Source organism: Pelophylax lessonae (assembly GCF_965119305.1).
Source record: "Pelophylax lessonae genome assembly, chromosome: 10".
NCBI lineage: Eukaryota > Metazoa > Chordata > Amphibia > Anura > Ranidae > Pelophylax > Pelophylax lessonae.
The window spans coordinates 169563289-169707467 of record NC_138777.1 but is presented as its reverse complement, the minus strand read 5'-3'; the positions used below and the strand labels follow the sequence as shown (position 1 = coordinate 169707467).

General features: G+C 43.9%; 3 protein-coding genes across 3 annotated transcripts in view; 1 reads left to right on the top strand and 2 right to left on the bottom strand.

Moving 5' to 3' along the window:
- Positions 1-29940: 29940 nt before the first annotated feature.
- LRRN4CL (LRRN4 C-terminal like) lies at positions 29941-37165 on the bottom strand (the record flags this gene model as incomplete). The annotated part of the gene is made up of 2 exons (XM_082271027.1): positions 36887-37165; positions 29941-30753 (listed from the first exon to the last, which is right to left on the bottom strand). The coding sequence occupies exon 2, from the start codon at positions 30751-30753 to the stop codon at positions 29941-29943; it is 813 nt and encodes a 270-aa protein (XP_082127153.1). The 5' UTR covers positions 36887-37165.
- A 10648-nt stretch (positions 37166-47813) lies between these two features.
- BSCL2 (BSCL2 lipid droplet biogenesis associated, seipin) lies at positions 47814-111409 on the bottom strand. The gene is made up of 9 exons (XM_082271080.1): positions 111050-111409; positions 98323-98404; positions 85345-85488; positions 81325-81459; positions 75694-75791; positions 64746-64869; positions 61769-61838; positions 49653-49715; positions 47814-48076 (listed from the first exon to the last, which is right to left on the bottom strand). Exons 1-9 carry the CDS (start codon positions 111259-111261, stop codon positions 47922-47924), a joined length of 1083 nt encoding a protein of 360 aa, XP_082127206.1. The 5' UTR covers positions 111262-111409; the 3' UTR covers positions 47814-47921.
- An 18745-nt stretch (positions 111410-130154) lies between these two features.
- GNG3 (G protein subunit gamma 3) overlaps positions 130155-144179 on the top strand; it is a 15544-nt gene continuing 1519 nt past the window's right edge. The window contains exons 1-2 of the mRNA XM_082270699.1: positions 130155-130326; positions 137360-137466. Coding sequence (XP_082126825.1) covers positions 137368-137466 — 99 coding nt within the window. The 5' untranslated portion in view covers positions 130155-130326; positions 137360-137367. The remainder of the gene's footprint in view (positions 130327-137359; positions 137467-144179) is intronic.

The window sequence follows — 144179 nt, the reverse complement described above, 5'->3', positions numbered from 1 at the left end:
GTGTCCTCTCTCATCTGGGTTGTTCTTTTATATGGTAAGAACAAAGGGCTATAAAAATTACCATAAGTTAAACCCAGAGGGATGAAACATTATTCCCATTGGTTGGGATATTCTATACCTAAACTGGTGAGATCAGAGCCACACCTCTTCTGATAATTAACCCTATACCTTGGATAATAAAGTTAAATGATGATTTCTCTATATGTAAGAGTAATCACAAAACACAACATAAAACTTTGTCCATAGTACATACATAAATGTCCATCTGCATCTCCATCATTCACCTTGGCAAGTAATGCCATTTCAATATTTATATTTTTAATACAATATAATATTTCTATATGGGAATATCTGAATAATCCCAAGACTGCATTTGGTATTTCGTCTATAGAGGGCAGTGTCGTACCGTTCATTAAATTTTGTATTTAACATAATTACCACTATATCCTTATCTGATGACCTCTTTGACCTCTGGCTAGTGAAAAGCCATTACTTATTTGACCATGCCATAGGCTGTCAGACATAGCGTCTGGTTTGTAATATGTATGACACCTTGAACACTTAGACACAAACTTCTCTGAAATTAGGTAATTAGTGACAAGATACATATGTTCTTACACTTAATAATATTGTACCCTAAGTAAGATTACTACTGCAAGAATATAAACCCAAAATGTGATATAACATTCCTAAATATATATGTATATGCCTTACATAATATAATGACATAATTATGGCTAATATCTTCTCACACATAATAATGTATCTTTAAAAACTTATATATTAAATGCACCTATTGTTCATCTTTAGAATACAGACAATTAAGGAGATATCACCCCCTTAACATAGCGTCAGCTTGACTGAGTCTTATCTAAAAGAACGTCAGTTTTCCACTTATTTATGCCCAAAGAAAACAGAGACGTCTGCTGAAATTATAAGACCCTATTGTAAGCTTGTAAGAGACATTTTGTTTAACAAGTACATATATGAACTTTCTTTCCCCTTCAAAACAAAATGGAAGCCATGCTGTACTGTTCAGCATCATAAGATATGAATATACATGGCTTTTAAAATCATTTTTATTCTATTAGTTAATTACCTATTATTTAATTAATTACCCCCAATAATCCCGACAAGACGCATCAGGATTTGCTTGCATACATCTCTGTGGATTACAAATATTGAATACTTCGGGGGATCACAGTTCATCATTATTACATTTATTGGATTACAATTACTTTCCTTGGATTATTGGGAATTCCTTGCCGGTGAAGACTAGTGAGGCCTCACTCTCCAGGAGACTCTTGCAATTCAGCATAAAGAGGGCCCCCGTTAGTACATAGAATGCACTCTGATAGTTGTTATAGTGTTTATGCTGCATTAGTCATTAAGTGTAGTTATTCTTATCTGTGGTCACTCTCCAAGCACATTATAAGATTCAATGTGTCTTTACTGTTGCTGAAAGCAATCCTCTGGCATACATATGCATTTATTTGCATATGTATGTGTGGCCTGTGTTCCCGATCCTGAGTGCTGAACTAAACCTAAATCCTTGGTTGGGAATTCAGGATCTACCTCCTTGGCAACATTTGCATTATCTTTGATTCTGTTTGTATACTCTTGTTTTATTTCAAAACTCAAAAGCAGTAAACTGATTCTTCACTGCAATACTTGTGGTCTCAATTATTCAGAATGATCCGAACAAATAGTGTCAGTTGGGTTGGAGCAAGCTCAGGGTGAAAGAAGTGAAGAGTATACCCACACAATAAGCCACTCCCTTGGGAGCAGGGCTACATTTGGGGGCTCGTCCGGGATGTCCAGTGTCCAGTGAATGAGGACAGTGAAGGGAAATCCCCCTGCCCTCCAGGGAGCCCTCGCCCAGGGCCCAGTTCCGTGAGCAAAGATGGAGACAAAGCTGCCATACTCCCTGCTTCTTTCTATGCCGACATGAGTCGGTTAGTGGACAGCCTGGTTCTGAATGGGGTAAGTGGAGCTGCGCAAAACTATCGCAAGTTGCGTTTCTTTTCCGGGCAGTCACCCACCCCCACTGGCGAAGAGAACTTCGAGAGTTGGATGACTCAGGCTACCCAGGCTGTGGATGAATGGAGTGTTGCAGAGTCTGTGAAGAGGCAGAGGTTAAGTGAAAGTTTGAGGGGCCCTGCAGCAGAAGTGATCCGAAATCTACGAATGGGGAATAATAACTGTACAGCATAATGATTATCTGAAAGCCCTTTTGGATGTGTTTGGGTGGGTGGAGAAGACCACTTATCTACTCTATAAGTTCAACCATACACACCAGCAGAAGGGAGAGAAGTTATCGGAGTACATCTCAAGGGTAGATAAGATGTTACACCAAATCCTCCTGCGGAAAGGTGTTGACCCTAAAGATGCTGACCGAGTACGCCTGGATCGAGTATTGCAGGGCGCTCGGCCCAACCACCCGATTGTCTTAAAATTACTACTCAAAGGGGTCAAGGATACTCCTACTTACCCGGAACCTATGTGGGAAGTTCGGGAGGAAGAAGCCTTGCTTGAACAGAAAAACCATGGAGAGAAAGAGCCAATAAATAATGAATCCAAAAAAGAGAGAGCCTCAGCTCGGTTGCTACGAGTAGAAACTAGCCTCTCAGAAGACGAGAGCGAAGCTGAAGTGGAGTCATACCATCCTGAGGAGGTTCCAGAGAGGAGGAAGGCTGAGGAGGGTTCACTGTCTGCTGACTTGATGCTTCAAGTAGCTCAAGCTCAGACGCAAATGTGCCAGACCTTGATGCAGGTCTTGGAGGCGCAAGGGAAAGTTCCTGAGGTGCGGAAGTCATTTAAAGGATCTAATCTTTTCTCCCCTCGAGATAGAGAGTGTTTTGACTGCGGAGAGAAGGGGCATTTCAGGGCCCAATGCCCGAAGTAGGGATTTAGTCCGGAGACCATGGAAGAGTTGCTGAAAGCCATACAGAGGTTTTCCTTAACAAGAAGGCGGAAAACTTCAGGGGACCTCAGTGAAGGAGCCAATTGAGAGTTCCACTAAAAGCCTGAGCTCCAGCAGTTATCAGGGTAGTTACGGTCACAACGAGATGGGATGTGCCTTCCCATCTGTCCACAATACCTCTATACTTTTATGGGGATCCCCTAAGTTGAGTAGAGAGACATAGGGGGTCGGTACCTCCACTCCTCTCCAGCAGAGAATGCCTGAAACCCCGAAGACCAAATCTGTTAAGGTGCAAACCATTGAGCTTCCTGAAAGAACCAAACCCCAGAAGATGAAAAGCTTCAGTAACAAGGTCTGTCGAAAACTGTTCCAGCCCGGCAGAGAAGTGGTACCCAAGAAACTAGTGGGGCCGTCCCCAGTGGTACCACTGCAAGTGGAGGGCATTTATACTAAGGCCTTGTTGGACATGGGTGCTCAAGTGACCTTGCTATACGATGACTTCTACCGGAAGCATTTGAGACACATCCCTCTGTGCAAGCTAGAAGAATTGCAGATCTGGGGTTTAGGGACCTAAAAGTTCCATGTTCAAAAGACTCATCATGCCTCGTGGAATATACAATAGGGTGTTTTCTTTCCAGAATGGGGTCATTTTGTGGATAATTCTATTGCCCTGGTGCTCCAGGGCATTCAAAAATGTTATAGGTACTCAGGAAATTAAATGTGTAATTTATGCCTTTAGAACGCCTGACGGTGCTACTTGGATGTTAGGCCTCTGTATGTGGCCAGGCTGTGGAAAAGTTTCAGACATGTGGTATCGCCATACTCAGGAGGAGTAGCAGAATGTATTTTGGGGTGTAATTGCAAGTTTATCTATGCCATGTGTAAGGAATAACTTGTTAATATGACAATTTTTTATTACCCAAACTATTGTAGGCAAAAAATTGCAACTTCAAAAAACTTACTATGCTTTTTACTAAATACCTTGGACTGTCATATTTACAAAAAGGGATAATTTGGGGGGTATCTGTACTGTCCTGACATTTTAGGGCCTCAAGAAATGAAATATGGAAGTCAGTACATCAGGATATATATTTTTTCAAAATGTTTCGCTCTTTTTTTGCTTATATCACAAAAAATAAAAAACCCAGTGGTGAATAAATACCACCAAAAGAAAGCTCTATTTGTGTGAACAAAATTATAAAAAAAAAAAAACATTTTTGAGTACAGTGTAGCATGACTGAGTTATTGTCATTCAAAGTGTGAGAGCACTGAAAGCTGAAAATTGGTAGAAACGTGCTGCAAACACACTCAAAAGCATGGTAAAAACACACCACACTCCACTCTAATAAAAAAGAGTTCTGGAGCTTCTTTGGGGTGATAATTGCATGTAGGGCGTTTATTAAATGGGCTGCCCTATGCATGACAAGAAAAGATGCTTCAAAATGCCCAAAAAAAACGCATGCGGGAACGTGAGTTCCCGCTGCGCAGAGATGTGAACAAGGCTTGACAGATGGGTGTATCCATCCACTCCCTCCTATGTACTTTTAAAAAGCTGGCCATACCACAGATAGCAAACAATTGAGCTGCAAGTTTGAAAATTACTTGCTAAGCTTCTGTGTTTGGTGCAAAATGTGTGCTTACTCCTATAAGAGAAGGACATATATTATATATCCAATAACTCTGCATCCAATCAGGCAAGCCCTTTCTTAGCCTAGAAGCCTAGACCTGAAAGATTGTATAGTGTATGGTGAGCTTTACAGAACCAGGACATACTTCTCCTGTGCTCAATATTACAGCTCTATCCACATAGGTTGTTATCTGATCACTCAGCTCCTGCACACACTGCCAAATGAAAGATCTATGGCTGTGTATTTAATGAGAATGGTATTCACTGATTGCATTGAGAAAACATGCCCCTGATAGGGTGGGTAGTAGTAAACTGCTGGACGGCGAAGGGCAAATGCAGGGTGTGTGCTAATGAGGACAGCTGGTAAGTTCCTTCCTTTGTCACATTCCAAGGTCTGTCCAGGAAGCAATGGTGAAGTTTTTTTATGCAGCCAACTGGACACTGAGGTAATGGGTGTGAAAAATAATAAGAAAGCTTTTTTATTTCTGCAAAAGTACGCTAATGGTATACACGCTAAAGTTACATAGGGGAACTGGAATTTAGAAAAGAAAAAAAAAGTGAAATTATCCTTTAAACCTATCAATGCCTTTTGGCAGCTAGTTCTTGTTCCAGGTTCCTAGGTACATAGCTAATAACCATTATTGTAATACCTGCTTGTAACCTGGAATATCCATTAGTTTCTTGATGGTTATTAATTGAGAATTTACTGATGTATTGTATAACGTACACTAACATAGGTTATGCTTTGTATTTTGTAAAAACCCTAATAAAAATGTATTGAAAGTGAAAATACATGTTGTATACATGATAATATGTATTTGGGAAGTATTTATTGTATGAGAAAATTTAATAAAGATACATTTAACCCCTTTGCGCTGGCACCTCCCGGCCCTTTAAGAGGTTTTAGATGCTGGGAGTAGGGGTTTATGATTATGTGACTGCCATAATTGGCTGTTGCTTTCCGTTAGCCATCAGTAACTGTGGCAGGAGCACGCAAGGTGCACACTCTCAGCACAGCTGTGTCTGCTAATACCTACGCAAATATTCGGCGCCAAGGACCAGCCGCCGAAAGGCCGCATATTGGCGTACTGTCCGCGCCTAGGGGTTAGGAAAAAAAAACAAAGTGAAAATATATGACAGTTTTACCCACCAAAGGATTTATAACTGGATTCAAACAGTCTTGAAATCCAAGCTCCTTTACCAGACAGCATTGACAGGTTTTCACTCTGCTCTCTCCTCCTATTGGCATGCTTAACCACTTTACCACCGGAGGATTTTCCTGCTTTACGTCCAGGCCACTTTTTGCAACTTGGCACTGTGCGATTTTAACTGACAATTGCGCGGTCATGCAACGCCGTACCCAAACGAAATTTACATCCTTTTTTTCCCACAAACAGAGCTTTCTTTTGGTGGTATTTGATCACCTCTGCGTTTTCATTTTTTGCAGTAACAATAAAAAAGAGCGAAAATTTTGCAAAAAAATTGACATTTTCTAATTTGGCAGTTAAAAAATATCCAATATATTCAATTTTTGTCATATATTTAGGCCAAAATGTATTTAGCTACATGCCTTTGACAAAAAAAATTCTCAATAAGTGTATTTTTAACCGCTTTAAGACCGGAAGATTTTATCCCATTCCTGACCAGGCCATATTTCGCGATTCGGCACTGCGTTATTTTAACGGACAATTGCCTGGTCGTACGACGCTGTACCCAAATTTTTTTCCCCACAAACAGAGCTTTCTTTTGGTGGTATTTGATCACCTGTGCGATTTTACTTTTTGCGCTATAAGCAAAAAAAGAGCGACAATTTTGAAAAAATAACAATATTTTTCAAATTTTTTTATATGAAATTCCCCCCAAAAAAATGTAAACATCAAAATTTTTTAATATTTTAGGCCAACTTGTTTTCTGCTACATATTTTTGGTAAAAAAAATCACAATAAGCGTATTTTGATTGGTTTGCGCAAAAGTTATCGCAGCTACTAACTACGGGAAAGATTTGTCATTTTTATTGTTTTTTTTTTTAACGCATAATGGCGGCGATCTGCAATTATTTTTGCGGGACTGCGACATTGCGGTGGACAGATTGGACCCCTAACTGACATTTTTGACACTTTTGGGGGTACCAGTGACATTACTACAGTAATCAGTGCTATAAATATGCACTGTTACTGTAATAATGACACTGGCAGGGAAGGGGTTAGCTTGGTGATCAAGGTGTTAAATGTATGCCTGGTGCTTACTGACGTGTGTGGGGAGAGGGGATTGTGTGACACAGGCACAGATCGCAGGTTCAGCTATGCTGAATCCTGCAATCTGTCCCTGCCTGTCACATAGATCCCCGACTCGATCCCCGACGATCAGGGAAGAGCGGCGGTGATCACCGCCTCTCCTCCCCTGGCCCGACTCCCGCTGTGTCTGAATACAGCAGGAGCGAGCCTCCGGCGGCGCGCGTGCCGCCGAGAAGGGGAGGAGTCCACCGACGTAGGTCTACGTCGCTGGATGATAACGAGACACTTTGCCGCAGTACCCTCCATGTGAGCGGTCGGCAAGTGGTTAAACTGTTGGCTAACAAAACTATTGAAAGCAGTAAAACCATGATTGGCTTACAGATCTGTCCTTTCTCTACCAGCACGAGTGTGTCAGCCCACAGCATTACAGGCAACTGATATCAAATAATCAAATTCAGCTATTTATGCAAAAACGCATTTAATTATTTTTTTTTTTATAGCTGAACTCGGGCTATACAGAAAAGTTCACCTAGCAGTGGTGAGTCTTCTCTGAACTTTGTCACTCCTAGGAAGTAGATGGTTGGTCCTGCATTCTATGTGATGACGTTGGAGAGCTGTGTCCTTTGGAACCGGTCCTATGGCGAGGAGGAAGCCTGTGACAGCAATGGAATATCGAAATAATATACTACCTGTTATCATCTTCCTGTTTCAAATATTGTCAATTTCTTATCCTTTTAAGAGCAGATGATTACAACATTTGGGCAAACTGGTGACGTTTTCAAATTTCCAACTACTGTAAGTCTTATCTGGAAACAATCCCAGATCTTATTCTAAGTTAGAACATGTTGAATGTCATAACCATTGTTATAGACTCGAGTAGTTTGGCTGAATAAAGGTCGTAATTCAAGTGACGTCTCCTACAGAGTTTCCACCCTTCCTCCTTTCCCCCATTGTGCGCCTCTCATCACTGGATTACCCCCTCCCCAACCACAAGTGTAAACGAGGCCTAAATGTATACTGTTTAAAGGACTGTTTCTCTTCGTTATTCAGGACATTTATTAGTGCTGTAGTATACCCCAGTTTTAAAAAAATAGGTGCATCTCAAAAAAATTATAATATCATCAAAAAGCAAGTTTATTTCAGTAATTCTATTTAAAAAGTGAAACTAATATATTTTATATAGATTTATTACACACGGAGTGATATATTTCAAGCATTTCTTTCTTTTGATTTTGATGACTATGGCTTACAGCTAGTGAAAACCCAAAATTCAGTATCTCAGAAAATTAGAATACTGTGAAAAAGTTCAATATTGTAGACTCATGGGGGTTCATTTACTAAAGCTAGAGAGGGCAAAATGAGTCAAATTCTGCAGAAAAACCAATAAGCTCCCAAGTTTTATTGCTAAAGCCTAATTAAAGCGGTGGTATACTCCGCTTTTTTATTTTTACCTACAGGCGCATCTTGCCGGACCTTCAGAGCTCCTTGTCGGCTCCTTGCCGGAAAGAGAACTCCCACGCGCATGCGTGGGAGTGACGTCATCGCGGCTCCGGCCACTCACAGCACCAAAAAACTGACAGGCGGATCTGAACAGTCCGCTAGTGTGAAAGGGGCCTTAGGTATGTATTTCATAATGTGCTAGTATGCGATGTGCAGGCTATAAAATTGGATGTACAGGCTATAAAGTTTTTATCGTACGTGAACACAACGTCCGATTTTTGTTTAATTAGTACAGTTTTCGTCTGAAAAAATCATAAGAGCAAGACTACGCATTCTCAGAAACGAAAGTACACATACAAAAAAAATTCAACACATGACATCACTTCTGAAGTTGAATTCTATCATACACAAATTTTCATATGAAAGTAACCTCTTTACTTTCCATATGAGACTAGCATGCAACAAAAAATGGACGAAAGATAATCCGATAATCTGATTGTGTGTACGAGGCTTTAGTCACAAAAGGTCATTGCTAAAAAAGCTGGCTGTTCACAGAGTGCTGTATCCAAGCATGTTAATGGAAAGTTGAGTGGAAAATAAAAGTGTGGTAGAAAAAGGTGCACAAGCAACAGGGATAACCGCAGCCTTGAAAGGATTGTGAAGCAAAGGTCATTCCTGAATTTGGGGGAGATTCACAAGGGATTGACAACGGCTGGTGTCATGCTTCAAGAGCCACCACACATAGACATATCCAGCACATGGGCTACAACTGTTGTATTCCTTGTGTCAAGCTGCTCCTGAACCAGAGAAAATGTCAGAAGCATAATACCTAGGCAAATGAGAAAAAGCACTGGAGAGTTGCTCAGTGGTCCAAAGTCCTTCTTTTTCAGATGAAAGTACATTTTGCATTTCATTTGAAATCAAGGTCCCAGAGTCTGGAGGAAGAGTGGAGAGGCACAGAATCCAAGTTGCATGAGGAGTGTGAAGTTTCCACAGTCAGTGATGGTTTGGGGAGCCATGTCATCTGCTGGTGTTGGTCTACTGTGGTTTATCAAGTTCAAAGTCAGCGCAGCCCTCTACCAGGAAATTCTAGAGCACTTCATGCTTCCCTCTGCTGACCAGCTTTATGGAGATGCTGATTTCATTTTCCAGCAGGACCTGACACCTGCCCACACTGTCAAAAGTACCAATACCTGGTTTAATGATTATGGTATTACTGTGCTCGATTGGCAAGTAAACTCACCTGTACTAAACCCTATTGAGAATCTGTGGGGTATTGTCAAGAGGAAGATGAGAGACACAAAACCCAACAATGCAAACATTCCTCTCCGGGGATCAGGAAGGATTTTTTTTTCCCCGGTGGTAGCAAAATTGGATCATGCTTTGCTGGGATTTTTTGCCTTCCTCTGGATTAACTGAGGGCATAGGATTGTGTATATGGGATTGTATGGTTGTGTTTTATTTTTTGTTTTTTATTGGTTGAGCTAGATGGACTTTTTTCAACCTGACTAACTATGTAAGGGCTCTTTCACACGGCCGCTCCGTGTGTCCGCAAATCATCCTATTTTTTTGCGGATGATTTGCGGACATAATGTAAGTCTATGGCATTGCGGATGTCAGCGGAATACCATCCGCTGACATCCGATTTTCTTCCTTTCAGTTCTATTCCGTTTTTTGGAACGGAACAGAACCCTATTTTTTCATCTGTTCAAAAAACGGAAAGGAAGGAAAATCAGATGTCAGCGGTGTCACCCGCTGACATCCGCAATGCCCATAGACTTACATTATGTCCGCATATCATCCGCAAACGGATGGGATGATATGCGGACATACGGAGCGGATGACACAAATGTCATCCGCTCCGTGAAAAAAAAAAAAGTCCCGCAGCGGAGCTTTCACACGGAGCGGCCGTGTGGAAGAGCCCTTACTGCGTGATGCTATCATGTCAATATGGACCAAAATCTCTGAGGAATGTTTCCAACACCTTGTTGAATCTATGCCATGGAGAATTGAAGTGGTTGTAAAGGCAGAACGTTTTTATCTTAATGCATTCTATGTATTAGAATAAAAAGCCTTCTGTGTACACCCACCCCCCCCCCCTCCCTCAGCATGCAAATGTTCCAAAACCTGAGGCCAATACTTTCAGGCTAGGCTCTTTCAGCTATCAGCAGGATTCCCCCACTGACAGCTAAAATGTCAACAACAAAAAAAAGCTAGCAATTACAGGTTGTTAAGGAGCAGGGCCGCTGCGTTCCTTAACTACTGATGACTCATTAAGCTATCAGTGGGGTTCCCCTGTTGACAGCTGAAGTGTAAGAAAATTGGAGCTGTCAAGAAAAAAAGCCTGACAATGTTTATCAACAACATTGCTCAGCTGCTAAAATGGAAAGATAAAAAAAAAAACTGTTTCTTTTTGTATCTTTCTGTTTTTTCATCTACAGATCAAAGGAATGAACTTCAATCTGAAAATGAAGTCAGTTTAAGGCAGCCTGTTAAGTAAAAAAAAGTTTGTTTGTTTTCTTAAATTAAATGTTCCTCTGTTTAACCCTCAGTGTACTCTAATCAGCCTTAATTAACTCCATTTAATTATTATTTTTCTGCTGATTTTTGTTTGTTCACTTCTATTAAATAAACTGTTAATAATTAAAACTTTTTTTTGTTTTGGTTTGCTATGTTCATTAATATTTTTACACCTTTAACATATACACGTTTCACATTGAAAAAAAGCGCAAAATTAAAATAAATAAGTAAATAAATATTTCATTTGTTTATATGTTTCTAGTGCTTTGTACCATTGCTGACAGCTGAAATGTAAACAGAATAGTTGCTGGTAGGTATCGATATTTGGTATCGGCGAGTACTAAAAAAAAGTATTGGTACTGTTACTCACTGTTATTGGTGCAGCCCTAGTTTTTATGATACACAGTTCTATATACACTGATTGAAAAAAGTATTTGATTCCCTGCTGATTTTGTACATTTGCCCATTAACAAGAAATGATCAGTCTATAATTTTAATTGTTAGGTTTATTTTAACAGTGAGAGACAGAATAACAACAAAAATATCCAGACAAACGCATTTCAAAAAAGTTTTAAATTGATTTGCATTTTAATGAGTGAAATAAGTATTTGACTCCTTTGCAAAACATGACTTAGCATTTGGTGGTAAAACTCTTGTTGGCAATCACAGAGATAAGACATTTCTTGTAGGCCACCAGGTTTGCACACATCTCAGGAGGGATTTTGTCCATATCCTCTGCAAGTCATTAAGGCTTTGAGGCTGACATTTGGTAACTCGAATCTTCAGCTCCCTCTACATATTTTCTATGGGATTAAGGTCTGGAGACTGACTAGGCCACTCCAAAACCTTAATGTGCTTCTTCTCAAGCCACTCCTTTGGGTCATTGTCCTGCTGGAATACCCATCTATGACCAATTTTCAATGCCCTGGTTGAGGGAAGGAGGTTCTCACCCAAGATTTGATGGTACATGGCCCAGTTCATCATCCCTTTGATGCATAACGTTGCCCTGTCCCCTTAGCAGAAAAACACCCCCAAAGCATAATGTTTCCACCTTCATGTTTGACGGTGGGGATGGTGTTCTTGGGGTCATAGGCAGCATTCCTCATCCTCCAAAGATGACGAGTTGAGTTGATGCCAAAGAGCTTGATTTTAGTCTCATCTGACCACCACACTTTCACCCAATTATCCTCTGAATCATTCAGATGTTCATTAGCAAACTTTAGACGGGCCTGTACCTGTGCTTTCCTGAGCAGGGGGACCCTGCGGGCGCTGCAGGCTTTCAGTCCTTCACGGCGTAGTGTGTTACCAATTGTTTTCTTGGTGACTATGGTCCCAGCTGCCTTGAGATCATTGACAAGATTCTCCCATGTAGTTCTGGGCTGATTCCTTACGGTTCACATGATCGTTGAAACTCCATGAGGTGAGATCTTGCATTGAGCCCGAGGGAGATTGACAGTTATTTTGTGCTTCTTCCATTTGCGAATAATCGCACCAACTGTTGTCACCCTCTCACCAAGCTGCTTGGCGATGGTCTTGTAGCCCATTCCACCCTTGTGTAGGTCTACGAAAAAAGGAGACAGGCTCAAAAGGTATATGTAAATAGAAAGAAAGGAAAGGGCGCATAAAAGGGACTTTCTAGCAGGGTGCCGTCATTGGACCAATATACTTGAAAAATGTATATAAAATGTTGAAATTTGAAATGTTGAAATTTTATTGAAAAACAAAAATATAAAATGTATACTGTATTTCAACAGAACAAAACAGTATTACAGCAATTGATTAAAAACATATGAGATACAAGCCATATGATAGCAAACTGTAATTAAGCAGTAAATGTTGTATCTTACACAGGGGCTGATAGAAGTAACTACAGACCCTTTACCAGCCAGGAGTAGAATCCCCTGTTTAGTATATGTGTGAAGACCGATGATGCCCAAAACTGTAGCCCGACATGTTTCACGGCAACAGCAGCTTCCTCAGGGGCAGTTGAGGGATTATACAAACATCAGTACAGTTACTAGGAGAAAAAATACAATACAGTATATATGTGAGAGAGAACATAAACTAGTTACATACAGGAATATGCATATATTGTATAGGAATATATATATATCATAATACACAACATAGCAGTTGGTCACAAGGAAAGGCATAGTCATAAATACCACACCTGAAAGGCATGCAGTTTGCTGATCGACAGTGTAGGTCCTGGACCGCAAGGTAGGCGTTGCCCCCCCCCCCCCCCGGGGCGAGCACGGGAACCAATCTCAAACAAATATGGCTGCAGAGCAGTGTAGGATCACAATGTATGGAGGATCTGGGCAAGTACAGAAATGGGCATATAAACAGGGGAGGCATATTGCTGCAGTATAAAGTATCCGTACAAAAATATATATATCTCCATCCATAGACCACAATTGGGTCATGGAAATTGACATCTAACTTTTCAGATCAAGTGTTTATATATAGATATATGTCTCTTACCCGAAATGCTCCAAATGAGATTATAGGGGCAGGGTCCGGGTAGAATGCAAATACTCCTTGGAAGGAGGGATGAAGTCAAGAGAAGCGACCAAAACAATGGACAGCGTATCTTAACAGCTCTGGACAAAAAACAGAGGTGGCCATAATCAATATTGTACAGTGTCTTGGGAGAGTGAAATAAGAAAAGTACTGTTAGTGTATAGGGTAAGTAGTAAGAGAAGCTTGGTATTGTGATAATACACAAATGTATATATATGAACAGTTGTCCAGGAAGGAAAGAGGGACCAGGACATAAAAGTGCATATATGGCCATATTCCCGAAGAATAGTGCGTAATGGAATGGCAGTGTGGAAGGTCAAGCTCAAAGTAGCCAGTTGAATAAGAAGGGAGACAGCCTTATGAAGAAGGAAACAAGGTAGTATAAGAGAGTCCGGTTACCTGGTAGTGTCTGCTGTAGCGTGTCCAGTCCGTGACGTCACGACGCTACCCGGTGCTGACATCCTTGGACAGCTCTTTGGTCTTGGCCATAGTGGAGAGATTGGAAACGAATTGACTTATTGCTCCTGTGGACTGGTGTTTTTTATACAGGTAACAAGCTGAGATTAGGAGCACTCCCTCTAAGAAAGCTCAGCTCAGCTCGTTACCAGAAGACACCTGGGTGCCAGAAATCTTGCTGACTGATTAAAATGCAAATCAATTTATAACTTTTTTGAAAAGTGTTTTTCTGGATATTTTTGTTGTTATTCTGTCCCTTACTGTTAAAATAAACCTACCATTAAAATTATAGGCTGATCATTTCTTTGTCAGTGGGCAAACGTACAAAATCAGCAGGAGATCAAATACTTTTTTCCCTCACTAAGTCCACATAAGGTTCATGACTACTAAATACAGTTTTTTTTTTAACCAAAGGGATTCAACAAATAATTAGGGCTTCTTTCTGATTCCTGGTTAGGGACTCAGAAAATACTGAATTCAGGCTGAAGACCAGGTAACTAGCATGTCCGGAAGGAGAGGTTAACGAAAGCAGCCTTATACAGCATTCAATTGCTACTTTTCTGTCGTACAGCAGTATGGAACTAAACACGTAATTTTTTAGTTATGAGGAAAACACAATAAATTGTGATAAAAAGCAGAGCTCTGTAGTAACATTTCTGGTAAAGCTTCTTAGGTTACAACAATGCTGTAAAATTCTATGTTCCCATAGTGACAGGGACCAAATACACTGGGGATTTCCTTACAAGGCTACGATCCCTACTTAGCGCTTTCATCAACAGACTTTTCTACATTAAACAAATTACCTTCAGCAGAGGCTCTTTCATTTGAGCTATTATTGTCTTCCTGCTCATTGTATTCTATTCCACAATAACTTCAGATTCCTTCTAAGTATTCGCGTCACAGCAGTGTGCCTAATCTATTAAAGCCGGCCATACACTGATCAAAATCCAGCCAGTCCCTACTGAATTTCAACCAATGTGCGACCTCCCCATCTCGACAGAAAAATTATCATTTTTATTCGATCAACAGCTGCAGCCAGTCATTTGCACCGACTGATCAGTGCATACTGACAGCGGGGGGGTGCTGTCAGATTACAATGTTACGTTAGTGGTGGTGGTTGGGGGGAGGGGTACATCTATTTCATTTTTGGCTAACTTAAATACAACCAATTTACTTTTCTTTTCTCTTTTTTTTTTTTTTTTTTTAGATTTGGAGTGGGAAAGAGTTCTTATTTCTGTCTGTGAGCCCATTGTACTGTCAAGATGTTCTTCGTTATTTGTCATTATGGGACCTGCACAAAAAATGTAGGTAGCCAGGACAGAAAACATCAGGTAATGATCTGCATTATATACTGGAAGACCAATTATGTCAATCACCAGGCAGGAGGGACTGGACTGGCTGTGGCTGAGGTCAGTCACCAGGGAGGAGAGATGGGACTGGTCAAAACATGGCCACGTGGCAGTGACTGGTGGCAGGATTGGGACAAAGGTAACAAGAGAAATTGAATTGGCTGCAAACAGAGTTGTCACACTTCAACAGGAAGTCTGCACACTAAAACCAGCAGGATAAACAGGATTACAGTAAACCCCCCTCCATTGCGGGGGTTACGTTCCGGACCCAGCTGTGAAAAGTGAAAATCCGCTAAATAGAAAAACCCTATTAAAATACACTGTAGGCATGTTTTATTTTTACTGTCACTGTACTTTTAAAAGCATTTTAAGGTCTTTAAACACACTTTTAAAACAATAGAAACTCATTTAAACACATAAAAGATATTGAGAGACATAGCAAGAGCTATGGAAAACACAAAAATATTTAATTCTTAATGATTTATATAGTACAATAACATTACAGAAAAAAACGCAATATACCGGGACCGCAAAAACTGAACCGCGATGGAGCGGGGGTTTACTGTATTTAGCAATAACACATTGGACACAGTAGATGCTTTGCCCATTATAGGTAAAGTGCTTTCTGCTTGTCATAGTTACATTTTTGTTTTTAACTATATACTGTATACCCCTTAAAGAACAACAAAAAGCTCTAAGACCCCATTCACACTAGCCGACTTGGTCGCCTGACAAGTCGCGGTGGGTCGCTCGCCATTGATTAGCACAGGACCCGTTCTAATAGGAGCGACACAAGTCGCTCCGACTTAGAAAAAGGGTCCTGTACTACTTTGGGGCGACCTGGAGGCGACTTGCATTGACTTCAATGATATGAAGTCCGTGCAAGTCGCGCCGAGGTCGCGGTGCACAGCGTGCACCACGACTTCACAGGTCGCCCCACCAAGTCATGTCTGAATGGGGTCTAAGTCAACATCAATTATTTTTTAATGCTTTTGCTGCTAGTATTGGTAAATAGATAGGAAGATATATTATATTTACTTGTTTTAGCCACTTCAGTTCCGAAAGGTTTTTTTTTTTTATGTAGGAGAGAAAGGCAGTTTCCATTGGAATATACATAGCAAATACATTTGAAACAAAGCATCTGAACAAGAGACATATATCAAAGAAAAAGGTAAATTGGACCAAATCTGTCCATCAAGGTTACTATGACATATCAATAGGACAATGAAAAAGTTACCCCGTTGCAACAAAGGAAATAGAGAGAGGCCCCAGAGGGCAAAAAACCTGAGCGATGAAAAGAAGGTCCCGTTCAGAGATCTGAAAGTGCAGCAAACCCGGGGGGAGCCTCTCATGGCTTAAAAAAAAAGGCCAGATTTTACATAAATATTAGAAACAAAAGACAGCTCCAGAAGGTTTTACCCCCTTCATGACCAGGCCATTTTTTGCAATTTAGCACTGCGCTACTTTAACTGGTAATTGCGCAGTCATGCAACGCTGTACTCAAATTAAATTTGTATAATTTATTTTCACATAAATAGAGCTTTCTTTTGGTGGTATTTGATCACCACAAATTTTGAAAAAAAAAAACAATATTTTTTACTTTCTGCTATAAAACATATCCAATTAAAAAAAATTTAAAATCAAATTTTTCATCATTTTAGGCCAATATGTATTCTGCTACATATTTTTGGTAAAAAATATCCTTATAAGTGTATATTGATTGGTTTGTGCAAAAGTTATCTTGTCTATAAATTAGGGGAAATATTTATGTCCTTTTTTTTTATTTATTTATTTTTTATTAATAATGGTGACGATCAACTATTTTTAGCGGGACTGCGACATTACGGGGGACAGATCGAATGCCTAACTGACATATTTTGGGGGGACCAGAGAAATTCAATTTGTATCATTTATTTTTACATAAATAGAGCTTTCTTTTTGTGGTATTTGATTACCATAACTTTTGAGAAAAAATAAAATGTTTTACTTTCTGCTATAAAACATTTCCAATAAAAAAAAAAAAAATGTCATCATAAAAAACACAATAAGTATATATTGATTGGTTTGTGTGAAAGTTATAGCATCTACAAACTATGATATATACTGTATATTGGATTTTTTTTTATCATTATACTACTAATGGCAGTGATCAGCCACCTATAATAGGACTGCAATAGTGTGGTGGGCAATCTGACACTAACTGACATCACCAGTGACACTAATACAGTGTTCTGTGATAATACTATACACTGTCACTGCACTAATAAAACTGGCTGGGAAGGGGTTAACATCTATTGGGCTCAATAGGTTAAATGTGTGCCTAACTGTGTATTGTGTGTATTATGTGCTGCTTTTACTAACAGATCTCTTTGTATCCTATCCCTGCTTTGCAGAGAGATAGTTCCCTCTGTTCAGAGCCCTGTGTTAATTGTCAACACAGGGCTCGGAGCTGTGGTTGGACACAGCCAATCGCCAGGTCCTGGCCATGAATTATTGTACCATTATGTTGCTTTGCCTGCATGGGCTTCCAGGCTGCCAGTACATTGTGGGGGGCCATTCCGCAAGTGGTTAAACTTTTTCTTACAGTTACTACCTGATTTCTGGCCTAGGCCAAAATGACATCATACATCCCAGGAGTTTTCATTGCATGTTTTTTTTTCTTTTATCTGGAGACCCTCCTGTCTGCAAACCTGAGCTAAGGACAGCTGGATTCCAGGAAGTTAATGCTACAGGAATCATCCACCCTTACTCAAGATGGCCATGGCTAGAAACTCTGGGGGGTAATTGTCAAAGCGATTCTCAACAGAATAAAGCATGGGGGCATGAAAGGATGGATGAAAAATTAAAAAAATGGTCTGGCCACTGGGGTTTAAATGTGGAACGCAAGGCCTGGCAGCGAAAGGGTTAAAGCAAGCCAAGAACTGTTTCCAGCAATTTCTTGCATGTTCCTGATGAGTGGAGCTCATTGTCTCATAGGCTGTCATTGAAGATTATTCGGGAAAAGGAAATTGGAGATTTGGAAGAGGATGGGGGAAATAAAAGATACTTTTGTGAGTTAAAAATTGAAAAGATTTTTTTTTAAACCAGAGTTTAGTGTCACTTTAAATATTCATTAGCAAATTCTGTTTACATTAAAAAGTAGTAGTAGGCACTCACGACTTTTGCCAGGTACTTAACAGAGCTCGGCATAACAGACCTCTGGTGCTGCAAATTCCCTATTAAAGCCCAATTTTCATGCTACTCTCTAACTCACTCAACTTTATCCCGTATAGATCTTGCATTGGCCTTCGAGTTGACTCACTCCTTTGAACCTAAGGTCTCCTATCTCGCCAGAGGCCTTTCTGACCACTCACCCATCCAAGTAACCCTAACGTTAATTACAGTTAAGCTCCCAGTTAAGATCCCACTGGAATTAATCCCTTTTTGGCTCTCCCTGTTTACTAAAACAGAACATGTATGATTGCAAATTGGGAATTTTTTAACTGACAACAGACACTCGATCACCTCAGGAATTGTGTGGGATGCCTTAAAAGCATTTATTAGAGGATTATGCATTTGAGAGAAATTTTCTATTAAGACAAATCGTAGACGCTGGGCGCTAGTGCAGCAGTGGATAAGCAGAAAGGGAATTTTTACAGACACAAAACGCTGATACTAAAAGTAAATGGATAAATGCGCAACAGTAAATGGATAAATGCGCAACAGTACCCTACTGTGCAGCACTACCAGGCAGACAATAGAAGGTTTTTTGCTTTTCAAACATTTTTTGAAGAGGGGGAAAAAAACAGGCATAGTCTGCATAATGTACTCAAAGTGTCACTCTCATCAGCTTAAAAACTCATCCAACTTTTTACTATACACCGCATGTATCGTACCCCCTATAATTTACATAAATGGCATAGAAGAGACTGCCCATTATGTCCAAGGTGTGCAATAAACAATGGTACACTCGCAGGCTAACACTCAGACATTGGATGGACTCCTCCCCCGTTCATTAGCCGAGCTGACCGCTGAACTCCAAGCTAGCGGAAGGAACTAACAGGCCATACCCTGACTTCACACCTGCCCCATCACAGATCCCTCATGAGAGGGTCACACTTTTGCTAATACTTCCACCTCTTTCTCCTTGCAACTGACCTGAGCCTACCTAATTACTACACCCGTCTGGCCTGCTCTGATTTGAATACCCCCCCCCCCAACTTTATAGTACATCTACCTGGGTTGCCCCCCCCCTTTTATTGATGTGTTCCTGAATCAGACCTTACGGACCATGTGTCAAAACACAGCACTGTGATCTCATTTGCAACTTGATGACGTATCTCCCATTGTATTGCATCTGCCCTCCCCCATTTCCTCATAGCACGAAAATGGCTTTCTGCCCTGCCCCCTACACAAGCCAAATGGGTTAACACTCTAAATGAGATTCTACTAAGGGAGAAACTGACTTACAAACACAGGGGGAGCCCGACAAAATTTGAACGTATCTGGGACACCTGGCTAGACGTTCCCGGGCTAGTCCCACTGCAACTAGTTCACAATAGAATTGTTGGCGGTAAAACCTCGTCTGCTTAATTGAAGTGTTGGTACTGAGTTTGGGGTATCTGTAACATATATAGGTGAATATTGGTGCTCTCTACTCAATCCCACTAAAAACTATACATGTAATGCCCCGTACACACATGCAGATTATCTGAAGACTTTTGTCTGCAGACTTACCAAAACCATATAATATGAGGTCAAACCTAAACACTTTCAATTTGTATGCAATCCGGCAGGCCCTTGCACTACATAGAAAAGGTAAATCTGAAGACAAAAGTCTTCAGATAATCTGCACGTGTGTACGGGGCATAACATAGCAGGAATCTTTTGACTTGCAGAGGTTGAATGTTTTGTTTTTAAAGTTTGTTTATGTTCTCTCTGTTTAGATATATGTTTGTTTAATTCGAATCACGCCCCTTAGGGGTGATAGCTTTCCTTGCCCTGTTCCCAACTTCCCTGGGCCCATATGGTTCCGGGGCACAGAGCTTGGGTAAAGGATAAGAAGGGGACATGATATATAGGTCATGGAATATACTCAGGAAGACTTGGTAAGCGCATCTTAAAGTATGCTATTTTACCTTACATGTGTCATCTGCTTATATGTTGTAAGATTGTCATTACTGGTAAACCAGATTGATACACTTACAGATAAGTTTATGTCTCCTCAAAGTTTTGCTTTATATCTTGGAAAAAACTTTGTTTTTCCTTTTTCAATAAAAAATATCTGATTTAAAAAAAAAAAAAAAAAGAAAGTAGTAGTGATTTCAGGTGGCAGTCCCAAAACAAGTCATTGTGATTACTTATTCCATTCAAATTCTCTGAATCGTTCTGTAAATATTTTCCAGATGTGAGGCCAATTTGCAGACATAACCTCTTATTTGTGCCATTTTCTGTCCTTTAGACTGGGTTCACAGCAGGCACGGACTTGGACAAAAAATAGGCCCAGGCATTTTAAACTGAGCAGCCTACGGATACTACACTGAACCACACCAATACGACAGAAAGCCACACCAGTACTACGGACCACCAATACCTCACCACGCACTACATGGCTACCATACTAATACAATAACCCACCAATACTACAGCCCAATAACTATACCACATGACACAAATACTACTCCACATCTGGATTACACCCCACCACATCATTATTGGAGACCACCATACCAAAAGTTCAACCCCCCCAGACTACTGGAACCCCCATATGACTACATGTAATGTGCCCCATAATAGTGTTGCAGTGTATATTTCCGGATTGTGGGTCACACTCTTCCCAGAGGATAAATACAGCACACCCGCATCTTGGATAATCTCTCTGGTACATAATGTATATAACGTGGTCTTTGGAATTGGTTGCTAGGGTTTCTACACATCCTTACCACTCACTGATTAGTTGAGAGGTTACTGAACATCATGCCCGTTTGCTGATTGGTTGCTATAGGTTACTGCACATCCTTACTGCTCACTGATTGGTTGTTAAAGGTTACTGCACATCATTCTCGCTCACTAATTGGTTGCTGGGGGTTACTGCACATCATTCCCATTCATTGATTGGTTGCTAGAGGTTACTGCACATCATTACGGCTCACCCATTGTTTACTAGAGGTTACCACACACCATTGCCGGACACTAATTGGTTGCTAGAGGTTACAGCACATTATTAATGCTAATTAACTGGTTGCTAGGGATTACAGCAAAGGACAACTGTACCCCCAGCACACCAACGTACCCTCAGCACACCTCTGTAACCCTCCCGACATCTCTATACATCCAGCACAACTCTGTACACCCCCCCCCCAGCACATCTTCGTACCTCCAGAAGACTTCAGCCTCCCCTAGCACACCTCTGCACCCCCAGCACTCTTCAATATCCACCAACACATCTTTGTACACTCTTGCACATCTCTGCGGACCCCCTCCCCCCCCCACACACACACACACGCACACCTCCCAGTAGTATTCTCTATATGTCCCAGCACACCTTTGTACCCCCAACACACCTCCTTTACCCCAGTAAGTCTCTGCACCCTCCGCCCCCCTACCCTTCCAAATCCTTTGCACATCTCTGTACTCCTAATATTCCTCTGCACCCCCCTTCCCCCCAGTACATCTATTTACTCCCCCAACACATCTTTTCAACCCTCTACTGCACCCCCAAATACACCACCTTGCCCTCCAGGATCTTATGTAACCTCTCCCATTTTTGTAAGCTGTTGAATACCCCATGACCACATACCATTCTGTTCCATTTCTCATAAAAATAAAAACAGGAAAGCGCTTCTAAGTGTAGCAGTTTAATGGTATAAAAAGGCAATCAGCCAAATGTACACTCACATAAAGGAAGGAATAAAAGACTCTTGGTTGAGGGTGACGATCCAGCAGACGAAGGGAAAAAGCGTCCAAGCCTGGGGTACACAAAGATCTTCCTGCGAGTGTAGTGTAGACCCGGAAGCAAGTCAGATGGAGAACAGCTGAACCGCAACACCGGCTGGCATGTGACGTCAACGGAGAATGAAAGAAACAACGCGTTTCTGAGCATGCGCAGGACTCATACGGAGCATGCCCGCTCCTTTCTCAAGTGTGTCACGGGAAGATTTTTGTGTACCCCAGGTGTGGATGCTTTTTCCCTTTGTCTGCTGGATCATCACCCTCAACCAAGAGCCTTTTATTCCTTCCTTTATGTGAGAATACATTTGGCTGTTTGCCTTTTTATGCCATTAAACTGCTACACTTTGAAGCGCTTTCCTGTTTTTATTCTTAACTTGATCTAGAGCCATCTTAACTCTTGGAGGAAAGCTGCTGCCCTAGTGCCAGACTACTCTTTCATCTACCTCAGCTTGGTTTATGGACATTGTCATAGACATTAACTGCCCTAAGCCACAAGTTGTGGAGCTTCTGAGCGCCGGCATTTTATTTTTATTTTTGTTATATTCCATTTCTCAGGTTGTGGTTCCTCTGGTGGCGGTAGGAGTACACAGAGGGCGGAGCCCACACATAAACTCAGCTGGGTCACTAGCGTTGATGATATTTATGGGCAGCTGAGCTGCCTGAACCTCTCTCTTCAACTCTGGCAGCTTTTGGTATACAGTGGATTAGGGCCTCAGGAGGGGCATCTGATTCTGTACCCAGGCTTGTGTACTGAAGCTAGTGGCTGCCCAGCATAGGCGCGCTTCTCTACTCCATGTAAGCTGCCGGAGGTGCAGAGAGAGAGGCTCTGGGGAGCTCAGCTGCCTATAAATATCAACGCTAGTGACTCTAATGCAGAGTGTAATGCCGCCGACACCAGAGAAGTCGCAGATCTGCCGCCCGAAGGTGCAGAGGTGAATCGGGGACAGAACAGGACAGTTGCCATGTATGCAATGTGCAGCAGCCCCTTTTTCCCGCTGTGCCCTATGGCAAGTCCGGGCCTGGTTCACACTTATGTGAATTGGATGTGAGTTACCCCACATTCAATTTGCATGACAGGAGAGTGTTAGTCGGTTGAAAAAAAGATATCTAGCTCATGCAATAAAAAACAAAATAGTGCCAGTTCACACACCTTCCGGCGGCCACGGTCCGCATGTGGAAAGGGAAAGCTCTGAATCGTGTGAATTCAGGCAGAAATTTGAACAGGGATGCACTGGACCCCCTGCTGTGAGCCGCGACATGTGTGAACCTGGCCTTAATGCTAGGTTCACATCATGTGTGTCGAGAACACTTGCAAAATCGCGCGTTTCCCACAAAGCGTATGAACGAGCTGACCTTTAGCAGACGCCCAGGAATTCCATTACTGTTGATGAATTATTGTTAATCCATAATTGTTAATGGCCCCATACGTAACTGCAAACGCATTTTTTTTTTCTGGCTTGGTGTGATACGTTGATGAAAAAAGCTTCAGGGACTTATTTTCCACATTTCTCACCCATAGAAGTGAATGGATTGGCCTATATGCAGCGTACAGGAATGCACATGCTCATTAGCACTTGTAGGTGTGAACCATACCTATGATATGCCATTACAGGTCCATGCCTTTGGCATGAACATTTCTTCACTTATATTCATTGTCTGCATTGTAAAGTATACAAAGCAACAATATTGCACTTCTACCTTGAAGCTCTGAGGTTTTGGTTTAAATTCTGGTCAGGACACCATATCGAGTTTATATGCTTTCCCTGTGTTTTAGTGCCTTTCCTGCACTCCAAAGACATGCTGCTGGTAGGAAATCATCTCCCTTCCTTACATGAATGGGATCTTAGGTTTTAAGCTCCTTAAAAAAAGCAAAAAACCAGCAAGCAGAACAGTCCGCAAAACAGCAGGTAACATAGCCACTGCCAACACAAGTAGTCGGTGGCACAGAGCCTGAGATCTCACACTGCAGATACAGCAAGTCCCCTACATACAAAGCTTCCAGTTGCAACCTTTAAAAGAGACAAATATGCGTTTACATGTCCAATCACGTAATTTAGTTCATGTCTTGCGTACATTGTCACATGCGCACATCATCTACACGTGGTTTTGTTTTTGTGTACTTTACTGTACAGTACTGTATAGACCAGTGATGGCTAACCTTGGCACCCCAGATGTTTTGGAACTACATTTCCCATGGTGCTGATGAACTCTGCAGTGTAGTAGAGCATTGGCCCTAGTAATTGAGGGGTGGGGGTTCTGGCACCTGCCCCCTTTAGCATTTTTGCAGTTGGGATGTTGTGGACCAGGCAGCAGCAAGATTTTTCTGCTGGCTTTAAATTATGTGTCGTTTCATGTAACATAATACAGGCAAAAGTACAAATTTATTCCACAATCATTTACCCCTGAAATAGAAATTAGAAAAGAACCAAGTTCGGAATGCGTCGGGTATTTCTGTCTTTCCAACGCTATGTTAGGAAGAACAATGTGGTTCTCTTTAAGTAGTAATGAACAATTTGTATATGTGTAGCCGCACATCTTTTGATTTTATTCTTTTTTACATTGTATTTATATGAATAAAGTTTGTTATAGGTTTAAAAAAATTCCCTATACTTCTATGCCCATTACAGTCATATAGAGGGTTGGTTTATTGGATACTAATATCAGGGAGGGATGGGGGCAGCCCAAAAGCTCATTAGCAACTTACCTCAGACTATTGCTTAAAAACCTTTGCACAAGAGGAATCAAAAGGGAGTCATTTGGCACAAGAATAAGTTGGTGGGAGGCTGATGATATTGCTTAACCCCCCCCCCCCCCCGCCCCATATTAAAATGAATTATAACTAGAAAAAAAAGTTTGTCGAGACAAACTTTAAGTTGGCTTGAGAAAGCCTGACCAGAAAGTTTAAAACATATTGCTAGCATTACAAGGGAGAGGAGGAGGGAGGAGGAGGGAGGAGGAGGAGGGGGGAGGAGGGAGGAGGATGGAGGAGGAGGAGGAGGAGGAGGGAGGAGGAGGAGGGGGGAAGAGGGAGGAGGAGGGAGGGAGGAGGAGGAGGGAGGAGGAGGGAGGAGGAGGAGGGAGGAGGAGGAGGGAGGAGGAGGAGGAGGAGGAGGGAGGAGGAGGGAGGAGGGGGGAGGAGGGAGGAGGGAGGAGGGGGGAGGAGGGAGGAGAGAGGAGGAGGGAGGAGGGAGGAGGAGGGAGGAGGAGGGAGGAGGAAGGAGGGAGGAGGAGGGAGGAGGAAGGAGGGAGGAGGGGGGAGGAGGGAGGAGGGAGGAGGAGGGAGGAGGGAGGAGGAGGGAGGAGGAGGGAGGAGGAGGGAGGAGGGAGGAGGAGGGAGGAGGAGGAGGAGGGAGGAGGAGGATTAGTTTAAATAGGATTTCAGTAAGTTGGCTTTCTCAAGCCAACTTAATTATTGCTCTCACTCTGACATATGTAACATGTGTAACATGTGCAGCCCAATCATTGTTTTCACTTACTCCCTGCATGCGTTTATGTTCTTATGTGCACAGGGGACTGTCACTTTATTGTTTTAACTTTATATTTATGTACAATTAACTTTATTGCTATCACATAGAGGGCCCCCTATGTATTAGCATTTTGTTGTGACAGGTTCTCTTTACTGAGACACCAGGGCTCTATTAGACCTCTTATGTCTCCCCTGGCTTCCACTGAAGCTAATGGAGCTCCATTAGCTTCTTCTCTGGCCACAGCAGCCAGGGAAAGTCACCTAAATCACTTTCGGGCATGTTCACGGTCTACCAGCCACTGTTTATAAACTAGTACTAAGTGATTAAATATTTACAGTCCTTCACCTGGTACAAGTGGGCAGACAGGGACTTCCGACTTTTCTCTGACTTTCCTGCAGGTTTGCTCTGGTTCAGTGACACAAAGTATTTAGTACCCCTATCTAACAGTCAGAAGGGTAGCATTTTCAGGAGGTCAGCAGGGGGCCATGACAGGTTTACCTTAAGTATTTAGAGCAATGGTCACCAAGCTTGCCATTCACCACGCCACGGGGCTTTCTCCCACTGACATCAGAGATGGGGCACTATTCCTCCTGCTGACACCAATAATGGGGTATTATTCCTCTGAGTGACAAAAACTATAGAAACTATTGCCCCCTACTGACACCAACAATAGGGCACTATTCCTCCTGCTGATAAGCAATAGGGCCTATTCCTCCCACTCACACCAACAAAAGGGCACTTGTTTTACCACTGACATCAACAATAGGGCACTACTTCTCCCGCCGACACCAACAGAGCACTGTTCCCTCCACTGATCCAAAAACAATGCACTGTTTTTCCCACTGACACCAGCAATAGGGCACCATTCCTCCCACTGACACCAACACCAAGGCACTATTTCTCCTACTGGCATCAGTGATGAGGCACTGTTCCTTCCATTGTCATCAACAATAAGGCCCTACTCCATTCACTGACACCAATGACAGGATATTATTCCTCCTTCCGCTAATCACAGCACAGGTGCTGGGGCATTTTTTACTCCCATTGACCACACTACCTGAGGTATAATTTACTCCCACTGACCACAGTCTGGCCTCCCTATGATCTGAAGGACACTGAACTTTCCCTTGTTTAGGAGATTGAAGACCTCTGACACAGAGCATATGTATACCACCAGGGCCGTTGCTAGACTATTTTATGCCCTAGGCAAGACCAGCTACTTGTGCCCCCCCCCAACAGCGGTGGAAAGCCAGGGCCTGGTAGTTCCGCCACTGCCCAAGACACCTGGCATCTTCCTCTGTCCCTTCTTCCTCCCCCACTGCCATCAATCCCCTCAGCTCACAAGGATCATTTATGATGGAGAGAGAGTGCCGACTCATGGCTGCGCCCCTAGGTGGCAATGTACCCTAGGCGGCTGCCTAGTTTGCCTAGTGGAAGGACCGGCCCTGCATACCACCTCACTTTTTTTGAAATGGTAATGAGGGACACCTATTAGCAAAAATAAGTAGCCATAGAACACACCCCTTGCCAACCCCCTTAAAGGGGAATTTTAAAAAAATCCAAACGATCAGTTAAACCCAAAATTCCTTTTTTTATCACTCTTAGGGTCCGTTCACACTGGCTTTCCGCCCGGCAGACTCAGTTTTGCTTAGCGGGGATCGATCCGCTGTTCCCCACTGAGCAGATGGATGACAGGTCCGTCTCCTCTCCACACACTATGCTAGGATGGACCTGTCAGAGCCCCGCTCTCTTCAATGGGGAGATCAGATGAAAATGGACCACCTGTCTGTTTATATCCAATCCTCCAGACGGATGGAAATTAGGGTTATCATCCATCAGGATTTCACAGGATCGGATCGGATAGTAGCGGGTGTCAGCGGACACACCCCTAACATCCACTTCTCTATAGGGGGGCATGGAGCATCCAATCAGGTCCGCCTGAAAAACTGACAGACGGAAAGTCCCTGTGAAAGGGACCTAATTCCTTTATACTTGGCTTTTGCAAATAGAGCAATTTAGAAATTGGATTTAAGGTTTAGCACTGGGAAACACTTTTTCAAAGATAAAAAGTGCATTTAATTTACAACTATATAGATCAGACCAAAATAAGGGACAAATGAGGAGGAAAGAGGGACAGAGGAACTATGTTCCAAATCTGGGACAGTCCCTCAAAATCAGGGACAGTTGGGAACTATGCATAAATGTAATCATAACCACTGTCTTTGTGTAGCACAAACACCGGTTTAGAAACAGCCGGGCAGATGCACTTATTCTTCATTGAATACATGGTACTCAGTGGGCTCTTGGGATATGGAGATGTAGCAATCTACCTCTTTCACAATGAGCCAGCAGAAGAGAAGTCAGAGGAGAATGGAGCTGTTTCCGGGTTGTTAAGCCTCAATGTGTTGCGGGCTGAATGATTCCAAAAACGCCATTTATGCAGCATGAAGCATGTGGTTATGATTACTTATGCTTTGGATACTTAACATTTTTAAACTGCTAAAAGCTTTTCACAGCAGCAGTTATACTCTAATAAATGCACATTTAGAGATAGGAATAGACAAGGTTTACTTTAGGCAGGTTGTTTGATAGTAGATCTTCGTGTTGAGCTGGTTTCACATTATCTTTGGCAATCCCATCCACTTTCTAACCCCCACACTTAGCAGGTCCTGGGTTTGTGGAGTGTGGGAGGCACATTTCCAGATAAGAAATCAGGTATCCAGTTTATATGTGTGCGGCCACACCAGCACATTTTCAAACAAAGCACATGTGTGTAGTCAGTGCACTGTACACTACCCAAAGTGATGGTTTCACCTCTTCATCATTTTGGACCCTTTATAATACAGAAGTCTCATATGCAAATTGGAGATTTCTATTTTCCTGGCAATCACTTTTCATCCACATAATAAAAGCAAAGCAAATGCAATCACAGCAACTTGCCGATTTACAAATAAGTAAATACTATATAGAGATGTAGTATAAAAATAGAGTTTAATAAAAATAAATATTATAAAACAAAAAATAGATCATACATATGTTACAATGTTATCATTCACTGAGGGGTTATTTTTTTCCCCAAAGGAAATATGGGAGATGCCCCTGCTGATCTCCTTTGGAAAATGCTAGTTGCCTGGCTGTTATGCTGACCATCTACTTCCAAACTTTCTTTGCCACTGACCTGGAAAAAGTATATATACAGTACATCAGGAAGCTAACGTAAAGTACAATTCCCTACTTGTTCGGCTTGTTCTGGGTCAATGACTCAAACTGTTGACTCAAACGTTTGTCAACAGTCAAAATGACTGGCAACTAGCATTTTCAGGTTGAGAAACCAGTATGGTGGTCTTTAGGATTTTCTCTGGAAAGGTTTCCTTTAATATGCCATACATATTTTCCTCAAAGTCACTACTCCAGTTCTGAGCTCTTAGAGCTAGTTTGGACTCCCAGCCATGTAGGAATGGTTGGTTGTTCCAATTTCCTTCTCTTTAACCGCTTGCCGACCGCCGCACGACTATTTACTGCGGCGGTCAGCCCCTCACAGGCAAAGCGGCGTAGTACTACGTCGCTAGCCTGTGAGGGTCTCGGGAGCGAGTGCGCGCCGACGGAGGCGCGCTCACGCTCCCGCACGGTCACGGACCCCCCTGCGCATGTGACCGGCGGACCCAATCGTCAGCCGTTCACTCGCGGTCGTCGGTGGAGAGGGAGAAAGGCAGGTGGCTAATGTAAACAAGCCGCCTGTCATTCTTCCCTGTGTAGGAATGGTGATCATACGGTTCTACTATGTAGGACCGTTGATCACTGTTCCTACACCTCAAGCCACAGCGAATCACAGTTAGAATCACGCCCCTAGGGACACACACAACCCCTCCCTCTCAAAAAAAGTTAACCCCTTCACTGCCATTGTAATTTTACAGTAACAGTGCATATTTATAGCACTGATTACTGTAGTAATGTCACTGGTAACCCCAAAAGTGACAAAAATGTCAGTCAAGGTCCGATCTGTCCGCTGCAATGTCGCAAAAAAAAAATCGCAGATCGCCGCCATTAAGCGTTAAAAAAAAAAACAAAAATGACAAAAATCTTTCCCTTTGTTAGTAAACGTGATAACTTTTGCGCAAACCAATCAAAATACTCTTTTTGCGATTTTTTTTTACCAAACATATGTAGCATACAACAAATTGGCTGAAAATTTTAAAAAATTTAGATTTTTACATTTTTTTGGGGGGAATTTCATATAAAAAATGTGAAAAAATTATTTTTGCAAAATTGACGCTCTTTTTTTGTTTATAGCGCATGATCAAAAAATTGCACAGGTGAAAAAAGAAAGCTCTGTTTGTTGGAAAAAAGGACGTCAAATTAGTTTAGGTACAGCGTCGCACGACCGCGCAATTGTCCGTTAAAATCACGCAGTGCCGAATCGCAAAATAGGCCCTGGTCAGGAAGGGGGTAAAATCTTCCGGGGCTTAAGTGGTTAAATAACCATTCTGCTCTTTCTCCTTTTTCTGTTGCACAGAAAGATGCCCAAGACAACCATCACTACTACCAATGCTGCTAGGCCTACCCCTATGCCTATATATATGCGTGACATCCTGGAGGCAGTGGTGTGGAGGATCCTGCAAGGACCTCTCATACTTCCCTCTATATCCTCTTCTGCCTCAACCTCTGCTCTACTTTCTCCAGCATTATTAATGGCCACCACACACACTGTATACTGGGTAGCAGGGAGAAGATTTGCAATGGAATAGGAGCGGTATGAGGCATTAAGGACTGGTCCATTTTCCACTTGACTGTCCGGTCCTTGGTACAGTACTCTATAACTGTGCACTGTAGATGAAGGGGAGCACCAATTCACAGTCACTTCTCGGTCAGCCATCAAGACCTGACTCAGTGTTGGGGGGTCTGGTTTGATGTTTGGTCCGTCTATTCCAGGGCAAAGACAATTACCACCTGCCTTGCTTTGAATCTCTTCACATGTTGGTGACAGGTGCTCACAGCGATTGAATAGGCATGGTTTCACAGAAACAGGTGGAGGTAGGGAAATGGTTGAATCATCATCATCATCATAGTAATCGTCCTCTGGTCCACTGGTGACATACACGAGCCGCTCTCGGGTGGTTTGACTTTTTGTAACTTTTGTGTGCTCTATAGCTCTAGACTGGTTACTGGCAGTAGTTGGGATAGGTGTGCTTGTCCTTAATGATGCAGAATCTTCAAGGGCAGAAATCAGAGACCTTGTAGTGATGAGGCAGATGTGCAGAAGTATCAAAAATAGAGAGGACGTCATCTAGAATGGAAATATGAAGCATATTAATAGTGTTATTTATGGAGGAAAAAAGATGGCAATTCCAGTGAAAGGAAAACGATAGATGAATTAACTACAGATGAAAGGGAAAATAATTGTTGAAAGTTTAATAGAGGATGTTAGTACATGGTACTGGGTATGCTTTAAGGTAAATACATATATACAAAAATCCTTCTTCTGAAAATGCTAGCTGCCTGACTGGTATGCTTTGCCTGTGGTTTCAATACTTTTGAATTACTGAACTGGAGCAAGTATCAGGAAAATTAAAGTGTCACTAAACCTACATCATAAAAAAAATACCTTTACACGCACATGAACTTTAATGGCATCATAGCCTTAGTCCGTAGGGTTCAATATTGAGTTGGCCCACCCTTTGCAGCTATAACAGCTTCAACTCTTCTGGGAAGGCTGTCCACAAGGTTTACGAGTGTGTCTATGGGAATGTTTGACCATTCTTCCAGAAGCGCATTTGTGAGGCTAGGCACTGATGTGGATGAGAAGGCCTGGCTTGCAGTCCCACTCTAATTCATCCCAAAGGTGTTTTATCGGGTTGCAGGCCAGTCAAGTTTCTTCACTCCAAACTTGCTCATCCATGTCTTTATGGACCTTGCTTTGAGCACAGATCCAGATCATTTGGTGGAGGCAGGATTATGGTGTGGGGTTGTTTTTCAGGGGTTGAACTTGGCCCCTTTAGTTCCAATGAAGGGAACTCTTAAGGCTTCAGCATACCAAGGCATTTTGGAAATTTCATTCTCCCAATTTTGTGGGAACAGTTTGGGGATGGCCCCTTCCTGTTCCCACCTTTCCCACCAGTGCACAAAACAAGGTCCATAAAGACATAAATGAGCGAATTTGGAGTGAAAGAACTTGACTGGCCGGCACAGAGTCCTGACCTCAACCCAACAGAAAACCTTTGGGATGAATTAGAGCGGAGGGTGAGAATTCTCACCAACATCAGTGCCTAACCTCACGAATGCGCTTCTGGAAAAATGGTCAAACATTCCCATAGAAACACTCCTAAACCTTGTGGACAGCCTTCCCGGAAGAGATGAAGCTATTCTAGCTGCAAGGGGTGGGCTAATTCAATACTGAATCCTACGAACTAAGACTGGGGTGCCATTAAAGTTTATGTGCATGTAAAGGCAGGTGTCCCAATACTTTTGTTAATTTAGTGTATTACATGCTGTTCATTCTCACCCAGTCACTACAAAAATCAATTTCCTGCATTCTGCAAAAAAGAAAATGGCTGATCCTGCTGCTCTATCTCCCCCTTCTGTTCATGTCCCCAATTCAGCTAGGGATTTTGCAACTGTGGTGGCAGCTCTGCACATGCTCAATGTTCAGTGAGTTTCTATGCTGAGCATTTCCCCCCTACTACATTGGAGCAGTCTATGTGACGATAGAGTCACACATGTAGGCGTATACACAGTGGTAAATGACAGCCCACTCCCTCCTCCTCCTCCTCCATGCCCAATAACCAGCTAAACACAATAGGGGGTTGGATATGACATGTAGATTAATGGAGGCTTCACCTCCCTCTTACTCTAAGACAGGCTGGAGGAGCGTGGCACAGTCTGTGACTGGCAGAAATCTGCCCACACCATGGTTTTGCCAAAAAAATAAAGATTTGATATAAAATCTATATTTGTATGACAATTTAAAATAGTTTATTAATAAACATTTATTTTAGTTATGTATTCCAAAGGCTGTTTATTTTATTTCGAACATGTGACCAGCATTAGAGGACTAGAAGCTCCTCCTGCTTTTGTTTCCCTGAAGACAGGCTAGGAAAGATCCCATGTGACAGCTGTATATCGATTAGGAAAAATGTACTTGAATTTTTTTTTTATTAAAATAATTTCAGAGCCATTTTTCCATATACAGAAATAGAAGGGACAATGTCATTTAAACAGTGGGTGTTTCGTATCACTTTAAGGGGACTGTCCGATGTTCTTATGTGCATACTTGTTCTAGGTTAGTAACTCATAGGTGATAATTGCCTAAAGAAGGGGAGTATGTTCAGTCTGCAAAGTGAATTTTCACTTAATTTAGCAAATTTGATGAAGCGGAGTGAAAATACACTTTGCAGAAAATACCCAGGAGTGTGCAAGAAATGAAAAAAAAAAGCCATTTTACTTGCATATGATTGGAATATTGAAGTTAGTACATAATAACCTCATTTACTAAGCTAATTGAACATTCTGCTTGAGGCTTCATTCATTTTGTAATGAAAGTAAATCTTCCAGTATTCTACACTATACCATCCACTTATTAACACAGAATGGAAGTGCTGTTCTCCCAGTCAGGTGCCCAATAATATATTCTTGTTGGCAGCTTCTGACACCCTCATTATGTCAGACACGATTTTCTCACTGATTGCACATGTGGCATTTCCTATTATTCCGTGGAAGTAGGATAAACATAGCCAAACTACTGCCAATCCAAACTGCACAATTTATGCCAATGTGGACTGAAAATAGTTACATTAAACTGGTATTAAACCCAAAAGTACACATTTATTATATTGCATCTTACTAATTCTTCAATATGGTGGCTGCATTCGTTTTCCTTTTTAGGCTCTTTCCCTTGTTTTAAACTTATCTGGCCAGCAAGTCTGTTGTTTTTCAAAAGAACAAGCTGTCCAGCAAATTTAGCAGTTAAGCCTCGTACACACCTACCGATCGTCGGCCGAACAATCGGCCGTCTTTTGTCCAGGGCTGTCGTGTCTGTTGAAAACTGCAAAAGACTGCACACGAATTTTGTCGGCCAACAATAGCCGACTGCAGAAGTGATGTCATGTGATGGTTAACTTTCCTTGTCTTTTTTCTTCTCTGAGCATGCCCAGTCTTGCTAATCTGCTGTCTGTCGGCCGAAATCTGTACTGACTGGCGAACAATCGGCCGTTCTGGTGACGGCCAACAAATATTTTAAAGTCTGCACGACAGATTCTGTTCAACCGAAAATGCGCTGTCGGCTGTCGTTAGCATCATACTAACAAGCCTACAATCGGCCGATCGGTCGGCGGCCGAATATTTACGGCCGACAATCGGTACGTGTGTACGGGGCTTTAGTGTTGAGACAAATCATTTACCACTGACAGACAGGGGGTGCTTACAATGATCAGCTTTTATTTATGTAAAATCTTTATCCCAAAAGAAAAAAAAAACAGTTGCTACAACTGCTTAAAACATGGGAGCTAGAGTTTAGCTTCAGTTTGTTAGTGCATCCAAATCTGCTGGTGCTTCTAAAAATCCCCTCCCCGAAAAGAGACAATGCTGCTGTCCAAAAGGTGTCTCTTTTACTTCTTCATCCAGAGTAGGGGCACTCTACTATAGGTGTGTTACTGGCCAGATGACAAGGAGAAAACAGAGGGGAAAAAACACTAAGGAGAAAGAAAACAAATGCAGTCACCAACATCTTAGGCTTGGTAAGCTGCAATTTATTACATTTTTGGTTTATATTTAATACCGCTTTAAAACCAGTAGTGATGGCTCAAGCCTGACCAGCCTGATTGGGAAATTTTAGGAATTTCCCACATTGCTCCTCTGATACTTTAGCAGATATAAACCAACATGTTAAAAGTTTATGCAGATTTTCCCCAGCATGCACTCTCCAGTACACATCAGTAGGATATAAAGAGATCTGATGATCTAACATTAGGGATGATCTGTGGCCCTTATTTTGGAGCGCTTTTAACCAATTGTTGTGCAGTTTGGCTCCTTATCCTCTGCTAAAATCTCATCTCAGCAGTCTGCCAGCAGGCAGAGCGGGGCATTTTGTATATAAAACTCTTGGAACCTCACAGTTCTAAATCAGCAGACATTTCCTGCAGCTACATGTAGAGAATGTGAGAATAACATCCTCTGCAACTTGAAGATGTCCTAGAAATGATATGGTTAGAACATTTATCATAAAGCATGCATAAACCTAATGGTGGCCATAGACGCTTTGATAAATGATCCATTTCTTTTCCAATTGATCTCTTCCAATAGGAAAAGTTGATCTATAGTCAACAACCCATTCGATCAATATGGTACACACAGGGAAGTGGATTCGATCAATAGTTAAGATACGATTGTAACGTATATTCACATATCTGTTTCTATTATGTAATATAATAATCTGATCTATTGAAATATTATTGTTCACACCTATGCATGTTGCTTTTGAGCATTTCTGTAGTTGCTTTTTGCTGTGCTTTTTTTACCGCAATTTGTGTGTTTTATGCTTTTTGTGAAAATTTGTTTTTGGGCAAATTTAAAAACTCAAAATCATGTAAAAACGCACTACGTAGTTTTCTGCAGCTTCTCAATTTGAGTCTATTGAACAAAAAAAAAAGTCCCTGATCCTTGCCAAAAATGCATTTATATGAATGTGTTCCATAGGAACCCATGTTAAAAAAAAAATGTCCTAAATTTCTGCAAAAAGCAAAAAGTCTGAAAAAAAACACATTGGTGTGAATGGAGCCTTGGTGCTGTGGATTGATACAAAACGATTATTTTCTGCCCTGGCTGGTGGACTCTGTTTAATCAAATCTAAAATAGAACCTAAATTGATCAATATTGACCGAATGATCAAAGTATGTATAACCACCATAATATTCCTCACAATAGCAGTAAAAAATAATAAAAAATAAAAATTTTGCTTTAACCGCTTGCCCACCCCCGCACGACTATTTACTGTGGCGGTCAGCCCCTCACAGGCAAAGCGATGTAGGACCACCCCCCCGCGCGCGTGACCGGCGAACCCGATGTCCGCCGGTTACTCGCGATCGTCCGTTAGAGCGGGAGAAAGGCAGGCGGCGCCTGTCATTCTCCCCTGTGTAAAAATAGTGATCATACGGTTCTACTATGTAGGACCGTTGATCACTGTTCCTACACCTCAAGCCATAACCCCTGCCTCTCAAAAAAAAGTTAACCCCTTCACTGCCAGTGTAATTTTACAGTAACAATGCTTATGTATAGCACTGATTACTGTAGTAATGTCACTGGTAACCCCAAAAGTGTCAAAAATGTCAGTCAAGGGTCCGACCTGTCCGCCGCAATACCGCAAAAAAAATTGCAGATTGCCGCCATTACGCGTTAAAAAAACAACAACAAAAATGACAAAAATCTTTCCCTTTGTTAGTAAACGCGATAACTTTTACGCAAACCAATCAAAATACGCTTTTTGCAATTTTTTTTTACCAAAACATATGTAGCTTAAAACAAATTGGCCGAAAATGTTAAAAAATTTTGATTTTTACATTTTTTGGGGGGGAATTTCATATAAAAAAATGTGAAAAATATTGTTGTTTTTGCAAAATTGACGCTTTTTGTTTATAGCGCATGATCAAAAAATCGCACAGGTGATCAAATACCACCAAAAGAAAGCTCTGTTTGTGGGAAAAAAAGGACGTCAAATTCGTTTAGGTACAGCGTTGCACGACCGCGCAATTGTCCGTTAAAGTCACGCAGTGCCGAATCGCAAAATAGGCCCTGGTCAGGAAGGGGGTAAAAATCTTCCGGGGCTTAAGTGGTTAAAGGGAACCTGTGCATTGCCAATGCAACAGGTTTACTTTAAAAGACAATTTCACCTGCCTTGCCCCATCTCCTGCCTATGATCATCTTTCCGTCACTTCCCCAGCCCACCCATTTGTCTGCATGGGTAAAGCACAGGTTTACCTTCTAGAAAACCTGTGTAGAGGAAACAGTGATTACAGTTACTGACTTCTCCTGTTGAAAATTCTAGTTCCTCACCTGTCATGCTGATCCAGTTGCTTCACTACATTTTGAGTCCCAGAGCTAGACCATGTATAGAGATCACAAGTTAAACTGATCTTCTCTTCTGCATGTTTCTCTTTGTGGGTCTCTTAGACAGTATTGATGCCTGTGGCAGTCTAATATTTTCAGGAGGTAGGCAGCATTGGCAACCCCCATACTTCTTCCTATATAGTTTTTCAATCAGCATTCAGCAAAAGTCATTAGAGTGCTTGTAACATTTAGTACCGAGTCTACCACCTGCTCTGTAATGCAAACCAAACCATTGCAATAAAACACCTACTTGCTCTGTCCTATAACATGTAGTACTTTTTTATCCCCAACCCTTCACTGTAAGACAGTTATGTTTAACTCACCTTTTACTGCAGGTTGTCTTTAATGACTTGTCGCTGTATTGTTTCTCTGGTTATAATTTCAGCTGCTCTTGAGGGCAATCTTGCATAACTTTATATGAATCCACTTTGTGATGTCACCTCAATGGATGAGTCTGAATCACGGGCTGAGTATGTGGGAGTGGAAATGACTGGCTGGAGTCCGGGACCAAAAAAAAAGAACAGGAAAAGGCAAGACTTTTGGAAGAAAAAGTAACCTGACTCTCAGCACTGCTCCCATGTGTGCAAGGAATGTTGGGACTTGTACAGATGTGTTCTTGCCTGCCTCTCAGCCTACTCTGGTGAAGCGAGGATGGAAAAATGGGAGATGCCAGTACTGGTTTGTTTTTAGGCAGAAAACATATTGCCAATATCTCACTAATCTATTAAACACTGGGAGGCTAGTATAGCCATGATCAGTGTCCCAAATGATTGCTGACTCACCATGACTTGAGGGTGCAAGCCAAGTGATCCAGAAACAAGCATGGAGAATTTGGGGGAAAGGACCCTAGGATAAAGAAGTCATGGCAGGACCGTGCAGCTTAATCACAGGATCATTTTATTTGAAAATTAAGAATACAAAAAACACTATGTTAAAAAAAAAAAACTGAAACCCAAAACCCACACCTAGGTAAAAATTTTAAAAGACAACGTTGTCTTGGATGGACACAGCTGCGATCACAAAGTGCACACACATACAGAATCACACAGTCGCCTAGTATATCATCATATAGCTGTCAGCAAGAGGGAATGTGGCCATCGTCATACACTAATAGCTGATATGGTATTCTAGCTCCTTCAGGTCTGCAGAAAATGAATATCCAGATGCATCACCAGATAGGGCTGAGGATAAACAGTCACTCATATCGAGGATATTCAATCCTCATCTGGATAGATACAAGGTAAAGGGATTGGGTGAAAAGAAGCCCAGGACTCAGCTAGAGTAAATAGAGTCTCTTCAGACTTCACACCTGATAGTGTCCTTGATGGTACAGACTGTACATACTTATAAGAGTCTATGGATACAGGACACTCATATAGGCAGCAGTGGCACTGCCAACAAAGTATAGGACCATTGGATATGCTCACCAGACCTATACACGAATGTATCCACTTCATGGATCAGAGGGAGGGAAGTGCAGTCCTCGCGAGTGTAGAGCTCACAAGGGACAAGGCTTATCAAGCTGATCCCCTGCACAGCCTTTCACTGGGAAGATCAGTGTACTGTTGTTAACAAAGAAAATGGCCTCTGCCCCACCTATAACTGGCCTTCATAGCAAAGAACACATGGAAGGGCAACACACATGAGACAAACAGAAATAAAAATTCCCAGTTCAATTTTCTAACCAGTTTGCTTACCAACCAAATTAACCTGTCTAACAGTTTGCGTCAAAACAGGGGTTTAGTTAGCACACATTTGCAAACGCATGTGTAAGCTGCAGGGCCACTCCACTGCACCCTGTATTACCTGCAGTCCTAACTCTTGTAAATTTATGAGAGTCTTCACAGTGGAAGTACATGCAAGCTAATGGATAGATAGGGGGCAGGTGAGCCTGCAGGTGGCCCATCCCTCCTAAAGGTACTTGGGGGCATAATGGAAGCCCAGCTAATGATATTACAGCAAAGGCATCCAGTATGTCCACTCACCAGTATACATTAACAACAAAGAAAATGGCCTCTGCCCCCACCTATAACTGGCCTTCATAGCAAAGAACACATGGAAGGGCAACGCACATGAGACAAACAAAAACAAAATACTGTTGTTGCTCCTTCCTCCAGCTCTTATGTAGCTGAGAACAGAGGGAATGTGATCACTATAAAAAAGAGAGAAAAAAAAAAAAGGTTTCATAATGTTTTTTAATATTTATACACAATTTTTTTGCCCTTCATTTCTATTTTAAACTGAATGGATTGTTTTACAAGGTGATCATTTACAATCACTTTAACATCCTCGGGCACAGTTCCCTTTGCCATAATAAATGTTCGATCTGAGAACTAACAGCTCACAGCTATGCACATCCACGTTCCATGGTGCAGGTGTGTCAATCTGGCTTTAGCTTTTGGGTCACGGTTTTCCCATTTACACTAATCACTAATGCATTAAGGTGAAGTTAGATGCAGTGGAAAAAAGATGAATGGAAGTGTATGGGCTCTTTCACACGGGCGGTCCGATCAGATCCGCCTGTCAGTTTTTTAGGCGGATCTCATCGGATCCTCCATGCAGCTCTATGGGGCAGCGGGTGTCAGCGGAGACACCTCCGCTGACACCCGCTGCCATCCGCATCCGATCCTGTGCTGAAATCTGGACGGATGGAAACCCTATTTTTCCATCTGTTCAGTAATCGGAGCGGATCTGATGAGAGCGGACAAGCGGTCCGCTCTCATCCAATCCCCCATAGAGGGCAGCGGGTGCTGAGACACCTCCCTCTCCGCTCTGCAAGCGGAGACGGAGCTGTCATCCGCCGACTCAGCGGGGATCGCGGATCGATCCCCGCTGAGCAACACGGATCCGCCTGCGGAGGCGGACCGTGTGAAAGAGCCCTATGAAATACACAGTACATGTGTTTAATCACAGGCAGATCCATCTTTTGCTGTAAATGCAGGTATAGAATAGAAAATGTGTGGTAAAAAATACAAGCATTTTAAAACACAAAAGTGCGAATCCGCTTTGGGCTAAGGGCTCAATTACAGCACAACACACACACAACGTCATGACACACATTGCATTAAAATACCCATTCATAATGAACTACAATACATACAAAAATGGGACAGGCTGCATTTTCTCACAGCACAGTGCAACACACAGGACACCATTATGGGGGGTATTAATCAATCCTGTCTCAAGGCCAAGTAATGCTAAATAGGAGCAGGGAGAAGTATCATGAGACAGATGTAATACAGGTTTACAGCCTGAGTCATACATTCTTCTTTTGGCTTCTTTAAATTCTGCCCTTGTGACTATAATAAACCTGACCACTTCCTAATTATGTGTGTTTAGAGAAGATATCGATCTTATCTCTAGTAATAAATCTGTCTTGGAATTTTCCCAACTGTTGCACTTGGCTGCCCAGGAATACATATGCACAGTTCTGTAAACCTGACACAGAGATTTTGCTGAATAAGACACAGCCTGATTTGCAACAAAGTTGCTTGTGTTGTCATGTACTGCAATGCAGCACACATGCATTTTTAGGGTTAATTTATACTGGGTTTCACAGGAAATGTATATGTCTAGAAAAAAATCCTAGCTCTTTCCCATGCAAGGTGAGCTGCCAATGCAGATGGGCATGCACTAGGCAACAATAATACAATGCATCAACATTTACAAGAGCACAACTGCATACAGCCCGCTATAAAAGTTGCTCTTGTAAATACTGATTCTTCTTTGTATAAGTGTTTACCAGAACAGGCACATAAAACATCTGTGCTGGAAGCTCTTCTGGCAGAGAAAAGCTTTGAGAAATTACTTAATGTGTGTTTGGGCACTGCAGCACTCACAATGTGTGTTGCCATGCATTGCTGTAGCGGCACAATAGTCGGAATTGGGCCTTAATCACACCATAGATTATGCAATTTTCTTTTCTGCAACTACTGGTTAAAAGAAAGAAAATCACTCGATTCCCCCATTATCACAGTCAGTGTTGATGATGGAATCTCCCTCGCAGAGATATTGTGTTCTCCCGGCTGTTCCTGCTGAGAGAACACAATGATTATTGCTAGCGGCAAAAGACACTGCCAATAATTGCATGCTAGAAATGCAACATGCTAGTTATACCAAAGTCGATTGATAGATCAACTTGGGTACAATCAGCCTGCCTATAGATAGATGGATTCTTAGCCGGTCCCTGCTGAACCGGCCGAGATTCAAACCATCTATGGTCATTCTAAATTCTTGGGTTTCTTTGTTTAAAAACAACACGCGTTATACCCAACTTCCCTGTGCAGTGGTTTTGCACAGAGCAGTCCAGATCCTCCTCTTATTGGGTCCCTCCCCGGACTCTCCCTCCTGTTGAGTACCCCCACAGCAAGCCACTTGCTATGGGGCACCCGAGCCGAGCTGCTGCTCTGTGTTTCCATTCATACATGGAGCCGCGACTCAACCCCCGCTCACTGACTTTGAGCCAATGGCACCCTGCTGCTGTCTCAGCCAATGAGGGAGAGTCCTGGCCAGCCGAGACTCTCATGCAACATCGCTGGATCCAGATGGGGCCCGGATAAGTATTAGTCAGGACTGGGAGGGCTGCTGCATACAAAAGGTGTTTTAGTTTATTACATAGAATACATTAAGATATAAAACCTTCTGCCTTTAGAACCACTTTAAGGGTTAAATTCAGAGAGACTGACATTTTCTTGCTTGTTTTCAGCGCTGAAAGCCATTTTCTTATAGTAACCAGCCTCTGCACCAGTACTCTGATGCCATTGTAGGAACATGTGAACACAGATCCACCTTAAGCAAGCAAAGTGAAAAAAACTTCGACTTCTAGTTAACTATTTCCAATAGTTTTCCAGAACACCACATTGAGAGATAGGCACCTCTTCCATTTTTTCTGTAGTTGGGTCTCTTGCCTTTCTCTTATACCATTGAATAAAAAAGGTACAGTACATATACTTGGGGCCTCCATATCTGTAATATTAAAAATCAGCCCTCTAGTAGGAGAATTCTCCAAGCTGTGTCCCTCACTAACCTTGTAAGGTCTTGCTTGTCCTCTCATATACTGTCGTAGAAGACTGTTCGTGAAAAGTTAGACTTACTGTTAACTCTATTTCATGATAGTGTAGTATGTGTTGTTGGTGTTTTTTGGTTCTTGTTAAAGTGATTATAAAGTCTAGTTTTTTTCTTTTTTTCTAATAACAAACATGTTATATACTTACCTGCACTGTGCAGTTGGTTTTGCACAGAGCAGCCTGGATCCTCCTCTTCTCGGGTCCCACTTTAGCTCTCCTGGCCCCTTCCTCCTGTTTAGTGCCTCCCAAAACAAGCAGCTTGCTATGGGGGCACCCAAGCCAAGTCACAGTTCCCTGTGTCCATTCAGACACAGGGCCTTGACCAGGCCCCGCCCCTCTCTCTCCTAAATGGCCGCATGATTTTGATGGACAGCAGCAGGAGCCAATCGCGCTGCGCTGCTATCTCAGCCAATGAGAAGGGGAGTCCCAGGCAGCTTAGACACTCCTGCAACATCGCTTGATAAAGACAGGCTCAGGTAAGTATTAGGGGGCCTAAGGGGGCTGCTACACACAGAAGGTTTTTTTTTTTTATCTTAATGCAGAGAATGCATTAGGATTAAAAAAAAAAAAAAACCTTCTGCCTTTACAATCCCTTTAAAGCAGGGGTGTCCAAACTTTTTTCAAAGAGGGTCAGATCTGATGAAGTGAACATCCGTGAGGGCCGACCATTTTACCTGACATTCTTTGGATCATTCAAAGTAAATACAAACTATTTTATGCAAAGTTTATTGCAAACGGCATACTTTTCCTTTCATCACATGATGACAAATCTAAACAGATGTTAAATCGCTCTGCCTTTCATATCTGAAGGCCAGATGAAAAAAAATCCAGGAAACTGAAATATGTCAGGAATATTGTAAAGTACATTACATATTATTGGTAATAAAGGTTGTCTGTCAAAAAATATGAACAGGAACATAACACCAAGTATACATGTTGTGTTCAAATATATTGATAACTGATTTAGACCAACTGACGTTAACTGAGATTTTACAATGTATTCATCTCAATCCGAAGCATGCGGGCTTCCTAATCAGTCACACAAGGGTTAACCACATATAAAGCGCTATATGAACCCACCGATTATGATTAATGATGGCAGCAATAATAGTCATGAATGATGCCAATGTATTTTTCCAAATTACCTGTGGGGCCGTATTAAAGCAGCCCGGGGGCCACACTTTGGACATGCCTGCTTTAAAGTTTTTCCCCTTAATGCATTCAATGCATTAGGGTGAAAAACCTTCTGTGCTGCAGCAACTACCCCCCCCCCCTTTTCCTTACCTGAGCCCGATCCGATCCAGCTCCTATCCCTCTTCTCCTTGGACAGATTGATAGCAGGAGGAGACATTTGCTCCCGCTGCTGTCAATCAAAAGCTGTGATATGGGAGTCGGGGGCGGGGCCGAAGTCCCGCTGTCCGTGTCAATGAACGCAGCAGCGGGACTCGGGGAGCGAGCCCTCACGGGTGCCCCCAGGGAAAGAAGCTTTCCGTGGGGGCACCTGATGAATAGGAGGGGCCTGGAGCGCCGGCAGGGGACCCCAGAAGAAGAGGATTGGGGATGCTCTGTGCAAAACCATTGCACAGAGTAGGCAAGTATAGAAATGCGTGTTATTTTTATGAAAAAAGAAAAAAAAAAAATCGAAGGTTTAGTATCAGTTTCAGTACAGTCAGTTTTCTAGATGAGATTTTTTTTTTTTTTAAGCTTCTGTTGATATATTTCCCATTTCTGGCAGAGGAGGAGCCTCTTGGGAAAAACATCGATCCATTTTGACTGGCACTCTTTTCACTGGTAAGGTGATAAACCTGCCATGTTAGTAATCGCCAATGTACTTTTTAATATGTTGCAAGCACCTTGCCATGCATACCCCATGATAAAAATTACCATTTTAGGTAATTGAACAGTAACATCGCTGGCTCAGAAAGGATGCTTTTTGTATTTGAGAAGCTGGAGTGGGAAAACATGATTTTCTTGATAGAGGAGGCAGCTTCTATCACCGAAAATCTTAAAGTATAACTAAAGGTGACATTTTTTTCTTTAGTTTTGGATAGAGTGGAGAGGCATTAAAACCCCTGTAAGTTTTTATTGCTGTCTGTGTCCTCGTTAAGGAGATTCACCCTCTCGATTTGTCCTGTTTACCATGATCATTGAAAGTAAAAGAAAATCCCAAATTTTGGGTTGTCCCCAGAAAAGTAAGAGAGGGTACATTTTCCTATGGGGACACTAGTCCTGGTGACCTGGGGGTCCCCAAGGAATTCCCTTAATTTGTAGGGATTTCCTCTTACTTCCGGTTTGGCTATGGAAACATCACACTGCAACAATATTGGCTTGTAAGAACTTATGTTGCAGATTAGGACACAAAGTTGGACAGATTGAGATTTCGGTTGTTGTCGTTTTATTACAAGTACAAGCAGTTTGTGTTTTTTCTTTGATAGAAAAGCAATAAAGATGGTTGCAGCCAAGTTGAATCCCAACTGCTGTGTGAACTCTCTGTTCAAAGCAACCCACATGGTCTACCCTAAGAAATGGGGAAAGCAGGACTGCTGCCATCACAATATTTTATACACAGAGAAATATTTTAAAATGTGTGAAATTATGTTGCTGAGTTACCACATAAGGTCTATCCCTTTCCCAACTAAGTGATGAAGTTTCACTTCTCCTACTTTACTTCTCCAAAGATTAAAATACATCCAGTAGTGAGCTTGTAACAGCTATACTGTAAGGATACAGATCTATAACCCTGTGCAGGAATCTCACTGCAAGAGCCTCTAAGAGCATCAGTAAAACCTGCACTTTACAATGCATTCCACCACATCACACAAACAGCTTTGGTGCAGTGTGCTGGACTGGCACCTGCAGTGGGCCAAAACACACATACCACTCATTGTGGTGCGCTGCATTTAAAGAAAACGTGCAGGTGTGATTTTTAGAGCATTAGGGTACCCTGCTATTCCATGCAAAAGGGCTAAAAGAAAAGTTGTACTGAAAAAAAAAAAAGTCTGACATTGCCAACCTCATCCTTACTGCCAGCATACCAGGAAACTGGTATTTTCATAATGGGTGGCTAACAATGACAGCACTCCTACTCCCTCTGTACAGGTTTCTTTTAACCACTTGGCCCTTGGAAGATTTACCCCCCTTCATGACCAGGCTATTTTTTGCTATACAGCACTGTGTTACTTTGACTGACAATTGCGCGGTCATGCAACACTGTACCTAAATAAAATGTCCTTTTTCCCCCCCACAAATAGAGCTTTTTTATGGCATTTGATATCGCTGTGTTTAATTTTTGCGCTATAAACAAACAAAAGCAAAACAAGACCACCAATTTTTGATAAAAAAAGTTTTTTTTTTCCCCCCCCTCTCTTTCTGCTTTAAAACATATCCAAAAGAAAAAAAAATGTAAAAAATAAAATCTCTTCATTAACCACCTCAATACCGGGCACTTTCACCCCCTTCCTGCCCAGGCCAATTATCAGCTTTTAGCGCTGTTGCATTTTGAATGACAATTGCGCGGTCATGTAACACTGTACCTAAACAAAATTTATGTCATTTTTTTTCCACAAATATAGCTTTCTTTTGGTGGTATTTGATCACTGCAAGGTTTTTTCCTTTTTTCTAAACAAATAAAAAAAATTTGAAAAAAAAAAAATAAAGTTTTTTTGTTTACGTTATACAATTTTGTCAATAGATACGTTTTTTCCTGCACTGATGGGGTGGCACTAATATGCGGCACTGAGAGGTGGCACTGCTGGGCACTGATAGGTGGCATTGATGGGAACTGATAGGCAGCCACATCACCGATCGCCACTTTGCGCGCCCCCCGCTGTCATAGGACGTCCGGTCAGGATAATGCAACCACCTTCCTGCCGTCATTTGCCTATAGGGCAGGCGGGAAGTGGTTAATTTAGACCAATATGTATTGTGTTACATTTTTTTTTTTTTTTTACAAAAAATAACAGTAAGCATGTATTGATTGGTTTGAGCAAAAGTTATAGCATCTACAAACTATGGGATAAATTTATGGAATTTCACTTTTTTTTTTTTTAACTAGTAATGGCGGCCATCAGAGACTTTTTAGCGAGACTGCCATATTGCAGCAAACAATTCAGACACCCCATGACACTTTTTGAGGACCAGTGACATTAATATAGTGATCAGTGCTGAAAATATGCACTGTCACTGTATAAATGACACTGGCTGGGAAGGGATTATCAGGGGCAATTAAAAAGTTAACTGTGTGCCTAGCCAGTGCTTGTGTACTGTGTGGGATGTGCTTTCACTAGCAGAAGGCACTGATCCATGTTTCTCAGGATCAATGCCTTCCCTACTGACAGAATGGCGATCAGCCTTGTTTACTGCCGTTCTGGCTCTCTCCCTAATGATCATCAGGTACCAGCAGACATCGAGTCCGCAGTACTTGCAGAACATCCCCCGCTGTGTATAATCACAGTGGGAGTGGGTCGCCAATAGCACGCATGTGTGCCCCAGACCCAGAAATGCAGGATAACGTACTAAGTATGCCACTGTACATGTAAGTTATACAGTCGACAAGCAGTTAAGCTTGCTATATACTTAAGCCAGGTGCACGTAAGGTGGATGGTGGAATGTTTGTTTCACGCAGATTTTCTAACATGTCAAACGGGGACAGCCACACGAATCTAAATTCATCTGGTCCTTGCTGAACCGGCCAAACTTATTTTGATCAGCGTATGGCAAGCTTAAGAATGGAACGGCCCCCTCAAAAATAGCAAATCTACTTCATATGGAGTCGTGATGCACAACCAGAAACTACCACATATTTAACAAAAAGAAAAATCTTTATTGATGTTTAGCAATATCACCATTCAGCAAATTTTGTGTTCACAAATTTACCTTCGGTTATTACTTACTTGCATATTGTGGTGTCTCTAAATAGACCATGCCTAGCTTTGGAATGTTTATACTGAGAAATGTGAATAATATTGGTTACAGATATGTAGTGTGCCCGTGTGCAGTGCTTGTTAATTAGTAATATGTGTTTGACAACATCTGGCTGCCCTGCTAGTTTAGTAAAGGGTGTTAAGCACACAGTAAACTTTTAAACTGAAAATCTCAAAAATAAATGTGATTATTCTACGAGTGAGGCCCAGGAAGTATTAATTTGATTGGATAGTGTAAGTAAGCTCTCATGCTATAGGACTGTAAAGATAAAAGGAGAACGTACAGACTGACATACATGACCATTTTAGGATTATGCTTTTTTTTTTTTTTTTTTTTTTTTTTTACACAAGAACATGGTGTTTTTTTTGTTTTTTTTATACTATGAGCACTGATGTGTTCATACCCTCATGTCTGTGTCTGGGCTATATTACGAAATCCAAGGTGTGGTTGTGCTGTATGTCTGCCAACTTCGAGAAAGGTGAGGTGGTGGAGGTAGGGAGAGATTTCCGCTTATCCAGTGTGGAATGTGTGCTGCTGGGCTAGGATTTGTACATGTTAACAGATGCATCACATCATAGAACACAGTATGACCCAGGAGATGGGTGGGGCAATAACATGGCTCATAACAAGATGACAGCACATAGGCGCAGGGTCAAAGGGAGGTAACAAAAATGTAACTATGCAAAGAGGAGAACATGTTACTCTCCTAAACCCTGTAAACTTCCCAGGAAACGTAAAAATAGCAGTAAGAAACAACATTATAGAACAAATGAAGAAATAACATACAATAAATAAAAAAATACAAAAAAATGGGAAGGAAATGAAAAGTAACAAATAAACAAGTTCCAGCATCTAAACCTTTACAAGGGTGCACATGTGCAACATGTGCATTAGTGTACTGTAATCCCTAAAGCAGTAAAGATACTCATCTGTGTTATGCTGCAGTAGAGCGTGATTTCGCTGTTCAGTCGTTTAGCTAACATGAGGGTATTGTGGTTTAACAATAGCTGTAAAGGCATAGCACATCTAAAGCTGCCCCTAGACATAGGATAAAGGTTGTTCCATGCACCTGTTTACACTTGGACAATGGTATATCTATGGGTAGTCTGCACGCCCAGTCGTCCAGTCTGCATGCCGAGCGGTCCACTCTCAGTAAAAATCAATATTTTCTCCTCGCTAAAGACGACATTGCAGGAATCTACTCTGCTATGTGCATGCATGTGTGTGCCACTGTCATTTTAAAGAACAATAATTGGCATCTCGTACCTATGGGCATGTTGCAATAGAATTTATTCTCTACTTAGCTATACCAGTCCATCAGCACCAACAGCCCTCTGAAAGGCTACAGGATAAATGCAAAAGTCCAGCTTTACTGGTCACTACTCAGTACACTCCTGTGACGAAGGGCAAAGCTTTCAGCCTGCAGCTTGCTCTGAGCACCCAAAGCTCCAGAGTCTTCTGTATCCACAAGGGAAGATATTTCTTCACACTCTTCAGGGACATCAGCTGCCTGGGAAGACCCATCTAGACACAAGAATGACAATGGAAATCAGTTCACAGATACCATAGGAGAGAGTAGAGACTGGCATACTAAAACAAGATAATAAAAAACTAATACTACACTATTAAATCACAATAATCTGTGGCTAAACTGAACTGCAGTAAGAAAATGAGGCCTCATGTTTGAACCATTCTGGTGAAAGGCATCAAGATGACTATGCTGCATGGTTTTTGATATTTTAAATAATAAAATAAGCTTTGAACCCAGATCCTCTGTGTGTGCTCTACTTTTTTGGAATTGAATGGGAAAAAGGTTGTTGGTTTTGGCGTTCAGTGTTCATTAAAGAAATGGTAGATTTCTCAGAATAACGGACATATCTACTTGTGTATAGACAGCTTTAGATGACATCCATTGTTGGGATCTGGATAGTGTTAAAGGGATATTAAAGGAGGAAGTAAACCCTCCTCTGCAAGTTGTACCTATAGGTAAGCCTATGATAAGGCTTACCTATAGGTACTGTAAATATCTCCTAAACATGTACCGTTTAGGAGATATTTACCTTACATGCAGCCAGTGACGTCACTGGCGCATGCGCTCTGAAGGAACGGCCACTGGTGCCGTTCCTTCAGAGCCCAGTGCCCGTTGGCTCCCGCACGCATGCGCGGGAGTGACATAATCGCGGGTCCGGCCAATCAGATGGCCGGATGCCGCGATCCCGGAAGACGGGCGAATGAACATGTTGCCCGTCATACAGGTAAGCGGGCGGCACGGCGGGGGCTCGTTCTAAGGTAAGCATTTCATAATGAGCTAGTATGCGATGCATACTAGATAATTATGTGTTTCTCTTTCAGGTTGTAAAAAATAAATAAAAAAAATGTTAAATGAGTTTACAACCTCTTTAAACTCTGGTTGAGGTCAAAAAAAAAAATCTATTCAAGGATGTATTCTTAACTCAGAAAAAAGTACCTTCATTTGCACTTAGCCTGTTCCAAATTCCTAATAGTAAGAAAAAATTTCATGAAAAATAGACTACATGGACATTCGGTAATGGATGTGTATGGATTATTTTCGGAGAAAAAGGATATAGTTTAGTGTCACTTTAAGGCCTTCTGCACACTGAACATTTTTTTGGCTGCTTCTAGGGCCATCAGGCATTTTTTTTCCCTACCTCTAAACCCCCCTGCATTTTAGCCTAGGTGTCCATGCACACACAGGCTTTTAACAGCATTTAGCGGCAGGGGCTTTTAGAGGCAGGAAAAAAAAAAAAAACCTACTGCCACAGTGTGTCCAGGAGCAGCAGTGGTTTGGGAGAAAAACCGTTTGATGCTGCTAAACCTCTCTAGACGCGCATTACCTTAGGTGCATTTAGCACTTAAGAGTCAATTCATTTCAATGGCCAGAATTATTATTCTGGCTAATGAAATAAATTAATTCCCAAGCTCTTGACGCCTGTAAAAGCTTTGGACACTTATACAGGCGCTAAGCTTCTTATACAGGCGACAGGCTTTTTTTCTGCCAAAACGCTGCTGCAGGGAGGAAAGACTTCTAGAAGAGTTTGCAAAACGACCAGTGTGCATATGGCCTAAGGATCATCCTTACCAGCGTTTCTTTCTCCATCTTCACCATGCCCAAGAGTTTCTGTGTCTAGTGGACTATCTTCATCTGTAAAAGAAACATTCCTTTTAGAATCCCATTTAGATATTTATCTATAACATTCTCCGTTAGTGCCTAGTCCAACCTAATTAAAGTGTAACTACAAGGCAAGACTTTGTTTTCTAGTTTTGGATAGTCTAAATGGATTAAAACACCTCTTAGGTTATTATGCTGTCTGTGCCCCCATTCGCAATATTTACCCTCTCTGTTTGACCTGCTCACCATGATCATTGGAAGTGAAAGTAAAAGAAAATCCCAAATTTTGGGTTGTCCCCAAAAAAGTAATAGAAGGGAATAGAAGAGCCTCCATACTGAGAGTGCGGCTGTGTCTTTATCCGATACAATCCAGAAGTGGAGAGAATACAGAGAGCAATGTCTGAACACCTTGAATCATGCTCCGCCCACCCTGACAGCCCTAATATCTGAGGAGTTTATGCGGAAGAGAGTTTACATGCATTAAGGAGCCTACATTACCACTACGGGGACACCATCATTCATACCATCCATGTCTGTTGCCGTGGGAAGTGCCTACAAAAGGGGATTTGTTTATGCTCCATAATATCGGCCATCTGGTAAGAGGCTTATTTGTCTCCCACACGAGGTGGCACTGAGTGGGGTAGTCACTGTTCATCTATTGAATCCACCGTCTTCCGTTTTGATCTTCATTTCACATCATCCATTACATGTCTGGTAAGGAGCCATTCTTACAGGTGGTGGGACTCACTGCACACTGCTGGGGATTCTCATCCTGTAGGCCCTTTCATCCGTTCACCGACACCTGGACTGTTTTTGTTTATTTCCACATATGGACTTTAGCATTTTATACCCATTTGGGGATAATGCTCCTACTGTCACATTTCTGTAATTTTTGTGTTTGACACATACATTGGATTGCTGGTTAGCATTGCCATGTTTATTCTTACATGATTGCACATATCTCAACCATATACATTTACACTTAGCGCACCAGATTTATATTTCACACTTTTTTATTATTCCAAATTAGGTTTTGGAACTTTGGTTGCTGCTTTATTCGCATTTATATCAGTGCACCCCCCTTTTTTATTTCAATATTCAAATATCAACACAATATTTTACTTTGAACTTTTCTGAATTTTTGACGCTTATGGGAATGTCACTAAATTAAAGGGAGAGGTGTATTGTAGTGCAGTAGAGTATATATTTGATTTTGAACCGAAAATGGTTCACATGTTTATGTGTTTTGGCACAATAGTATGATGTTTTGAAGAGAAATAGATGGATAGATATATGATGTACACTATAGTGACTTAACACTACTTAATCTACTATATGAGATCATCAAGTTCACTTTGGGTATTCATTATTTTATATTGTATATTCATAATAGTCCGGTGCCATTGTTGATTTTTATTGTTTGGAATACCCAGGGAGATATTTAGTGTTCCAACAGCTGTGAGGTCGGGAGTAAGAATATAGCATAGGACCAAGTATCATGCTGAACTGCATGGTGTTTCCCATATACGGAAGCCAAAAAAGCCAGGTAACCAGCATTTTTACAAAGTGGTCAGCAATGACAAACTCCATATTTCTCTCAATTAAGGCTTTCCTTAAGTCACAGAAAAATAAAAATAAAGACTTATTAATTTCTCAATGAGTTCTGTTGACCACAGATTCATAAATTATGTTAAGTAACCCATGTATTTACTATACAGGTTACCACCAATAAAGCTGGGCAATGTTGCCTCCGCATTGTTCAAAATATTATATTTTATACAGAGCATAAAAGTAGGGGGGGGGGGGAAAGAGTAAAAAAATTGTATATATGCATCCAATTTATGTACCAAACATATTACTACTTGCCCAAAACACCCCTGTTACATAATTACAGAAATTGGGCTGGGCATACAAATTTCTCCTTAATGAATCATTCTATAAAGCACCAAAATCACAAGATTGGGGAAATTCTTTCCACAAAGTCACAATTAAATTTACCTGTGCACACAGGTCATACTTGCAGTATAAGATCCGTTTTGATAAAAAATAGTGTATGCGTTAAAATAATAGATCTATATATCTTTGGATTTAATTTCCAGAAAAACTGATGAAGTTAAAAAAGTTCTGGGCAATTGTCCTTGAGGCAATCTATTTTTTGGTTTCCCAATTATGCACGCTTCTAGATAGGATATGGATGTGCATACTGTTATAGGAGGAAAATTCCTGTATTATCACATCATTCTGATACAAAAAGTGCGACAAGTGTAAGAAAAAAAGTAACACAACAAAAAGACATGACATGTTGAGATAGCCCAGGACAGCGAATGCAGCTGTGGTGGTGAAAACCTTCTGTTCTGGGCGGTCTTGGCATCTATGTCTCTTTGTCCTGTTCCAAAAACAGTAAAAAGTGAAAAAAGGGAAATATGCGCTCAGACTTTTACACCTGAATATCAGAAAGTTCAGAGACCAAAAACGTAAATCCCGTCACACACTGAAATCTTATTAAAGGAAAAAAGTAAATAGCCACAGGTTAAACCTTAAGCAAACAAAACGCCTTAGGCAATATAAATGTCTGAGTAGTATCCTAACTGTTGTGTAACACCATAAAACTGAGGAAGGGGCAGGTTTGACACAGAACAAGTCTTTGTAGTGGATCAAATAAAATTCGATTGCTCATAAGTTTAACCATGACGACTACAACCGCTCATGAGGTGCCATGTGATACCACTGGCACCTCTGCCACAGCATTTGATGGGTTTTTGATGCAACATTTAAAAATACAAAAAATGACTGATTGCTATAGGTATTGAGCTCTGTTTTACTGAGTAAGTCGGATATGATTACTGGGGCTCAGTCATAAAAGTAGGGATTTATTAAAAATTAAAAAAAAAAATATTCAAGACTTGTAAGGTTATTTATCCTCAGGATGCTGAAGATGTTAATGGGGAGAAAAGAAAAACTCCCACTGATCGTAAAACAGATACCCTGAAATGCATTGGCTACTATTTGGATTTACCCTCTGACTGTTACTGGAATAAAATTGCATGTTGCTTTGGTTTAAATTTTTGTTACATTACAGTACAAGCCAAGGAGACTGTGGAGATCCTCTGGGGCAGCCTTTCTCAGCCTTTACAACATGGAGGGATCCTTGAAATAAATGCTAAAAAGTATAAGATCTACAACTCATGATACATTAGTGTGATAGTCATTGGGAAGAATGCTCCTTACACTTGTGGGTATTGAAAAGCACTACTGTACCTTCTTACAGAAATTGCCCATTGCTCAATGAACTCCTAGCAACCTCTGGAGGAATCCTGGTTGAGAAACCCTGCTCTGGGTTGTAGAAGATGCCAGCCCAGGAACCAGAACATTTACATCAACATCAATACTTTAAGATGGCAATACCAGAGAGATAACCCTATGTGTCCAGTGCTATTTTTCCACTTTCCTCAACCACATACAACAAATGAGTCTAGCCATCTGGTTTAGGAGTTTTGTTTATTTTCACATTTGCAGCTGAAACTGAGAAAATGTGTTAGTATGTTGTATTTATAGCTATCATTAGCCTTGTCATTTGAGATGGATTCTGAAAAAGCCTTTGTTTGGCCTGGAATTTTGCTTTAAAAGTGCTAAAAAGTTACAAAAATGTTTTCTTCATCAAGTAGGGAAGGGTTGAATCTCCAGTCAATTTATATTTCTGCTGTGTCCAGCTTGGTAGATTTCCCATAATTTCTTGTCTTGGAGACACAAAAGGAAATTGGAATTTTCACTTTTAATAGATTTTCTCTTATTTTAGAGAGTTATCACAGAAGAGATGTCCCCCCCATTGGAGGATTTTTCCTCTGATAACAACTCAGAATGTAAAGGTTCCTCTTTAGTTACTATCTTCAGGACTGTGGTCACCAAGCCAAATAGAGGGATGAATTCCCCTTTTACCTGGATGTTGTTCTGTGTTAAAGTGGTAGTAAACTTTGTTATACCACATGTACCTACAGGTAAGCCTTAGGCCCCTTTCACACGGGCGCACCGCCCGACGGAGTCCGTTCTGCTCAGCGGGGGATCAATCCGCCAATCCCTGCTGAGCAGGCGGATGACAGCTCAGTCTCCGCTCTGTGTGCAGAGACGGAGCTGTCAGATCCCCATTGTCCTCATGGGGAAATCGGATGAGAACCGACCCCCTGTCCGGGTCCATTCTCATCCGATCCGATGCTCCAGACGGATGGAAAATAGGGTTTCCATCCGTCCGGATAGCAGCGGGTGTTAGCAGAGATGTCTCCGCTGACACCCGCTGCCCCATAGGGATGCATGGAGCATCCGATCAGGTCCACCTGAAAAACTGACAGGCAGATCGGATCACCCGTGTGAAAGGGGCCTTAGGCTTACCTGTAGTTACTGTGCATATCTCCTAAACTTGCACAGTAGAGATTCAGAGTGCATTCAGCCGGTGATATCGACACATACACTCTGAAGGTCTAGCTTACAGTGCCGGACCTTCAGAGCCCATGCCGTAAACGGCGGCTTCCCACGCATGCGCAGGAGTGACGTCATCGAACCCATGGCAACTCATGTAGCCGGAGGCTGCAAACCCGGAAAGAAGAGCGGGGGAAGACATCAGCCCTCTAGCACATTAGGACATTGCCTTGCAGGGAAATGTATTCATTTTAACCACCTGTGGTTTACTACCGCTTTAAGATATTTATACCACCAATGCTACATCATATTTCACTGTATTTACACGAGATACACGGTTGTATACGATTGCTTATTGGAATAATCAACTCAGACTGGCTTTTTCTTTTCTGTAATTTGAATCTTAATAGCAGAGCAGGGGCACAGAGCAACAAAAACTTGGCAAAGCATCTATTCTATGCAAAACATAACCATTGTGTTTATGTACACTAAAAAAAAGGCATGAGGGTACAAACTGATGAAGCTTAAAAAAGTATGATCCTGCCACCTAGGGACCAGATAACATATTACACTGCCAGTAATTGAGCACCTTATCAAACCATTTAAGCTCCTTCCCCTGGGCATCCTTCATGGACCAGAACAGTTGTTGCATTTCAGCTATAGGTCTTGATTCCTCAAATTTGTTTCATTACTTACGAAACCAAAGTTGAATAAACAAGACCCTCTTTTGGCCGTAATGTCTTGCAAATATAGGCTTATTCCCTTTATATATATATATATATATAAAGAGTAGTTTGACACGCACTAGTTTTAAAGCCACTACATTTTGCAGCTAAAAACTATTTTTTTGTTTTTCTGTGATTTGCCCAAATATTCATTGGAAAGCCCTGGGTGCATGAGGTATTGCCAAGGATTCTGGAAGAATTTCTTCTTAAATAGGTCTTATATAGTTTCCGGGGGCCCTGGTGGTAAGATTGCTACTGTTTGGCTGATGGGGGTGCTGGGGGGATCTATTGTCTCTCGGCTCCCCCCGACTCGGCCTTCTGGGACTCCCCCTGCCGCTCCCCCCCCCCCCCCCCATGGGGACCTGGGGTCTCGGGGGGGCTGTGGCTAATTGAGGCCCTATTTGGTATTACTGTATTCCTGGATGATGGCTTGTATCTTTGTTGCTTCACTGCAATACCTGTCACAGATATGCACATACTCTCTTTGAATGTTACATTCCTTGCTTTTATTCCTTGTGTATCCATACCTTGTTGGCACTGTTAACTTTTTTGGTTAATATCAATAAAACGTTTGTTAAAAAAAAAAAAAAAAAAAAAACTGAATTTTTTTACCTGTAAAATTCCTTTCTCTGAGTCCTCCGACGGTCGCCGCCTCTTCATATTCGTCACTATGGGGTTATTGACCTTTGCTCCGTAGGAGTAGCTAGGCAACAGAATATGTTAATATCAAAGCTTTTAGCATACCCCACCCCTAGGGGGTGGTCCCCTCAGTCAATACCCTCCTGCTTCCTGCATTCCTACCTCAGTTTCAGTAGCATAGCAGTAGAGTACATAAACAAACCCCAAAAGGAGGGGCGGGGGCGGCGACTGTCGGAGGACTCAGAGAAAGGAATTTTACAGGTAAGATTTTACAAAAATTCAGTTTTCTCTTACGTCCTCCGACAGTCCCGCCTCTTCATATTCGTCACTATGGGGACGTCCCAAAGCAGTGTAGACATAAGGGGTGGGAGAAAAATCAAACGCAAAGGCAACGCAGTACCCACATCAGAAACAAAGGAACCTTACCAAAGGAAGGAAACCAACTGGGCAACACGAAAAAACTTGCTCAACAGGAGCAACAACCCAGGAAAACAAATAACCCAGGGAGAAAAAACATCCCAACAGCCAAGGGTCCAAGAAAAAACAAGGAACCCTAAGGCACTGCCGCACAAAGAACCTTGCGGCCAAAGGAAGCATCTGCCGATGCCTGAACATCCACTTTGTAGAATTTTGAGAAGGTGTGAACGGACGACCAAGTCGCCGCTTTACACACCTGGGCCACAGAAGCCCGATGATGACAGGCCCAAGACGTACTCAGAGATCTCGTAGAGTGTGCCTTCACAGGCATGGGAGGAACTTTCCCCTTCAAAGCATAGGCCTGTTCAATGACCTGTCTGATCCATTTGGCGATGGTAGAAGCCGACGCCGCCATGCCCTCCCGAGGCCCCTCTGGAAGGACAAATAGAGAATCCGTCTTGCGAAAGGATTCAGTCGATGACAGGTAAGCCCTGATCGCCTGAACAACATCCAAGGAATGCAAAGCCACCTCCTTTGGATGTTTAGGCTTCGTGCAAAGCGAAGGCAAGACAATGTCCTCATTGAGGTGAAATTCCGAAATCCTTTTCGGAAGGAAAGACGGGTTAGGTCGCAAGACCACCTTATCCAAGTGAACCACCAAATACGGAGATCTGCAAGACAAAGCTGCCAGCTCCGACACCCTGCGAGCCGAAGTGATTGCCACCAAAAAGGCGACCTTCTTGGACAACAAGATCTCCCTGATCTTTTCAAAGGGAGCATGTTGCAACACGGACAGAACAAGATTTAAGTCCCACGGAGGTAAAGGCTCCCTCCTAGGAGGGACCAGATGCCGCACCCCTTGAACAAAGGTGCTAACCAAAGAATTAGACGCCACAGGGCGTTGAAAGAGAACGGCCAGTGCAGAAATCTGACCCTTAATCGTGGCCAACGCCAAACGCTGGTCCACGCCCGTTTGAAGAAAAGCCAACACTCTTGATACCGAGTAAGAGCGAGGGGAATACCCCCTGGACTCACACCAAGCAAAATAGGCCTTCCAAGTACGGTAGTAAACCTTCCCCGAAGAGGACTTTCTAGCCTTGATCAAAGTGTGAATGACCTCAGGGGAGAGACCCCTATCCTTCAGGATCTTGGTTTCAACAGCCAGGCCGTCAAAGCCAGCGACTGTAAAGCAGGATGGAATATCGGCCCTTGAGACAGGAGATCTTCTCGACGAGGCAGACGCCACGGAGCGTCGACCGCCAGATTCACGAGATCTGCGTACCAAGACCAGCGAGGCCACTCTGGCGCCACCAGAATCACCGTGTGCGGCTCCGAGGCCAACCTGCGAAGGAACCTGGACAGTAGCTGAATCGGTGGAAAGGCATACATCAGACGATGCTGATGCCAGGGAGCCACTAATGCGTCTAACGCGTCTGCCCGAGGATCGCGCGTCCTTGCCACGAACCTCACCACCTTGTTGTTTAGACGAGACGCGAACAGGTCCACATCTGGTGAGCCCCACTTCGCGCACAACATCTGGAAGACATCCGGGTGAAGGGACTATTCCCCCTGGTCCAGGGCCTGGCGACTCAGATAATCCGCCTGCCAGTTCTCCACCCCCGGAATGTGAACCGCCGTTATCGCCGGGACGTGCGTCTCGGCCCAAGACAGAATGTCGGCCACTTCCCGAGCCGCTCGGGCACTCCTGGTGCCCCCTTGGTGGTTGATGTAGGCCACCGCTGTAGCATTGTCTGTCTGCACCCGAATCGGACGGCCCGGCAGCCTGTCCGACCAACGCCGAAGGCAGACATTTATCGCTCGCAATTCCAGAATGTTGATCGGAAGGGAGGATTCCTCCTCCGACCAAGTACCCTGGGCGGACAGAACGCCCAGAACACCACCCCAGCCCGACAGGCTGGCATCCGTGGTGATCACCATCCACGAGAAAGGGCGAAAGGACTTGCCCCCCGACACCGCCGGGGACTGGAGCCACCACAGAAGGTCCCTTCTGGTGTGATGGCTCAAGGAAATCTGGAGATCCAGAGATTGCGGTCGCCCGTCCCACCTGGTCAGAATCTCCCTTTGGAGACACCGCGTGTGAAACTGGGCGAAGGGGATCGCCTCGAAAGCCGAGACCATCAATCCCAGACACCTCATGCACGTCCGGAGGGACGAGCACTGAACGTCCCTGGGGGACCTGACTTCTTCCTGAAGCTTCCTGAGCTGGTCTTCCGGCAGGAAGACCTTCGCCTGAACAGAGTCCAGGATCATTCCCAGGTAAGGAAGACGAACCGACGGACACAGCGTCGATTTTGGAAAATTTATCGTCCCCAGAACCGGCGCAAGCACCTTGGTGAAAACCCGCGGAGCCGAAGCGAGACCAAAAGGGTAACGCCACGAATTGGTAGTGATCCTCCGCAATGGCGAATCGAAGGTACCTCTGGTGACCCTCGAAAATGGGGATGTGAAGATACGCATCCTTCAGATCGATGGACGCCATGAATTCCCCCGGAACCAAGGCAGCCACCACTGATCGCAGGGATTCCATGCGGAACTTGCGAACCCGCACAAAGCGGTTCAGAGCTTTCAAGTCCAGAATCGGACGTACCTTGCCCTCCTTTATGGGCACAGTGAACAGATTGGAATAGAACCCCCGAAATCGGTCCCGATGAGGCACCGGAACCACCACTCCCTGAGCCCGGAGGTCCCGCACCGCCAGGTGCAGATCCCGCAATCGCTCCGGAGACAGCTGAAGATTTGAGGGAAAAAATCTGCTCGCCGGCCGAGATGGAAACTCGATCTTGTATCCAGATCGAACGATTTCCTGAACCCACCTGTCCCGAATGCGGGCCAGCCAGGGTTGAAGAAAACCGAGCAAACGTCCCCCCACCCCAGAACTGTGTGAGGGCGCCCCTTCAGGCCGCATGGTTATGGGCAGCGGACCCGGACTGGCCGGACTTCTGCTTACCTGTCCACGGCTTTTTCTGGGAGCCTTGGCCCTTGAAGGGCTTGCCCTTATAGTGCGACCGAAAGGCACGAAAGGACCCCTGAGAGGGTCTAAACAAGGTATTCTTCTTACCGCGAACAAACTTAAGTCTTGTGAGTCTGGGGCAAGAGAGTGCTCTTACCCCCAGAAATACCCTTTATCAGAGTATCCACTCAACACCGCCACACTTTGGAGACGTGCAGCCAAAAGGACCATATCTAAGTCCGCATCACACAAGTACATGACACCCTGATGAATCTGATCCACCATAGCCAATGTTGACGGCGGGGCAGAGTCAGCCACCAGGGTGCGCCTGAGCACCTGCGTCCAATCTGCAATAGCCTGGGCTGCCATAATTGAAGCAAAAATAGGCTTCAGCATAGAACCAGCAACCGTATAAGCATGACGGGCCAGAGACTCCAATCTCCTGTCCGTAGGGTCCCGGAAAGCCGGGGTATCCTCAGCAGGAATCGCAGTGGATTTATTCAAAATCGCCACCGCGTGATCCACCTGAGGCGGCACACACCAACGCTCATCAGTGGCGGGAGTAAAAGGATAACGCAGCTTAAACCTACTCGGCACAGCAAAAGGCTTCTTCAAATTGCGCCACTGCTCATCAACAGCGCGCTGAAATTCCGTAGAGCAAGGAAAAACCTGCGACGTTTTGCGCTTTCTTTTCGTCCCGTAAGAGGACATCAAAACAGGAGGACAAGGTTCATCCTCCAAATGCAGCGTTTGCTTGATAGAAGCAACCAACTCATCCATGAGTGCAAGCTCTTCAGACGAGCCAGGGGGAGAAACATCAACCCCTTCCACCTCAGCCTCCCCTTCAGACCCCGCAAGGTCTAGGGATGAGCGAGACCCTGAGAAGGGCACTCCAGCCATAGCATCCCCATCGCCCTCTGAATCAGAGGAAATGGACACTCTGGGCCTTTTTGTGGATCGATCAACCACCAGCATCTGCACCTGAGCAGCTAAGTTCGCCACAATAGTAGCCAGATCAGCCCCCTCGTGGGAAGCAGCAGCCCCTTGGCCCCCTACCAAGGTGGGGGAAACTTGCTTTCCTGAGAATCCATGCCCCAGTAGACTTAAGAAAAAAAGGAGTACTGCCCCTTTAAGATCGCGGCGAGTGTAGCCCACCGCACTCACAGAATACACTGACCCCCACAGGGATAGGAATACTAGGCAAGGAATACAGGAATATGGAAAGGTAAAACCTGGAGAGATCACACAGGCTGCTGCACCGATCGCTGTCCCAGAGGAAAAGGAAGTGATGCAAGACTGACCGCCCCTATGAAGCCTATGTAAAGGCTACACAAACATGGCCGCTGGCTGAGGCTCCATAGGCAGATACAGAACAGCGCTGACATGAGGCCTGAGCGATCGCCGCCAAAATGGCGGCGCTTGGCGCCAAAAACGCCACTCTTTCCACACAGGACCGGCCACCATAGCTCGCTGTAAAAAAATGGTCGCCGCACAGTATGCCCAAAAATGTTGCACAAGCATGTCACACACAGCATACAGCATGTCTCACAATAAACTCCGCCTGTTACACAGAGCAGAGCAGGAGAGCCCCCCCCCCCCCCTCTTCAGCCCACAGAAAGGCAGCTATTACTGACAGGGAGCTCAACGTTTTACACAGACATGCAGGGTCCCACAGTCCCAGACTGACACCCAAAACAGACAGGTCCCCACACAGAATACACTTACCATCCGGATGGCGTGGGGAGCCCGCACAAGCGATCAAACCGCTGCACTAAGGACAGGGAGAGTCGCAGCCAGGACGCAGTGGAGCTGCGGTGCGAAACCGCAAATGGCGTCCGGTGAGGTAGCTACCTCACCGCAGCATCCCTGCAGCGAACAGGGATGGGTCGTTCATATATGCCAGGGAAACCTGAGCTGAACGCTCGATGGCAGGCTGGGAAGCTACTGGCCCTGAACCCCGGATAACCAGGGAGGCCAGCCCGAGACCCAGCTCCGCACAATCATCTTCATCCGAAGAAACTAAACTAGCGCTGAAAAATAACAGCTAAGTAAAGAAGAGAAAACACTTGAAATAAATAAAGAGAGAGATTAGAGGCTGAGACTGAAATCCCAGCACAGGATAAGCCTGCTAACTCCTGAGCTAGACAATTGAAACTGAGGTAGGAATGCAGGAAGCAGGAGGGTATTGACTGAGGGGACCACCCCCTAGGGGTGGGGTATGCTAAAAGCTTTGATATTAACATATTCTGTTGCCTAGCTACTCCTACGGAGCAAAGGTCAATAACCCCATAGTGACGAATATGAAGAGGCGGCGACTGTCGGAGGACGCAAGAGAAAATAGGTCTTATATACCCAAGGTCTTTAAATGGTTGAAAAAATATATATATATATATAAAAAATATATACATATAGGGGGGAATGACTTTTGCCACTGCAGAAATGTCATATTTGCTCCATTTATAAAGCCTATTCAGAGGCCTGCTGTCTGTTTCCCCGACAGATTTCTTTTTGCTGACCATGTACTCTATACCATTCAACCATTCATTGCGTGGCAAATTTTACATCCACCCTTCCCATTTAAAGGCTTAGTGTTTTCAGATGATGAATCACATAACTCACCATTGAATTCTATAGGAGACCTGTACAGAGAGGAAGTATTCGATTATGCATTTTACTATTCTAAAACCACTATAACTGACTTCAGGAAACTGCTGAAGCAAGAAACAATGAAGTCACATGGACATTGCCAATATTTTATAATCTGTATTAAGGAACATATCTACACATCGTAAAGATTTCTTAATCGTTTATTTTTTCTCTTAAAATATTTATTGCATTTTAAACCATTGCATACAAATACCACTGATTTCTGTAACAGGACAATATAGCTCCTGCATACTGTTTCTTCAGACTAGATATCTTACCTATCTCAAGGGATCTTCGTCCTTGAATCTCTGTTGTACCCGTTTCAGTGCTGCTTTGCCCTGGGTCAGCCTGTAGAAAAAGCACCAATATAATGTCAGTTTCCAAGCCATCTACACTGAACAAAATTATAAACTTAACACTTTTGTTTGTGCCCCCATTTTTCATAAGCTGAACTCAAAGATCTAAGACTTTTTCTGTGTACACAAAAGGCCTATTTCTCTCAAATATTGTTCACAAATCTGTCTAAATCTGTGTTAGTGAGCACTTCTTTGCTGAGATAATCCATCCACCTCACAGGTGTGACATATAAAGATGCTGATTAGACAGTATGATTATTGCACAGCCAAAGGCCACTCTAAAATGTGCAGTTTTACTGTATTGGGGGGGGGGGGGGGGGTCGGGGGTCAGAAAACCAGTCACTACCTGGTGTGACCACCATTTGCCTCATGCAGTGCAACACATCTCCTTTGCATAGAGTTGATCAGGTTGTTGATTGTGGCCTGTGGAATGTTAGTCCACTCCTCGTCAATGGCTGTGCCAAGTTGCTGGATATTGGGAGGAACTGGAACACGCTGTCGTACACGCCGATCCAGAGCTTCTCAAACATGCTCAATGGGTGACATGTCCAGTGAGTATGCTGGCCATGCAAGAACTGGGATGTTTTCAGCTTCCAGGAATTGTGTACAGATCCTTTCAACATGGGGTCATGCATTATGATTCTGCAACATGAGGTGATGGTTGTGGATGAATGACAACAACGGGCCTCAGGATCTCATCACGGTATCTCTGTGCATTCAAAATGCCATCAATAAAATGAACTTGTGTTCGTTATCCATACAATACGCCTGCCCATATCATAACCCCACCGCCACCATGGGCCACTTGATCCACAACATTGACATCAGCAGACCGCTCACCCACACAACGCCATACATGCTGTCTGCCATCTGCCCTGTACAGTGAAAACCAGGATTCATCTGTGAAGAGAACACCTCTCCAAAGTGCCAGACGCTATCGAATGTGAGCATTTGCCCACTCAAGTCGGTTACAATGAATGACAAACTGCAGTCAGGTCCAGCTAGCCTGAGGCAGTTTCTGACAGTTTGTGCAGAAATTCTTTGGTTATGCAAACGGGATTGTTGCAGCAGCTGTCCGGATGGCTGGTCTCAGACAATCTTGGGAGGTGAAGATGCTGGCTGTGGAGGCCCTAGGCTGGTGTTCTGCAGTTGTGAGGCCGGTTGGATATACTGCCAAATTCTCTGAAACTCCTTTGGAGACGGCTTATGGTAGAGAAATGAACATTCAATTCACGGGCAACAGCTCTGGTGGACATTCCTGCAGTCAGCATGCCAATTGCACGCTCCCTCAAAACTTGCGACATCTGTGGTATTGTGCCGTGTGATAAAACTGCACATTTTAGAGTGGCCTTTTATTGTGGCCAACCTAAGGCACACCTGTGCAATAATCATGCTGTCTAATCAGCATCTTGATATGCCACACCTGTGAGGTGGATGGATTATCTCGGCAAAGGAGAAGTGCTCACTAACACAGATTTAGCCAGATTTGAGAATATTTGAGAAAAATAGGCCTTTTGTGTACACAGAAAAAGTCTTAGATCTTAGAGTTCAAATCATGAAACATGGGGACAAAAATAAAAGTGTTGTTTATAATTTTGTTTATTAGTGTATTTAAAATGTTGTTTTCCCATACAAGATTCACATAACTTTTGCCCAAAATTCACACATTTTCTGAATGGATTCAATTTGTGTGTCCAAAGTCACATGACAAGTCGTACTAGTGGAAACGGAGCTTTAGTCTACGGTTTCACTATTGCGACCCCAAAGTCATGCAACTTAGAGTGCAACTTTGATCCAACTTTACACTCTCTGGATCTTAGGTTGCATCAAAAAAAAAAAAAAAGTGCAGGTAACTTTTTAAAGTCGCTGATTTTCAAAGTTGCATAGATGGGATTGGGTGATATTGAAACAAATGGGTTGTGACTTGTCATGCGGTCAAGCGAATATATAAAGTTAAAAAACCCTAAGGTTATTACATCCATAATTCAGTGCAGAGTGGTATGTTAACCTATAGTATACTAGAACTCACACAAACTGGCAGACATAGCTAGACAGAGACTGATGAACAGATGACACTGTGATAAGGACACACAATGATGAAGGCAGACACTGACAGATTATTGCAGACTGAACGCCCTACTAACTGACCTGAATTAAAAGGAAATCTAGGCTTCTAGAGTACTGCACGTCTTATCTCAGCTTTCCTCTGGCAACGTTCCAACCCCTCATTAGGTTAGCAGTATTACAACCATGGCGGCAGGGTGGATTGACGGTGCCTACATTTTACAGATAATTTCCCAGTTGGTTTTTGCCCACCAGTGGTTACCACTCCTTTGGATGAAGTTGCAGTTTCTCTGGAAGCGGCTATAATTGGCTTCTATGAAGCTCTGATCCATCTGATATACAGTATCACGCATCATAGCGACCTGTACTAATGGGTTTTTCAATACAAGTCAATGGGAAAGCAAAGGCAGCTTGAAGCAGTTTGATGCCGCGTAAATTGATGTTGAATGCACCTGTAAGGGAACTCTTTATGATCTCAGAGTTGTCTCAAACAGATTTCAAATGCAAGTGGAATGCACCTGAAAGCAAGCTGCATCACTGACATGAGCACAAATCCTGTTGACACAGGCCTTTAGAAAACCAGTTTCCTTACAGTCCTGGTGCAGCGTGTACATTGCACACTGACCTCAGAAGAAAAGCATATCTGGGCTTCTGAATGCTCTGCATAGCTAAACAAGCCCAAAAAAGTATGTGATGAGATCAGTATGCAGTACCACAAGATTGTGTAAACATAATGTGGCCCCATTCTCAGATTTGACAGCTGTGATCACTTTGCATGTATCCTGAGGAACACTGATTACACATCTCCTTTTACCAGCCGAGTACCACCACTCACCCTCACACGAGATCTCCTAAAACCCCACTGGAGATAGCTGAGCAAAACCAAAATGCTCATGAAGATGAAGTTGCTGGAAATGCCAATCACAGCAGACATGATTGGGAAATTATACAACAGGTACCTGTAACAAAATACTCAATGTCATAATATGGTGATCAAAAAAAAAAAAAAAGTAAAAACATGCAATGCACACAGTTGAGGAAGATCACAGACATATTGCCATCGAAAGCTAGACTGAAAAAAAAAACAATGAAAAAAAAAAAAAATACAAAAAAACAACAGTAATGAATTTTAAACCACTGCCCTTAAAGGCCAAGTTCACTTTTGTTCACCTTTTTTATTTTCTAAATTCAAGCTTCCCTATATATCAATATAGCATTAATGTAGGTCTTTTGCAGAAATAAACAGAAATAAAGTTTTCTATTTATTATACACACACGTCTTGTTTAAAAACACTTCTCCATGACTTCTGCCTTACTTCCGGTGTAACGTTAAAAAACCATACCCCGTGAAGAAACCATACCCTCGTCACTTCCTGTGAGAAACAGCTGAGCAGCGAAGGAGTGCGCATGCTCAGAGAGCCGGAAACATCATGGAAGAGCAGAGAAGATGACAAGTGCGCATGCTCAGAAGGTATGAAATAATTACGGTAGTGAAAGTAATGTTAAACTTGCGGCGGTTACATAAAACAGCGCGGCTGCACTATGAGGCATCTCCGCTCCTATCCTTGTAACTTTCCTGATGTGGGCTAATAAATATGAAAGCGGCGGCGGGTGTATGAGATGTAAATGTCGGCTCCGTGATCCGCTTTTATATTTATTACCCCAGATCAGGGAAGTGACAGGGAGAGGAGCGGAGATCACTCATAGTGCAGAGGAGCTGTTTTAATGTAACGGCGGCAAGTATAACGTTAAACACACTGCCGTGAGAAATCCATACCCTCCGGAAGTGACAAGGGTATGGTTTTCTCACGGGTATGGTTTTTTCACGGAACACCGGGACAGACTATAGGTCATGACACAGGAAGGAGTTGACCAGCTGACCTCATTAGCACACACCCTGTATCATCTGCCCTCCTACCCACCACCCACTTCCAGGTGCACTTTTTTTTTTTTTTTTAAATGAAAGGCAATCAAATCAGTGATCACTGTTCTCACTAAATACACAGGCATCAATTTTTTTCTTTTTCTACCTTAACTTTCATCTTGAATAGATTGTTCATTTGTAGTGTGCTGAGCGATTAGATAACAGCCTATGTGGATAGAGCTGTAGTATTGAAAACAGAAGAACTCTATTCTGGGTTCTGTAAAGCTCACCATTAACTATACAATCTCCCAATCCTCTTTAGAACTACCATCAACTATGTAGCATCTGCCTAATTGAATACTGAATGATTGGATCGATAGAGGGGTCCTCCTATTCCATTGTTTCAGTAAATCTAAAGGAATTTGTACAGAGATTGTACAGATTGTATAGTGTATGGTCATCTTTATACAAGTACAAAGGAGGGAGTGGACGGAAACACTCAGCTGTCAATTCCTGTTCACATGTCTGCATATCAGGAGATTACATTTGGGGGGAGTTTTGGAGCAATTTCACTTGTCAGGCATAGGGCAGCCCATCCACTTGAACTGGCACTAAGCACTGAAAAGCTTGTTTATTTTTCATTTTTGGATCATCCACTTGAATGGGCTGCCCTACAAGCAACAATCGCCCCAAAGAAGCCCTAGAACTTGTTTTTCCTGTGACACTCATAGGGCAGCCTGTGAATTTCAATAGGGTGCACTACATGTAGCTTATAGTATACAAAGAAGGGGGTTGTGTGACTTTAAATGAAGCACATGATCATAAGAACCATGTGCCTCCATTCCTGGTGTAAATTAAGAGGAAAAAAAGGAAGTTTAGGACTTTAAATGAGGCATGAGACACAACTGGTAGAACTGAGTTCCACAGGTAAGTTAAAGTCTACAGATCCACAAAAGAAGTCGGAAATGAGTCACCAGCAAAGGTTTTACTTCCTATGCACTCCCTGATGTGGAAAGATTGGTGGAGGGGAAACGATTAACTACCACCACCAAAAATACTGATTAACAGCTGGGACATGGTCACCTGCATGCGCTGATTAAAAAAGCCACTGTAAAGATGGATGCCACTGTGCTGTAGGATACTATTATTCCGGCAAAGCAGTATAGTCAAGGAAGAATGTGGTCAGCTGACAAGTGTTGGGCAAGGTGATGCTTTTTTCACATGTCCTATCTGTTATGCATCAATCAATGCAGGGGTACACTCTTCCCAGTACTAGACCAGCATGCACAATGTTTGTGGTCTTTGACAATCTCTCTTTAACTAGAAAAGGAATTTTTCAGAGCTACTGGAATTTTGTTGCTTATCATTCAAATGCAAGGAAGTTTTCAAACACGATCACTGGCTCTGGCAAGGAAGCACACAAACAGGCTTTCTTCATGGGTACTGGGAACTAACTAAAGTGTAGACATACAGAAATTAAAGCTAAAAACGAAAAAGGTGAAAGTTCCCAAGACACTTTTAATCATTTGAAATTTGGTCACACAAAAAATTTTCAGGGAATCAACTAACTGCCCCGGATACAACTGGAGTTTAAAATGAGATTTCAAATCAGTCCAAACCTAGATTTGGTTATAGTCTTTTTGAGTCAATTCAAGTTCTCATTTCTTTTCTAAGCCCTGAGGAAGGAGCATGTTGGCTGCTTTTTATGTGATCAAAATTGCAAACAAAAGAATCCTGGACTCTTTCGCCTTTGTTTTGTGCCAATTTCTGAATGTCTACACTTTGCAGTTCTTTTAGTATGGCAGCTTCAGCCCTGCACAAATTTCTGGACTGGACAGTAACACTACCAAGTTGTGCTCCATGATGAGCAGAGTTTCACAGTGATAATACATTGAATGCATGAAAAAAAAACAGCAATAAAAATGGATTTTTGTAAGATCTTACCGTAAAATCCTTTTCTCTTAAGCTCATTGACAGACGTAGTCTTCTTGATTCTCAAGAGCTGGGTTATGTTGTCTCCGCAGGAGTAGGACTAGGCAGAAAGACAAAACGTTCTGGCTCCACCTTAGGGGCAGTCCCTGAGGGTATATCCTCCCTCTCTCTGCTACAGGGAATCAGTTCTGTTTTAAAGCAGTACAGAGAATTTAACCCAACCCAACTCAATGATAGAGGGGCGGGTACTACGTCTGTCAATGAGCTTAAGAGAAAAGGATTTTACGGTAAGATCTTACAAAAATCCATTTTTCTCTATCGCTCATTGACAGACGTAGTCTTCTTGATTCTCAAGAGCTGGGACATCCAGAAGCAGTGCCACAAATGAGGGGTGGGATTGACAAAATCAAATCCAATCTAGAAGGCCCAACTGGTGCCAAACTAGAAGTTTTAAAGGCTCATTATAAACAAAGAATGAGACTAAAGAAAAATTTTCCAACGGAAAAAACCCTCGAGGTAGACCACTGGTCTCCTCAAATTGCGGCCTGCAAAACCTTGCGGCCAAACGAGGCATCAGACGATGCCATTACATCAACTTTATAATGTTTAGTAAAGGTATGCACCGACGACCAGGTAGCCGCCTTGCACACCTGGACCACTGACGCCTGATGGCGAAAGGCCCATGACGCACTAAGTGCCCGAGTGGAGTGCGCCTTAACAGGGAACGGGGGCTCCCGACCCTTAATAGAATAAGCCTGTACTACCGTCTGTCTGATCCATCTGGAAATGGTCGCGGCAGATGCAGGCAACCCCTTTTTGGGTCCATCTGGGATCACAAAAGTGAATCCGTCTTGCGAAACGAGTCTGTCGTTTTCAAGTATACCCTGATCGCCCGGACCACATCCAAGGAGTGTAAAGCAAACTCCCGAGGATGACTGGGCTTAGGACACAGGGAAGGTAATACAATTTCTTCATTCAGATGAAATTCTGAAACCACTTTTGGTAGGAAGGATGGATTCGGACGAAGAACCACCTTATCTCTATGAACCACCAGATATGGTGAACGACAAGATAATGCGGCCAGTTCTGACACCCTGCGTGCAGAAGTAATAGCCACCAAGAAGGCCACCTTCTGGGACAACGTGGGTAGAGGAATATCCCTAATATCTTCAAAGGGAGGTTTCTGAAGAACCGACCACACTAAATTAAGATCCCAGGGGGGTAACGGCGCGTGCACTGGCGGAGCCAGATGTCGCACCCCCTGGATGAAGTTCCGCACCAAGGAATGAGTAGCCAAAGGCTTCTGAAAGAAGATGGCTAATGCTGAGACCTGACCCTTGATAGTACTCAAGGCCAGTTTCTGCTCAACCCCTTGTTGCAGAAAAGCCAATATTCGACTAATCGAATAAGACCGAGGACGGAACCCCAAAGGTTCACACCATGCAATGTAGGACTTCCATGTGCGATGATAAATCTTTCTGGAAGTCGCTTTCCTTGCTTCAACTAGAGTAGGAATAACTGAAGCTGACAAACCTTTGTCCTTCAGCACCTGGGTCTCAATAGCCAGGCCGTTAAAGCCAGCGATCGTAAAGCAGGATGGAAGATCGGTCCCTGAGACAGTAGATCCTCCCTGAGAGGAAGTCTCCACGGGACGTCCGCCACCAGTCTGACCATGTCGGCGTACCAAGCTCGACGAGGCCAGTCCGGAGCTACCAGGATTACTGGGATTCCTTCCTCCTCTATCCTGCGAAGAAGTCTTGGCAGTAACGCGAGAGGAGGGAAGGCATATATTAGCTGGTATTGCCCCCACGGGGCGATCAGTGCGTCTGCGGTTTCTGCTAGAGGATCGCGGGAGCGAGCCACGAATCTCTGAACTTTCCTGTTGAAACGTGATGCCAACAGATCCACATCCGGGGTGCCCCACCGTAGGCACAACTGGTGGAAAACGTCTGGATGGAGGGACCATTCCCCCTGATCCAGGGTCTGACGGCTGAGATAATCTGCCTGCCAATTCTCCACCCCCGGAATGAACACCGCAGAGATTGCTGGAACAAATCGTTCCGCCCAGCGAAGAATGCAAGCCACTTCTTTGGCCGCTCGGACACTCTTGGTGCCCCCCTGGTGATTGACATAAGCCACGGCCGTGGCATTGTCCGACTGGATCCGAACCGGGCTGCCCTGGAGCTGCTCGGTCCAGTGAATCAGACAAAGTCTGATCGCTCTCAGTTCCAATACATTTATCGGTAACCTGGATTCTTCCGGGGACCAAAGTCCCTGGACAGATAACTGACCGAGAATTCCTCCCCATCCAGATAGACTGGCATCCGTGGTCACTATCGTCCAATATATTGGCAGAAATGACTTTCCCTGGCTGAGCATCGGAGACCGAAGCCACCAGACCAGAGACTCTCTGGTCTGTTTGCTCAATCGGATCTGATTGTCCAGGGATTCCGGATTCCGATTCCATCTGAGAAGAATCTCTTGCTGAAGAATTCGGGTATGGGACTGGGCAAATGGGACTGCTTCGAACGAAGCCACCATCAACCCCAGAACCCTCATGCAAGTCCGAAGGGAAGACCAGCTGTTGGACAGTAACAACTGGACTACTGATTGAATCTTTTGGAGTTTCCCTACCGGAAGAAAAACTCTTGTCCTGACTGTGTCTAGAATTAGACCCAGATATTCGAGCCTCTGGGTGGGAACCAGAAATGACTTTTGCTGGTTCACCAGCCACCCGAATTCCTGTAAAGAAATCATAGTAATTTCTATGTTTTGTAGCAAGGTCTGAGGAGACTCTGCATGAAGCAGAAGATCGTCTAGGTAACCAAGGATCGATATACCTCTTTGGCGCAGAAGTGCCAACATTGGGGCCAACACCTTTGTGAAGACCCGCGGAGCCGTGGCGAGACCGAAAGGTAACGCCACAAACTGATAGTGGTTCTCCTCTACGGAAAAGCGTAGAAACCGCTGATGTCCTGCGAAAATGGGAATGTGAAGATAGGCGTCCTTGATGTCTATGGACGCTAGGACATCCCCTGGATGCAGGAAGGCTGCTACCGTGCGAATGGACTCCATTCTGAATCTTCTTATGTTGACGAAATAATTGAGTGCTCTTAAGTCCAGAATTGGACGCACTTTGCCCTCTTTCCTGGGTATTGTAAACAGGTTTGAATAAAACCCTTGAAACCGTTCTGTCCAAGGAACGTGGACTACCACTCCTTGTTGTAGTAAATCTGTGACTGCTCTCCGCAGATCTTCTAAACGATCTGCGGATAGTCGGATATTGGAAGGGAAGAATCGCGCCGGTGGGAGAGATCGAAAATCGATCTTGTACCCTGACCTTATGACTTTGCAAACCCATTTGTCCGGGATTCTGGAAAGCCATGGATCCGGGAACCGGCGAAGACGTCCCCCCACCCCAGTTATGGGTGGGGGCGCACCTTCAGGCTTTGGATGGTTTATCTTCAGGTCTGGAGGGGGCGGGCTTTTGCTTGCCCGACCAACGACCCCTGACGCCTCCTGCAGGAGCTTTGGAGGACTTCGTTTTTTCACTCGCGGGACGAAAAAACCTCTTGTGAGCAGAAAAAGAAGGCCCTCGTCTTTGACGAGTTCCTCTACCTTTAAAATTTTGTGGTAAAAAGGTGCTCTTTCCACCCGTGAGATCTTTAATGATCTCATCTAAGTTGGCTCCAAATAGACGCTCTCCTGAAAAGGGGATATTAGCCAATGCTTTTTTGGAACCTTGGTCGGCTAACCAACCTTTTAGCCACAGTGTACGCCTGAGAACCACTGCTGAGACTGATGCTCGCGCCAATAATGGAGTGGCGTCTAACGCCGCATCACACACAAACTGTAACCCCTGTATCATTTGTTCCAACAAATCTGATACCGCCTGAGGGACCTCTTCTAAGTCCCGGCGTAACCACTTGGTCCATTCAGTTACAGCCTGCGACACCAGACCAATAGCTATTATAGGTCTGAAAGCTGATCCAATCAAGGAAAACATGGTGCGAGACATAGCTTCTATCTTGCGATCCACTGGATCTTTAAAAGACGGAGCGTCTTCTAAAGGAATAACCGTGGCTTTATTCAATCTAGCAATTGGTGAATCCACCACAGGTGGTTCTGTCCATTTCTTAATAAGGGTTTCCTCAAACGGATAACGCCTATCAATGCGTTTAGAAATAGTAAAAGTGCGTTTTGGCAGACGCCATTCTTCTTCGATTGGATTGCCAAAACATTTGGGCAATGGAAAAACCTTCGACACTTTGATGCGTTTTTTAGTCCCAAAAGGGATTTCAGTTTCAGCTATTTCTGATGGAATACCCTGTAACCTTAAGGTCTCTTGAACAGATACAATGAGTGCGTTTACCAACGCTTCCTCTCGGGCTATGGCGGATGCCGAAACATCCTCCTCACTGTCTGAAGAGACAGGACCCGAGACACCAATCCCAGATGAAGTACCTGCAACTGCAGAAATAGGCTCAGAGTCTGAGTCCGAGGTTTCAGATAATAAGGGGTTAGGCGGGGGTCGCTTTCTTGCGCCCTGTCCCTGACAAGCCACTTCCACCCGGGACACAAAAGTTTCCATAATAGCTGACAATGATTCAATTGTCAATGGGGTGCTGGAGGATCCCGCAGACCCCTCGAGGGGATCCGGAGGAGATACATGAGTGGCAGGGTCCATGTTAATACAGGACACCTTTGCCAGCAAAACAAAAAAACTTTTTTTTTTTTTTTTTTTGTGTGTCTCCCCCTAGCGCAATAGCGCCCCTCAGAGTACCTGCTTCTCGATCCCACAGAGAGAGAGAGAGGGACCCCCAAGGCTCACCAACCGATGCAGTGCAGTTTCCAACCAACTGCAGTCAGCGTCTGTCTTACACAGACTGGAAGGAGCTGTTTGCTTTTTCCCGGGTAGAAGGCGTGGCTCCGCCCCCTGTGTACGCCTTCCGGCGTTCCCAGCTCTCCACGAGGTAGCTGGGCTCACAAAACATGGCCGCCCCCATAGAAGAGACATAAGACTCCAAAAACATGGCGGCCGGCGTGACCTGAGGACATACATGCATTCGGTCTACGGCAAAATGGCGGCGGACCGCCGAAATCGTTTTCCCAGCACATCCACCTGCATCTCTGCTAAGAGGCGATATATGGATCTACAGAAGATACACTACACATAAGGTAGGATTATACCTCCTATGTCTGCTGTAATGTTACAGTCTGCTGGGTAGAGTGTTAGCTCTTAAACCAAGTCCACTTCCCACAAACACATGCTGTATTACAAGGGGGACTTGTAAGTATCAGATATATACTGACCATATATGGAGGGGCCCATAATACATACTGCCTCATAACGAGGAAAAAAGGGAACGTTTACTCACCATACCGAACCGACAGGCACCCTCTCTTCACAATACCCTCTCCACCGGGGTGGGGGTTTGTGGACCACTCCGGACGCCTCGACTCTCTGGTACCTGGCGTCCAAGCGAGACTTAACTCGCAAAGTCAGTCCCTTCACTGGGACTCCGTCGCGGCCGACCCAGCGCGGAGCTCTGGTCTGCACGCGCTCGTAGGCAGAAACCGGGGTGACCACTGGATCTCAACATCCAGCCCGTCGCCCGGCCCCGCATACTTACTTGAATATGTCGCGGCCGACCAAGCGCAATGCCATGGTCTGCGCGCGCTCGTAGGCCGGCTGGGGTGACCACAAGTGTCGCCCAGTCCGGCATTTTTGCTTGAAGATCTCACAGGAAAAAAACACTGGAGAAAACTACCTAAAAAATGTCTTTTTCTTAAAGAAAAAAAGTCTTGCCAGGACCAAAAGATCCCAGCAAGGAACTTAGGTCCTTACTCCTGACTAGACAGAAAAAAACTGATTCCCTGTAGCAGAGAGAGGGAGGATATACCCTCAGGGACTGCCCCTAAGGTGGAGCCAGAACGTTTTGTCTTTCTGCCTAGTCCTACTCCTGCGGAGACAACATAACCCAGCTCTTGAGAATCAAGAAGACTACGTCTGTCAATGAGCGATAGAGAAATGCAAGTATGCAAAAACAAAAACACAGCTGTACAGTAATGATGAACAAGTCAAAGCATAATAGATTGCATTTAAATAGCAGACAGAATATTCACACATAAAAAGCACATATAAACCGGTTTTTGGTGTAAGGCAGTGTTTCCAAAACCTTTTCTCATGTCCCAACAACAGTCCATGTTCTGAGAGCAACCTAACATGCACAGAAGGAGTAATGTGTCCCTCATCAATGTATTTTAGCTATAAATGTAGATAATAAAACCTGATCTGTTGGTGAGGCTCAAGGACAGGTTTGGAAAACACTGCAGTAATGCAAACATTGCTGGAAAACCTGCAGTAACTCAGATCCAATCTTCATTTATTTGATTTCTGCAATCTAAAAATTTGACAGGTTGGGACAAGTTACTTTGCATAATATTAATGCCCTTTGATCTCATTTATTCAACAAGCCCGAAAATACACCTTCAATATCTAATATTTTACAATTTTCTTTGGTTAAAATATAATTTTTTTCTAACAATATAGACATATGTAAGCAAACACTATAGTAATATCTCAGACATAACATTTGGAACATCAGTTCTTTTATGCTATTTATTTTACATTACTGTAAATAGGAAATCTATGCAGGAAAAAATCTTTGTTTAAAAAAAAAAATAATAAAAACACAAATGAATGAGTATATGTAAAAATAGTACTAAAATGGACAAAGGACCTTAAAGGTCTCTTCAGCTGTTCTTTAATATGGAGAAACCCTGTTCTGTAGGTTGAAACAGAATAAATCATCATTTTTTCGGGTAATCATGTGTTTTTGTGATGGCAGCATAGAGCAATTATACACTTTGACCACATCCCTTGAAAAAAGCCTGAAGGAAAGGAAAAGAATGGAGCCTACTGCATAGTCAGGTTGAGATTTAATGCAGATCTAAAAAAAAGCAGTCCAGCAAAACTCATATTTAAATTTTTTAAGATTCAAAAGATTTAAAGCTGAAGTTTAGTATTTTTTTTTTTTTTTTAATCAGCTAGTGCTAGCGGGTTCCGTGCTCTTTGAAATCTTCAGTCCTCCGCCACCTGGATACACCGCCCCAGCTGTGATCTTCTAGTGCTGCAGGGTTAATAAGGGATTATGATGGCCCACCATATCCACCCTTGTGCTCTATTGAAAGAACCTGTACTATTGGTTCCTACAATGAAAAGCGCTCGATCATTGGAGGATGGACGGATAAATGAAATGTTCACTTTCTCCATTCACAAAGCACTTTTCATTGCAGGAACCCATAGTATGCCCTTTCTTGCCCCCCTTCTTCGCTCATGGAAGCCAGACCTAATCACCCCCAAAAGAACCAAGCGATCACAGCTGTAGAGGTATTGAGGGGGCAGAGGACTAATGATTTAAAAGGAACACACGAGCCACCAGCACACACGGCACCCTTCATTCATGTAAATACTGTCCCTGGTATGGGTTTAAAAAAAAAAAAAAAAATGGACTTAACCAGTGCACAGTATCTTATAGGAAAAAAAGTACAACTCCTTTTAGGAGAAAATTAACAAGCCATGGTTCTCAAACTGTTCCAAATTTAGGCAACTAGCTCATTCAATTAATGGTGGTTATGACTCCCGCATCTCACAGAGACTACTGGTCTGTTCCCACATCTGCGTACCTGTCATGGTCATTATGAGGGAGTTTGATTTTTAAAGGTTTCTTCTAGTAGCCTCAATTTAAAAACACGAGCACACAAAGATTTAAAAAGGGGGGGATTTGGAACTCTCCACTTTTTGAGTTGTCTGTGAACAGAGTCAGGAGCTATGAGAGATCTCTCTTCACCAATTTTCGCAAAAGATATAAGAAGCTAGGTGGACTTTTTCCTCCAGACTCCAATATATACCTTCTAGGAGGTCTAACCTTTGAATGACATCTGTAAATATAGCCAGTTTTTCCCGATCTATACTTAGTCTCACCTGAGTCCAGTAAAGTGCGCATGGACGCGGAGCTCTGCACTGTATATCTGTAAGCGGACACTCTGTATTTGTATCACTGCCCCTGTGGTTGGGACATACTGCAGAAGAAAGTCAGAGTAAAAGGGAGGAAGCAAAGAGCATTGAACAAATAAGAACATGGTAGTAGGTGAGTAGGGTTTAAAAAGACAGTTGCCCAGTACAGTGTGTTCTTATGAGCATTTAGACTAGAGCTACATAAAAAACAGATTAAATGAGCATCACAAATTTTTTTGCTTAGAATAAAGATCACGATTCTGAAGAACTTTTTTATTTTAAAGATTTACAACCCCTAAACATTAGGTTATCAAACAAGATGGCAATAAAAGACATAATACGCTTTGCATCAATCAAATGTAAAGAAATGTAATTAAAAAATATGTGAAAAAAAAATGACCATTAAACATTCAAAATGTATTAGGTCAGAGTAAATGGATTCTTAGCAAGAAACACTAGCCTACTGACATTTTGTGGCTTCAGTGCAGAACAGCAAAAAGAGACAATGTTGCCCCCTGTGCTAAAAACTTTCAGAAGGGTTTTGAATATATATTTATTTTAGATTATAGAGGATCAATTAGTTAATTGGAAAAATCTATATAAAAAAGGAGCTGTCTTATGGTGTGCGTGTGACTTAATAAAAAGAGGCCACGCCTCGAAACGCGGTGTCATGGCAACCGCAGCATGCAGGCGTCTCGTGTCATCGTCTACCTCTCCCTGTGTCACGGTCCGCTTTATCGGCACAGAGCGCTCGCTGGTATGGGCGCATGGGCAGTAGAGCGGCAACGCCAGAGCTGTGTCCTGGCAGTTTACCACGGTCATCGGGTCTCTCCTTCGACCCACAGATTTCCCTTACATCTTACAGAGATGGCCCAGGAGAGGAGGATTCACTTACAAACACGCTGTTTCTTCGCCTTTTAAATGTCTGTGCATTAGCTGCAAGTTTTTATTCCGGTCTGAATAAATGGTATTACACTAGGGCAGATGACCGTGTGCCCTCTGTTTCGGTTATGAAGAATCGAAGAAATGCTGAATTAGGATCGTGGGGGGGGGGGGGTGCTTGAATTGAGATCGCAATCTTTTAACGATTAACCGTGCAGCTCTGCTACACAGGCAAATAATTTGCTCTACCAATAACTGAATTCAATGCAATGCGGACATGATAACTACGTGCTGCAAACAAGATGACTGCCAAGAGTTGGGGAAAGCTCAACAGAAAAATTGTTTAAAGTATATCTTTAAATATTCTGTTATTCTAGTCAAAATTATTATTTTCTAGTTTTTAGCTAGAGTAAGGAATTGTTAGAACCTCGGTTGGGTTTTTTTTGTTGTCCGTGTTCCCAATAGGTATCTATGCCCCTCTCCACGAGCCCCAGTGACCACTGTATCCAGGAATTAAATTGGTAAAGAATCCAAAACGGAGTTGGAATTTGAATAGAAGGGAAATCGGCTGTTCCTTATTGTGGAGAGATTTCCACTTTTTGTGGTGTCAATGGGGCAGGAAGTAAAGGTAATTCTCCCCAACAAGATACAGACAGAAAAGAAAAACCAACATGGTACTCCTAACCATGTCCCATTCTGTGCAAAACTAAAAACAAACAAAAGTTTGGGCCTTAGATACTTTATTCTTCTTATTAAAGGCTATATAGTTCATGAACACATTTTGCTTTAGTGATCTGGGTTTTACTGCATGAAAATTTTGGAAGATTCTCACACATTCCATCTATTTGTCATGACCACACATCCAGATATCTTCTCAGATATAATACAAAAAGTGTTTTGTTTCAATGCAGCCCTAGCCTTATTAATGGTTATGTACGGTCATATATATGTATATATGCGGCAGCAAAGGTAGTAAGCTTTAAAGTCTACACATATGCGTCCACGGGGGACAGACGTTTCTTTGCTGACGACACACTCACTGAGCTCTCCAAGAACAGAGACCGAGCTGCCAAAGCTTTCGGTCTGTAATGGTGATTGGAAACTGGCGGGACTGACTCCTTATGTGACCACTTTGACAGCCATAGTGGTCACGTTTAGGAAGACTTTCTGCCCTTGGGCGTACAAGCCCAGTTAAAAAAAAAAAAAAAAAAAGACACACTGGGTGGGCAGACAGGGGTTTAAAAAAAAAAAAAAAATTACCCATTTTTTTTCTGCAGGCACCTGAGTTTCTACAATATGTCAAACGTTCAAAAACAAATTCTCTTACTGCTCATGGAATTTGCACTGCTTTTTACCAGTGTTTTAACATTGGGACTCTGAATAAAGCAGGAAGGCCCTTTTGATTAACACTCAGGAAGAAGGCTGTTCTAATTGGGCTTAGAGACAACCCTTCTTAAAAGGCTGGGTGTGGCATTTTTTGCTAGAAAATAAACTTTAAACCCTCAAAATAATTAATTTTCTGAAGGCAGGGACCCTGGAGAATAAAATGAAGGCAGTTGCAATTTTTAGGTTGCATGAGATTTGTGCAACTTTTTATCCCATGCATATTTTCTGGAAATAAATAAACCAAAATGAGTTTTATTATTACACACAAACCTAATACCCTTTTTTGGTAAAATACACTGCTCAAAAAAAAAAAAAAATTAAAAAAGGAACAATTTTTAATCAGAGTATAGCATCCAGTCAATAAAACTCCTGGGATATTGATCTGGTCAGTTAAGTAGCAGAGTGGGTTGTTAATCAGTTTCAGCTGCTTTGGTGGTAATGAAATTAGCAACAGGTGCATTAGATGGGCAACAAGGAGACAACCTCCAAAACAGGAATGGTTTTACAGGTGGAGGCCACTGACATTTCCCCCCCCCCCCCCCACTCATCTTTTCTGACTGTTTTTCACTAGTTTTGCATTTGGCTAGGGTCAGTGTCACTACTGGTAGCATTAACCAATACCTGGACCCTATAGAGTTGCACAGGAAGTTTAACTCCTCCAGAATGGCACATCAATACCTGCCGTTGCCAGACGGTTTGCGGTGTCTCCCACCACAGTCTCAAGAGCATGGAGGAGATTCCAGGAGCCAGGCAGTTGCGCTAGGAGAGCTGGAAAGGGCCGTAGAAGGTCCCTAACCCATCAGCAGGACCGGTATCTACTCCTTTGTGCAAGGAGGAACAGAATGAGCACTGCCAGAGCCCTACAAAATAACCTCCAGCAGGCCACTGGAGTGAATGTCTCTGACCAAACAAACAGAAAGACTTCATGAGGGTAGCCTGAGGGTTCGACATTCTCTAGTGGGTCCTGTGCTCACTGCTCGGCACCGTGGAGCTCGATTGGCATTTGCCATTGAGCACCAGAATTGGCAGGTCTGACACTAGCGCCCTGTGCTTTTCACAGATGAGAGCAGGTTCACCCTGAGCACATGTGACAGATGTGAAAGGATCTGGAGAAGTCATGGAGAATGTTATACTGCCTGTAACATTGTCCAGCATGACCAGTTTGGTGGTGGGTCAGTGATGGTCTAGGGAGGCATATCCATGGAGGTGCACAGAGACCTCTACAGGCTAGACAATGGCACCTTGACTGCCATTAGGTATTGGGATGAAATCCTTGGACCAATTGTCAGACCCTACACTAGTGCACTGGGTCCTAGGTTCCTCCTGGTGCAAGACAATGCCTGGCCTCATGTGGCGAGAGTATGCAGCCAGTTCTTGGAGGATGAAGGATGATTACCATTGAATGGCCCCCATGCTCGTCTGACCTAAATCCAATAGAACACCTCTGGGACATTATGTTTCAGTCCATCCGACACCACCAGGTTGCACCCCAGTCTGTTCAGGAGCTCTGTGATGCCCCAGCCCAGATCTGGGAAGAAAATACCCCAGAACACCATCTGTCATCCCATTAGGAGCATGCCCCGATATTGTCAGGCATGCATACAAGCACGTGGGGGCCACAAACTACTGAGTACAATTTTGAGTTGCTACAAGAACATTTTAGCAAAATGGACTAGCCTGCATCATTTTTTCACTTTGATTTTCGGGGTGTCTTTGAATTCAGCCTTCTGTAGGTTGATAATGTTCATTTCCATCAAACAAAGTGGCATCCTTTCGTTCCTAACACATTACCCAATCCATATCAGTATAGATATCCAGAAAGATATTTTTCCCCATTGAGATGCGTTTTCAAAATGTTCCTTTAATTTTTTTGAGCAGTGTATAAATTATGAGGTTGCATAGAGTAAATAGATATCCAAAATGTCAAAACCTGAAATTGTTGCAACTGTGTAATGGTAAAAACCTAGGATACCCATAATTGTCCATAGGCAATGCTTCAAAATCCTTTACAAGTTATCACTTTAGAGTTAATAAGGAATCATGACCCCAGAATAATTGCTGCCAATCAGAAATGTATGGCGAACACTTACATTTGTGGCATAATCCCCACTTACATACACATGCATGCTCTGCATGTGCACTTGCTTACAGGTGTGTGCACAGGGTGATGGGTGCTTTTAAATTGTTGGTTTTAATTTTTTTTAAGTTATATTTTATTTTTTTTTTAATTTAAAGAGTAACTAAAAAGGCAACATTTTTTTCATTTTATTTTTGGTGAAGAGGGATTAGAGCACCTTTCAATTTTTGTTGCGGTCTGTAAATTCACTCTCTCTTTGTCCTGTAAATGTGACAGTAAAAGAAAATCCTACATTTTAGGTTGACACCAGAACAGTAACAGAGGGAAAATCTTTAAAATAGGGACACTAGTTCTGGTGACACCCCCCAGATTCCTCACTTAGGGTGAATTTTCTCCAAGGCCTGGTTCAAACCTATGAGTATTCAGTTCTGCAGAGATGCACTGCAGTCTATTTAATATGATTTCCTATGGGTCACATTCACATCTGTGCATTTTAAACTGGTGTGCTTTTTGGAAAAGGGTCAAGGACTTTTCGGTCCGCAGCAGGTTGCGATTTTGGTTCCATAGACTTCAATGGAAATGTAGCAGAAACGCATAAAAACCACAGTACTCGCATTTTTCCGTGTTTTTGCTGGTTTCTCTTGCATGACAACAGATATCTCCCAAAAATGCAGAGCGCATTAAAAATGTGTGTGAAAAAAAAAAAAGCAAAACGCACCCGGAAAAATGCATCAACTGCCTGTGAAACATCATGGCCGGCACCAGAGAGAGGGTGTCATAGCTATGATTAAAGCCTAAAAGGTCAAAATGCATTAAGCGACATTGTTATGTTGCATTTGCTTTCTAATCAACAAACTTTGAAAACAGATCTTGAGCGGTGTGCCAGGATTCTACTCTATACAAGGACTGTTTGTGGGTGGACAGGTGCCCTTGATGCAGCACCAACATTCCATTAGATGAAAAGTCAAAGAGGTAGAGCATGTTTGTTGCAGTGCTACTTAGGTCTAGAGAACGGATACACAAAAATAAATAATTGCAAGTTATAAAAAAAATTTGCCTCAAATCACTGCATTTGTCTTTGTAAATGTCCCATCAATGTCATGGTCACCATTTATATAAAATAGTGGGGGGTGACAAATATCCACTATGTGATAAATTCGATTTTGACACAAACTGTAAAAAAGAAGGGGTGACAAAGAAGGTAGTCAGTGAAAAAGAAAAACAATGACAGATGGTCACAGAAAATGACTAACCGAATCCTCCCGATACTCAGAGAACAACTCCACTTCAACAGACTGCTTCTGTTCTGACATTCCAGACATCAATAATGGTAATGTGGACAGAGTCTCTAGTGTCCTCAGGAGATGAGATTTGTAGTGCAGCAAAGCCTGGAAAGAAACAAACACAGTATGATTACTAAATGCCAGGCTCAGCACAAGCCATTATGAAAAGACTTGGACTTGAGCTAAAGCTGAAATCTAGGCAAAAAAAAATGTTAATTTGCATTCCTCAACAGCCACAAAAGGATATACATCCACTTTGTGTGCACCAAATGCCTTTGCAAACCCAGTTATTACCGTAGAGGCGACATCATCACTGGGCTGCCCATCGTCTGTGCCGAGAGCAAAGCTGTGGGATTCCAGCAGATGCCACCTGTGATGGTGGCGGCGTCAGACCCCAGCCACCTTCACCAAGACGTGACTAATGGCTGGTCAAACTCTAGTCACACTGCGCTGTCACTGATGTGCAACAATGACACTCTCAGCCTCATCCTGCACAAAGATTTTCCACTGGATTTTGTTAGCTTCGCAGGTAACCCTTTAATACCCCCCAAAACACTTACACCAGTTATTTATCATAAATATCACCATTTACAATATTAGCGATAACAGGTATGACAAACGTCCAATACCCACTGTCACAGCAGCAAAGAATATTCAGAGATTTGCAATATAGTAGCATTCTTAAAAGAGTTCTGGCATTAGGGACAAATATTACCACTTTTCAAAATATTATTTAATAATAAAAAAGTGAAAACTGCAAAAAAATATATTGACATACAAAAGGGTATTACAAAGGAATAAGGACAATAATGCAACAGAAAACAAATGAGGTTTAAGAATGAAAATACATAACAGGCCTTGTTTTGTGAGTCTGGCAAAGTACAGTCAATGAGCAAAATAAATAAATATTCATGACTCTCACAAATCTTGGCTGATGTTCTTTGATGGTAAAAAGGGAGAGCTCCAAACTACTGATGCAGGCTCTCAATTCTGGTCTCAGTGAAGGGTGTGAATAGAAATGAGCTGACCACTCAGAAGGTCTGAGGAGTGATCAATGCGATGTCACAGTGTTTATGACCATGTAGCTGTCACTATCGCAAATACAGTAAAAACATATATTCATATCTTGGAATACCTACAGGTTGCATTCTGATAACTTGCATATTATTGTCCAGCATGAAATTACCGTTTGATTTAAAACATATATGATGGGTGTTCGACTGTATTTTACCTAGGAGATGTAATGAGCCTAATCCGTCTCCAGTACCTCCTAGGATAGCGGCGTTTGGAGCTTCAAATGCTGCTAATTTATACAGGTAAATGTCCTTATTCTGACTGTACTGTTATCCTTCCAGGAGTTAAAGTGGAGTTCCACCCAAAAGTGGAACTTCCGCTCTTTTGCTTCCTCCCCCCCCCCTCTGGTGCCACATTTGGCAGGTTGTTTTTGACAGGTACCCTTCCCCACTTCCGGGAGATGGCGCCGCTGCGGCGTCCCTCAGAAGTTTGGCCCCCTCCTTCGTCCCCCGCCGCAAAGCCAATCTGAATGTACAACGCACTTCGCGCATGCGCAGTAGGGGATCACCCGTGAAGCCGCAAGGCTTCACTGCCGGGTTCCCTTACCGGCAATGGCAGTGGCAGCACCCGACAGCCGAGGGAAACATCCGCTGCGGTGCCGACATTGCTGGACTCCAGGACAGGTAAGTGTCCTAATATTAGAAGTCAGCAGCTACAGTATTTTTGGAGGGGGTGGAGGGGGAGGGGGAGTCGGAACTCCGCTTTAAGAAATACACTGAAGTATGAATTCTTTGGCTACTAACAGCCAGCCAGGAATGGGTATTCAACTAATCCACCAGCTGAGCCATTTATGACAGGTGAAAAGTCTGAAGCTATTAGCTAGGGCGAGTATCTGTTAAGATTCTACTTACTCAAGCCTGAAAGCTTGAAGGTTTCATGATGGTCATTAGAGCAAGACTGAAATTTGTATTGTGTTAGGTTATTCTAATACTAATCAATGTACTGATGAGGGTGTTTGTAATGCAGCTAAATGTTTGTTAATTTATAAAATGCCCTCCTGGGATTATGGAAGGGGATCACCGTTATGGGTCTCCTATTCTACAAAATGTCATAACCAACTAATGAATTCTGAACAACTTCGCTGCCCTGTGTCTTTTCTTACAGTTTTTGGGGTGCCCAGTTTGCATCATTATCACAATGTCCCCTACAGGCTATTTGCAGAAAACTAAAAAAGACACAAGACCAGTAATCCTGCACAAAGTGACAGAGAAGCAGGGACAGGTCTTTATTACAGGAAGCTCCTGTACAAAAGGTAAAGTTTCACATTGGATTTTAGCAGTTCTGGAAGAAATTCACAAAGCACACCAAGATTTATTTAAGACTACATATGACTAATGCATTTAGACATTTGTTTATCCCAGAATTCATCTTTAAAGTAATAATTACTTTATTGTAACTATTTTGGCCAACTCGGGTAAAAGCAGAAGTTACACATTGGCATTTAAACCAACTTATGGCAACCTAACTACTCTTAACCAATTGAAATCTCAGCAGAGCAACAGCAGGCCTTTTATTTTTCTACAGGGAACTTGTGCAAAGTCACTGCGATGTACACGGCAGTCCCAATGACACTTAATGTCTGACAGGCCAATTGCTTCAGGGTCACGGGAAAAAAAAAAAAAAAATCGGTACAGCCAGTAGGACACCAGTCATCTGCAGTTTAACCACTTTACCACCGGAGGATTTTCCTGCTAAAAGACCAGGGGGTTTTTTGCGACTTTTTACTGCGTGACTTTAACGGACAATTGTGCGGTCGTGCGACGCTGTACCTAAACGAATTTCACGTCCTTTTTTTCCCACAAACAGAGCTTTCTTTTGGTGGTATTTGATCACCTGTACGATTTTTTGATCAGGCGCTATAAACAAAAAAAGAGCGTAATTTTTGCAAAAATAACAATATTTTTCACTTTCTTTTTATATGAAATTGGCCGAAAATGTTAAATTTTGATTTTTACATTTTTTTGGGGGAATTTGTTTTACGCTACCTATGTTTGGTAAAAAAAAAAAAAAAAAAAAAAAAAAAAAAAAAAAAAAAAAAAAAAAAAAAATCGCAAAAAGTGTATTTTGATTGGTTTGCGCAAAAGTTATAGCGTTTACTAACAAAGGGAAAGATTTTTGTCATTTTTGGTGTTTTTTTTTTTTTTTAACGAGTAATGGCGGCGATCTGCGATTTTTTTTGCGGTACTGCGACATTGCGGCGGACAGATCGGACCCTTGACTGACATTTTTGACACTTTTGGGGGTACCAGTGACATTACTGCAGTAATCAGAGCTATATATATATATGCACTGTTACTGCAAAAATGACACTGGCAGGGAAGGGGTTAACTGTATTGGACAGGGAGGGGTTAAGTGTGTCCTAGGGGCGTGCTTCTAACTGTAGTGGGACATTGCTATTGGTGTAAAAACAAAGATCAACGGTTCTACATAGTAGAACCGTCTGATCTTCATTTTTACACAGGGAGAACTGACAGGCGGCTTGTTTACATAAGCCGCTCTGTCTTTCTCCCGCTGTACCGGCGATCGTAGTGTGACCGGCGGACATTGGGTCCGCCAGTCACACTCCCGCACTCCTCCGTGAACGAGCCGAGGCGGGCGCCTCGGCGGGCGTGCGCTCGCCCGCTATTGGCTCTAGAAGGAGTGACAGGCGAGCGACGTAGACCTACGTCACTCTGCCTGGCCGGGGCCGACTGCCGTAGTAAATATACTGTGAGCAGTCGGCAAGTGGTTAACAACACAATCCCTTCTCCCATAGTCTACCTAAGGCCTGTGAGCTTGCTGTCACCCAGCTGTTGTTACATTCTATTGTCTTGGCAAACATGGGTCTTTATCTGTGACTTTAGCACTACAACATACTCTCGTTTGAAATAAATAGCATGTGATTATGGAAAGAAAACTAAACGAACAGTAACTTACTGATCGAGCAGTGTAAGAAATCTGTTTCCCCCCTCGAGTGTAACATGATATAGAGATCATGAACATCCCAAGATCCTGATTAACAGTGGACTCCGGGACCTGGAGCTCCAGAGTAATGCGGTAAGGCTGTCCATACATCAGCACCTACAAGTAGTAGAAAAGTGTTAAGATATTCTAAAAAATATAACCATATAATTCCTAATACTATATGTATATCAGCTTAAAGCCTAACTATATCTATTCTTAAAAGTGTTCTATGCCCACCCAATATATATATATATATATATATATATATAAATAAATCACATATGCACACACACACACACAGTATCTCACAAAAGTGAGTACACCCCTCACATTTTTGTAAATAATTTTATTATAGCTTTTCATGTGACAACACTGAAGAAATGACACTTTGCTACAATGTAAAGTAGGGAGTGTACAGCTTGTATAACAGTGTAAATTTGCTGTCCCCTCAAAATAACTCAACACAGCCATTCATTTCTAAACCACTTGAAACAAAAATTAGTACATCCCTAAGTGACAATGTACAAATTGGGCCCAATTAGCCATTTTCCCTCCCCGATGTTATGCGACTCAGTGTTACAAGGTCTCAGGTGTGAATGGGGAGCAGGTGTGTTAAATATAGTGTTATCGCTCTCACTCTCTCATACTGGTGACTGGAAGTACAACATGAAAAAGAATTGTTGCTCTACATAAAGATGGCCTAGGGCAGTGATGGTGAACCTTGGCACTCCAGATGTTTTGGAACTACATTTTCCATGATGCTCAGCTACACTAATGCATGAGCATCAAGGGAAATGTAGTTCCAAAACATCTGGGGTGCCAAGGTTCGCCATCACTGGCCTAGGCTATAAGAAGAATGCCAAGACCCTGAAACTGAGCTGCAGCATGGTGGCCAAGACCATAATGTGGTTGTACAGGACAGGTTCCACTCAGAACAGGCCTTGCTATGGTCGACCAAAGAAGTTGAGTGCACGTGCTCAGCGTCATATCCAGGGGCTGTCTTTGGAAAATAGACGTATGAGTGCTGCCAGCATTGCTGCAGAGTTTGAAGGGGGTAGGAGGTTAGCCCATCAGTGCTCAGACCATACGCCGCACACTGCAAGAAATTAGTCTGCATGGCTGTCGTCCCAGAAGGAAACCTCTTCTAAAGATGATGCATAAGAAAGCCTGCAAACAGTTTGCTGAAGACAAGCAGACTAAGGACAATGATTGTGTAAAGCCCCGTACACACGTACTGATTGTCGGCCGAACGATCGGCCGTCTTTTGTCCGGTGCTGTCCTGTCGGTTGAAAAGTGCTAAAGACTGCACACGAATGTTGTCGGCCAACAACAGCCGACTGCAGAAGTGATGTCATGTGATGGTTAACTTTCCGTGTGTTTTTTCTTCTCTGAGCATGCCCAGTCTTGCTCATCTGCGGTTTGTCGGCCGAATTCTGTACTGACTGAGGAACAATCGGCCGTTCTGGTGTTGGCCAACAAAAATTTTAAAGCCTGCACACCAGATTCTGTTCACAGTCTGTTGTCGGAAGCATCATACTAACAAGCCGACAATCGTCCGATCGGTCGGTGGCCGAATATTTACGGCCGACAATCGCTACGTGTGTACGGGCCTTAAGGGAAGGGGGTGCGCTGATCTGTGAAAAAGCTGCTACTGAAAATGTAAATAGATAAACCGAAACTAATATAAAAGTGCGCTAATTCGTGATGAGATATATAAAATTATATATGCAATCAGTGGATGATATACAACAATATCAAAATAAAAATCTAATTATATTTAGGACAACACCCAAACAATATGTGATACAATCAGTCCATTTTATAAAAAAATTCTTCCAATGGTGATATTGGTGATGCAAAATACAGAGGTAGGGAATCCAACCAAATCAATCCAACCAAATCAATAGTGACTGTGATATCCCACCACCTGGTGGATTTCCTCCTTACCCGGCGGAAAAAAGGTAAGAGCAATTAGTGGATCCAAATTATATCTCAATATGCTTATCAAGTGATATCCACCTCCAATCTTGTGATGAAACACCCGTGAATATAAGGTATTGGCCTCTTACCAAAAATAAGGAACCATTTGCGTTTATAAAACCAGGTGTAGAGATGGCGCTGATCCCTTCTCCTCTAGATGGGGTGAGCAGCTCTCGCAGTTACTTCAGCAAAGATGTTTGTAATTCTCCGCAGGAACATGCAAATGAATGGAGGCTAATAGTGCATAGAGCTGCTAATCAGTTTTGTAGCAAGCAGTACAGGAAGACAACTAACCCCAAAATAGAGGGGCGGGGCTGCGACTGAGGACTCAGAAAATAATTTTACGGTAAGTTCTTACATAAATTCTATTTTCTCTTACATCCTCTGACAGTCGCAGCCCTTCCAAGTATTCTTCACTACTGGGATGTCCCAAAGCAGTGCAGGTGTGAGGGGAGGGAAGAGACGCAACCAACAAAATGGCAACGTGTCAACAAGGCCAGAAAAAAACTGAGCCAATGGGAAAACAGAAGCGCAACAGGAGCCAACCCCAGAACAAAATTTCACCCCAGGAAGAGGAAAACATGTCTCAACAAACCGCTGAGTGTAAAACTTTGTGGCCAAAAGAAGCATCGGAGGATGCCATTACGTCAATCTCGTAGAATTTTGTGAAAGTGTGCACAGACGACCAGGTCACCTCTTGCGCACCTGAGACACAGAAGCCTGATGGCGAAAAGCCCAAGAGGCACGCACGGCTCTAGTCGAGCGTGCCCTCACCGGGAAAGAAGGCACCTGACCCTTCAGTGAATAGGCCTGAACAATAGTCTGGCTGATCCATTTGGAAATGGCTGCAGCGAAACCGTCCGAAGTCCCTCGGAAAGGACAAAACAGGGAATCCGACTTCCTAAATGACTCCATGGCAGACAGGTAAACCCTGATCACCCAAACCACACCAAACGAATGCAAGGCAAATTCCTTGGGACGCTTGGTCTTCGCCAAAGCGAAGGCAAAACAATATCTTTGTTGAGGCGGAAAGCAGACACCACCTTAGGGAGAAAAGACTGATTGGGTCACAGGACCACTTTATCCCTATGAACAACCAGATAAGGCAGACGGCAAGACAGAGCCGCCAATTCCGACACTCTGCGAGCAGAGGTGATACCTACCAGAAAGGCAACTTTCTGGGACAACACAGGCAGAGCAACTTCTCAGATGTGCTCAAAGAGAGGCAGTTGCAAAACTGACAAAACCAAATTCAGGTCCCACGGAGCCAACACCTGGCCTTCAACAGCCAAACCGTTAAAGCCAGAGACAGAAGCAGGATGGAAGATTGGCCCTTGAGACAGCAGATCTTCTCTCAGAGGCAGCGGCCAGGGAGGCTCGACGACCATCTGTACGAGGTCTGCATACCAAGACCGACGAAGCCAGTCTGGGGCCACCAAAAATACCTGCACCTGTTCGAACGCCAATCTGCGGAGGAACCTGGACAACAGTTGAATCAGGGAAAAAGGCATAAATCAGCCGATACTATTGCTAAGGCACCACCAATGCGTCCGTGGCATCCACCAGAGGATCTCGGGCCCTGGCCACGAACCTTTCCTCCGTTTGAACCCGAACCAGGCGACCGTGCAACCGAGTTGCCCATTGGAGCAGGTAGAGTATGATCGCCCTGAGCACCAGGACATAAATCGGCAAGGAGGATTCATCCGCTGACCACGTCCCCTGGGCACAAAGGGTGTCCAGTACTCCACCCCAGCCTGTCAGGCTGGCATCCGTGGTAATCGCCATCCACAACAAAGGCAGAAAAGACTTGCCCTGGCTCAGAGCGGGTGACAGGAGCCACCACGAAAGCTCCAACCTCGTGAGACGGCTCAAACATATCCTCCTGTCCAGTGACTGCGAAACCTTGTTCCACTTGGCAAGAATCTCTGCTCAGTTTCACACAAAAGCTCTGCAAGCAAACTGAATCGCCTCGAATGCAGAAACCATCAGCCCCAGGGACCTCATGCAGGCCCGTAGGGAGGAGAGAGCGAGTCCAAGACCATGCCCAGGTAACTGACTGGGTCGGCGCCGACTTCTGGAAATTGATGGTCCACCTGAACTCCTGGAGCGTCTGAACCGTGACTGTCCGATCGCCCGACAGAGTGGTACACGAGCTCGCCCTTAAACGGAGGAAGGAAACAGGCTACGCTGAATGTAGCAACAATTTATTACATGACAATTTAAAGTAGTAACTCACATAAAAGTTTTCTTGAGTCCATGTTCCATAGTAAAATCACTTCCTGTACTCGATCTTCCACGTCCCGACTGGCCCGCAGCCGGGTGATGACGGTGCAGGAAGCTTCACAGAGGAGCTGGTTCAAGTGGAGGCAGCGGTAAACCGCAAACTCTCCGGAAGTGACGTAACGCGTTTCGGAAACATGCGCAATTGGCTTCAACTAAAGCGCGTTCCCGTGCTGCAGCGGAGGAGGACTCCTCCTACTCCCCTTCTGAGTGTGAAGACTGGAACCCCTCAGGGAGGGCGTTGTCCGAGGCAACCATATCAGGCTCTGAACCAGATGACAGAGGGCATCGGCCGTTTATTAACATTACCTTGTGACATCATAAGATCAACTTTTGACGCCAAAGTTTCAATAACTGCAGATAAAGAAGCTAAGGAAGGTGCTCCAGATGTCCCGGAAGCACAAAACCAGATCAGTGGGGAAATTGTGATCCTGGGACTCCATTTTGACAGTATTTGAAAAATGGAACACTGGCCCTTTAAATCTGTGATTTTCGCGGTCCGCACCGCAAACCTGCACCGCCGCCGGAGTCCCCCTTTAAGTTGCTAGATATACTGAAAAGCACTGTTTTAAGGATAAATGCCCCATGCATGAGAAAAAAAGCCCCCACAGTGTCAGGGAGAAAGTGAAACGAATCGTTCTCCTCGTTTCTGCTCCAGGAAAAGGAAGATGGCGGGAGGACGTGACCTAATTCAGTAGAGGCCGAACAGCACCCCGAGCCACACAAACATGAATGCCAATAGAAGACTAGGGGGGGGGGGAAATCGGGGGAGAAAAAAAAAAATCACAGGGAAAATGGCCGCCGCCCTTACTAGGCGGCTGCCCACATCCAAGATGGTGCCAAAGCACGTGAGCAATAATGGCTGTTGCCCTTTCAGTGAGTCAGCCAGGCTTGCCCTCACCCAAAACGGCGGCCAAAAAAAACTGCGCCGACAGTCAGCATCACTCACGGACTTCGCTCCGATACGGGTCACCTCTCACCCAGAGTGGGGGTGCCGTCAGCCAAGAGGGGACGCTGCAACACAGGGCGTTCCAGGGTTGATGCATCCCGGCGAAGAAAACTTCTCTGCAGGCTCGTCCCCATCCATCGGGGCAACGTCATGGCGAGGCCTTGGCAGACCACAACCTGCGCACGCTTGTATGCCAGGCTGGGACACCATAAGGATCTAGATTATCCAGTGCGAGGCCCAGCCCGGCTGTCGCTTGTAGTTCTCCAGGAGGATCCCCCTGACTAGCTAGTGAGTGAGAAAACAAAAAAACATTTTTCAAAGAAAAATAAAAACTGAGGCAAGGAGTCCCAGCAGGGTATCTACCTGGGCTAGGCAGCAAGAAACTGATTAGCAGCTCTGTGTGGCTGTGTAATGTCGAGAGAAACAGCCCCTACAGGTGTGTCTTGTTTAAGCTTTTTAATGAGTTTTCACTACCTAGCCTGCTCCTGCAGAGGGCGCCATTACCCAATAGTGAAGAATACTTGGAAGGGCTGCGACTGTCAGAGGACGTAAGAGAAACATATTTCAAATGGTACGCAACACGGAATTGACACCTGGAAAAAAAAAATGGCCGCGGCCGCCCCAACAGGTACACTGTGCATGCGCCGCCGCCCCTCGGGAAAGTCTGTACACGCTCAGCTATTCTCGGGCAAACGGCGCATGCACGGTGACGTGTTGGCACAAGGCGGCGCCATTTTTAAATGCAAGGCACCTCACCAAACGGCAAGTGAGACCCCTCCGCAGCCCCTGCATCTCCTCAGGAGATGCAGTGCTGCGGGCAGGATACAAGAGATTCTCCAGGAGAATATACTGTACCATGCCCGCAGCACTGCATCTCCTGTACCATGCCCGCAGCTCTGCATGTACCATGCCCACAGCCCTGCATCATGCCCACATGCAGCTCTGCATCTCCTGCACCATGCCCACGGCCCCTGCATCTCCTGCACCATGCCCACGGCCCCTGAACCATGCCCACGGCCCCTGCATCTCCTGCACCATGCCCACGGCCCCTGCATCTCCTGCACCATGCCCACGGCATGGCAGTCCTAGGGGGGGGGGGGGAATACTCCCTCTCTCTGCTATAGCCACTCAAGTTTTGTAACAAGCAGTGTCAGAATAATAACTGTCTTTAAATGAACATCAGAAAAATGGATTTTACGGTAAGTCAAAAATCCCATTTTCTCTTTCGTTCATTGACGGACACAACAACTACTGGTATTCATAACCATTGGGACATCCCAAAGCAGTGTTAAACATGAGGGGTGGGAACAACCAAAACATTTCCCAAGGCTAAACATTAGCCAACCAGGCAACAGGGGCTCAACCAAACAACCGGAGCCCACCTGCGGGCCAAAAGGAAGCATCTGCAGATGCCAACACATCCACTTTATAAAACTTTTTAAAAGTTTGTACCGACGACCAGGTGGCCACCTTGCAAAACTGCGTCACTGATGCCTGATGAAGGAAGGCCCAGGAGGCACTAAGCACCCTAGAAGAGTGCGTCTCGACAGGGAAAGGAGGAGCCTGACCCCTGATGGTATAGGCCTAAACCACTGTCTGTCTGATCCATCTCGAAATGATCGCAGAGGAAGCTGAAAACCCTTTTTGAGGTCCATCTGTGACCACAAAAAGAGAGTCTGACTCCCTGAAAGACTCCGTAGCTGCCTGGTACATCCTAATTGCCCACACCACATCCAGGGCATGCAAGGGAATTTCCTACGGATGTTTAGGCCTGGGACACAGGTGAGGCAACACAATGTCTTCCATTCAAATGAAAGTCTGAGACAACCTTTGGAAGGAACGACAGCCAGGGGCGAAGGTGAATGACAGGATAAAGCTGCCAGTTCCAACACCCTGCACGCAGAAGTGAGCCAATAAAAAGGCCACCTTCTGGGACAATGTAAGCAAGGGAATCTCCCGAATATTTTCCAAAGGAGGCTTCTGCAGAGCTGAAAGCACCACATTAAGATCCCAGGGCAGCAACGGAGCCCGCACTTGAGAAACCAAATATCGAACACCCTGAAGAAAGGTATGCACCAGGAAGTGTGTGGCCAAAGGTCATTGGAGGAAGACCGCCAAATCCAACACCTGGCCCTTGATGGTACTCAAGGCCAATTTCTTTCAACCCCTTTGAAGGAAAGTTAAGATCCAATCCACCAAGAAGGAACCTCAAGAGATTCACACCACACAATGTACATCTTCCACGTACGATGGAAGATCTTCCTAGAAGTAGATTTCCTAGCTTTCAACAAGGTAGGAATCACCGACTCAGATAAACCCCCATCCTTCAGCACCTGCTGTTCAACAGCCAAGCTGTCAAAGCCATCGACTGTAAAGCAGGATGGGAGATCGGTCCTTGGGACAGAAGATCCTCCCTGAGAGGAAGCTTCCAAGAAACGTCAGTGGCCAGCCGCACCAGATCGGCGTACCAAGCCCAGCGAGGCCAGTCCAGAGCCACCAAGATGACCAGAATCCCTTCTGCCTCGATCCTGCATAGAAGTCTGGGCAGAAATTTGAGAGGAGGGAAGGCGTAAATCTGCCGATACTGACCCCACAAATCCACCAGCGTTTCTGTGGCATCCGCCAGAGGATCCCTTGACGGAGCCACAAACCTCTGCACCTTTCTGTTGAGCTGAGACACCAACAGATCCACCTCAGGAGTGCCCCACCAGAGACATAGCTGATGAAACACCTCCGCATGAAGGGACCACTCCCCGTGGTCCAATGCCTGCCGACTGAGATAATCCCCCTGCCAATTTTGACCCCGGGAATGTGTACAGCGGAGAGGGCTGGAACAATCTGTTCTGCCTACCTTAGAATGCAGGCTACCTCCAGAGCCGCCTGAACACCTCTTGTGCCCCCTTGATGATTGACATAGGCCACGCCCGTGGCATTGTCCGATTGAATGCGCACTGGACAACCCTGAAGACTATCTGTCCAATGGTCCAAACAGTCTGATCACTTGGGAGTTCCAAGACATTGATCGGTAGTTTGTATTCATTCAGCGTCCAGATCCTCTGAGCAGAATGCTTGCCGAGGACGCCTCCCCAGCCAGATAGGCAGGCATCCGTGGTGACCACTGTTCAATACAAGGGGAGGAAGGATTTTCCCAGCCGAAGCGCTGGAGAACGAAGTCACCATATCAAGGACTCCCATTTTTTTAGGATTGGATGCACTTTGCGTTCCTTCCTGGGGACTATAAACAGGTTTGAGTAAAAACCCTGAAAATGTTCCGAAGTCGGAACCAGGACAATCACCCCTTGAAGGAACAGGTCTTGTACCGTCCAAAACAGGCCCTGTAAGTGGTCTGGGGATAGGCGCAAGCTGGAAGGAAAAAAACCTTGCCAGGAAACAAGAGAACTCGATCTTGTAGCCGAACCAAACGACTTTGTGGACCCACTTGTCCTGCACTAGGGAAGTCCACGGGTCGGGAAACCAGCGATGACGAGAAGCCCGACCTTGGCTTGCCCTACCAAGTTTGTTTGGATACTCCTGAAGAGGCCCTGAAAGGCTTCGAGCCCTTGTTAGTCGGCCCTGAGGGACGAAAAAAACGTTATGAGCTGAGAAGAGCGTACATATGGCTGGCCACAGCCTCCGCCTTCCGGTCAGCTGGACCCTTAAAGGCCGGGGACTCTTCAACCAGAATCATGGTTGGGTTGCCTTGTTTAATTTGGAAACAGGAGGGTCCACCACCGGCGGCACAGTCCACTTCTTAAGAAGAGACTCCTCATAGGAATAATGCCTAATAAAGCACTTAGGGACCCCACGGGGGTGCATTTATTTTAGAATAAGAATATTGGACTAAACTGGGAGAATATTTGGAAAGCCTCCGGCAGAGAGGACCCGGATCTGTCAAGAGAAGGATAAGATCATCTGCGAAGAGATTTTGTGAATGGATCTGCCCAGCTGAAAGCCAGCGATTCCTCGATGAAAATGGATTTCCTGTGCCAGAGGCTCATCATCAAATTGAAAATGGAAGGAGACAAGGGGCACCCCTGTCTGGTTCCATTCGTAATGAGAAAGGTTTCGGACACTAGACCTGATTGGAACCCCTGCACTGAGGGGGTGGAGTAAAAGGGCCATAACTGCATTCAGGATGTGCCCATGGAAGCCAAATCTTTTCAGGACCACAGACATTTATGCCCAGTGGACTATCGAACGCCTTCTCTGCATCCACGGAGAGAAGAAGAGAAGGATTTGGGTTCCTTTTCGCATAATGTATAATATTAACCACTTGTCGACCGCCGCACGACTATCTACGTCGGCGGTCAGCCCCTCACAGGCAAGCTGATGTAGGTCTACGTCGCTTGCTTGTGAGGGTCTAGGGAGCGAGCGCGCGCCCCCGGAGGCGCGCTCCCGCGTGGTCACGGACCCCCCGCGCGTGTGACCGGCGGACCCGATGTCCGCCGGCCACTCTGCGATCGGCGGGGGAGAGGGAGAAAGTCAGGTGGCTTGTGTAAACAAGCTGCCTGTCATTCTCCCCTGTGTATGAGAGATGATCATACGGTTCTACTATGTAGAACCGTTGATCACCGTTCATACAGCTGAAGCCACAGCCAATCACAGTAGAAAGCACGCCCCTAGGGACACACACAGCCCCTCCCTCTCAAATAAAGTTAACCCCTTCAATACCATTGTATTTTTACAGTAACAGTGCATATATATAGCACTGATTACTGTAGAAATGTCACTGGTAACCCCAAAAGTGTCAAAAATGTCAGTCAAGGGTCCGGATCTGTCCGCCGCAATGTCGCAGTATCGCAAAAAAAAAAAAAAAAAAAAAAAAAAAAAAAAAAAAAAAATCGCAGATCGCCGCCATTACGCGTTAAAAAAAAAAAACAACAAAAATCTTTCCCTTTGTTAGTAAACGCGATAACTTTTGCGCAAACCAATCAAAATACGCTTTTTGCGATTTTTTTTACCAAACATAGGTAGCATAAAACAAATTGGCCGAAAATGTTAAAAAATTTTGATTTTTACATTTTTTTTGGGGGGGAATTTCATATAAAAAAATGTGAAAAATATTGCTATTTTTGCAAAATTGACGCTCTTTTTTTGTTTATAGCGCATGATCAAAAAATCGCACAGGTGATCAAATACCACCAAAAGAAAGCTCTGTTTGTGGGAAAAAAAGGATGCCAAATTAGTTTAGGTACAGCGTCGCATGACCGCGCAATTGTCCGTTAAAGTCACGCAGTGCCGAATCGCAAAATACCCCCTGGTCGTTTAGCAGCCAAATCCTCCGGGGCTTAAGTGGTTAATGATACGTCTAGTTGCGTCCGAAGACTGTCTGCCTGGGACAAACCCAATTTGGTCTTTTTGAATCAGATCAGGCAAGACCCTCATCAGACATCTCGCTAACATCTTGGCTTAGACCTTCATATCTGCATTCAGCAAAGAAATCGGACAAAAGTTACCCGGGGTGGTAGGGTCCTTACAAGGTTTGGGCAAGGAGACCACTTGTGCTTTCAGCATCTCCAGGGTGAAAAAGGATGATTGTGCCGCTTTAGTGAACACCGGGTTGAGGTGTGGGATGAGGATCTGGGTAAACAACTGCTCGGCCTCATTTGGCAGGCTGTCAGGGTCTGGGGATTTCCCCTTGGGTAGAGATTGTATGGTCTATGGAGATTGGTATGGAGATTTCGAAGTCTGAAAAGGGAGCATTAAATTCAGCCAAGTGCTTAGTCGTCAGAGATGGAAGTTGAAGTTTGGACAGAAAGTTTTGGATATCGGATAGGGAGGGTTGCGGAGTAATGTGGATCATCTTGAAAGTTATAAAGCTTGCTGTAATTCGCAAACTCATCTGCTATGGCTTGAGGGTGTGTGATATTATGTTTGGAGACTAGGTGGATTAGGTGGGGAATTCTGATTTTAGATTGGGCTATTTTTAATCTGTAGGCCAGGTGTTTACCAGCTCTGTTAGAATTGGCATAATGTGAGTGTTTAAGTGAGCGAAAATGTTCAAAATTGTTCCATTAGTATATCTCTTAGTTTCCCCTGTAGGGTAGCCAGAGATGGAGACGGATGGGGTGGGGGAATTTTTATTTTGGAATTCGAGAACATAGATCTCTGTGAGCAGGGTGGTCATTTTAAGAGAGTGGATTGTCTTTTAGCCCTTGCTCCTTGCTGGATGCATATTCCCAGTATAAATGCTTTATGGGCTTTCCATAAGGTAAATGGATCTGAGACAGAATGGATATTGTGGGAGAATTCCCAGAGATGCTAAGACACAATCCTAAAAGGTTCGGCTATCTTGTAACAACTTTACATTACACCCCCCCCAGAGGCCCTAGGGAGGGGGTCCCTCTTCTCAATCACAATGGAAATGGCTGCATGGTCAGACCACGTAATAAGGAGGAGACCCTCTGCAGAAGCCACTGATCAGCTATATAAGAAGATCAATACAAGGAGTTTGATTGGTGCCTAGGAGAGAAGAAGGTATAGTCCCTTTCACAGGTGTGCTTGGCATCGCCATACATCGTATACCCCCTCCTTGTGGAACAGGTCTCGTGGCGAGTTGTGTCTCGCTTTGGATATGGGGCTAGAGTCAAGGTGGGGGTCAATGGTCCCATTCAAGTCTCCACAAATCAAAAGTTGACCATACCTGATGGGGGAGAGGAGTTTGAAGATTCTTTGAAGAAATCCTCACGAGGCATTTAACTCACAGGCCAGCCCCCGTCCAGTGGGACTATGTCACGGCTGACCTAGTGTGGAGCTGAGGTTTGCGTATGCTCGCTGGCCAGACTGGGGTGACCACTGGATTTAGTTATCCAGCCCACCGCCCAGTCTGGCAGTTGATTGTAGATCTCACAAGAAAAAGCGAGGAGGAAAAAAAATGTCCTATCCAAAAAATTTTGCCAGGACCAAAGATCCCAGCAAGGAACTAGGTCCTTACCCCTGACTAGGCAGAAAAAAAAAAACTGAGTAGCTATATCAGAGATAGGGAGTATACCCCCTGGGACTGCCCATGGGTGTAGCCAGAGGTTTTTTTCTGCCTATTGTCCTATCCCTGTAGGAGGCAGTATAACCCAATGGTTATGAATACCAGGAGCTGTGTTCGTCAATGAACGAAAGAGAAATACCCTTTCCCACTGCGGCAGATAGCTTGCAGTTCTTCTAGCTGAGCTCCAGGATGCCTCAGAAAAAAATTCAAAAAGTCAGCACCTACACCTACTGTAGTTGCTGACTTTTAATATTAGGACACTTACCTGTCCACGAATTTAACGGCGTCTTCACCCAAGTCGCTTTTCAATTGGCTCTTGGGTGCTGCTGCCGCCATCTCGGCCAAGGGAAACCAGCAGTGAAGCCTTGCGACTTCACAGCCGGTTCCCTACTGCACTTTGTTAATGGCCCGGCAGCGGGGGAAGGAGGAGGGGGGCCGCGGCAAACTCAGCCGGATTTGGGAGAAGGTACCTGTCAAACAAGCAGAGCTTCCCCTTTTGGGTGGAGCTCCGCTTTATTGAACTGCAAAGGCGCTGGTGAGTACTCTCACAGTTCATTGATCTTCCTGATCTCCAGGAACTGTCTGCCAGTTCTGGAGGTACAGGCAGAAAGCTAAACTAAGATTCTGCAGGAACCTGGCATTGCACCTACCATCTGCAGATTGTGGGTGCAATGCTTTGCAGGTTTAAAAAAATAAAAAAAGGAAAAATTTAATTTTTAAAGGTGAACTTAGCCATCAATGAATATATGACAGTTCTTACCCGATCACGATTATTTCTCAGAAGAGACACATTGGCTGTTGGGAATGAGCACACGATTCCAGGTGGCGAGTCACAATCGGAGCTGAAGAAGGCAAAAATACATGAGTAATTACAAAACTGCTCCCCTACTGAATTTGTGTTATTTGAAAAGGTAAGTTGCAAATTTGTAGTCACGTTCAGAGAGATGCATACAAACCATATGGAACGGCCTATCATTCCTGTCATATTTCTGTTGATTACTTGCCCTTTTTTGTAGCACATTCATAACTATGAACTCTGCACATCTGTATTCTCCAAATTACCTGGGAAGAACTCATCTTAGACATGACCTAGGGCAGGACCAGGTAAGGTAATCTGAGTTTCTCCAACAATTCTTTTGAAAAACAACGTTTTTCGAAAGTTTATCTTTAGCAAAAACATGTTATCTTCGAAAAGAATGGGGTAGTAGTAAACCCTTGTCAGGGTGTTCCTGCTGTCTGTTCACACTGTGGATGTTTTCTCTCTGGTAAATCCACAGTTGTCACAGGGACAAGAACAGAGGGAAATTTTTCCAATGCAGACACCTGTTCCAGTGACAACTATCTAAAGCAATTTCTTCTCACCTCTTGCAGTCATTTCCTCTTATGTCCCTGGGACAGGAAGTGAAATTGCCAGGACAAAGACAGACAACAGGTTTTAGCCAATTTTAGCCATTTCCTACTCTATCCAAAAAAAAAAAAAGAAAAAAAGAAGAAGAAGGACATTGTAGCAGGTTTGTACTTGATGGGATGAAAGACTTCTTGGCCAGTCTTTTCAAAACATTAATATTTCAGGCAGAAAGTGAAATCAGCCAGGGAACTAGGAATGCTGTCCAGCAAACAGAGCAATTGTGTGCAATTTATGACAAAAAAAAAATTATAGGATGAACCCTCTGCACACTGCTGTATTGCCTTTCTAGTAAACTCTGCAATAAAAAACAAACAAAAAAAAAAAAGTTTAAGCTGGCCAACTGCATCAAAGTAATCCCTCTATGGCCAGTCCCTTAGCTGCTCTGCAAAATGCAAATGCTACAATGGACATACTGCCAATATGGGGCAAATAGACACAAGTTAGAGGAGAGCTACAAGGTTCAACGTCTGGCCACTGACCTGCAATGCAATAGAAATAAGATATACCTGTGCTCAAATCCCACTAAGTTTTCCATAAAAATGACTTACCTAGGTGGATCTGTCCCCCTCTGGCTCTAACACTGAGAACCAAGCGATCTAACACCGCTGATCTCTCGGTTCTCAGGGCTCCCTGAACAGAGAGCTGGTGACTGTCATTCACCGCACTCTGCTCTGCCCCTCCAGTGCTCACTGGAGCGCTGGGCTGAGGAGGGGACGGGAGCAGCCGGATCAGGCTCCCAGCGGCTCGCTGAAAGGCTAAGCCGGGTGCCGGTCCAGGCATGTGGGCGGATTCCGACTTTGTCGCGATCTTGCCTGAGCCTGGACTGGCTCTGTGACGTCAGCCAAAAGCAAGCTTCAACCTGCTGTCTGCTGAAAACGGGTATCAGGAGTACAGAACACACACACACGGTGGCAAGGCGGCTCTGCAGAATCACGTACCTGTACGTAATTCTGCATTTACGGGTCTGGGGATCGCACGTGCACTGCCAGCGACCCGTTCCCGATGCGATTGGACACAGCAGGATCAAATCAGTGGGTCTGGCAGACTGGATGTCTGCTGGGATCCACCCATCTTTTAGAAAAGAAGCAGAGCAACGGTCTGCCATATGTAAACAGGGCAGACCGCCATTTTTTTTGGATAGGTTTTATAGCAGAAAGTAAATTGGTGGATTTTTTACTTTCCCGTAAAAAATCCTTTTCTCAGAAGTTCATTGACAGACGCAGCTTTTTATCTTCTTGACCATTGGGTTATACTGTCCCCTACAGGAGGAGGATACTAGGCAGGACAAAGCTTTACCATGCCTATGGGGCTGTCCCTGCAGGCATAACCCCACACACTCTGCTATAGCCCTCAGTTTTGTTTCAAGCAGTGTTAAAGAAGACCACAATCCCATAAATAGAGGGGCGGGTGCTGCATCTGTCAATGAACTTCAGAGAAAATAATTTTACGGTAAGTAAAAAAAATCCAGTTTTCTCTATCGTTCATTGACAAACGCAGCTTCATATCTTCTTGACCATTGGGACGTCCCAAAGCAGTATTTGCATGAGGGGTGGGAAAAAACGCAAAAAAGAACGTAATCTCTCAAGGCTAAATGTAGCCAACCAGGTAACATGGAGCTCTACCGGGAACAACTGGAGCTCACCCAGAAAAAACATACACCCTCATAGAGAAAAAAAATTTCCCTTTTAAACAGCAGCCTACAAAACCTATCGGCCAAACGAGGCACCCAAAGATGCCGACACAAACTTTGTAGAATTCTGTGAATGTGTGCACCGACGACCAAGTTGCCGCCTTGCAAACTTGTAGCACGGACGCTTGATGGAAAAAAGCCCAGGAAGCGTTAAGCGCCCTAGTAGAGTAGGCCTTCACAGGGAAAGGAGGAACCTGACCCTTCAGCGAATAAGCCCGAACTACCGTCTGTCTGATCCATCTAGATATGTTCGCAGCAGATGCAGCCAAACCTTTACAAGATCCTTCGGTAAGGACAAATAAAGCATCTGATTTTCTGAACGACTCAGTAGCCGCCAGGTAGACTAATTGCTCGCACCACATCCAAAGAATGCAATGTCCTTGGAATGCTTGGGCTTAGCACAAAGTGAAGGCAGCACAATGTCTTAATTAAAATGAAAATCAGAAACCACCTTAGGAAAAAAAAACTGATTAGGTCGGACCAGGGTGAATGGCAGGACGTCGTCGCCAACTCAGATACTCTGCGGGCAAAATAATAGCCACTAAAAAGGCAACCTTCTGAGACAAGGTAAGCAGAAGAATCTCCCTAATGTTCTCAAAACTGAGGTTTTTGAAGAACAGAGATAGTACCAAATTCAGATCCCACAAAGGTAGCAGGGACCGCCTCGGGGGGATCCATGTGGCGAACCCCCTGAATAAAAGTGTAAATCAGTGCATGCATAGCTAAAGGGCATTGGAAACACACAGCCAAGGCCGACACTTGCCCTTTGATAGTGCCCAAGGCCAACCGCTGTTCAACTTTTTGAAGAAAAGCCAAAACCCTAGCCACCGATAACAAACGAGGGTGCACCTTCAAAGAGCCACACCATGAAATGTACGATTTCCACGTACGAAGATAGATCTTCCTGGAAGTAGATTTCCTGGCCTTAAGCAGTGTAGGAATAACTGAATTAGAAAGACCTCTATCCTTCAATACCTGGCTTTCAGCAGCCACGCCGTTAAAGCCAGCGACTAAGGCAGGATGGAAGATCAGTCCTTGAGACAGCGGATCTTCACTGAGAGGGAGTCACCAGGGAGCATCTGCGACCAACCTTATCAAATCTGCGTACCAAGACCAGTCTGGGGCCACCAGAATGACCAGAATCTCTTCCACTTCTATCCTGCGAAGAAGTCACGGCAGAAGTTTGAGCGGAGGGAATGCATAAATCAGTCGATACTGACTCCAAGAAGCCACCAGCACGTCTGTGGCATCGGCCAGAGGATCCCGAGACCTGGCTACGAACATCTGAACCTTTTAGTGGAGTCGAGAAGCGAATAGATCGACGTCGGTGTCCCCTACCGGACACACAGGAGATAAAGCACCTTCGGATGTAGGGACCATTCCCCCTGATCTAACACCTGACGACTCAGGTAATCCACCTGCCAGTTCTCCACACCTGGGATGTGCACAGCAGAGAGGGCTGGAACAAACTTCCGCCCAATCCAGGATGTCGGCCACCTCCCCAGCAGCCAGGACATTTTTCATGTCCCCTTGATTGATGCAAGCCACAGCTGTGGCATTGTCCAATTGTACCTGGACTGGGCAATCCTGCAGACGAGTTGTCCAGCGTCTCAGGCAAAGTTTTATTGCCCCGAGCTACAAGATATTTATCAGAAGTTGTGACTCTTCTAGCGTCCAGGACCCCTGGGAACAGAGCTTCCCCAGCACTCCACTCCAACCTGACAGGCTGGTGTCCATGGCTACCACCATCCAGTATAACGGAAGGAAAGGCTTGCCCTGGCGTAGCGCTAACGAGCGAAGCCGCCATAGAAGAGCAGTCTTCGTGTTGTGACTCAACCGAATCAAGGTGTCCAAAGACTTTGGATCTTTGTTCCATTTGATGAGAATCTCCCTTTGTAAGGGTCTCATGTGGAACTGGGCAAACAGAACCGCCTTGAAGGTTGACACCATCAGATCCAAGGCCCGCATGCAAGTCCGCAGAGAGGACCAACTGTTTTCCAACAGCAAACGGATTGCCCCCTGCAATTTCTGCAGGTTGTCTGGAGGAAGAAAGACCCTCACCGAAGCGGAATCCAGAGTCAGGCCCAGATAATCCAGTCTTAATGTAGGTATCAGGGCAGATTTTTTTAAATTGATGTTCCAACTGAACTCTTGCAGAGTCCGTACCGTGATCGAAAGTGGCCCGACAGGGCTGTATGAGAGTCAGCTCTCAATAGGAGATCGTCCAGAAAACCCAGTACCGAAATCCCCCGTTGGCGCAGTAATGCCAACACCGGAGCCAGCACCTTGGTGAAAACCCTGGGGGTGGAAGCGAGACCAAAGGGTAACGCCCCAAATTGATAATGCTCCTCGCCTACAGCGAAGCGAAGAAAACGCTGGATCTGTCCGCCGCAATGTCGCAGTCCCACAAAAAAAAAAAAAAAAAAAAAAAAAAATCGCAGATCGCCGCCATTACTCGTTAAAAAAAAAAAAAAAAAACACCAAAAAGGACAAAAATCTTTCCCTTCGTTAAACGCAATAACTTTTGCGCAAACCAAAATCAAAATATGCTTATTTCGATTTTATTTACCAAAAATATGTAGCAGAAAACAAATTGGCCTATATAAAAAAAATATAAAAAAAATTTGAAAAATATTGTTATTTTTTCAAAATTGTCGCTCTTTTTTTGTTTATAGCGCAAAAAGTAAAAATCGCACAGGTGATCAAATACCACCAAAAGAAAGCTCTGTAGGAAAAAAAGGACGTAAATTTAGTTTGGGTCCGGCGTTGCATGACCGCGCAATTGTTAGTTAAAGTCACACAGTGCCGAATCGCAAAAAGTGGCCCAGACGTAAGACAGCAAAATCCTCCAGTGGTAAAAGTGGTTAAAGCGCTTGGGCACCACTAACATCTGTTTGATGCGTCCCCACTGTTCATCGACAATATTGTAAAAAAATTTGCGGACACAGGAACACCTTGCCTGACTTCTGGAATTTGTGGGTGCCAAAAGACAATTGGGTCCCGGACGCTGTAGACTCATCTGCCATTTTTAATATTTCCCGCACTGATACTAGAAGTGCTTCCACCGGCACGCTTTCTTGTGCATCAGCTGATGAGGATATGTCCTCCTCACCCTCAGAATGTGATGACACAGCTCCACCAAGGTGGGGTGCGTCTGCAGCAGCCATATCTGCCTCAGAAGCTGAGGATACCACAGAGAGAGGTGAAGGCAAAGGGCGCTTTTCGGCTAGCGGTACTTTTCAAAACAAAATCCACTTGACACCAGGCTTTTCAAAACTGCTGTAAAAGCAGACAGGGGCTGCAACCCAGAGGATCCCGCAGCCGCACTGAGGGGGTCTGTAGGTGAAATTTTGTCCTGGGACTCCATTAGCAATGAAAAGAAAAAGGTGCAGTGTCACTTTAAAAAAGTCGCAAAAACACGATTCACGCTGCTGCACCAGCGGTACTACAAGTCCTAGCCTAACATAGCCAGCAGCAGTGTGAATGAGGAATGCCTACAGGGACCCCAAAAACATTACCACCAAACCGGTCTGGAAGCTTCAGGAACATTCCTTGCTGAAGATAGAAACGATCTGAAAAGCACCTGGGTCATACCTAGAGCCTTTAGTGTCTCCCCTTGCTGTCCAGCCATTGTGGACTACAAGAAACAGGTCGCCCCATGCAATCCTATGGGGAACTAACAAAACATGGCCGCCCATGCATAGTAATGAGAAAAAAAATTTCACATTAAGGCAGAAAGAAATCTACAGCAAAATAGCGGCCCCCACAGCGCACCATGCAGTCTCCAGGAACCCCATGGGGGTCATCAGACCAGAGGCATCGGAGAGACCCCAGGAGACCCCACCAGGGCAGACGCCGCCCCCCCTCGCAGAACCGCCGGAATTTAACCGCCTCCCCATGAGGCATGAACCAGCTACAGAGGGGAAGAGGGGGAACCGATAAGGGGGGCCTGGTACGCCCGAAAAGCCAGGGGAACTGAGGGATACCAAGGGTCTGACTATTCCATGGAGGGGGCCCACGTCCACCCTGAGACCGCCAGGGAATTGGGGGACACTTACTCACCATACCACGATATCAGGCGGGTGCCAGTCCGAAAAGACCACCTCCAACCCGGGGTGGAGGTGCTGACGGCCAAGAGGTATGTTGCGACTCATGGCATCCCAGATCATCCGCATCCCGGCGAGACGGTCCAGTCGCAGGCTCGTCCCCGTCCATCGGAGCTCTAGCGTGGCGAGGCCTAGTGCTGGATTATAACCTGCTCACGCCCGCTGGCCAGGCTGGGAGACCTTAAGGATCTAGAACATCAAGTCCAAAACCCAGCCGGCTGTTGCTTGTAGTTCTCCAGGAACTTTAAAAGAAATAAATCATAAAAAAACAAGGTTACCAAAAAAAAAAAAAAAAGCTAAGACCGAAGTCCCAGCAGGGAACTAGGTCCTACTCCGAAACTAGGCAGAAACAAACTGAGGGCTATAGCAGAGTGTGTGGGGTTATGCCTGCAGGGACAGCCCCATAGGCATGGTAAAGCTTTTTCCTGCCTAGTGTCCTACTCCTGTAGGGCGCAGTATAACCCAATGGTCAAGACGATATGAATCTGCGTCTGTCAATGAACGATAGAGAAAAACTGGATTTTTGTAACTTACCGTAAAATCCTTTTCTCTGAAGCTCATCATCGACAGACGCAGCTCCATCTACTCAGAGACTAGGGTTATGCTCCTCCTATCAGGAATAGGCACTAGGCAGGAAAAAAGCTTAACCACACCTATGTGGGCTGTCCCTGCAGGCATAAACCCACACACCCTGTGATCATCAAACGGTTTAGTTGCAAGCAGTGTTTAGAATGGAAAAAAAAAAACATTTACTCAGAAGTAGAGGGGCGGGTGCTGCGTCTGTCGAACTTCAGAGAAAAGGATTTTACGGTGAGTTCTTCCAAAAATTCAGTTCTCTATTATTCATCGATAAGACGCAGCTCCATCATGTCAGACTATAGGGATGTCCCAAAGCAGTATATTCATGAGGGGTGGGAAGACAACGCAAACGGAAACGTAACTCCGCAAAGGCCAAACTTAGCCAACCAGGTGACATGGAGTTCAACCAGGAACAACTGGAGCTCACCCTGAAAAACAATATATCTTCAAAGAAAAAAAAAAAAAAACAGTTCTCTTTAAACAGCAGCTTGCAAAACCTTGCGGCCAAAGGAAGCATCCAAAGATGCCAACACATCTACTTTGTAGAATTTTGTAAATGTATGCACAAACAACCAAGTTGCCGCCTTGCAAACCTGCAGCACCGACGCCTGATGGCGAAAAGCCCAAGAGGCACTCAGCGCTCTCGTAGAATGAGCCTGCACAGGGAAAAGGAGGAACCTGATCCTTCAGTGAATAAACCTGAACTACCCTCTGCCTGATCCATCTGTATATGGTCGCCGCAGACGCAGCCAATCCCTTGCGAGATCTTTCGGTAAGGATAAAAAGAGCGTCTGATTTTCTAAAAGACTCAGTGGTCTCCAGATAGTCCCCGATTGCCCGAACCACATCCAAAGAATGCATCGCAAACTGCTTAGAATGTTTGGGCTTAGGGCAGAGTGACGGCAACACAATGTCTTCATTCAGATGAAAATCAGAAACCACCTTAGGAAGAAAGGACTGATTAGGTCGAAGTACCATTTTATCTCTGTGTATCACCAGATAGGGTGAGCGGCAGGACAACTCCGCCAGTTCAGATACTCTGTGAGCAGAAGTGATAGCCACCAAGAAGGCTTCTGGGACAACGAGAGCAGAGAAATCTCCAGAATGTTTTAAAAAGGAATCACAGAGTCAGAAAGACCTCCATCAACTGTAAAGCAGGATGGAAGATCGGACCTTGAGACAGCAGATCTTCCCTGAGAGGAAGTCTCCAAGGAGCATCGGCGACCAACCTTACTAGGTCTGCATACCAAGACCGGCGAGGCCAGTACGGACCACCAGAATGACCGGAATTCCTTCCATCTCTATCCTGCGCAGAAGCCGCAGGATTTTCAAGGGAGGAAAGACATAAATTAGGCGATACTGACCCCTAGGAGCCACCAGAGAGTCTGTGGCGTCGGCCAGAGGATCTCGAGACCTGGCTATAAATCTCTGAACCTTCTTGTTGATGCAAGAAGCAAACAGATCGACCTCCGGAGTCCCCCACCGAACACACAGGAGATGAAACACCTCCGGGTGCAGGGACCACTACCCTTGATCAAACACCTGACGAGTCAGGTAATCCGTTTGCCAGTTCCCCACACCTGGAATGTGTACAGCAGAGAGGGCTGGAATACATTTTTACACCCAGACCAGAATCTTGGCCACCAAGACACTCTCAACACAACTGGACAATCTTGCAGACAAGTCATCCAATGGCTCAGACAAAGCTTTATTGCTCTGAGCTCCAAAACATTTATCGGTAGTTTTGACTCTTCCATCGTCCAGGTACCCTGAGCACAGAGCTTCCCCAGCACCCAGCTCCAGTCCGATCCATGGTCACCACCGTCCAAAACATTGGGAGAAAGGACTTGCCCTAGCATAGTGCTGGAGACTGAATCCACCACAACAGAGCAGACTTTGTGTTGTGGCTTAACGAAATGAAAGTTTTCAAAGGACTTTGGATCCTTGTTCCATTTGACAAGAATCTCCCTTTGCAAAGGTCTGGTATGGGACTGAGCAAACGGAACCGCCTCAAAAGGTTGATCCCATCAGACCCAAGGCCCGCACGCAAACTCGAAGAGAGGACAGATTGCTCACTCTTTGTTCAACTTTTGCATCTTGTCCGGGGGAAGAAACACCTTGGCCAAGGCTGAAAAATTGGTGTGGGGTGCCCCCCCAAAATCCATACCAGACCCTTATCCGAGCATGCAGCCCGGCAGGTCAGGAAAGGGGAGGGGACGAGTGAGCAGCCCAACCCCCTCCTGGACCATACCAGGCCACACACCCTCAACATTGGGGGGTGCTTTGGAGCAGGGGGGGGCTCTGCACCCCCCACCCCAAAGCACCTTGTCCCCATGTTGATGAGGACAAGGGGCTCTTTCCGACAACCCTGGGCGGTGGTTGTGGGGGTCTGCGGGCAGGGGGCTTATCAGAATCTGGATGCCCCCTGTAACAAAAGGGCCCCCCAGATCCCGGACCCCCTCCCTATGTGAATGAGTATGGGGTACATTGTACCCCTACCCATTCACCCCAAATAAAGCAGTGTAGTGTAAATAATGACAAGAGATGGTTTTGAGAAGTCCTTTATTAAAAATCTCTCTCTCGGGTCTTCTCCCTCCGTTCCTCCTCCGACAATGTCTCCCGTGATAACGCTGGCTCCACTCTTTGTAGCTTCTTATATAGCTATGGGGGAGTGGCCTCCCGGTGATGTCACCCGGAGACCCTGTCCCTTAATTCATCATCTGATGTGTGAGGACATAAGGGGCAGGGTCTCCGGGTGACATCACCGGGAATCCACGCCCCCATGGCTATATAAGAAGCTGCAAAGAGCGGAGCCGGCATAATCACGGGAGACATCATCGGAGAAGACCGGAAGAAGATTTTTAATAAAGGACTTCTCAAAACCGTCTCGTCATTATTTACACTACACTGCCTTATTTGGGGTGAATGGGTAGGGGTACAATGTACCCCATACTCATTAATATAGGAAGGGGGTCCGGGATCTGGGGGGCCCCCTTGTTACAGGGGGCATCCAGATTCTGATAAGCCCCCTGTCCGCAGACCCCCACAAACACCGCCCAGGATTGTCGGGAAGAGGCCCTTGTTCTCATCAACATGGGGACAAGGTGCTTTGGGGTGGGGGGTGCAGAGGCCCCCCTGCTCCAAAGCACCCCCCCATGTTGAGGGCGTGTGGCCTGGTATGGTCCAGGAGGGGGTTGGGCCGCTCGCCCATCCCCTTTCCTGACCTGCCAGGCTGCATGCTCGGATAAGGGTCTGGTATGGATTTTGGGGGGGACCCCAAGCCATTTTTTCGGCATGGAGCTCCCCTCAAAATCCATGCCATACCCGAAGGGCCTGGCTTGGAACCTGGGACGGACCCCCACACTGTTTTTTCCCCATTTTGGCATTGAGCTCCCCCTCAGGATCCTCAGAGCGCAAGTCTCACCACAAGTCGGATCATCCTGATCCGACTTGTGATGCGACTTCCATTCAAATCAATGGGCTGAAAGCCGTATCAAAGATGGCTCATAGGCAACCATTGATTTTGAATGGTGGCAGAAAAATGCTGCTAAAAGCCAACGTGGTCAAACGTGCAATAACGCTAATGGAAAAAGCTACTAAAAGCACGTTTTTACAGCTGCTTTTTCCTGGCGTTAGCAGATGCTCTGTGTGCATGAGGCCTTAATGATGTATTAATGATTACAAAGCTGCATAATTTTGGTGTTTATTAGATCTGCCTGGAGTTAAGAGTTATAAGTTCACCTTTTGGGAAAAATAATAAATGCACACACTTTTTCTGCATTTATTATTTTTTCCCTAAAGGGCCTGGAAAGCATTGCACCCGTGATCATCAATAGATCAGGGGTGCAATGCCAGACTCCTGCAGATTTCAGCCCATACCTCCATAAAGACTGACTGTTTACAAGCTGGAGGGATGTAAATGAACTAAAAGACCGCTCATCAGTGACCTTGCAGTCCACTTAAAACTACAAAATGTCAGCTGCAATGGATGATGGTAGTTGTAGTTCCTGCATTCACGAGAAACTAGAAATGAATGATACTGCCATGTGAGTGGAGCCCTTGCACAGCCATGTTCTTTTCAAATAGTAACAGCGGCGCTGGGAAAAGATCACCCCTGCTTGCTGTCACAATGAGGGGGGGGAGAGAGGGGAGGCTGCAGCTGCTGGAACATGTTACATGTTCCACCCCAAGCAATGGTTCACACTGGTGGGATTTGACAGTTCAAAATTGCATGAAATGTCGCACCCCAATGCCGGCAATGGAACCATAAAAAGGCAAAGGCTCCTGCACTACTTTTTTGGGATTTCATTGTGACTTGCATAGACTTCTGCTAATTCAAGTCGCAATGAAATCAGAGCTGCAAATTGCACTGATCTGCGGCTGTAAAAATCATGCTTAAGTACATCGATTTTAAAGCCCCACCTGTGTGAATACAGGTGGAACATGTAACATGTCCCAAAAGGTGAATTTATCCTTTAACCACTTCAGCTCCGGAAGATTTTACCCCCTTCATGGCCAGGCAATTTTTTGCTATTCTACACTACGCTACTTTAACTAGCAGTCTCGTGCAGTCATGGAACGCTGTACACAAATAAAATTGATATTTTTTTTCCACACAAATAAGGGTGGTATTTGATCACCACTGGGTTTTTTTCTTCATTTTTTGTAATAGAAACTAAAAAAGATTGAACATTTTGAAGAAAAACAATATTTTTTACTTTCTGCTACAAAACAGATCTAATAAAAAAATTGTAAAAATCAAATCTCTTTATAAATTTTGGCCAAAATGTATTCTGCTACATGTCTTTGGTAACAAAAACCCCAATAGGTGTATATAGATTGGTTTGTCTGACAGTTCTAGCATTTATAAACTGTGAGATATATACTGGATTTTTTTTCCACTACTACTGGCGGTGATCAGCGACTTATAAACGGGACAGCAATACTGCAGCGGCCAATCTGACACTAAGGGGAACTGAATAACTTACAATAACATCACCAGCTACATTAATGCAGTGATCAGTGCTAATATTATGCACTGTCACCGTGCTGAAACTGGGTAGGAAGGGGTTAATATCTATGGCGACCAAAGAGTTAAATGTGTGCCAAACTAATGTGTTTGATATGTGCTGCTTTTACTAAGGATCTTGTTTTTTCCCCTGCTTAGCACGGAAAATAAACAGCAAGATCCCTTGTCAGTGAACAGAGCTCACTGTTGTTTACAATCACAGAGCTCTGATCCTTGAATTACTAAGCCGATCAGCGGGTGCCGGTGGCCAACCATTGGCCGAAACCCGCAGATCGTCTTGTGCTGTGAAGAATCACAGAACAGACGGGCGGGCAGGTGCACCAATCCCATACTTGGTACGCGATCCAGCGCATGGAGGGTTATTTGCCACCCTACTAGTACATTAGACAGTCGGCAAGCGGTTAAACTATAAAACCAAGGTAAAACTGCAGACTAACACAAATAATTATGTCTAAAAAAAAAAAAAACTCTATAAAGAGAATAAAACCTAGAACAGGGGCCTTCAAACTGTGGCCCTCCAGTTGTTCAGGAACTACAATTCCCATCATGCCTAGTCATGTTTGTGAAGGTCAGAGTTTTACAATGCCTCATGGGATGTGTAGTTCCACAACAGCTGGAGGGCCGTAGTTTGAGGATCCCTGACCTAGAATGATAACATACTATAAAGACACTTACCTATACTGGTAGTGCACTGGGCTGGAGTATTTAACAGTTGGCATATAGGAATAGTAGAAGCTGCCATATAAAAACACAGACACCCAGAGAAGCAGGAGCAGGATACAAAACAATATTCCAGTCTGCAGAAGTAGTCTCCGTGCCCGCAGAAACATCAGTAAACACATGTCTTCCATCCATAGCAGCAGAGGTGGTGATGCTCCATTAGACATGATGGCGGATGGGTAGTGATCACAGTGGCACAATAGCTGTCTGGCAATTGGTGTCCTAAATTTCTAATCTTGGCAAGAGTGCCGGTGTCATAAAACACAGGGCTATGTTTGCTGGGACTATGTTGATATTTTACACATAGTTAAGCACAATAAAGTAAAATTTCAATAGGCAGGGCTCTGTATGTAAGGAATGGCAAATTGTATATGTATCATGCTATCCATAGGTCTAACAGGCTGTATAAATATCTATCAGGCAGTTCAGCAAAGAGGCTCCTAATGAAAGAAAATGGATATGGTTTGTCTGTTCCTTCAAACACAACATGTCTGTAACATGCTTTGTATGGCTTTTAAAATTCTGCAGACGTCAGAAGTCATTTATGTTCTTCCTGTCACATTACATTTGAGCGTGGAAATTAAAAGTTATCTGTGGAGTATGCTGTACTGGGTGAAAGTGTACAAAAGTTTACTGAGGGAGGGAGAGAAATGCCGGGACCAGTGATTTCAGGCCAAAGGCAGTCTGTAGAGAGGGGAACAAATAAGTGACCATTAGTAACAGTTTAGATCATGGGAAGACAGAAGCTTATTTCAAACTACTAGATGGATCCTTTATTAACCACTTTACCACCGGAGGATTTTGCCGTCTTATGTCTGGGCCACTTTTTGCGATTCGGCACTGTGCGAATTTAACTGACAATTGCGCGGACGTGCGATGATGTACCCAAACGAAATTTACGTCCTTTTTTTCCCACAAACAGAGCTTTCTTTTGGTGGTATTTGATCACCAGTGCGATTTTTACTTTTTGCGCTATAAACAAAAAAAGAGCGTACATTTTGAAAAAATAACATTTTTCACATTTTTTTTTATATGAAATCCCCCCCCCCCCCCCAAAAATGTAAAAATTTAATTTTTTTAAAATTTTTGGCCAATTTGTTTTCTGCTACCTATGTTTGGTAAAAAAAAAAAAAAAAAAAAAAAAAAAAAAAAATCGCAATAAGCGTATTTTGATTGGTTTGCGCAAAAGTTATTGTTTACTAAGGGAAAGATTTCTGTCATTTTTGGTGTTTTTTTTTTTTAACGAGTAATGGCGGCGATCTGCGATTTTTTTTGCGGGACTGCGACATTGTGGCGGACCGATCGGACCCTTGACTGACATTTGACACTTTTGGGGGTACCAGTGACATTACTACAGTAATCAGTGCTATAAATATGCACCGTTACTGTAAAAATGACACTGGCAGGGAAGGGGTTAATTTTTATTGGTGATCAAGGGGTTAATGTATGCCTGGTGCTTACTAACGTGTGTGGGGGGAGGGGACTATGTGACAGAAGGACAGATCGCAGGTTCAGCTATGCTGAACCCTGCAATCTGACCCTGCCTGTCACCAGGCCCGGATTGGCTAATCGGGAGCACCGGGAATTCTCCCGGTGGGCTGGTCGTTTTTTTGGCCACTAGGGCCGTTGCCATTGCTAGGGGTGGACTGGCCAAGTTGCCTGGGGGGCCCCACGCAGGGTGTAAGTTTCCCAGATCTGATCCCCCAGGACTCCGCAGCAGCACCTTTAGCGTGCACTAGACTGGTTGCTAAGATGGCCAGCCGCCTGGCGTCTAGCAACCAGTGACGTGCAGAGAAGAGGACCCAGAATGCACAGCGGAGGAAGATATTCCTCATCCTCCTCCGCGCCTATTGGAATGTGTGGCATGTGGCTCCACCCACCTCCTCCCTGCATCTTCACTGTGCGGCCGACAGGGGCGGGGACTGCCGGTGGGAGGAGCGGAGGAGGAGAAGGCGGCACCCAGGGGACAGCTGGCAGCTTTTTTTTTTTTTTTTGTTTTTCATGCAGGAATAATGGATTTTTTTCTTCAGCCAGGACCTTCAGCGCTGGCTCCTTGCATTGCCGCTTACTACAGTCACTTATAATCACAGAAGCCCAGCTTCTGTGTTTTATAAGTGACAGCAATCTCGGCAGCACGCTCAAAACCCTCCCTGCTCTTCCTGCATATTCAACAGATGAGGGGGCGTGGCATGATGAGCAGGGGCCGTGGCGCGATGAGAAGGGGCGGGGCACACAGCTCTTGCCTCGATCCTACAGCATCACAAGAAGCCCGTGGCATCAGCCTGTAAGGTACAGTCTATTCTTTTCTGTGGGGCAGAGGACAGGGAGGGGAGCTCTGTACTGCACTGGGCAGGGAGGAGAGAAAAGATCTGTAATGGGAGGGAGGGGGCAGAAATTTTGGAGCGAGATCTGTACTGGGGATGGGGGGGGGGGGGGGGGGTTGACCTGTGAGATATGCACACCTGCCCTTTGTACATAGCATAAGCTGTCCAACACAAACCTGCCAATTTTTCAGAAATACCAAAAATAACAATGTTATATATTGCTTGAAAGTGACAGTGCTAACCTACATACACATATATATGTATATACTCAAGATCCTAAGTAATCTTCCAAAAAAACACTTATAATAGTGAAACAGAAAACATACTATAATATCCTTAATATGCAAACCAATCAATATAATGTGTGAGAAATAGAAAGGCCATCTGTAGATCAGCAACTGCGTGTCAGGAAGCCCTTACAAAACACCTCCATGTGCAATGCCTGCTCGCCAGAAATTTTAACCCATTACAGGTTATATAGCACCTTTTGTATGTTTGTTTATAGTCAGGTGTGGTTCCACTCAAGATGTATACTCCTCTTCCGCTGAAAAACTCTCCGCTGGGGAATGAGTACGCAAGATAAGACCATAGTTGGTATTAAAAGTGAGGTATTTTAAAAAGATTAAAAACACTTACAATTGCAGTACTTGCCAAAACGCATGTAAAAAAACAGTCCTTTGGGACGGTAAATCTCCTCCTCACCACTATACTTCTGTGGGCACTGAAGTATCTAGATGAGGAAGAGATTTACCACCCTAAAGGACTGTTTTTTACATGCGTTTTGGCAAGTACTGCACTCCTGAACCCTGACCTCTGTAGGTAGTGCGATCCTGAACCCTGACCTCTGTAGGTAGTGCGATCCTGAACCCTGCCCTCTGTAGGTAGTGCGATCCTGAACCCTGACCTCTGTAGGTAGTGCGATCCTGAACCCTGACCTCTGTAGGTAGTGTGATCCTGAACCCTGCCCTCTGTAGGTAGTGCGATCCTGAACCCTGACCTCTGTAGGTAGTGCGATCCTGAACCCTGACCTCTGTAGGTAGTGTGATCCTGAACCCTGCCCTCTGTAGGTAGTGCGATCCTGAACCCTGACCTCTGTAGGTAGTGCGATCCTGAACCCTGACCTCTGTAGGTAGTGTGATCCTGAACCCTGCCCTCTGTAGGTAGTGCGATCCTGAACCCTGCCCTCTGTAGGTAGTGCGATCCTGAACTCTGACCTCTGTAGGTAGTGCGATCCTGAACCCTGACCTCTGTAGGTAGTGTGATCCTGAACCCTGACCTCTGTAGGTAGTGCGATCCTGAACCCTGACCTCTGTAGGTAGTGCAATCCTGAACCCTGTAGGTAGTGCAATCCTGAGCCATGCACTTTACACATAGCACACTCCTGAACCCTGCCCTCTGTAGGTAGTGCAATCCTGAACCGTGCATTCTATACGTACGCACTCGTGAACCTTACCCTCTGTAGGTAGTGCAATCCTGAACCGTGCATTCTATACGTACGCACTCGTGAACCTTACCCTCTGTAGGTAATGCGATCTTGAACCGTGCACTCTGTAGGTAGTGCACTCCTGAACCCTGTAGATAGTGCAGTCCTGCGCCGTGCACTCATCACATAGTACGCTCCTGAACCTTGCCCTCTGTAGGTAGTGCGATCTTGAACCCTGTACTCTGTACATAGCACTCTCCTGAACCCTGCCTTCTGTACGTAGTGCAACCCTGAACCTTGCACTCTGAATGCAATGTACTCCTAAACACTGCACTCTGCATGTAGTGCACTCTGTACAGAGCACAATCCTGAACCCTGCACTTTGTACATAGCACAATCCTGAACCTTGCAGTCTGTATTCAGCGCACTCCTGAATCTGCACTCTGAATGTAACGTACTCCTGGGCTCTGCATGTAGCATACTCCTGAACCCTGCACTCTGTATGTAGCACAATTCTGAACCCTGCACTCTTTAGCACAATTCTGAACCCTGTACTGAAAATTCAATGCACTCCGGAACTCTGAACTCTGTACACTGCACACTATGTACAAAGCACACTCCTGAACTCTGCACTCTGTGCTTAGTGCACTCCTAAACTCTGTACATAGCACACTCACACTCCTCAACTCTGCACTCTGTAGGTAGTGCACTCCTCAACCCTGCAATCTGTACATAGCACACGGCTGAATTCTGCACTTTGTACGTAGCACATTCCTCAACTCTGCACTGTTCACAGTGCACTGCTCAAACTTGCACTTTATGTGTTATACATTTCTCAACTCTGCATTCTGTACATAACGCCCCCCTAAACTCTGCACTTTGTGCATAATAAGCTGCTAAACCCTGTTCTCTGTATGTAGCGCACTTCCCTCTTTCTTTCCTCTCTCTTTCTCCTTCCCTCTTTCTTTCACCCCTCCTTCTCTCACTCCCTGAATGAATTACAAGGCTGTAGAGAACAGTGCGCCATTGCAAACTTATATTCTGAGGTTTTAGTTACATTATTTTAATATAGTCAGTCGTGAACTAAAGTGGGCCGGTCTAAGGCATGAAACTCCAGGGCTGAAAATGAGTCCCACTCCGGCCCTGCCTGTCACTTAGGAGATCCGCCCGCTTGTGTTTACACAAGCGGGTGGATCTCCACACTCGATTCCCGACGATCGGGGAAGAGCAGCGGCGATCGCCGCCGCTCCTCCCCTGGCCCGACTCCCACTGTGACTAAATACAGCGGGAGCGCGCCGCCGAGAAGGGGGAATGTTTGGTGACGTAGGTCTACGTCGCCATTATCGAGCCTCTAGTGAGCAGTGCGGAAGTGGTTAAAGGCAAACTTCACACAAACATTCTACAATAGAGGCAGAACATCAATCTGTGGCACACGCCTCCTAAAAGGGGAAGAGAAGACTAATGCAGACCATACACAATTCATTTTCTTTCGTTCAACCAAAAGAAAATTGAATGGATTCCCCCATCCACACATTTGATGTAGATGGGTGAATGCCTCCTGTTGGGAGACTTCCAACCATCAGAATTCACTCATCGGCATTGATGGCTATAAACAGGCGGCACTGATAGAGTGAAATTTTTCTAACAGGATGGATGTACACATATCAATTGAGAGATCGACTTCTGTACAACCAGCCTGCTGATAGATGAATCCCATAGATGCTGAACCAGCCAAATTTTGATCCATCTATAGTTAGTTTTACACTAACTATTCATAAAAATGTTCCCTCCTCCTACCTCTCCTACATGCCCTGTACCCTTTAATCCACTCCAATCACCTGATCCTGCAGCTCTGATTGCCATGTGTAGACAGCCCAACAGCTGTGAATCCGGGAGCCAGGACGTCACCCATAGGCTCCCATAGCCCAGCCATTGTTGGCGCTCCCTCCTCTTCCCTACAACACCAGCTCACTGACACAGAGGAGCCGGAGTTGCAGAATCACCTGATCAGACCTGGAGAGGTAAGAACACAGATTTCTTTTTTTTTTTTTACACTGGGTATGCATTATAGGTAAGGGAAGGGAGAGGGAAGGGAGAGGGAACATTTTTAGGAAAAAAGAGGGTTAAAGCCACACTCCAGGGCTATCTTCCTAAATGTATAGACAGAGATTAGCTTATGTGATGCGATGCAACGTCAAAAGCGAAGGCTCTTTTGGCCCTACTTCTGCTGAGGATCACAGGAGTGCACTTCGTTCTCCACTACTGTAACCTGTATTCAGCTGACAGCGGGCTAAAGTCCACTGTCCGCCGATGTCACTCAGCCGAAGAAAAGGATCCTGTTCCCTTATAGCAGGTTAAACAGCACAGTGCTTGTGCTGTCTAATCTGTCCCTCTCTATGCTGTAAAAAACCTGGTTGATCCTGCCTATGTCCCCATTAGTGTGCGGACCACGGTAATAATGGCTGCTGATCTAGGATTACTGTGGTTAGTTTACATGCCTCGGTCATCCTGCTTATCTCCTCTCTCCCTGCTTGTTAGCTCTAGTGTGTATGAGCCACCCCTCCCCTCCCCCTCCTGTCACTATTAGTAGCTGGCAGTAAAGGAAAATAAATATTACTGCCAGCCCCTCTGTTCTATCAATCCATCCTATACCTTATCTCAGATCATTTCTGGCCGGTCATGTGACCTCAGGCTCTCCTCCCCCAGAGCTGCTGAGCGAAAGTCACTGCTCTCCACTCACTGAAGACTAAGAATTAAGCGATCAGTGGTGTTTGAAAGCTTGGCTCTCGGTGTAGAGGCGGCAGGGGACAGTTGCAGCATCCATCTAGGTGAGTATAATTGTTTTTTATATATATATATATATATATATATATATATATATATATATATATATATATATATATATATATATATATATATATATATATATATATCGCACTTTTCTTTTTTTTAAAAAGAGCGGTTTACATGACTAGAGTGGTCGACTGGTGCAGACACTCCTCTCAAATTGTGGATTTCCTTGGAGCAGGAACCTGTACCGGTCCCCTTAGCTGGTCTTCCGTGGATGGGAGTTTGTCACTTCCGACTCACGCCTCCACACCCCTTGATTGAACCAACTTAAGGGCTCTTTCACACGGGCGATCCGATCAGATCCGCCTGTCAGTTTTTTTTAGGCGGATCTGATCGGATCCTCCATGCAGCTCTATGGGGCAGCGGATGTCAGCGGAGACACCTCCGCTGACACCCGCTGCCATCCGTATCAGATCCTGTCCGTGAAATCCGGATGGATGGAAACCCTATTTTTCCATCCGTTCAGGGATCGGATGAGAGCAGACAGGCAGTCCGCTCTCATCCGATCCCCCATAGAGGGCAGCGGGGCTGAGACACCTCCCTCTCCGCTCTGCAAGCGGAGACGGAGCTGTCATCCGCCGGCTCAGCGGGGATCGCGGATCGATCCCCGCTGAGCAACACGGATCCGCCTACGGAGGCGGACCGTGTGAAAGAGGCCTTACTGGAACTCTGTAGGTACTATAGGATGACTGAGACTTCTAGTTTCCCATCGCTGTTGACTCCAATTATTGGCCACCCAGACTTAGTTCTGGGTATCTCTGACAGGGCCTTCCAACTGCAGCCGGACCAGAGCCCGATTAGAGCCTCTGCATTTCTTGGTCCTTAAGGATGGGTCAGTCCATCGGACCACTCAACTCCTCTGGTCAGGGCTGGTGGAAAATTCTGCAACTGTCTCATTTCCTCCCTCTGAAGCTTGGACATAATTGCCGTATATTATATGAGGTTTTTGTTACACACACACACACACACACACACACACCTCATAGCAGTTAGCCAATCCGTGCCATCTTCTCGGTATGTACTTGTCAGTCATATTCTCCTATGTGACTTTGTCCACAATACAGGATATACACACCATAAATGCCACGGTCACCAGACTTTTGGCATTGCAGGTTATAGGAAGGAACTTGGCTTATGGCGTTAACGCTGGCTTTAAACCCCCGGTCTGTATTCACTTATTGTATTATGGCCTCCCCTGATCATGCCTGCCGCTGGGCACTGGCAGAACGCTCGGTGTTTACATTGTATTCCCGTAGACTGCCGAACACAGATGGAGATGAAGAGCCAATTAGCAGCTCTTTACCACGTGGTTAGCTGTGTCCAATCACAGCTAATCACGACGTCAACAGAAGCCGGTTACCTACTCTCTTTACCGCTCATTCTCACACTGTCAGCATGTGAAGGAGAGAAAAAAAAAGCAGATAAACAGCTTCTGCAAAAGTGCTGCCAATTAGTGCCCACCCCAGCTGCCAATCAGAGCCTCCTCATCAATTTCACCTGCCAGTGCCCATTAGTGCTGCCTACCAGTACCCATATGTGCTACCTATCAGTGTCACCTACCAGCCCCCAACAGTGTCATCTAGCAGTACTCAACAGTGGCGTCTAGCAGTGCTTCCTATCAGTGCAGCTTCATTAGTGCCTCTTCAGTGTCCATCAGTTCAGACTATCAGTGCCACCTATCAGTGCCCACCAGTGTAGCCAATCAGTGCAGGAGAAAAATAACGGTTTTCCTGCAAACTTTAATAAACTATGAAAAGGATTTTTTTTTCTTCTTTATTCGTTTATTTAGCAAAAACATTAAAAACCCAGCAGTGATCAAATACTTGATTTGTGTGGAAAAAAATGATAAAAATGTAGTTTGGGTACAGTGTGTAGCATGACCGCACAATTGTCATTCAACGTGTAACAGCGCTAAAAATGGACCTGGGCAGGAAGGGGTGAAAGTGCCCAGTAGGCAAGTGGCTAAATAAAGAATTTAAAAATAAAAAAAAGCGCAGTTTGGCTACAGACGAGTCTATTAGATTGTAAGCTCTTTTGAGCAGGGCCCTCTTGTACTGTCTCCCTTTCTATATTGTAAAGCGCTGTGTACACTGTTAGCACTATATACAGTATATACATATATGGGAGAACACCAGAGCTGGTCCCTGAATACAGACAAGCCATATCCCTGGTGCTGTGCAGCCAACATGAAAAGGAGAAATAACTAAACTTCAGCTTTCAGTCCAAATGAAGTCCAGCACAGCACAAAGTTTTCAGCTAGAACAATGCTGACACCTGGCTGTACACAGAATATTCCTGAACATTCCTCCTCCTGATACAAGCCTCCAGCAGGACATCTATTCATATAATAAACACTCACATACCGTCCATGGACCTCTCACTCCCTCACCTGCCAGCAAGGAGCTCTGACACATAACATTTCCGTGCGTGCTGCATTCAGCCCCGCCCACCACAACCACAGCCAATTACCAAGACAAGGAGGAGTGACCAATGACAAGCCGTTTTCATCCAATATCAGAAGATGTGAAAGACGCACTGTGATTGGCTAGTTTGTAGATAGGGGGAGAGTGGATGTAGGGTGGTATGGTCCTGCACAGGGGAGGACAGACAATAATATTTTTGTGTTAGCTGCTCCTTCTCAGAGATGAGTGGTTTAGTCGTCAGGACAGAGGGGCCATTAGATGAGGAAATGTGCTCTTGCATTGCTTGCTGTACATGTTAATGGCTTACTAATGTGCATGGGGTTATAAGTCCCTGGGGCTGTGAGATGTTGTCTTCCTGCAGTCAGAGTCTCTGGCCAGGCACCAATAGAACATTCTATGGATGCTGTTCATACTGAAGGCATAGAAAATTAAACAAACGTCCCCCCTGCGCTATGTGTGTATCTTTTAAATCAGAATTAATATATATATTTTTATATATATATATATATATTTATATATATATATATATATCTTTTAATTGTTTTTTCTCATTTAACTGTTACCTGGTACTCCTGTAATTCTCATAATTTTCTTCATTTTCTTAACTGTTGTTACATGTACCAAGCAAGTCAGAATTAACAAATAATTGTAAATGTTATTGTTGAAATTGTTAACTTAAAATTCCAATAAAAAAAAGAAAAAATTTGTTGCTGCTGCTCATCACAAAGTGAATCAAATCAAGCAAACCATATACCACAGCGAAAACACAATGTGAATGTTAGACCCCTAAATATATATATATATATATATATACATACATATATATATATATATATATATATACATATATATATATATATATATATATATATATATATATATATATATACACCTAACTGCACCAATAGTGAGTAGATTCAATAGTGCTCAAATTGTGAACATATATCAATGAAATATACATGGAAATAAATGATGCTTCTGGTGTAAGAATATGTGCACCCCCAAAGACATCAGCACCAAAAAGATTTTCAATACAAAGACAAAATTATAAGACAGCATATATGAAGAAATTGGTCGCACACCACCAGGAGATTCAGTGAAGAAGATCTTTATTGTACATGCAAAGGTACAAAGTACAGCAGGATGGATATGGTAGACACACGAATTCCACGCATTGATTGATAATAAATGGCTTCAGCCAAACACTAACCATGAGTGAAAGAAACGTTTTTGTGTTATCGTTCATATTCTCGGAAAAATGGCCAAGAAATCATAAGTTCTGCCAGGGTATGTAAACTTATGAGCACAACTGTAAGTCCATAAATCCCCCCCCAAAAAATCACGTGTCCTGTGAAAAAAAATTGCACTTGCGTCTTCGTCTTTGATAACGCCCGCTGGGAGGGGTGAAATGCGTCAACACAGATTCCAGCCTTTCAGAGACATCAGATCTGGTTTTTAGTGAAATGCACGCAGAGGTGTGCACACCACAGTGCTATCCACGGAGAGGAGACTGAACATCTCCAGGGTGCCTCTATCCCTAGTGTTTGCCATGAAATGCGATCATAAATCTGCTACATTGTAAGTGCAATTTTTTATACATATTAACCACTTAAGCCCCGGAAGATTTTACCCCCTTCCTGACCAGGGCCTATTTTGCGATTCTGCACTGCGTGATTTTAATGGACAATTGCGCGGTCGTGCAACGCTGTACCCAAATGAAATTGACGTCCTTTTTTTCCCACAAACAGAGCTTTCTTTTGGTGGTATTTGATCACCTGTGCGATTTTTTGATCATGCGCTATAAGCAAAAAAAGAGCGACCATTTTGCAAAAATAACACTATTTTTCACATTTTTTATATGAAACCCCCCCCAAAAAATGTAAAAATCAACATTTTTTAACATTTTAGGCCAATTTGTTTTCTGCTACTTATGTTTGGTAAAAAACATCGCAAAATTTCCCTAGGGGCGTGCTTTTAACTGTGATTGGATGTGGCTTGTGATGTAACAGCAGAGATCTACGGTCCTACATAGCAGGACGGTATGATCTGTGCTGTTACACAGGGGAGAAAGACAGGCGGCTTTGTTTACATTAGCCGCCTGCCTTTCTCCCGGTGTAACCGACGATCGCGAGTGACCGGCGGACATCGGGTCCGCCGGTCACTCGCGCGGGGGGGTCTGTGAGCGAGCGGGAGCGTCACAGGCTAGCGACGTAGTACTACGTCATTTTGCCTGTGAGGGGCTGACTGCCGACGTAAATCGTCGTTAGGCAGTCGGCAAGTGGTTAATAAAGAGAGAACGTATTACACTATTTGGATCCTTCTGTTTTCTACATATGAGTGATGGCCATTGAGATATCCCAGGAAGCATTATCCCTACACTTGCCAGATAAAGTCTGACAGACCCATATGCAAAATTGCTAAAGGGTCCATGCCTTCTGGTAAGTTTTCTCACATTCTATGCATTAAGGTGAAACACCTTCTTTGTTGCAGTGCCCCCCCCCCCCAAACCCCTACCCCCCTTTTTCTTACCTGAGCCCATTCGTTCCAGCCCCGTGCATGAGCCCAGCTGCTCCGGCCGCTGGCTCACATCTCATTGGACAGATTGATAGAAGCGGGAGCCATTGGCTCCTGCTGCTGTCAGTCAAATTCAGTGATGTGGGGGCGGGGCCGAGTCCCGCTGTCTGTGTCAATAGACGCAGCAGCAGGACTCGGGAATGCACCTGCATGAATGTCCCCATGGAAAGCGGCTTTCCATGAGGCACCCGATGAAGAGAAGGAGTCAGGAGCACCACCAGGGCACCCCAGAAGAGGAGGATCGGGGCTGCTCTGTGCTAAATCCTTGCACAGAGCAGGTAAGTATAACATATTTCTTATTTTTTTACTACCCTACAGGTAGATGCTAGGTAAACCTATAGTGGGCCTTGTCTGCCTAACAGCAGGGCTGTAATTTATTTAGTAGGGTGTCAGGGCATCCAGATGTGCCTGCTGAAGGGAGAAGTATCCCCACTGGCTCCTGTGAGAGGCTTCTCATAGGGCAGTGTGGGAAGCCCAATCTGGGGACACATCCAGGCTTGTAACTACCCAAGAAGACAGATTATGCTGCTAAGGATTCTGGGAGTGGGTATAAGTTTGGGGGAAGTGCATGACAGGATTGGCGGGAGCAGAGTCCCAGGAATTTCTCAGGGTGTCGCCTGAGAATCCAGAGAGTGTTGAGCTGAGCTGAGGAGATCCGGTGTGCCGAGAGCCTGCGGAGCGTGAGAGGGGTCGAGTCCCAGGAAAGCCTACACGGGTCATGAGTACTGCATATTGCCCCTGGGGGTCTGCCAGAGTCAGAGGGGACCACTCGGAAGAGGTTCTGGGATCCAGTGCCAGCTAGCTGAAAAGGGGTACCTAGGTTAAGGACCCTGAAGTACAGAGGGGGGTACATAGTCAGTGAACCCCGAAGAGTTCAAGGTTAAAGGGGGCACCTGCATATGGGCCCTGAATTGGACAGAGTGGGACAGTTGAGAGTTGCGGCTTTACAGAAATCTACAACATACTACCTCAAGTCAGTGCAAGGCGGGAGGGGAGTATTCAATGACTTTGCAGTGCAGCAGTGTCAGTAATTCTACAATTCACAGTCTTGGGTCTTCTGAACTTATTGTCGAGGATCCAGCACTTCGATCAAGCTACAGTGTGTTCTCAGTGTTAGTGAGCGTTGGCTGGCGTCGGTTGGCGTCAAGGAAGTGCCAACGAGCATTTTTCTAGGATTAAGTCCCAAGTGTAATTAGTTAAGCCTAAAGGAGTATCCCACTCATTCCCTTTTCCCATCCCCTTTTCTGAACCTTTACAACCCCTTTAAAGCAGTGTTGACCACTTCTGGACTAGAAGATTTTCCCCCTAATGACCAGGCCATTTTTTGCGATTCAGCACTGGGTTACTTTAACCTTCTTAGCGGTATTCCCGGGTGTGGCTCGGGGTGAAATTTCAGAGCCATTAGCGGTAACCCCGAGCCACACTCGGGGTACCGCTAGGGAGATCGCTGGATCCTGTAAGAGAGGGTACTCACCTTGTCCCCGGGATCCAGCGATGTATCCCGGCAGTGTGCGGCGGCCGGATCTTTCTCCCGATGCTCTGTGCCCCGGCTTCCGTCTCCTGTGATGTGACGCTCGCAAGGGGGGGGGGGGTGGAACCGGTGGCAAATTCAAATAGTAAAACACACTAAACACACTGATACATTACAAAATAAAATAAATTCACATTAGTTTGCTTGCCCCCCCCCCCCCCCCAGTGCCCTTTCCTGCAGTTTTACTGTACTTTTTATGTATATATATATATATATATATATATATATATATATATATATACACAGTATATATATATATATATATATATATATATATATATACACATACATACATACTCTAACTTATTTATAGTTATTTATTATATTATAATTTATGATTTTGTGTTTCAAACTTTATCATATCCGAGATGTTATAAAGAAGAACGCACAGTAAAAAAAAAATCATATGTAAATAGTTGGTTTAGGCTGCTCATTCTCAAGAATTACATGCAAAATAATGGTACCGCTTTCAGCACCTAAAATCGGAAAGAATCATACCGCCAGGGAGGTTAATGGACAATTGCGCGGTCGTGCGACGCTGTACCCAAATAAAACTGATGTCCTTTTTTCCCCACAAATAGAGCTTTTTTTCAGTGGTATTTGATCACCTCTGCGATTTTTATTTATTTATTTTTTTTTTCTAACTGTGGGGGGGAGGCTTATTGAATCAACACAGAGACCTGTGATCCTAAATAGGAGGAACACAGTAACTCTGCATTGGTTCCTGAGAGAACAACGGTCTGCTGTGTTCACAACAGCAGACCGCCGTTCTCTCTTCACAGGGAGTGATCGCGGGTGCCCTGTGGAAATCGAGGCCGCTGGACTCGTGGATCGGCTTCCCCGCTGGCGAGTGGGCGTGCTCCCCCAGGATCGCTCCTCGGAACCACCGTACAGGTACTGCGATTCGCAGGAACCTGACGACCTGCCGTTGTATATAGGCGGGGGCTGGTCAGCAAGTGGTTAAAGTGGAACTTCACTTTCCCTATCAGCATTGATTATTTTTAATCCTCATGCTGCTAGCATTAGTAAATAGATAGGAAAGTATATCAAATTTACTTGTTTCAATTTTTTTTTACATTTCTTCAGTTACTTCCTGTTTTTTTTGCCTAGGCAAATGAAGTCATACATCCCAGGAGCCTTCAGGAGGGGAGGAGAGGAAGACGGGTTTTCGTAGTTAAGCACACTCTCCTGCATGCATGCCTGAGCTAAGGGCAGATGGACTCCAGGAAGGAAATATGACATGAATCATTTGCCCTTACTCAAGATGGCCACAACCAGAAATGCTGAGAGTTGTTTTTCAAAGTGATTTCCCAACAAAATAAATCATAGAGACATGGATGGATGAGGGCGTTTTCTTTGAATACTAGGGTTCAATTCCCAATCAGGGCACTACCTGTCTGGAGTTTGCATGTTCTATTTGTGCCTACATAGGTGTCCACTGGGTACTCCAGTTTTCTCCCACACTCCAAAGACATGACGGTGAGTTAATTGACACCAGTCTAAATTGGCCTTATTATGTTTATGTATTAATGTGAGTTAGGGCCTTAGATTGTAAGCTCCTTAACCACTTGCCGACCAGCCGCCGCATATATACAGCGGCAGGTTCCCATGAAACGACGTACCCAATACGTTGCTTCACAGGAGCGATCCTGGGGGCGCGCGTGCCCATTCGCCATGAAGCTGATTTAGCCGCTGCAATTGCTGCCAGGCACCCGGGATTGCTCCCCGTGGAGAGAGAACGGTGGTCTGCTGTTGTAAACACAGCAGACCATTGTTCTGTCATCAATCAACACAGGGCTCCTGTGTTCCTCCTATTTAGGAACACAGGTCCCTGAGTTTATGCCATAAGCCCACCCCCCCACAGTTAGAAAACACCCCCTCGGCATACATTTAACCCTTTGATCGACCCTGGTGTTAACCCCTTCCCTGCCAGTGTCATTAATACAGTAACAGTGCATATTTTTATCACTGATTGCTGTAGTAATGTCACTGGTCCCCCCAAAAGTATCAAAGATGTCAGTTAGGTGTCCGACCTGTCCTCCCCAATGTCGCAGTCCCACTAAAAATAGCTGACCCCCACCATTACTAGTAAAAAATAAATAAATAAATAAAAATGACATAAATCTTTCCCCTAGTTTGTAGACACGATAACTTTTGCGCAAACCAATCAAAATACGCTTGTTGGGATTTTATTACCAAAAATATGTAGCAGAATACAAATTGGCCTAACAAGGATGAAAAATTTTTGATTTTTAAATTTTTTTTTTGGGAATGTTATATAGCAGAAAGTGATGAAAGTGAAAAATATTGGTGTTTTTTTTTCCAGAATTGTCGCTCTTTTTTTGTTTATAGCGCAAAAAATAAAAATCGCAGAGGTGATCAAATACCACCAAAAGAAAGCTCTATTTGTGGGGAAAAAAGGACATTAATGTTTTTGGTACAGCGTTGCACGATTGCGCAATTGTCAGTTAAAATAACGCAGTGCTGAATCGCAAAAAAATGGCCTGGTCATTAAGGGGGGGAAATCCTCTGGTCCAGAAGTGGTTAAAATTGTTGGAACCCTAAAAAAAAAAAAAAGAGAGAGATCCCGTTCCCTTAAAGCAGGTTAAACAGCACAGAGCTTGTGCTGTCTAACCTGTCCCTCTGTAAGCTGTAAAAAAACCTGGTTGATCCTGCCTGTTCCCATGTCCCCCCCCCCCCCCCCTGTCTATGCTGACCACGATAATCATGGCTGCTGAGCATATGAGAGTTAATTGTGCAGGGACAATAAGAGAAATCCAATTAGATGGTGGCTGCTTCTCTCTCTAAACCAGGTCATGAGAACCTAATACACATAGAGAAAAACAAGCAGAAAAGGGCGCCTCCATCTAAATGTAAGTTGTAATAAAAAGTTGCATAAAGAATGAAAGAATTGCACTCACTAGATATAGGTAGATAGTGTGCACATTCTTCCTGAGGACTGGTGACCAGAACTGGGTGGCATATTCAAGATATGTCCAAACCAGAGTTTTGTAAAGTGATAGAATTATAGTTTTATCCCTTGAGTAAATACCCTTTTTAATGCATGCTAATATTTTACTGCATTGCTTGCTGCAGCTTGGCATTGCATGCCTTTGCTGAGCCTGTGATCTACTAGGACCCCCAGATATTTTTTTATCATGGATTCCCCCAAAGGTTCTCCCCCTAGCGAGTAACTCGCATTCATGTTTTTGGCATCCAAGCACATTACTTTACATTTCTCAACAACTAAACCCCATTTACCATGTAGTTACCCACCTCATTACAGTAAAACCTTGGTTTGAGAGTAACTTGGTTTGAGAGCGCTTTGCAAGACAAGCAAATTTTTAAAATAAATTTTGACTTGATATACAAGCGATGTCTTGATATACAAGTAGCGTCATGTCACAACTGGGTATAAAAGAGAAGAGAGGCGCCTCTAAGTGTAGCAATATTGTTACATTTAATGAAGGTTCAATATTTAGCAGCTCACATGGTTGATGATTAAAACAGGCACATCTAAGTATGCCGGCATCCGGGGTAAAGCTGTCCATATAGACCATCCTCCGCACTGCCATCTTCATCACACCCTTCCACACTGCGATCCACGAGGGATTCAAAGTCTCGCTTTCAGATCACTCTACTGCAGGGTAGTCTTCCCAATCACAATTGCAGACTGACATCGGTGAGAGCCAGTGGTTCAGAAGATGGTCTATGTGGACAGCTTTACCCTGCATGCCTGCATACTGAGATGTGCCTCTTTAATCATCAAACCATGTGAGTTGCTAAATGTTGTACCTTCATTAAATGTCCCCATACTGCTACACTTAGAGGCGCCTCTCTTCTCTTTTATACTCTGTAGCTCCTGCTGGATTTTGCTTCTAATCCCCTTGTGGAGGCTGCCATTTGTGGATGGACATTTTATGATGACACAACCTATCACATTGCTATAATCTTTGTATATAGACTATAAACCGAAAGACTTATGAATAAATGGTTGTGGAACGAATCATCTGAGTTTCCATTATTTCTTATGGGAAAATTTGCTTTGATATAAGAGTGCTTTGGATTACAAGCATGCTTCCGGAACGAATTATGCTTGCAATCCAAGGTTTTACTGTATTTTATTGAAGTTTTCTTGTATGTTTCTTTATCTTGCTGCAAAGTTACTGCCCTGCTTAGCTTTGTATCATCAGCAAATAGATTGAGCTATTTATACCAACATCTATATAATTTATGAATAAATCAAACAGAATTGGTCTCAGGACAGAGTCTTGGGGTACCCCACTTATCACGCCAGACCATTCTGAGTAAACACCATCACCTCGCGCCCCACAGTTTTCCATCTAGGTACATACCCTTCGGGCTAAGCCAACAGACCTTAGATTGTGAATTCTGTGTTTTATGGGGAACTGTATCAAATGCTTTTGTGAAATCCAGATAAACCACATCCACAGGCCTTCCTTAATCCAAAGCAAGGTCCAAAAAAACATGGATGACATTCCTTTATCCAAAGCAAGGTCCATAAAGACATGGATAGTGAGTTTGGGGTGGAGGAACTTGACCGGCCTACACAGAGTCCTGACCTCAACCCGATAGAACACCTATGGAATAAATTAGAACGAAGACTGCGAGCCAGGCCTTCTTGTCCACATCAGTGCCTAACCTCACAAATGCACTTCTGGAAGAATGGTCAAATATCCCCATAGACACACTCCTAAACCTTGTGGACAGCCTTCCCAGAAGAGCTGAAGCTGTTATAGCTGCAAAGGGGAACCAACTAAATATTGAACCCTACGAACTAAGACTGGGAAGCCATTAATGTTCATGTGCGTGTAAAGGCAGACGCCCCAATCATTTTGGTAATATAGTGTATAAACTCAGCCTGGGAGCACATTCCCTCAAAGCTGGAAAAGTAGTAGAGCAATAGTAGCTCCCACATTTCTAAACTGATGAATTCCCTTTAGGACATGGGTGGTCAACCTTTTGGCTTCTCTGGGCCACATTGAGTGTAGAGAAATTTTCTCAGGCCGCATATAAAATATATACTATAGTTAAGGTATATAAGTAATAAAATGCAGCCGCGCCCTCCCATGCTGCCGCGCCCCCCCCCCCCCCCAAGCACTAATTTAACACAACTAGTGGATGATCCCCTCCGAGGCAGCCTCTGTGGCCATGACCCCGACTTGACTTCCTTTCTCTCCAGCAAAAAAAAAATTGTCAGGGGGCAGTGGGCCGCATTGCCTGCGGTTCTGGGCCGCATACGGCCCCCGGGCCACAGGTTGTACATGCCTGGTTTAGGATCAATTTAGAGTCGATTCATTAGGCTTATTATCAATTCACTAGGCTCTAATTTTTTTGTTTTGGTTGTTTTTTTCAGCCATGTGACTATTGTTTGCAGCTCATATTGGTAGTTATTGTGAAAAATAACAAACCTTGTAGCTTATTAGCACATTGTTGGCTTTCTCTGAATGCTTTTCTCCCTTGAGGTTGCTGTAAGCTGCACTGTGAAAAACTGCAGCAGCCATTTTGGTTGATCAATTGCAAAGGGGGGGCAAAATTGGTAATAATGGGGTATAGCTAAGAAAATACATCTTAATGCCCCTCTATATCTATCTTTTCTTTTTTTTTAAAAAATGCCTGAAAGCTTCCTATTGCTTGTGCCATCTATAATAACTAAAAATTGCTTAGAATTTATAATACAAGCGGTAACAAACGGAACAAGATAGTGTAACACAATAGAGAACTGTTTGGGATTTTTTTAGTTACATAGGCAGGACTTCAGTTATTAGAGGATATCCTTTTGGACGTTGTGTGATATTCCCCCCGGTTATCTGAGTGCTAATGGTCCATATTCATTAGCAATACATTTGCAGACCTTGCTCTGCCATTACGTCCAGTCCCTTCTCCATTTCTCCTCCCCCTTTCTTTTTTGCTCCCATAACAGTGTGTGACCATATTCAATCATTCAGCCACTTCTCACTATCCCCCTCCTTCCACCAGTCTCTCCTCCCCCATTTCTCTTTGTTGCAGGGTGTGAGTGTTTGGTGTAGCTGCAGTGAAGGAGCTGTGCTCAGCATCCTGTATCCCTCCATCACCAAAACAGACAGGTGGGTACCAATCACACAATCATTTCTAGGATAGAAGAACGGGGAATGCTAGGATATGGAAGAGGAAGAAAAGGACTGTCGTTCCTAACACTCAGTGGGGGGAATCCTGCCATATCCCCAGTGTCTGAGAACAGACAGCCCCTCCCTGCTTCTACAGTCCATCCAGCTACATATCTACCATGTTGTCTGGATGGATAGAAAAAGGAAATACACAGGGAAGCTCCTTTGCTTCATATCTTCTCACATTTGAAACAATTATAATTTATTAGCAATACATTCTAGTGTGATCGTATTTGCAGTCAGCATGTGTATGCATAGTATATTATTGTAGATTGTTTTTTATGTTTACAATCATGATAGAAGGTTATCTATTAGAGTGGGGAATATTGGGAAAATGGCCTATCAGGAGGAGGTAAATGATTCATGTAGAAACAAGGGCTATCCCATAGGGTAACAGGGGGTATGACTTCATTTTCATCATGACAGAATATATTATGTTATATTTAGGTATGTTGTATGCCGCATTCCAGGAATATCAGGCAAAATAGATCTAAAGGTATATGAGAAAGAGGTCAATTGTAATTGAAACAAACTGAATCATTGCCAACACCCTGCCATGTGACCTTTTCTGATCGTATGGTAGCCTGAAACCAAGCTGGGCATTTTATTTCTGACATGGTCATGTGTAAATTATTATTGACAATAGATGGAAACCATAGCTAGATAGCAATATTGAAAACAAATTTACCTTTTTATGTCACATTATGAATATGATATGCTAGCTATCTCTGTATAATGTACTGTTATATACAGGTAATGCAGTTCCTTTAACCCATTTTTACTATTTATATATATATATAGTATATGAAAGATCCAGCAATCAATTTCCTAATACAATAGTATTTGCTCTATTGACATTTCCATCAGTGGTTCTGGGTATAAAACAACATACCCTGCAAGATAATAATAAAGGAGTGAAAAGATTGCAAACCGCCAAAATTGCAAAGTAATCACTCACCCTGCGCTCTAATTTTACCAGAGATATAAATATATAAACATACAAGACCTGTAAGGTCTCAGCTGCTGTTATTATTATTATATAGTATTTATATAGCGCCGACAGTTTACGCAGCGCTGTTATATTAAAGAAGTTATGACAGAGGTGTAATAGACAATCTAAGAAGTTATAGATAAATCCACAACACTAACAGCGCTGTTAGTGTTGTGGATTTATCTATAACTTCTTAGATTGTCTATTACACCTCTGTCATACCCTGCAAGATGCTTCAAAATTCATTGGACCTGGACCCTGAAAAATGTAAGTTAAAGTGGAACGAACCTGAAAATTATAAAATTTTTAGCTAGGGTCTGTTGCAGAAGAGGCTTTTAATGTTTCTTCAACAGTAAAGCAAACTTAGCTACTTGTTCAAAGTAATCTTTAGAATGTACACTGGACTGTGCATGCACAACTCAGCGTACTGTGCATTTTTGGCACGCCTTGATGCCAAAATGAATGAACTCCCAGCCCATGTGCAGGAGTTATGTCCTTCCAGCCTGGCCCATCAAGATAGTCAAAGATCCCAAACCTAGAGGAGGAAAGGAGCAGGTGAAGATGTTGGCGCAGCTGAGGGAACAATGGGAGGTAAGTTTAGTTCAACTTTAATCCCTAATGCCCCATACACACGTGCAGATTATCTGCAGACTTTTGTCTGCAGACTTACCAAAACCATATAATATGAGGTCAAACCTAAACACTTTCAATTTGTATGCAATCCGGCAGGCCCTTGCACTACATAGAAAAGGTAAGTCTGCAGACAAAAGTCTGCAGATAATCTGCACGTGTGTACGGGGCATTAGGTTAGATTCTCACCTATGCATCTGCATTATTCAATTCTTTGAGCAGGTGTGATGTTGACATGCTGTGCCAGTCCCACCAAAAGCCTTTATAAGAGCATGCATGTTTGTGTGCTGGAGTTTGAATGCACATCAGGCATTAGATAGGCTAGATACACACTATACAACTTTTGTTGTTAGATTTCCTTTAGATTTAAGCCCCGTACACATGTACCGATTGTCGGCTGTAAATATTCGGCCGCCGACCGATCAGCCGATTGTAGGCTTGTTAGTATGATGCTTCCGACAGCGCATTTTCGGCCGAACAGAATCTGTCGTGCAGACTTTAAAATATTTGTTGGCTGTCACCAGAACGGCTGATTGTTCGCCAGTCAGTACAGATTTCGGCCGACAGACAGCAGATTAGCAAGACTGGGCATGCTCAGAAAAGAAAAAAGACAAGGAAAGTTAACCATCACATGACATCACTTCTGCAGTCGGCTGTTGTTGGCCGACAAAATTCATGTGCAGTCTTTTGCAGTTTTCAACAGACACGACAGCCCTGGACAAAAGACGGCCGATCGTTCGGCCGACGATCAGTACGTGTGTACGAGGCTTTACCTTCAACTATGTAGTGCAAGGGCCTGCCTGATTGCATACAAATTGAAAGTGTTTAGGTTTGACCTCATATTATATGGTTTTAGTAAATCTAAAGGAAAAAAATCTAAAGACAATTGTATAGTGTGTAAGGCCCATTAGGCTAGATACAAACTATACAACTTTTGTTTATGAGAGCAAGTACCTCTTTCAAAGAAAGGTGTACTCCCCACGCCTAGGAATAGGTGCTTTAAATATAAATGAATCTTCTAAAATAGTAACAAGTGTGTTTATGTAGCAGCAGCAGTAGTGTAAAATCGGTATAAATTGAGGAAAAATAGTCCTAAAAAATATGGGGCTATCTACCGCGCTTGCTAAGATAATAAACATAAAGTTGTGCAATTATTAAAATACAAATATATGTGCAAATGTGCAAAATTATGTGTCAATCCAATACCAAATCCCTACAAATCCATACATAAATTAATTCAAGTCCATCTTGTATTACAAAGATAAATATATAATTATATGTGCATATCAAAATTATGAAAAATATAAAAAAATATATATATTATAAATTATTTCCAAAGTTCCGTGATAGTTCTTTTCCTAAAAAACTTTTTGTGCAGGTGTTTTCATAAAACTCAAATGGTGACTGATAAAAGTGCAGGTGCTAGATGCCTTCTTCCCATACAGCAATTTATAAAATGGGTAACTTACCAGATGTAGTGGGTCTCATATACCTTACAGCACTGAGACCAATTAAGCTTGAATGGCAAGTTCCCTTTAAGGTCCTCCTATGCTGCTAATGATTTTTCCTTCCTCGCAGTTCACAAGGCAGCTCGTGGTGTCAATATAAAAAGATAAAGGCTCCAGATAGTGTAATATTGTACATCGAAGTTTATTCCCAAAATAGTAATATGACAAAGTTTCAGCAGGATCCGGCGAGGATCTATTGCAATACTGTCCGTGACAATCAGTGAAACCATGCAGAGTGGCGAGCGGAGGTAAATCCGGCTTGCGTTCCAATGGGTCACGTTGTGCGGTCCACGTGCTGACGCGTTTCGTCACATCCGGTGACGTTCTCAAAGGTTTTTGTTGTTAGATTTCCTTTAGATTTACCTTCAACTGTGTAGTGCAAGGGCTTGCCTGATTGCATACTAATTGAAAGTGTTTAGGTTTGACTGCATATTATATGGTTTTGATAAATCTAAAGGAAAAAATCTACAGAAAATTGTATAGTGTGTATCCAGCTTAAGGCCCCTTCACACATGGAGTCCGTCAGGCGGACTCCGTTTTTCTCAGCAAGGGATCGATCCGGCGATCCCCCACTGAGCAGACGGATGACAGCTGTGTCTCCGTGCTGTGTGCGGAGACAGAGCTGTCAGGTCCCCATTCTTCTCTATGGGGGAATCGGATGGGAACGGACCGTCTGTCTGTTCTCATCCGATCCAATCCGCCAGACAGATGGAAAATAGGGTTTCCATCCGTCCAGATTTGACGGATCGGATGTCAGCGGACATGTCTCCGCTAACATCCGATACCCCATAGAGATGTATGGGGTGTCCGTTCAGATCCACCAAAAAAACTGACAGGCGGATCTGAACATACTCCCTGTGTGAAAGGGGCCTTAGTCTGTTATGGGTCTCTTCATAATAGAATGCATTTCAGAGATCACCTATGACCAAATCCTTACTTTTTTTTCCAACTTATTTGTCTAAATGCATCTCTGGAAGCACATACAGTATATATTTGGTTTTAAATAGAACAAAAATAAAAATATTAGACAGAAATTATTTAATTTACATTTGTAATTAGTTTTATAAGCATGGAAGGTCATGTAACTGACAGAAAGCCTTGCCACTGTTGATCCCACTTTTGGTGCAGTAGGAACAGAAGCACTGTACATACACAATGAAATCTGCCCTAAGAGAAACATAGGGTGGCTATCGCTGTCCTCCTTGTCAAAATTCTAGTTGCCTGGCTGTTATGCTACCCCACTGACATCAGTGGTGGGGAATGTATATGCAGATTGGAAAAGTCAAGATAATGTCAGAAGTCCTTATCCTAGTAGTCCATAAATTTGGCTACAATAAATGACTCAAGAGTATTACTGTAAGAGGATCAGCATTTCCAGAATGACAAGTCGACAATGGCAGCCTCCACATTTTCTCAGGAATTTTTTCCTTTAAGCTAACTTTGTGTTGCAGTAAGCACATTTTATCACAGTGCATTATTATTAATTTTTAATGGCATCCCAATGCACCTTGCAAATGCACCACTGTGCATGTGGTAATGAACCAGAGAGATGTGAAGGGGGCCACCAACACAAATGATAAAGCCTATCATCAGGAAGCAGTTTCTGAACTTGCCTTAAAATTATATTGTTGTTGTGGGGTAGGGTAGCATTTTGCACTTTAGCCATATATTGGTAATAAGGGAATTTTGCATAGAAAGTTCAGCATATTTCTTAAGAAGAGTAATACCACTTTCAATGAATGAATAAGCAACAAAGGGTATGAAAAACAGCTCACGAATTTGTGTGTTGGAGCGGGGCCTGTGTAAAAGTAAGACAAGTGTCGATCTGGAGAATTTTAACTTTCTGCTCATGCACTGAATGGGCTCCACTGACCCAATCCTGTAAAAAGCAAGTTAATAGTCCCAGCCTGCCAAAGAAATGCACTGTAGAATTTCCTGTCAGTAACCCACCATTAACTAAGTACACTCTTAATAATGTGGGAAAACGTCCTGGCAAAGCTTTGATGTTATGGCAAAAGAAAGTTTAGGAGTTTCCAAACTTTGAGTGTGGAATCTGACCAAGTTTTGTGAGATTCAGTTTTATGTTTTTACCAATAACTTACATCCATTTTATTGCATCAAACATACTGGTCCTCATCTGTGCATCTTGTGGGAAGGAATTTAAAGTATCACCAGTGGTAGTAAAAAAATAAAATAAAAAAAAAAGCTCCTTAAAATAGCGTTTACCTGTAAGATATCTGACAATCCAGTTGTACAGTGTAAAACAAATTTGGCCTTACAAACTCATATTTTATTTTGTGCACCAAATCAATACCAGAACCTTCATCCCAATGCAAAGTGCCCATGTACAGGCCACCTACTTGCAGATTATACCAAACCTGGTAATCACTGGCTTATGTATATACACCGATACATAAACGTATGACCGCTGACAGGTTAAGTGAATAACATTGATTATCCCATTAGAATGGCATCTGAAAGTCGGTGTGATATATTAGGCAGCAAGCAAATACGTTGCCCACGGGTTGTGTATAGTTGCAGACCGTACAGTGGGTACGTGAACATCAGAAGTGGACCACAGAGCAATGGAAGAAGGTGGCCTGGTCTGATGAATTAGTCAGTGTGGTGCTTTGTGCAATGTTCTGCTGGAAAACCTGGGTCCTGCCATTTATGTGGATGTTACTTGACATGTACCACCTTCTGAAACATTGTTGCTGACAAAGTACATCCCTGTGCTGGAAAAACAAGTCTGATCAATGGAAGTCACACCTCGCAACTTACAGGAATGAAATCTGCTACTAACAGTGGTCTAGTGGAGTCTATGCCTCGATGGGTCAGGGCTGTTTTGGTGGCGGGGGGGGTTACTTAATGATAGGTGGGTGGTCATAGAGTTTTGGCTGATCAGTGTATGACAATTCCCAGAACTGATTGGTGTGTATTCAGATATCAAATGGGTAGGGGAAGAAGGTGAATAAAAATTATCATGCAAATTAGTCACCTCATTATCAATTGCAGTTATCGGTCAACAAGTTCTGCACTAAAGCTAGCCATAGAGGGTTTAAATCCCTGCTGAACCATCCGAGATTCAAACCATGCATGGGCAGGCTGACTGTACCAAAGCTGATCAATTGATAAACTTGGGCACAACCAGCATGTCAGATTTGTCATGCAATTATTGTCATCTGCCATATATGCTAGCAATAATCACTGTGTGCTCTCCCGGCCGGGACTCACCAAAAGCTCTGCAGGAGAAAATCGCTCCATCTATGGCCAGCTTAACACATTCAGTATTTCATTTAATGAGTATATCTGTAGAACAGTGTCCATGCCTCAATAGTTGTAGGATAAGGAAGTACTGAGGATATTACCCCAATAAGGCTGGCCATACATGGTTTGAATCTCGGCTGGTTAAGCAGGAACTGGCGGAGATTCAAACCATGTATGGGCAGGTTGAATGTACCAAGCGAATTGCTTTCAAAAGCAATTTTCACTGTGTATGACTCACCCAAATCAAGTATTTTGGTTATCCCTTTTTTTATCAGATGTAGGTTACGCAAAATTGGATTATTACATCATATTTGAGATAAGACCACAAATAGCAGTCGTGTGACAATCAGTTCTGATGTATTCATTTTTTTTTTTTTCCAAGACTTAAAATTTAGTGATGGCTATGTTTACAAAATTACAGAAATGTTGTCCTCTCTATACTATTATTTATGTACTTTATGATACTTCTGTATAAGGGGCATAGTTGATTTGTCTCTCCTTTGGTTAGAGGGGCCGAACTCTCAGCTCAGACATATATGTGAATAAACAGACCACTTACCTATTTCTCTTTATTTAGGCAGCACAATGAAAGGGGACACCCCCGTGAACAGCACACTTAGTGTTGGACAGGCCAGAAAGCTTGTGGAGCAGCTAAAAATCGAAGCATCGATGTGTCGTATTAAAGTATGTATACCTTGAATGTTGGCACTGTGTTTTAAGTATAATCCAATGTTCAACAAACAATATTAAAAAATATAGGCTGGCATATTTCCAGCCAAAGCAATTCTTTGTTTCAGGTATATGGGTTCATTGTTGAACCCATTTACATCCTGTTGTCATGGTAATTCCCAGTCAGTGATCAGCATTTTTTTTTTTTTCGTCCAGTTTTTATACAATTACACATTACACACTTTTTTAGTAAAAACAAAAAAAAACCCAAAGAAATTCTTTAAATATATCAACAGCAAAAAAAACTAGGGCAGAGCATATTGCACACATAATTAACGATGATGGGAGGATGGTTACAGAGGACACTGAAAAAGCAACCGTGCTGAATGCTTTTTTCTAGTCAGTCTTTACACAGGAATTGGAGGGGTACGCTGACCATGACTGTATGGTTAGTAGTAATACACAGGACTTGCCACTATGGCTAACAGAGGGTGAAATCAGGGAAAGGCTGGATAAACTTAACACAAACAAATCACCAGGCCCGGATGGCGTACATCCGAGAGTACTCAAGGAACTCAGTAAGGTTATATCTAGACCACTGTTCCTGATCTTTGCTGACAGTATTAGGACAGGAGATGTACCAGGGGATTTTAGGAAAGCTAACGTGATTCCAATATTCAAAAAAGGGCAGAGGCATATCCCGGGAAATTATAGGCCTGTCAGTTTGACATCAGTAGTATGTAAACTTCTGGAGGGGATGATAAGGGACTATATCGTAGAGTTTGCAAAAGACAACATCATCAGCAGTAATCAGCACGGGTTTACAAATGGGCTTTCTTGTCAAACCAATCTCTTAACATTCTACGAGGAGGTGAGCTGTGAGCTAGATAGGGGCAGACCAGTAGATGTGGTGTACCTGGATTTCGCTAAGGCGTTTGATACAGTTCCCCACAAGCGCTTAATTTATAAAATATGGTCTGCAGGCATCGACCGCAGGGTTTGCTCTTGGATACAAAACTGGCTAAAAGGGCGTGTCCAAAGGGTGGTAATAAACAGCGCATACTCAGACTGGTCTTTGGTGGTAAGTTGGGTCCCCCAAGGCTCAGTCCTGGGACCCACCTTGTTCAATTTATTCATAAACAGCATTGAGGACGGGATCAGTAGTTCGATATCAGTTTTTGCAGATGACACAAAATTGGGCAGGGCAATAACTGCACAGCATGAAGCAGATATCCTACAGAATGACCTGGACAAAATAACGGAGTGGGCAACGACATGGCAAATGAGGTTTAATGTGGAGAAGTGTAAGGTGTTGCACTTGGGGACTAAAAACATAAAAGCACAATACACGTTAGGAGGGGAACCCTTGGGGGAATCAAAAATGGAGAAAGATCTGGGAGTCTTGGTTGATGATAGATTAGGCAATACCATGCAATGTAAAGCGGCAGCTGCCAAAGCCAACAGAATATTAGCATGCATAAAGAAAGGGATGTATTCCAGAGATAAGACTATAATCCTTCCACTTTATAAAACTCTGGTCCGACCGCATCTGGAGTATTCTGTCCAGTTCTGGTCGCCAGTCCTCAGGAGGGATGTGTTGGAGCTGGAGAGAGTCCAGAGAAGGGCAACTAAACTGATTAGGGGATTGGAGGACCTTAATTATGAAGAGCGTCTGCAATCGCTTGATTTATTCTCCCTGGAGAAGAGACGCCTGAGGGGGGACATGATAGCAATTTATAAATATCTCTATGGGGATCTCAGCTTAGAAAAAAAGCTGTTCAGTCGAAGGGATTGCATGAGGACTCAAGGGCATACAATGCGATTAAAGGAGAAGGGTTTTAACCTCAGGCAACGTGGGGGGGTTCTTCACTGTTAGGGCTACAAGATTGTGGAATTGTCTACCACAAGAGGTGGTTTCTGCGGGTAGTATGGTGGCTTTCAAAAGACTCTTAGACGTACATCTCAAGGATCAGAACATTCAGGGCTATGTGAGATGATTACAGCCACACACACCTACACAGGTTGAACTGGATGGACTATTGTCTTTATTCAACCTCACCTACTATGTAACTATGTAACACTGCCTACCCAATTCAAAAAGAGGAAAGAAAGGATACAAAGCTGTAGTGATTAAGTGCTGAACAATATCATAATAAACATAATTTGTTCTGACTGATTCTATTGCCTTTCTCAGCCTTTAAATCTCTAGTTGAGCTGTCAGCATTTTGAGGGTACTGGACAGCCAATTTAACACTTTAATGACAAGGTAGTGACAGGCTCAGTAGGTTTTGTTGCATAATAGTTAACTGAAGATTAGTTTCTTTGCAAGTAAACAATGAAGGAATAAGAAAAGACTACTTGTCAAACCCAGGAGATGCACACAGACATTAATCATCTCCTGTGTGATAAAGCTGAAAATCTTTATATCTGTATTCAGGAAACGCGGTTCACCCGTGTTGTGATAGCACAAGTACAGCCACAGATTGCCATTCACTTGTATTGGTGGATGTAAACGGCTTTCAAGGCGATAGGGATTTCTCCCTTGAGGACATAAGAGCTTATAAATGCCTGTGTGCATGAAGCCTTACATACCCAAATGTTAGGCTCTGTGTTTTTATTTAAGGAAATCATTTTAAATTTTGTTAAAGCAGAGTTCCACCCAAAAGTAGAACATCCGCTGATCTGCTTCCTCCTCCCCTCCAGTACAACATTTGGCACCTTTCAGGGGGCAGGGGGAACGGGTGCCTGTTTTTTACAGGTATCCTTCCCCACTTCTGGGGTACAGCGCAGCACCTTGGAAGTTTGGCCCCCTCCTCCTTCCCCCGCCGCTGGGCCAATTAGTAAGTGTAGCGCAGTAGGGAACCGGCTGTGAAGCTGAAAGGCCTTACAATGAATGGCAGCAGCAGAACCCAGCAGCCGATCCAAATGCAGACTTCCAAAATCAGCAAAAGCCTTCTGATTGGAAGAAGCCCAGTTATAAAGGGGATTACTTATAGATGTATCCTATCCATTTCGGATAATTAAAACAACAAAGATGCAGAGTCCAGCAACATCAGAGCAGTGAGTGTTTTGTTTTTTCCATTTGGCTAACACACCTTGCCATTCTTTGTTATGGACCCCCAAAACACCAGAGGTCCACTTCCACACTTCAAAGTAGGGATGGTGTGCTTCTCTTCAACGACTTTGTTGACTCCTCTCCAAACGTAGTGTTAATGATTGTGACTATAAAGTCCAATTTTAGTCTCATCACTCCAAATGATTTTATTCCAGAAGTTTTGAGGTGAGCTGTTTGGCATACCTGGTTGTGGAATTAGTGCAGCAAAAACAGAAAACATTTTACACATTCTGACAAGGGCAACACAAATGTAGAGGCACAACCATTACCCAAAACAAAATGTATTATAAATATCCGCTTAGTCTGTCTCCTTGCTTAGGATGTACATTGTGTAAACAAAAGAAAATATTTCAGTCTATAGCCGCAAACAGTTTCATATAAGAGATTGTTTTTCTATATTGTGAATAAACTGGATATTCCCCACAATTTCATTTGATCCCAGAGTAGACCTCCGCCATCTTGACAATGGTAAACTGAAAACTTGCAACCTTGCTGGAGCTAATTATTAACCTTCAAAGCAGACACATCTGTTGTCACCATATGCTACTTTACTAGGCTGTGAATAGTTTACCTTTATGCGTGTATGTAAAACTGTTAAACCACCTTAGCTCCGGAAGATTTTACCCCTTGCATAAGCAGGCCATTTTTTGCTATTCGGCACTGCGTGGTCATGCAACGCTGTACCCAAATGAAATTTTTATTTTTTTTTATTCACACAAACTGAGCCTTCTTTTGGAGGGATTTGATTACCACTAGGTTTTACTTTTTGCTATAAAACATATTTCTAAAAAAAAAATATTTAAAATTCTTCATAAATTTTGATCAAAATGCATTCTGCTACATCTTTGGACAAAAAAAAAACCCAATAAGTGTATATTGGTTAGTTTGCCTGAATGTTATAGCGTCTACAAACTATGGGTGTGTGTATATATATATATATATATATACATACATACACACACAAAATATATATATATATATATATATATAGGAATTTTCTTTTTTTTTTATATACTACTAATGTTGGTGATTATCGACTTATAATAAGACTGCGATAGTGTGGCGGGCAATCTGACACTGATGCAGGGGGACTGCCACTAAAACAGTGATAATACTGTACATTATCACGGTACTGACACCGGCTAAGAAGGTGTTAACACCTAGGGCAATCAAGGGGTTAAATGTGTGCCTAACAACGTTTACTATGTTTAATGTGTGCTGATTTTACTAAGCAATGTGCTGATTTTTTACTCTGCTTTGCAGGAAGAAAAAAACGGCAAATCACTGCTGTCAGAGAGCTCTGTATTGTTTACCTCTTCTGTCATTCGCTCAACCTCAGGTTCCAGCTAGGAGTCTAGGTTTACATCTATGTGGCTGATGAGATTTTCAGGCGTGTTTTGTGGAACATTTTTAAACCCGTGTTTTTTTTTTTTTTATCACTTTAACACACTGTATAGCTAGTTGCTAAGGACCAACTCCTTATCTGAGGAGGAGTCAGCAGGGTAAAAATTTTGGAGAAAAAGACGCCCCCCCCCCCCCCCCAAATCCATAACAGATCCTTCGGGTCTGGTATGGTTTTGGAGGGGGAATCCCACACCAAAATCTTGGTGGAAAAAAAAAAAAAAGAGGCGGGGGGGGGCCCCCCCCCCCCAAATCCATACCAGAACATACAGCCCGGCAGGTCAGAAAAGGGAGGGGATAATCAAACCCCCCCTGAACCATGCCAGGCCACATGCCCTCAACATTGGGGGGTTTGAGCACACCCCACCCCAAAGCACCTTGCTGATAGGGACAAGGGTCTCTCCCCCACAAACCTGGGCTGTGGTTGTGGGGGGCTTATTGAGACCTGGGAGCCCCCAGATCGTTCCCCTCCCCCCCATGTGAATGAGTATGGGGTACAAGAGTTTTGACAATTTCTTTATTACAAAAAGAAAAACACAATGTCCCTCAATCTATCGTCAAATCAGGACACCCACTCCCACGCCAGACCCGAAAAAATAAATAAATAAAAAGCTCCACTCGCAATGAACACTCTGCCGTGTAACATTTCTTATATAGCTAAGGGGCTGACCCACCCAGTGACATCACCTGGTGGCACTGCTTCCCGTGACTCCAGCAGCTCAGCATGCACTGGTCGATGCCACAGAGGGGTGGTGCCACCAGGTGATGTCAGGTGGCCCCGCCCCTTAGCTATTCAAGAAATGTCACACGGTGGAGCAGGCAGACAGTGGAAGTGTTTATCTCAAGCAGAGCTTTTTTTTTTTTCGGGTACAGGGTGGCGGCTTTATTGATGATGGATCTACATCATTGGACATTGTGTTTTTTTTTTTTTTTTTTAATAAAGGACTTGTCAAAAAAACACTTAACTCTCTTTATTCACTTTTTTAGTAAAAGGGTAGTACCCCATACTCATTCACATGGGGGAATGGGGGGAGGTCTGTATTTAGGGGCCCCCTTGTTAATGGGGGCTTCCAGATTCTAATAATCACCCTGCCCACAGATCCCCCCCCCCCCCCCAACCACAGCCCAGGGTTGTAGGGAAGAGGTCCATGTTGAGGGTATGTGGCCTGGTATGGTTCAGGAAGGGGCGGGGGGCACTTGTCCCCTACCTTTCTTGACCTGCATGCTCAGATAAGGGTCTGATGTGGATTTTGAAGGGGACCCCACGCCATTTAATTTTTGGTGGGGTTCCCCTCAAAATCCATACTACATGCCTTTTTTTGCTGAATTGCCAGCAATTCTTTACATTCATCTGTCAGCAGAGAAGCCTGCTGACAGCTGATGACTCATCGGTTGTTAAGGACGCAGGGACCGGCTTCTCGGCCAACTCTTTAGAACCAGCTATAAACCATTTTTGGTGTGGGTCCATTGAAGACTATTACAGGAAAAACGCAATCTGCTGCAGGCAAAAAAGTCCCTGACCCTTTCCAAAAACACAACAGCTGAAAAAACACATAGTTGTGAACATGCACCATAGGAAACCATGTTAAATGAACTGTAGTGCGTTTCTGCAAACTGAAAAAAGCATAGGAGTGAACGTAGGGTAAATCACTGGCTAGGACCCGCTGATCAGCTTCTGCTGTAGTGAATAAAAGCACAGCCTTAGCGCCCCCACCCAGAAATGCAAGTCAGGTATATTTACCTGATCCTGTGTAGTCAAACTGCTACAAAGCTACAGGAGTAAAGCTACTAAGTAAAGCTACAGGAGGCGGTCCAAAAGTGGTTAAAAAAATAAGAGCCTGTAAACAAGAATGTACCCAGTATATTCAGGCAACCATATTTTCACGCCCCAGCTTAGTGTGATAACCATAGGATCTTTTTAACTGCTTCACCAAAATTGATAACATGAAAATTGGTCAACCAATATGTAAAAATAATGGGTGAGCCCTTTCTGCATATAGTATGTTTCAGTGAGTCAGGTCACAGTTGTGTGGCACTATTAAACTTGGGCCGACTAATTAACCACTCAAAAGGGACTTGTGAGGCTCACTGTTCTCCAGCTACTTCAAACTATGAGATCTGTAAAGCCCCGTACACACGTACCGATTGTCGGCCGAACGATCGGCCGTCTTTTGTCCGGTGCTGTTTTGTTGGTTGAAAAGTGCTCAAGACT

Bases quoted from the DNA above. Each gene is read 5' to 3' on its own strand.
- BSCL2 (XM_082271080.1), bottom strand. From the start codon at position 111,261: ATGTCTAATGGAGCATCACCACCTCTGCTGCTATGGATGGAAGACATG. The intron at 85,489-98,322 runs GTAAGAACTGTC...TACTACTTGTAG, and splicing joins TGAGAAATAATCGTGATCGG to GTGCTGATGTATGGACAGCC. The intron at 81,460-85,344 runs GTAAGTTACTGT...GTTTCTTTCCAG, and splicing joins TTTCTTACACTGCTCGATCA to GCTTTGCTGCACTACAAATC.